This window comes from Ziziphus jujuba, chromosome 1, assembly GCF_031755915.1.
Source record: "Ziziphus jujuba cultivar Dongzao chromosome 1, ASM3175591v1".
Lineage (NCBI taxonomy): Eukaryota > Viridiplantae > Streptophyta > Magnoliopsida > Rosales > Rhamnaceae > Ziziphus > Ziziphus jujuba.
This window is the reverse complement of record NC_083379.1, coordinates 14,152,924-14,295,919: the sequence shown is the minus strand read 5'-3', so window position 1 is coordinate 14,295,919 and position 142,996 is coordinate 14,152,924. Positions and strand designations below refer to the sequence as shown.

At 31.4% G+C, this 142,996-nt stretch overlaps 14 protein-coding genes and 1 pseudogene across 30 annotated transcripts; 8 read left to right on the top strand and 7 right to left on the bottom strand.

Annotated features, from left to right (window-relative positions):
• Positions 1-4,534: 4,534 nt before the first annotated feature.
• On the top strand, positions 4,535-7,859 carry LOC132799972 (chaperone protein dnaJ 15-like). Of its 3 annotated transcripts, XR_009634889.1 has the most exons (5): positions 4,535-5,921; positions 6,040-6,134; positions 6,210-6,314; positions 6,462-6,512; positions 7,249-7,859. XR_009634889.1 is itself a non-coding variant. In XM_060812731.1 (3 exons), the coding sequence occupies exons 1-3, from the start codon at positions 6,081-6,083 to the stop codon at positions 7,258-7,260; spliced, it is 297 nt and encodes a 98-aa protein (XP_060668714.1). In that variant the 5' UTR covers positions 5,928-6,080; the 3' UTR covers positions 7,261-7,859. The 3 variants fall into 3 exon arrangements, 1 of the variants encoding a protein (XP_060668714.1); XR_009634888.1 differs by having other exon boundaries at positions 6,040-6,314; XM_060812731.1 differs by lacking the exon at positions 4,535-5,921 and having other exon boundaries at positions 5,928-6,314.
• An 8,431-nt stretch (positions 7,860-16,290) lies between these two features.
• LOC132803826 (uncharacterized) lies at positions 16,291-22,822 on the bottom strand. The gene is made up of 11 exons (XM_060817429.1): positions 21,793-22,822; positions 19,497-19,704; positions 18,713-19,182; positions 18,494-18,637; positions 18,174-18,389; positions 17,989-18,084; positions 17,308-17,900; positions 17,101-17,196; positions 16,892-17,020; positions 16,549-16,811; positions 16,291-16,430 (listed from the first exon to the last, which is right to left on the bottom strand). The coding sequence occupies exons 7-11, from the start codon at positions 17,848-17,850 to the stop codon at positions 16,292-16,294; spliced, it is 1,170 nt and encodes a 389-aa protein (XP_060673412.1). The 5' UTR covers positions 17,851-17,900; positions 17,989-18,084; positions 18,174-18,389; positions 18,494-18,637; positions 18,713-19,182; positions 19,497-19,704; positions 21,793-22,822; the 3' UTR covers position 16,291.
• A 165-nt stretch (positions 22,823-22,987) lies between these two features.
• Positions 22,988-24,298, top strand: LOC107418804 (uncharacterized). Its single transcript, XM_016027501.4, has one exon. The coding sequence runs from the start codon at positions 23,140-23,142 to the stop codon at positions 24,190-24,192; it is 1,053 nt and encodes a 350-aa protein (XP_015882987.3). The 5' UTR covers positions 22,988-23,139; the 3' UTR covers positions 24,193-24,298.
• A 1,093-nt stretch (positions 24,299-25,391) lies between these two features.
• Positions 25,392-32,066, bottom strand: LOC107418814 (vesicle-associated membrane protein 721). Its single transcript, XM_016027508.4, has 5 exons — positions 31,500-32,066; positions 30,217-30,358; positions 30,007-30,127; positions 27,606-27,668; positions 25,392-25,797 (listed from the first exon to the last, which is right to left on the bottom strand). Exons 1-5 carry the CDS (start codon positions 31,687-31,689, stop codon positions 25,648-25,650), a joined length of 666 nt encoding a protein of 221 aa, XP_015882994.1. The 5' UTR covers positions 31,690-32,066; the 3' UTR covers positions 25,392-25,647.
• Positions 32,067-35,536: 3,470 nt separating this feature from the next.
• Positions 35,537-41,805, top strand: LOC107418766 (BTB/POZ domain and ankyrin repeat-containing protein NPR1). Its single transcript, XM_016027469.4, has 4 exons — positions 35,537-37,407; positions 38,389-39,142; positions 39,484-39,681; positions 41,294-41,805. Exons 1-4 carry the CDS (start codon positions 36,868-36,870, stop codon positions 41,554-41,556), a joined length of 1,755 nt encoding a protein of 584 aa, XP_015882955.3. The 5' UTR covers positions 35,537-36,867; the 3' UTR covers positions 41,557-41,805.
• Positions 41,806-43,524: 1,719 nt separating this feature from the next.
• LOC107418773 (uncharacterized) lies at positions 43,525-48,873 on the top strand. 3 transcript variants are annotated; one of them, XM_025069034.3, is made up of 10 exons: positions 43,525-44,150; positions 44,406-44,511; positions 45,150-45,389; positions 45,625-45,713; positions 45,810-45,948; positions 46,725-46,799; positions 47,244-47,365; positions 47,434-47,509; positions 47,838-47,897; positions 48,535-48,873. In XM_025069034.3, the coding sequence occupies exons 3-10, from the start codon at positions 45,168-45,170 to the stop codon at positions 48,661-48,663; spliced, it is 912 nt and encodes a 303-aa protein (XP_024924802.3). In that variant the 5' UTR covers positions 43,525-44,150; positions 44,406-44,511; positions 45,150-45,167; the 3' UTR covers positions 48,664-48,873. The 3 variants fall into 3 exon arrangements, with proteins under 3 accessions (XP_024924802.3, XP_024924809.3, XP_015882960.3); XM_025069041.3 differs by lacking the exon at positions 44,406-44,511 and having other exon boundaries at positions 43,525-44,102; XM_016027474.4 differs by lacking the exon at positions 44,406-44,511.
• A 5,690-nt stretch (positions 48,874-54,563) lies between these two features.
• On the top strand, positions 54,564-55,814 carry LOC107418403 (probable aspartyl protease At4g16563). The gene has a single exon (XM_016027100.3). The coding sequence runs from the start codon at positions 54,564-54,566 to the stop codon at positions 55,812-55,814; it is 1,251 nt and encodes a 416-aa protein (XP_015882586.3).
• A 2,584-nt stretch (positions 55,815-58,398) lies between these two features.
• LOC132803242 (protein ROOT HAIR DEFECTIVE 3 homolog 2-like) lies at positions 58,399-70,776 on the top strand. The gene is made up of 22 exons (XM_060815730.1): positions 58,399-58,843; positions 59,121-59,187; positions 59,289-59,391; positions 60,105-60,175; positions 60,835-60,898; positions 60,977-61,042; positions 61,153-61,200; positions 61,277-61,339; positions 61,459-61,515; positions 61,794-61,952; positions 62,036-62,104; positions 62,192-62,283; positions 62,937-63,015; positions 64,066-64,231; positions 65,700-65,824; positions 66,173-66,435; positions 66,537-66,633; positions 66,724-66,894; positions 66,982-67,086; positions 69,269-69,363; positions 69,465-69,561; positions 70,211-70,776. Exons 1-22 carry the CDS (start codon positions 58,696-58,698, stop codon positions 70,505-70,507), a joined length of 2,502 nt encoding a protein of 833 aa, XP_060671713.1. The 5' UTR covers positions 58,399-58,695; the 3' UTR covers positions 70,508-70,776.
• A 561-nt stretch (positions 70,777-71,337) lies between these two features.
• On the bottom strand, positions 71,338-78,087 carry LOC132805362 (uncharacterized; annotated as a pseudogene).
• A 7,940-nt stretch (positions 78,088-86,027) lies between these two features.
• On the top strand, positions 86,028-97,269 carry LOC107418835 (protein ROOT HAIR DEFECTIVE 3 homolog 2). Of its 7 annotated transcripts, none has more exons than XM_060815740.1 (22): positions 86,030-86,330; positions 86,627-86,693; positions 86,794-86,896; positions 87,608-87,678; positions 88,338-88,401; positions 88,481-88,546; positions 88,657-88,704; positions 88,781-88,843; positions 88,961-89,056; positions 89,328-89,486; positions 89,567-89,635; positions 89,727-89,818; positions 90,492-90,570; positions 91,563-91,728; positions 93,382-93,506; positions 93,858-94,120; positions 94,226-94,325; positions 94,421-94,549; positions 94,637-94,741; positions 95,642-95,733; positions 95,839-95,869; positions 96,530-97,269. In XM_060815740.1, the coding sequence occupies exons 1-22, from the start codon at positions 86,183-86,185 to the stop codon at positions 96,755-96,757; spliced, it is 2,364 nt and encodes a 787-aa protein (XP_060671723.1). In that variant the 5' UTR covers positions 86,030-86,182; the 3' UTR covers positions 96,758-97,269. The 7 variants fall into 7 exon arrangements, with proteins under 7 accessions (XP_060671728.1, XP_060671723.1, XP_060671724.1 ...); XM_060815741.1 differs by having other exon boundaries at positions 86,032-86,330; positions 88,781-88,808; positions 88,962-89,056; positions 95,639-95,733; XM_060815734.1 differs by having other exon boundaries at positions 86,032-86,330; positions 95,639-95,733.
• A 2,200-nt stretch (positions 97,270-99,469) lies between these two features.
• Positions 99,470-106,317, bottom strand: LOC107418846 (CBBY-like protein). Its single transcript, XM_048465793.2, has 11 exons — positions 105,975-106,317; positions 104,516-104,565; positions 104,349-104,412; positions 103,703-103,751; positions 103,550-103,618; positions 103,182-103,243; positions 101,848-101,928; positions 101,130-101,284; positions 100,935-101,019; positions 100,209-100,352; positions 99,470-99,692 (listed from the first exon to the last, which is right to left on the bottom strand). The coding sequence occupies exons 1-11, from the start codon at positions 106,232-106,234 to the stop codon at positions 99,590-99,592; spliced, it is 1,122 nt and encodes a 373-aa protein (XP_048321750.2). The 5' UTR covers positions 106,235-106,317; the 3' UTR covers positions 99,470-99,589.
• Positions 106,318-107,549: 1,232 nt separating this feature from the next.
• LOC107418418 (polcalcin Bra n 2-like) lies at positions 107,550-108,072 on the bottom strand. Its single transcript, XM_016027120.4, has one exon. The coding sequence runs from the start codon at positions 108,005-108,007 to the stop codon at positions 107,762-107,764; it is 246 nt and encodes an 81-aa protein (XP_015882606.1). The 5' UTR covers positions 108,008-108,072; the 3' UTR covers positions 107,550-107,761.
• Positions 108,073-109,824: 1,752 nt separating this feature from the next.
• LOC107418735 (uncharacterized) lies at positions 109,825-112,438 on the bottom strand. Of its 5 annotated transcripts, none has more exons than XM_016027439.4 (2): positions 111,073-112,433; positions 109,825-110,723 (listed from the first exon to the last, which is right to left on the bottom strand). In XM_016027439.4, exons 1-2 carry the CDS (start codon positions 111,907-111,909, stop codon positions 110,328-110,330), a joined length of 1,233 nt encoding a protein of 410 aa, XP_015882925.3. In that variant the 5' UTR covers positions 111,910-112,433; the 3' UTR covers positions 109,825-110,327. The 5 variants fall into 5 exon arrangements, with proteins under 5 accessions (XP_015882925.3, XP_024930226.3, XP_015882931.3 ...); XM_025074458.3 differs by having other exon boundaries at positions 109,825-110,681; XM_016027445.4 differs by having other exon boundaries at positions 109,826-110,707; positions 111,069-112,430.
• A 16,597-nt stretch (positions 112,439-129,035) lies between these two features.
• LOC107418938 (ras-related protein RABF2a) lies at positions 129,036-135,073 on the top strand. 3 transcript variants are annotated; one of them, XM_060820293.1, is made up of 9 exons: positions 129,036-129,195; positions 129,417-129,533; positions 129,627-129,699; positions 130,655-130,732; positions 130,824-130,991; positions 132,083-132,131; positions 132,351-132,428; positions 134,083-134,172; positions 134,697-135,073. In XM_060820293.1, exons 3-9 carry the CDS (start codon positions 129,661-129,663, stop codon positions 134,798-134,800), a joined length of 606 nt encoding a protein of 201 aa, XP_060676276.1. In that variant the 5' UTR covers positions 129,036-129,195; positions 129,417-129,533; positions 129,627-129,660; the 3' UTR covers positions 134,801-135,073. The 3 variants fall into 3 exon arrangements, with proteins under 3 accessions (XP_060676276.1, XP_015883132.1, XP_024935257.1); XM_016027646.4 differs by having other exon boundaries at positions 129,037-129,195; positions 132,351-132,424; positions 134,079-134,172; XM_025079489.3 differs by having other exon boundaries at positions 129,049-129,195; positions 129,422-129,533; positions 132,351-132,424; positions 134,079-134,172.
• A 3,301-nt stretch (positions 135,074-138,374) lies between these two features.
• On the bottom strand, positions 138,375-138,947 carry LOC107418717 (uncharacterized). Its single transcript, XM_016027426.4, has one exon. It carries the CDS (start codon positions 138,824-138,826, stop codon positions 138,605-138,607), a length of 222 nt encoding a protein of 73 aa, XP_015882912.1. The 5' UTR covers positions 138,827-138,947; the 3' UTR covers positions 138,375-138,604.
• Between the last annotated feature and the right edge of the window lie 4,049 nt (positions 138,948-142,996).

The window sequence follows — 142,996 nt, the reverse complement described above, 5'->3', positions numbered from 1 at the left end:
TTTGTTAGCTTATATTTTAAAACAACTAGATTATAACTTCCAAAAAAAAATTATAAAGTAACAAAGGAATTATCTCCATCAACATTAATAATGGTCCTATGTAGTTTTGTTCATATACATATAAAATTTGATTTTCTTTTTTGTTCTCATAATTTTGACAATATAAAGCTTCCTCGAGAATGATATATATAACAATGAAAAAAGCTGTAGGAGATTTCCAAAGTTTCAACATTTTTTTCAACTATTAAAATGTTAGCACCATATACAAATCTAGTTTTTTTTTTTCTTTGCTTTTTTATTTATTTTTTGTTTTCAAACATTGATCTTCAATTTGAATCCTTCACCTTGATCAATATGTTACATACGCCTAATTATACGGTAATTGTAATCCAAGTTGAAAAGTCATTTTTAGATATCCGAGTCTTCAAGGTTGAAAAATGACCTAATTTTGACAATATATATAATTAGTAGTATAATATATTGATTTCTCTATTCACAAGGGAACACTGAAATAAATCAAAATGAAAACGAAAGAGGAAAAGAAAAGCAGAAGAAAACAAAACAAGATGACAATGAAAGAAAGAAGCTTTTTTCTTTTTTTTTTGGGTAATAATGGAAGAAAGAAGCTATTCTCTCCCTTAGATTGCTGAAATAATGACTTGTCTTGAATCATAGAAAAGTAGAAACATATAGAAAAATGGTCATCAATCTCTTTTAAATCTGTTTCCCGAATGTAGACGCATCCTAGCTAATTAGTTTCTGTCAAAGAAATAGTTAAAATGCTTTAACTTGAAACATCATCATCAGTAAATCAAGGTACAGACAATGAACAATGAATATAATTGGAAAATTTTTCAAACAAATAGTCAATCAAAATGGTCGGTCATTAATGGATATCTATCAAATTATGTAAATAATAAATATGGACGAAGCAGAATGCTAACTACCACTAAATTCTAGTATTCCTTCAATTATTTTTATTTATTTATTTTATATTATTATTATTATTATTATTTTTTGTGTATATTCATGGATGATGGAACGTACAAAATGGTTTTCAAGTAAACTCTAAAAGCCTTTGAGAAAAATTAAACATATTAATAAAATGCCAAATGGGAAACTAAAATGATTGAGACTTTTGGCTAATTAGTTTTCTCTCTCTCTCTCTCTGTAGCTTGGAATTAATTTCTCCTTTGGAGGCTGCTGAGCAAACACGGTAGCCAAAAAAAGTTGGTGTTTATTATGTGCTTCCCAGTCTTGTCACCATAATTGGTCTCACGTACTTTTATCGAAAATTATGTTACCCCAGACCGTGTGGGACCAATAATTTGCTTGCAGTCTTTGATATATAATGATTTGGATCGATGTTTAATATGGTGATGTATATATCTGTCTTTTCCAAGTGGAAACACAAGAAGAAAATGTATAAGGCTGCCCACTAGATCTACTTTTCTTCTTTTTTTTAAGTGTTACTTTGTCCAAGCTTACCGCCTGCAATTTCTTTTGTCAAAACTTAATGATCATACGTGGAACTCTCTTCTGTTATATATAATGCCAATGTGAATGCCAATCCATATATGTATATACACACACACATCAAGGGTTTTAATCCATGAAATAATTCAATAACTGAAATAGAAAGTCCTGATGGTTGGGTAAGTGATATAAATCTTGTATGTATACATATATATATATATATATATATACTAGAAGAACTTTTTGATAAGGATTCCTTAACTTTAATAATAAAAAAATTTTTATATAATCAATGTTAAAGGATTACAATATATCATATAGGATTTTGAATTTGAATTCAAACATTAATTATCATTCAATCCAATAATTTAGCCTTTTATCTAATATTTAATATTCGTGATTTAAATGAATAATGAATTCTTTATAATAGAGTTACTTTATATAATGTGAGCATGCATGCTTTCTATAGCAAATATATATAGATATATATAGATATATATATTTTACATTACAGGTATTCCTTATGAATGCATGCAAAAGAATATAGTTTTTGAAGAAAAACCATCATTTATAACTAAAATATAGATGGCGGTTTCTTAAAAAATTATTATTTTTAATTATGTGCATCCACACATTAGAAACTGATAGATATCTGCATTGTAAAATAATTCTATATATACGTACATGTATATTATCCTTAAGTGTTTATATGTGTGCTATTTAAGTTCTTAAAGAGTTGAACAAACTTCAAAATAGATATTTCATTGTATATATATATGTACAATTTTGATATGTAAGGATTTTGTAAGCAATTTTAGGATATTATCAAAAAAAAATTGAAAAGAAAACACAATTTCAAAAAGGGAAAAATTCATCTACATCAATGAGATTTTATGAAAATTCATTGATGCACCTGATGTTCAAAAAATCATCACTTACACCTTTAATATATTGAAAAACCATTATTTATCATCTTAGGGTTGATTCTTTGAGTGAGTTTGTTTATGAAAACTGTATTTCACCCTTTAATTTCCAAATAAATATCAAAGCTTTATTTCATGGTCTTTTATATAATAATATATATCAAAAATTGTAATTTATTTATGATCATTTTTTAATTACATTGTTTATCATTATCAAACGAAATTTATAGTAAATGATATTTTATAATGTAAGATGTGTAAAGTAAATGATGGAATAATAATAATGTAATATTTATGTTAACATATAAGGGTAAAATAGACTTCCAATAAATTAAATTTTTTTTAAATCAACTTCTAAGACAGTAAATGATAATTATCCAGACATCATCGGAAGTAAATGATAATTTTTCAAACTGTAAATGTGTCAATTAATTTTAATTATTTACTTTCAAAAAGTATGGATGGAATTTTCCCTTTAAAACAAAAACAAAAACAAAAAAACCTATCACATCAACTATCACATAACAGAAAAAAATTTCTATCAATTAATTTTAGAAAATGTCAATGAGCTACTAATAATAATTCATACAAATTTTATAGGTTATTCTTTTCCTATTTATTTAAGTTTTTATCAAAAATTTAAACAATGTATAATTATTTAACTAATGTACAAAAGCTTTTAAATTATTAATATGACAGATAACATAAGCAATTGGTTTCTATACATATATAAATATATATATATATATATATATATTTTTTTTTTTAATGAATGGTTTCCACACATAAGTTGCTCGTGGAGTTCTTAGCGTATGTATCAAAATCATGTAATATATGTCTATTTGTCTAAATAGGCTACCTACTTTCATTGTTTAAATTCCAGAAGAATAGTCGTCCCCATAATATATTGCATGAAATTACCCCAAAAAAAAAAAAATGATATATTGCATGAACTTTGGAAAAATTTCCTTCTCTTTTTTTCCAACATGAAACACACGTTTGTTTTTAATTAATAGTTAAGTAATCTTGGTAAATAGATATAATGACATTTTAGCAAGAGGAAGCATAATGAAGTGAATATTTCTCACAGGTAATGCGTGATTTATTATATGCAGGACTTTAGGGTAGCTGACTTCCATTTTTATTATAGGATTAGGAAATAAGAATTCACAGGTCGACGTACGTACGCAAGGAGTGATGCACATACATTATGAAATTACGAGAAAAGCAAACCAATCCAAATGTAATTTTGGCATTTTATTAACAATTTAACTTTTTGAAATATCGACATATATAGAGAGAGTTCAATTATATGGAAATATTAGTTAATAGAAATATCCATATCGATATAAAAAGAAATAACTAAAAATGAAAATAAATAATAAAAAAAAAATGGAAAGTTCAAAATAGAAAAAATAATTTAACGAGCATAAGAAAGATAAATTATCTTTTTTTTTCTTTTTTCTTTTTGTAATATATGCTTTACCGATTCGAACAATTTAAATTATGCATTCAAATTGAACATATAGAAAGTAAATATATACTTTTTTTTTTTTTTAATCATAATACATGCTTATAGTAGAGAGAATTTGCACGATTACTTGGTGTGGATGGACTTTTATTGTATGCCTACATCAACTACCTAGGATTTTCTAACCAAATCCATTAGAATACATGCAATTCTATCGATTAAGGTTTTTGTGCCTCCTTTCTCACTTTCAAAATTTCATTCCACGAAAATTCATATTTCCTCTTTTCCCATTTCAACAAATTACAAATGCCAAATAAAAGCCCAAGGCCTACAAGGTCTGAATGGAACGGAAACGAAGAAAAAAAACTCATTTTGTACGTCTTTTTTTATTTTTTAGCAAAAATCACTCATTCAAATCTCACTTTTAGTATAATTATAAGCTAGACTTTATGAATGTTTGGGACGTTTGGTGAAATAGTTTAAGGGGCTACTTCCTAATTGGTTAGGACCTTCTGTAACCTAAAAGCCTCTTCTAGATGAGTCCTTTTGTTGTCGTTTGTCAATCCCTTGCCTTTTCAATGCTTCATTTGTTCCTTTTTTTTTTATTTTTTTTATTTTTTATTTATTATTTATTATTATTTTTTTTTTTTTGTGTGTGCTGGCATAAAAACAAAGTTTATAAACATTGCAACCTAGAACGATGATGATGAATCCATCTGCATCGATTGGGTATATAATTTGCATACATCTTTTTTTTTTATAATTTCATAAGTATGACAAAGCCTTATACCTAAACGATGATGGTAGGTTGGAGTCCAAATTTCTTGCCTTATTTTGGTCTTTGATTTTCATTTGAAGTTCATATTGAAGCTTGAAAATTTGCCTTTCTTATTCTTTAAACTTATAAATACGCAATGGGTTTTAGAAAATTGCAAATGTACAATCTATATTTTTCAATCCCTTCGACTCTTCCTTTGGCATACTACAAAAGTAATTAAAGACATATGGCTCACTACAATGCTTTCTCTCTTGAAAACTTTTTTTGAAGCGCTTTTTCTCTTGAAAACTTATCAATCTACAATAGACGTGCCTAAACTATACCCAACCTATACTACCACTCCCAAAGTCTTAGCTTTTCAACTCTTCCTTGATCCACACTTGTCCTTTTTTATTTTTCATTTATTTATTTATTATTTTTTTTCTTTTCTTTTTTCTTTTGTTGGCTAGTGAATAAAGTTTCATACTAAGCTCTATGAGCTTGCTTCAAGCCACAGAGTTTTTCTCGATTTGTATACATGAGTAAGTTTATTACAGCTCTCAAATCCTTTTAGTTGCTCTGCATGTGTTTCTCTTCTTTTTCTTCTTGCAAATAACTATTGAGGAACACACTCGAGACATCCATTTAAAAAGAACTTTAATCTAAATATCTATGGATATTGGCTAGAGCGTCCTTATAGAAATGTCAAATCTAGCAAAGGTTTTAAAGTCAAATTCCCATTGTTTAAGAGTAGCTTTGTGCCACCCACCTAGGCATGTTTCTTAAGATGGCACCAATTTTCATCTAGCTTATTCTTTTAAGATCCAGTTAGTTTCAACCCAAATTTTTTTTATTTTGGGCCACATAAACATGTCAGAAATTACATATACATGGGGGGCCATATGATGATGGGTCTACGTTATCAAGCCTTTCCACAAAAGTGCCCAACAGCATTTAATAAAAGGGGAATTTGGCCCAATACCCCCATAGGACCGAGCTTCATGAATTTTGCCCCCTCAATTCATTTCTTTTTTAATCTACCCCTCCAATCTTTTAAAATCCCAAAATACCCTTATGTTTTTTCTTTTTATATGTTTTTTTCTTTTCTTTCTTCGACTTTTCCCCTCCATCTCTTTATCCATAACCAGACCTTAGGAGCCCTCTGTTTCCTTTCATGAATCGGTCGGATTGTAAGCGTGGAGACTGCACGTTTTGAAGGAGATGGTGAAGAGGCGACTCAGAGAGAAAACTGCAGGATTTTAGAGAGCCCTAGAAGCAGAAGCAGAAGCAACAGGTAGGCAACAGCTCTAATTTTGATTTTCTTTTAGTGGTTTTGGGAATTTTTTTTTTTTGGGAGAAATTGTGAAAGTTGTGTTCTGTTTTTTTTTTTTTTTTAATAACGGTGGTGGTAGGCATTTCTTGCTGAGAGATATGTATGATGATATGATGCTGGATGGAGTACAGCCAACTAGGGATACATTCCATTCTGTCATCAGTTAGTGGAAAGGTGCTTTCATGTTTGTTATCATGGACTTTCATTCTTTCTGGAATTTTCCGTTTGGTTGATTTTGTTTTGTTGCAGGTGGATAAGCAAAATGCTCATTTCTTTGGTGTTACGATCAATGAGCAACAAGCCGAGTGTGGTATTGTAGTAAGAGTTACTTCAAATGCACAAAGCAAATTTAAGGTATGTATATTTCATATTTTTGCATTTAAATTGTTTATATACCATGTTTGATGACTATGAACTCTCTCTCTCTCTCTCTGCATCTGCATTTTCTTTTGTGTTGCTGATGTGACATTAAATTTATAATCTAATTGCTTTATTTTCCAGTTACTTTATTTCGAGCAAGATGTGAATGGCGGTTATGGTTTGGCCCTACAGGTACCATATCTTCTTTCCTATTGTGTCTCCAATCCATTTTCCATTTTATAGTGCATATGATTTTTGCATTCTGAAAGCTGTCATGGTTGTTTAAAAAATTTGAAGCATAGATGGAGTCAACAGTGCCAATGATCATATACAGAAATGTTTTGTAATACTCTTGTCATGTTAAACTTTCTGCTGTTATATCCTTCAATTTCTAAGTACTATGCGTCTCTAATTTATTTTCAAAGCATAAAATTGTGGCTGTGAAATTGTGATTTTGAATATCACACATGGGTAGAACTTAAAATTAGTAACCTCCCTGTGAATGTGACAATGATGCTCAACTTCTCTTTTCAAGTGAATGTCATTGCATTGTTTCAAGTGGTCAAGTGGTATTGGTGTGGCATTTCAATGTATTTCTGTTCAGTCCTCTGACCTCATTCCCAAGGGCTTTCTTACTTGCAATTTGACTACAATCCTTTAAACAATTGACTTATATAATTGTACTATGATTTTATGTAGCATGCTTCTTTTTATTTTACTTTGGTTCAGCAAATCTTTACCTTTAGTCAATAATTTTGTCATATGGAAATGCCTTTTTTCCCCCCACCCCTCATCAAGCCATCTAAATTTCAATATATATCATTGACACACAAAAATCATGACAGTCAATTGCCTATTTAATTAAAATTCATTTAGCAGAATCTCTTCCTATGCACATGCATTTGACATTAGTGTGGTCTCTTTACAGATGGATAATTGATCCTCCTCTGGAGGTCACTGTACCATCAAAACGCACACCATGGCCTGATGCCCCTCCTGAACTCCCTACCAATGAAAATGTAGTGTTGGGCATCCAAGAGCATGCTGTAAAGCATCCTACAAAGACCCGCACATCTAGATCAAAGAGACGAAGCAAGAGAAAGCATGACACAAGAACGGTGGACACACAGGTTGCTTTAAAGCATTCTGAACAAATTTGAAAATCTTAGCACGAAGACGGCTAGAGATGCATGCTGCTGTGTGAATTTTAGGCATCATTCTTCAGCATCATAAAAAAATTTGAATTGCAAAGGCTTATTAGCACAGAGGCAGATGGCCTAACCTGGTATATGTGAAAAGAATCCTTCATGCTGGGCCAGTTGATAACATGCATTGGAGTTTGAATTTTCACTTAATTTTTCACAAATTTTTTCTTTCTTTTATATATTTTTGTTTGGGATATCAGGATTCTGGTTCAGCATGAGGTATGCCAGCAAAGTCTTGCCGTGTCTGCTACCTTGTAGGACTTTGTATCCAATATGTTTCGAATCTTATACATAATCTTGGAACATAGGAATTATAGAGTTGTGTTCAGCTGGATTTTTGTAGAAAAAAAGATACCAAAATGTAATAAACAAAAAAGAAAAAAAAAAAAAAGGAAACTTCCATATTTGTGAAAGGATCCAATTTCTTCCATATTCAGATTTTGTTTTTAGTTTTTGTACTTGATTCTCGTGTCAATATGATGTGTAAGGATCCAATTTCATTATTAAATTATCCATATCATTTGATATGTGGAGAAGCAATAAATAAGAAGGATGATAATTTAAATGGATGGTATCAATCACTTTTACATGAATGGCTCCATGGTAGTATGTCCAAATGAGACTTGTTAGGAGGGAATTAATTGTCTGGCTTTTGTAAACTATTTAAATACATGGATACCTATGAAAGTGTAAAGTAAAAATAACAGCTTTCTCATTGACTGTCTCGAATACAGGTGATAATATTAAAACAACTTTTTTGACCATCCCTCATTTCTATCTACCCCATTAACTTCTATCCTGCTACCACATTAAATGTATACTGTGTCTTCCTCTCTCTTTCTCTTTTGTTGGTTGGGTACCTTTCAGCCTTCTTTCTTTGCATTGACGAACATTGCAGAAAATCCCAAAATCTCTTCAGTTCAGTTCACTCTCCCTGCATCATCTGAAAATATTCATTGTGGAGCCCATACACTTCAAAAGGATGTAATTAAATTGTACGTTTCTGCAGATCGGAGTTAACGATTACCTGGTATATGGATATATATACATATATATATATATACATAATTTGGCTTTATGCTACTTCTTTACATAATTTTTTTTATCATTTATAATAAATTTTTTCCATCTTAATGTTTTGAAATCATGAACTCCCAATAGTAAACATAAATGGCTTAATAAGTAAGGCAAAAAATAAATACAATATACTTCATATTAGTTTTGTTAATTGATTTTACGAAAAAAATTTCCTAAAATATATTTTACGTATAGGTGATAGATAAAGTCAAAATCAAATAATGACTTAGCCTTATCACAATACTAGTAGTGAGGAAAAAGTATGAATTGGTACGAACAAAGGAGGCGTTATAAACTATGAACAAAAAATTAAATATAATATTATAAAAATGAATCAAAAATGTTTTGTTTGAATTCATAGAAAGATGATATCGAGGTCAAATTTAGAGCATTAGACCTTTCAATGGATCGATTTAATTAATAAATATATATATATATATATATTTATATATTAGCCTAAGAATAAGAATTTAATTAGTCAATATTGTATTAAAAAAATAACATTTACATGGTCAGAAAGGGAAAACATTGACCAACTACAAAACTCGTTTGTCTTCTCTATCCAGCAGCTAGTACCTTCTATCAGATTTCACAGGGTGTGTTATAAATATAAATATGTGTACATATATGGCAACATTTTTCCCTTAATCAGTATTTGTACTCATTTACATAAAATGCATTCCTATTTTATCTTTACTCATTTACTGAAAATGCATTTGTATTTGTATTTAAAATGCTATTCCAGTAGGCGTTAATAACATAATTGTTTGGCTTATTTTATGTACTCATTTACTAAAAATGTATTTGTATTTTTTCATTACTTTTGCTTCAGGATTATAGTTAAACCTTCCAGCAAAGATTCTACGATTGCAGAAGTAGATACTTAGTATGTTTTGAATTGGTAAACTCTTTGTGCTCAATGTCACAAATTTCAGTTTTACTGTTCTACGATGGAACATGGAGTGTATGTTCTGAAGGTACCTGGAGATACCAACGTCAAAGAACGAAGATTATACGTATCAAAAGGAATTGTACGTTGGCCGAACTTGAAGATGTTGTCTACAACGCTCTCAACTTAGATTCTACACAACATCAATTAATCTTCAAGTTCATATACCATGTGTGTTTGTCATGTGAGCCGTACATTGTGGAAAATGATGAAGACCTACAAAGTTTTATAGAAGAGTATAGTTCACACAGACCTCAAGACAGATCTCCACTTATTGTTGATGTGTTATCCAGGGTTCCAAAGAGTATTGATACTGCTGGATGTGTGGTGAATAGGATACCTACAAGTTCAGGATTTATGACTATTGCCCCACTATCTGCAATTCCCGAGATAGCTACTTGTACCTCTGATGCCGACATGCAGTCCCCAGCGATCGAAATTCATGTGCCGGAAACTCAACCTGGATTCTCTGAAAATCAAATGTGTGAAAACAATGTGCAATCTGCGGAACATGATCATGATAACGAGCACTTCGACATTAATGATTTGAATGATTATCGTGGACATGATTATGATCAAGATGAACAATTTGAGGTTGAGGTCAACACTGATCGTAGTGAAGATGGGTTATGAGACATTTGTTGGACCCAACATTCAGGACTTTCAGCTGGTGATAGTCGACATGGTGAGTCTCCTTATGGTAGTACTCCAATTGATAATGTGAATGATGATGTGCTTGCCTCTCCTTGTACCGAAAACCATTTGGACATTCGACAGGATTCGACAGCAACCATGGCTGAACGTAGGGTCAACCATCGCTTCTCATCCGTCAATGCCCATGAAATCATTCGAATCAACCAAATCTTTGCGAGTAAGAATGTGCTACAGAAGAAGATTAGTCTTTATACACTAAGGAGAAATTTTGAATTCAAGGTCAAGAAGTCGGATAGAGTCTGATATGAGGTTGTATGTGCAAACGACAATTGCGTGTGGCGAATGCGTGCTACCAAACTACATGGTGATAATACAGAGGCCTTCATGATTAGGGCCTTCAAAGATGAGCATATTTGCTCTTTAAATATCATGAAAAGGGATCATCGTCAAGCAACAAGTTCAGTTATCGGAGACATCATCCAGCCAATGTTTGATGGGATTTCAAGGCAATACAAACCTCGAGATATCGTGCATGACATTCGCTCTAATTACGGAGTAAACATAAGCTACAACAAAGCATGGGCTGCTAAGGAAGTTGCACTATCGGGTTTGTGGGGCACATCATATGCAAAACTTCCTTTATAGAGTCACGTTTTGAAGAGCAAAAATCCGGGCACGTTTACTCGAATTGAAACTGATGATCAAAACAGATTTTTATATTTTTTCATGGCACTTGGAGCTAGCATTAGAGGGTTCCAGCATATGCGGAGAGTCGTAGCTGTCGATGGAACTACACTGAAGAATAGATATAGAGGTTTGTTATATATTGCATCATGTTTGTATGGGAACAATCAAATTTATCCACTTGCTTATGGAATAGGCCCTGGGGAGACGGATGCGGCTTACACATGGTTTTTTGAGAGCTTTAAAGAAGCATTTGGGGATGATCCGAATATAGCTTTTATATCGGATAGACACAAGAGCATTGCAAAAGCAATACGTACAGTTTTCCCTAATAATCACCATGGCCACTGCACATATCATCTTGGTACAAATTTACGTGCTAAGAAGTTTAAAGGTAATGTCAACGTGATTATATTAACTTTTAATGATGCAGCTAGAGCATATATTGTTGAGGATTTTGATACGGCCATGCAGCTTTTAGAAGGGGTTAGTATTGAAGCTGTACAATATCTCAAGGATGCAAGTCCTTCAAAATGGGCCAGATCACATTTTCCGGGCAATAGATACAACATAATGACAACTAACATTGCAGAAAGCATGAACTCTGTGCTTATTGATGCTAGGGATAAACCTGTTTTGCCATTACTAGATCACATTCGTGATGTCTTGCAAAGGTGGTGGTATGAACGTCGAACTAACGCTGCTGCAATGCAAACTCCTGTTACTAATTGGTTGGAAAAAATCATGCAGGACCGCTCAAATAATGGCAGAGGCTTACGTGTTATGCCAATGAACTTATATGAGTTTCAAGTTGTTGGCCATGGCATGTTCGTTGGAGTTGTTAACTTAGAAAATAAGACGTGCTCATGCAAGGAATTTGACATTGATGGATTTCCTTGTGTCCATGCAATTGCAGCATGTAAGCATCGACATATTTCTCCATATTTCCTTTGCTCGGCGCATTACTCAGTTGACTCACTCCGTTATGCATATTCAGAAACCATATATCCACTTGGAGATAAATGTCAGTGGCATGCTCCAGATGAAGTCATAAACCAGGTTGTACTTCCACCTAAAATTGGCAAACAGTCAGGAAAACCGAGAAAGAAGAGGATTCAATCTCAAGGAGAGGAGCGTCATCAATATAGATGCGGGAGGTGCAAACAGGTTGGTCACACCAGCCGATCATGCTCCGCCGCCGTACCTCTTGATCGCACTAACAACCAATAGCACCACTGAAACGAACTCCCATCAATCGCATGATGCTATATTCAAACAATGAGGCCATGTTATGTGGTATGCGTGTGTATGAAATGTAGTCAGGAATGCAATTAGTTGGTTAACCGCGTAACATGTGTTTTGGCGTAATAGACGTTGGCTTTATGTGTTCTTTTATTGTCAAATTCATCTGTCGTATTGTTTTGATAACATATCATTCCGTCTTCAATTTTTGGTTCAGTTGTTTGTATGTTTCTTACTATTGCATGGATGATATTACTGCCCAATGGTAATGACCAATGCATCATCGGTAATTGACATTTGTACACCGTCGTAAAAGACTCACAACAATTCCATCCTGCAACTTCAATCATGTGTGTTCCAACCAATAACATGCTAAATGTAGCATTATTAAAGTGTATCAAATTTTGCAACAAAACTGATAACTGTTCACGCTCGGTAAGTCCCGAGTAAATTGTCGGTAACCACCCAAATTCCCTCTGGAAATTTTACCGACAGTTTCGTCGGTAATTCCCTAGGTTGTACAGTTCATTATATTTTAGCAATGTTTTGGACCCCACAAGGCCCCTAAGGTGTGTTGAATGCAAAAACATGCAAAACAGGGATTCTATTATTGTACTACGGAGAGAAAATCCCAAAATTTAATAAAAAAAAGTGTATCAAATTTTGCAAAAACATTGATGACTGTTCACCCTCGGTAATTCCCGAGGAAATCGTCGGTAACCCCTAAATTCCCTCTGGAATAATTACCGACAGTTTCGTCGGTAATTCCCGAGGGTGTACAGTACATATTATTTTACCAATGTTTTTGGACCCCACAAGGCCCCTAAGGTGTGTTGAATGCAAAAACATGCAAAACAGGGATTCTATAATTGTACTACAGAGAGAAAATCCCAAAATTTAATAAAAGTGTATCAAATTTTGCAAAAACATTGATGACTGTTCACCCTCGGTAATTCCCGAGGAAATCGTCGGTAACCCCTAAATTCCTTCTGGAAAAGTTACCGACAGTTTCGTCGGTAATTCCCGAGGGTGTACAGTACATATTATTTTACCAATTTTTTGGACCCCACAAGGCCCCTAAGGTGTGTTGAATGCAAAAACATGTAAAACAGGGATTCTATAATTGTACTAGAGAGAGAAAATCCCAAAATTTAATAAAAGTGTATCAAATTTTGCAAAAACATTGATGACTGTTCACCCTCGGTAATTCCCGAGGAAATCGTCGGTAACCCCTAAATTCCCTCTGGAAAATTTACCGACAGTTTTGTCGGTAATTCCCGAGGGTGTACAGTACATATTATTTTACCAATTTTTTGGACCCCACAAGGCCCCTAAGGTGTGTTGAATGCAAAAACATGCAAAACAGGAATTCTATAATTGTACTACGGAGAGAAAATCCCAAAATTTAATAAAAGTGTATCCAATTTTGCAAAAAAATTGATGACTGTTCACCCTCGGGAATTCCCGAGGCAATCGTCAGTAAACTACAAATACCTTCTGGAAAAATTACGGACAGTTTCGTCGGTAATTCCCGAGGGTGTACAGTTCATTATATTTTACCAATTTTTTGGACCCCACAAGGCCCCTAAGGTGTGTTGAATGCAAAAACATGCAAAACAGGGATTCTATAATTGTACTACAGAGAGAAAATCCCAAAATTTAATAAAAGTGTATCCAATTTTTCAAAAACATTGATGACTGTTCACCATCGGTAATTCGCGAGGAAATCGTCGGGAAACTACAAATACCCTCTGGAAAAATTACCGACAGTTTCGTCGGTAATTCCCGATGGTGTACAGTACGTAATATTTTGCCAATTATTTTTACCCCACAAGGTCCCTAAGGCGTGTTGAATGCAAAAACATGCAAAATAGGGATTCTATAATTGTACTAAGGAAAGAAAATCCCAAAATTTAATAAAAGTGTATCCAAAGTTTGCAAAAAATAAGCAAACTGTTCACCCTCGGTAATTCCCAAGGAAATCATCGGGAAACCACAAATGCCCTCTGGAAAAATTACCGACAGTTTCGTCGGTAATTCCCGATGGTGTACAGTACGTATTATTTTGCCAATTTTTTTTACCCCACAAGGTCCCTAAGGTGTGTTGAATGCAAAAACATGCAAAATAGGGATTCTATAATTGTACTAAGGAAAGAAAATCCCAAAATTTAATAAAAGTGTATCCAAAGTTTGCAAAAAATAAGCAAACTGTTCACCCTCAGTAATTCCCGAGGAAATCGTCGGGAAACTACAAATGCCCTCTGGAAAAATTACCGACAGTTTTGTCGGTAAGTCCCGATGGTGTACAGTACGTCGTATTTTGCCAATTTTTTGGACCCCACAAGGCCCCTAAGGTGTGTTGAATGCAAAAAAATGCAAAACATGGATTCTATAATTGTACTAAGGAGAGAAAATCCCAAAAGTTAATAAAAGTGTATCAAAGTTTGCAAAAAATAAGCTTACTGTTCACCCTCGGTAATTCCCGACGAAATCGTCGGGAAACTACAAGTGCCCTCTGGAAAAATTACCGACAGTTTCGTCGGTAATTCCCGAGGGTGTACAGTGCGTATTATTTTGCCAATTTTTTTTACCCCACAAGGCCCCTAAGGTGTGTTGAATGAAAAAACATGCAAAAAAGGGATTCTATAATTGTACTAAGGAGAGAAAATCCCAAAATTTAATAAAAGTGTATCAAAGTTTGCAAAAAATAAGCTTACTGTTCACCATTGGTAATTCCCGACAAAAGCGTCGGGAAACTACAAATGCCCGCTGGAAAAATTACCGACGATTTCGTCGGGAATTCCCGAGGGTGCACAGTGCATGATATTTCGTCCGTAATAACCTCTGGAATATTTGATGTACTGTACAACCTCGATAATTACCGACGAAACAATCGGTAATTTTCCAGAGGGTTTTTTTGAGATTACCGACGATTTCCTCGGGAATTACCGAGGGTGAACAGTTGTCATTTTTTTGCAAAATTTGATATGCTTTTATGAAATTTTGGGATTTCCTCTCCTTAGTACAATTATAGAATCCAAATTTTGCATGTTTTTGCATTCAACACACCTTAGGTGCCTTGTGGGGCCCAAAAAAATAGCAAAATATGACGAACTGTAGACCCTCGGGAATTACCGACGAAACTGTCGGTAATTTTTCCAGAGGATATTTGTAGTTTCCCGACGATTTCGTCGGGAATTACCGAGGGTGAATAGTTTGCTTATTTTTTGCAAACTTCGATACACTTTTATTAAATTTTGGGATTTTCTCTCCTTAGTACAATTATAGAATCCATGTTTTGCATTTTTTTGCATTCAACACACCTTAGGGGCCATATGGGGTCCAAAAAATTGGCAAAATATGATGTACTGTACACCCTCGGGAATTACCGACGAAAATGTCGGTAATTATTCCTGAAGGAATTTAGTGGTTACCGACGATTTCCTCGGGAATTACCGAGGGTGAACAATCATAAATTTTTTTGCAAAATTTGATATACTTTTATGAAATTTTGGGATTTTCTCTCCTTAGTACAATTTTAGAATCCCCGTTTTGCATGTTTTTGCTTTAACACTCGTTATGGGACTTGTGGGGCCCAAAAAATATGTAAAATGTGATGGACTGTACACCCTCGGGAATTACCGACGAAAAAATCGGTAATTTTCCGAGGGAATTTGGCGGTTACCGACGTTTTCCTCGTGAATTACGGAGGGTGAACAGACATCCCATTTTTTGGCAAAATGTGATACACATTTATTAAATTTTGGGATTTTCTCCACTTATTATAATTTTTGAATCCCTATTTGCCATGTTTTTGCATTCAACACACATTATGGAACTTGTGGGGCCTAATAAATTGGTAAAACTTGATGGACTGTACACATTCGGAAATTACCGACGAAACCGTCGGTAATTTTTCCAGGGTTTATTTGTTGGTTACAAAAAAGCGTTTCTGTAATTACCGATGGTGAATCGGGAATTATCGATGCACCATCGATCACCATCTTTCCTTTAATTTTTACCACAACCGAGGGTTTTTTTTATCTTTTATCTTTTATCTTTTTTTTTTCAACGGTTGTCATTAGTAAAGATAGGTTCAGCATATTAAGATAACATTAGTATAACATTAGTATAGACCGTCATAACATTAAATATACGATCTACATTGAAAGTTTATTAAAGTACAAATCAACAGCATATTTTTTTCTAAAAAACATAATGTCTTGCGGACCAAATGAAGGGTTCTCCTCACTACTCATATATTCAATAAATTTCAGAGCGTAGACGCCACAATCACCCCTGCAGAATAGCATTAATGATTAGCATTAATGAAAACCAACTACGTGTATTTTCACACGTAACCACAATAAAAAAACAGCAGCAATACAAGTTGTTTGAAATGACAACACATTCATACCCATTATCTTGGCGGGGTGCATCTTTGATCATGGTCATCGTGAATGGATCTAAAGTGGGAGACACGTCCGGATTCTTCCCGTAATATCCCCCATCCCTCAATAGGTAAGGCAGCATATACGTAAGGCATTCCGCATTCTTCAACTCTCTATTCTGGACATATTTATTTCCCATATTTGGATCGTATAAATCAATATGCCGGGCCTTCAAGTCCACACATGCTGCCAACCAATGCGCGCCTCCATTGTTGACAGGGATGTACACCTGCAAATTAGAACATAACCTCATTATCCACAAAATGGGAAACTTAGTGAGAATTTTTTTCAATATATGTATGGACTTACATAATCACATATCTGCCACGACATGCTAGGTTTGGGTGACCTCCCACGCACATAGTTACAAAGGGTCGCATCACATGAATATGTGCTACGAGATGCCCTCCATATGGGATAACGTCCTTTGATGGATGACTGCCAAATAATGAAATATATACAATATAAAATATCATCAATATAACATTAAGCAACGCAGTAACATCCCATCATCTTACCCAAAATAACACGTCTAATATGGCACAGGTGTTGGTGAACATCTTCTCATTATCAAACCGCCTTTTTCGTATGAAATACAAAATAGGGTCAATATGCTGCAAAACCACATTAAAGGAAATAAGTAACAAGTGCGAGGTGATAAATAAAACATCATTCCAAACATAGGACCACAATGATTTTACATGAACATAAAACATATAACTTACATCGGAATTCAACCATCCTTCATCGGTCAGTAGCTCAGCAAAAAATTCATTTCCCACCGTCATATAAGATGTACACATGGTTGCTTCCTTCGGTGCCACCCTATACCACTCATCGAACGCCCTCTCCTTTGATGCATCAATAGGTCGAGTAAGATTAAATTTGACCTTCTTTTTACACGGGTCGGTGTAAGGAGAGATGACGTGATGTGACTGGTGGTAAACTCGACCGAATCGGCTTGTATCACCAACGTTATGCTTCCAATCTTCCACCTCAATCTCAGCTGATTGGTCATGATGTGGACTGTCAGCTGAAGCACCGATATCCCACCCGAAATGTAAAGGCCGATATGGCACCAAAGCCCAGGAATCCTCCACATAGGGTCCTCCAGGTACGATAGGCTCAAACGGTGCAGTACAATCATCATCCTCCTTCCTACCATTGGAACCGTCTATGGGTGCATCAAATTCTTCAGCTTGCTCTCCAACAGACGGTGCCACAGGGGATGATGGTCTAACCGAAGATGACGGTGAATGGCTATGCATATGATGCTCGGCTTGCAAAACACAATGATTATTTTTGCAGTTCCCAAACTCTAACAACAAATAATTGCTGAATTACAATATGTAATTTAATAATGCTGAAGCACTAAAGTAAAGTATACTAAGTTGTCTAAATGATACCTGATGCTTTTGTTGGTCAATAACAGAACTAAGCATCTTCCTTAACGCTGCCATCTCTTTATTTAATTCATCAACTTTTGCCTCCAAGCAAGCAAGCTAATCAATATCAATATCCAAAACATAAGTCAACATATATTAGTACAACATATGAAATACAAATTTGCGTGCAAGTAACAATTGCATACCCTGAAATTAGCATCTGGAGGGCCACTAGAATGCTCCTCAGCTTTGGACGCATCTTTAGCGCTAACATCTTTAGTGCCAACATCTTTAGCGCCAACTATTGGTGCTACAATTGGAGGTGACGTGTAGCGAACTTCATGTATGTCAACTGCTATTGTTCACCAGTAATCCATAGTCTTCTCCTCATCGGTAGCATCTAACGTCCAGTGCACAACATACTACATGCAATGAAGAAAGGAAAAAAAAGTAAATTTGGAAACTGACTATGGTAATGTAACTTGAATGTAGTCGTACCATGTAGTCTAAACAAAATTTGCCTTACATTGCTATTGGAGGAGAACCAATTATGGACAGCAAAATGGTTTGGTTGCCTTGGAGTATGCCATCCAAGGATCCTCGGACAACAGGTTTCCAACCGGTCGGCAAATTGGTTACCAAAATCAGGGATTGCTTCAAACCCCCACACCTACAAAATACAAATTATAGGTTATTAAATATAAATTTTAAGTAAACGCTACATGTATTAAATATATTACCGTACCTGAAACACCAATGGAAAACCTTTTAGGTCATAATACTGTGATATATTCTTTACTGCACGTCCTCGTCCTCGTTGCTGGAATGCATTGTGGAATGAGTTGATCGTCTCCTTGTAGCTCAGAATGCCCCAAGGGTAGGAATTAAATACGTCGAGATCAGCAACCAAATCAATGAATTTTTTTTTTTTATTTGAACCTTCAGATCCATTCCGAGTACACCATGAACTAAGAAATATAGTAACGCAATTCCAACAGCATCCCAATCATCCACAAAAAGTGTATCCTTGAATAGTCGTTCCAGTTCGGGCGGTTTTAAGTGTCCAAAACATGTTTGTCTATACTTTTCGAGCTGCTCACTTGTGAGGACACTTGTAATTACTTTGTTCGCCCCTATTGGATTCCCGAATGAATGTGCCCTACCTTTATTTATATCGGCATCCTGCAACATCCGTTCCTTTGGAGCATCGATGGGCTGCAATATGAATTACATAAATGGAACTGGCATCAACGATTTAATCATACCCTATTTTTCCACCCTAACTTGATAATAATAATTTCCAACTAAATCTTAAGACATATGGGTTCACATTTTTGCACAAGTGGTAATTACCGATGAAACCATCGGTAATCAACCTACAATGAACTAAAAAAAAAGCCCGATGGCCTATCGGCAATTACCGATGGCCATCGGGTGAAACTTTTCTTCAGTTTTCACATTCATGAATAAATACTGTCACATGTCTTATCATTTACCGCACAAAACAACCTAATGAATATAAAACTTACCATATCAGATGGGGGAGAGGAAAGTGGAACGTGCCCTCGAAGTTTGGTGCTTTCCGTCTCAGATTTGGATTTCTGCCTAGTAGTACGTTGACGCTTAGAGTCGGGTGCTGCTGCTGTGCTACCACCGCGTCTCTTACTTTCCACCTTCTTAACTCCCTTCTTCGGTTGACGTCGCAAGTTCCTCTTTGGTGCCATTATAAAGTACAACCTACAAATGTACATTGACAACATTAATAAACTTTTATCTACCTTTAACAACATTGTCAACTATGTATACATACATGTATAAATATCCGCAATCCTCAATTTCATACGCTCTCTTCCTAAGGATATTGTGCATGCCATAACATTTACTGAACATTTAATGTATAGCAGTGTGCATGCCATCTAAATCTTTCTATCTTCTTCTTCTTTAATTTTTTATTTTTTTCTTTTTTGGGGATAAAGTGTTTGCGTGTTTGCTTCTAGCTAACCATGTACCTAAAATTTTATGCATCGATCTTCTCTCTCTCTTTCTCTCTCTCTCTCTCTCTATATATATATATATATCTATACCTTTAGAAAGTACTATATATATATATATATATATCTATACCTTTAGAAAGTACTAACTTTGGAATTCTCAACTTCAATTCTAATTAATCATAAAGTATTTTTCTCTTTTCTCCTGGTCAAGGGCCACCACCAGGAAATCCAAATCCGGGTTGGGGCGCACCAACAGGGAACCAAGGGAAATGGGGAAGCAAACGGAATCATAATGCAGATAGATACTCAAATCAGAGGGATAGAGGATCTCACGGTGGGGATTCTGGTTATGGTGGGGGTAATAAACCTTGGAACAGGCAGTCATCGTTTGGTAATGGAGGGGGAGGGGGAGGGGGAGGGGGAGGTTCTTCAATGCCTCCGTTTAAGGGACAGAGAGTTTGCAAATATCATGAGAGTGGTCATTGCAAGAAGGGTGCTTCTTGTGATTATATGCACACTTAGAGAGGTTTTATTTTTAACATATCCATAGCAATAGCATCAGCCAGCAGAGGAAGAGCACTTTGATACTGTACAGTTTATTCCCCATTGGAGAGTTTTGACATGTATAAGCATTTTTTCTTTTCTATTTATTTGTAGAACAAAGTGCAGTCTTCTAGTAGTCGGCGACCTCACTTCTTTTTGCTTTCTCTCTCTCTCTCTCCCCCCTCCCTCTCTCTCTCTCTCTCTCTCTGATATATATATATTATGGTAATTTAAGGGTTTCAGCATGTGTTGGAATTTGTGGAAAGGATGGGTATGTTGATGTTGCTGCTTGTAAGGGTCCTTTTGGTCTTAGTCAACAACCGTTAAAACATATTACCTTTATCTAGACATGATGCTTTTATGCTTTTTGGATCAAATAAACGGCATCCTAGTTTTCATACATATTTGTGACACAAAATTCATAATATATTTCATTATTTTGTATATGAATACAAGGAAAAAAATCTGATAGGGAATTCTTGACGGTATTACATTCCTTTATGAATTACTATTAATTTCTCTCTTTCTCTCTCTCTCTCTCTCTCTCTCTCTCTCTTTCTCTCATTCTTTCCCAAAAAATACCCAAAAAAAATAATCATAAAGTATTTCTCTCATTTTTCCTCTAATTAATTCTCTCTCTCTCTCTCTCTCTCTCTCTCTCTCTCTCTCTCTCTCTCTCTCTCTCTCTCTCTCTTTCTCTCTTTCTCTTATCTTCAATTCTATATATATATCTATACCCAAAAAAAAACATTTTTTATAAAAATTTAAAAAAAAAAAAAACACCGTGTCGTCTGGGTGTCGTTCATCCCAGACGACATGTCGTTCAATCCATTTTCAACCCTTGTCCGGGTCGACCCGAACCCGCCTAAACCAGCACCGACCCGATTCTTGACCCGGTTATTTCTTCCACCTCCGGCCACCGATCAAGGCCAAACCGGTCCCATTTTTTTCCTCTCTTCATTTCCTACTAATGCCCAATATCAATCTATCCTAAATCTTCAAAAAATAAATCCGCCTAAACCAGTACCGACTCGATTCTTCACCGGGTTATTTCTTCCACCTCCGGCCACTGATCAAGGTCAAACCGGTCCCATTTTTTTCCTCTCTTCATTTCCTACTAATGCCCAATATCAATCTATCCTAAATCTTCAAAAAATATAAACACAAAAATTATAAATAAAAACCCACTCCACGGCAACGAAAGAAATAAACATAAAGCCAAATCCACACAAAAACAACCCACACCGGTCCCACGGCAACAAATAAAGAAAAAGATTCAACCAATTACCTTATTCCCTGTGCTGAGATGAGATCCTAATGTTTGGCTTTTCCACGACAGCTTCGGTTTGGTTGTTTGTATTTGTGTGTTCGTGTATAAAGCCGTTTGTTTGCTTTTTTTGTATTTTTGTATTTGTATGAAAGTGTAAAGACGTTTAGAAAAGGAATAGTTGATTTTTGTTTGGTTTTAAAAATAAGAGGATATATAAGTAATTGTTTTTTGTTTGAAGGTTATAAGAGATATTAAGGGGTAGATCAAAAAAGAAATGAATTGAGGGGGCAAAATTCATGAAGCTCGGTCCTACAGGATATTGGGCCAAATTCCCCTTAATAAAAATTTTATCTTTAAAAAAAGAAGGGGAAAAAAAAAATGCTAAAATTCGATGGAAAATTTTGAAAACTTTTTATGAAAATTTCCATCCAAATTTTATGGTCATCGATGAAGGTTATGGTAATTTTGCACAAAGCTTTTTAAGAATTACCACAATAATTTAGAATACAAAACAACAAGTGGAGGATTTATGGATCACAAAGTTCTCAAATTAGGGTAAGAATTTATACTTGTATATGCTCCTTTTTTTAATTTTTTTTATTTTTACAATTAGAAATATATATATATATATATATATATCAATACATCTTTAATATACATATAATTACCATTTTAATATTTTTGTTGATAAAATAATTTCATATTATCTGTTGAAGTGACAATACAAAGTTGCAAACAGTTGTAATCAAAAATCAATTACCAAAAAAAAAAAAAAAGGCTAAAATTTCTGAATATTTCCAAAATTAAAACAATTCTCTGAATTATGGTTTGGTAATGTGTATCCTTTGGTAACATCGTGATTTCTTTTTCTTTTTTTCATCTAACTATATATAATTTTCTTAGCTCTTGAATGTTTGTTAATGATAATTATAATTCATTAAGCATTTTAATTCACTATAAATTGAAAAATAAATAAAATTTAAAATTATATCCAACTTGATTTTATGTTTTTCTTTTTTTCTCTTCCAACTTGATATTTATGTTTTTCTTTTTTTCTCTTAGTTTTTATATTATTTAAGAGTACAATAAATTCTAATTACTGTAAATTAACATCAATAAACATGTAAAACCCAGCAATTTATATATAATTAGATAGAAAAAAAACCTCAAAAACAAAAATTAGCCTCCTTTAGTACGTGATGAAATAACAAATTATTACTTTGTCGTAGCAAAAAAAAATAATAATAATAAATTTTGGTATCTTTAATAATTTCTACGATTTACGTACCTAAAACCAATTTATTTTATAACAAAACATAACAATATACAAAAATAAAAAAAATTTGTATTTTCGTTTATTCTTTAATGCCTTGCAGCAAGACGCTGTATTTAGGGGTTAGGGCTTTTGATGAAGTTAAAACCGAAAGCAAAAAGAAAAAATCCCAATCAAAAACCTCAAAATCATCGACCATGAAAATAAAATCAAAATCATCCAAGCTTGAACAGAGAAACAAAAAGATCCCACCTTTACCATCATCGTCGTCTTCTTCTTCAAACCCATCGGAGTTCGCATTCGCCATAACCAGAATCGCAGTGTCGCAGATCTGCCAATCAGTCGGCTACAGAAAAACCCACCTCTCCGCCCTCGAAACCCTAACCGACATCGCCACCAAGTACCTCCGCGGAATCGCCGCCTCCGCCTCCTCCTCCGCTGCATCCTCCAACCGCACCCAATCCAACCTCTTTGACATCGTCCAAGCACTCCACGACCTCCACTCCGTCCAGGGCTTCCCCGGCGCATCCGATCTCCACCGAACCGACTACTGCTTGCTACGCTCCAGTGTCCTTCTCGAGATAACCAACTTCGTCAGGAACACCGTCGAAACCCCATTCGACAGGCCGATTCCACGTCGAGAGGAGGATCCGACCGAGCAGAAGAGGATATGTGATGGCTGCTGGAGAAACCATACCGGAGCTCCGCATGTTCCAAGATGGCTGCCGGAGTTTCCAGACCGGAGTAAATGCGGGGTTGTTGGGTCGGTGGTGGAGAAGCGGAGGAAGGAAGAGGAGTTGTGGGAGAATTCATTGGGAGAGAGCAAGAATGGTGGTGGGAGTGTGATTGAAAATGGGGATGTTGTTGGGGTGGTGGTGATGAAGAAGAAGAGGGAATTGGGGGCGAAGAGAGGGAAAGTGAGGTTTAGGATTGGAGGGATTGAGGAGGTGAAAGAGAGGGAAGCAGGAGGTGGTGTTGGTTTGGGTGTGAATTTTTCGAGGAGTGGGGTTTGTAGAGGAGGGAAAAGAGTGTGTTTGGATAGTGAGAAACGTAGAAATGGTTGCGAGATAGAAAAATTTTCTGTAGGAACTGAAAATGATGATCATGATGATCATGATGGTAATGTTGTTGTTGGTGAAAGATAGCCCATTTTGATAGAAATTGTAAAGGAGGGAAGAGATATAGATTTTGTTACACGTAACATTGCATAATTCATATCCATTAAAAAAATATTCGAGGGGATTTCACATATTTTATTCCAGAATTTTCTTCGAACCTTTTTTTTTTTAATTTCTTTTGGGAAGTTTTTCAATTTTTTTCTGCCTAGGTATAAATGTTTGAGGCCTTTGCAACCTAAAAGTCTTCTTTTTTTGTTTTTCCAACGAAAAATGGTTTGTTTATTTGAGTGTTGTAAAGAAACGATGTGGTTTGTGTAGTAATTATCTTATAAAATAACCAAAATCATTAATTTCTAAAGAATATATGCTTATATATGTATATATAAATTCAAACTTTGTCAGCATACGAGCATTTGATAATAAAATGAAGTCCTGAATTTCAACGACTTTGTGCGAAGAAAGTTCCCCACTTCTCTGATTTATAATGTTCAAAAATGAGAAAATTTATTTTTTTTCCAATTAAAAAAAAAAAAAAAGAAGAAGCATTTCTTGTATATATTGTCCATAAAAAAGAAGCATTTCTTGTATATATTGTCCATCAAAAACTATCCTTTTTATGAAAATTAACTAATGATGCAATCTACTTTTATGAAAGTTAACTATGAACCAATGATATGTACACGTACAAAGTCCACGCTAATCAACAGTATGAAATTAAAATCAAAATGAGAGAATTTTAGAAGAGAGACATAATAAAATTTCGAAATAACTAAAAAAAAAAATAAAAAGAAAGCTAAGATAATTTGTATGCATTTAAATATTTGTTGCTGGTAAATCTGTATGCATTTAAATAGCTGTACACACGTACATAACATATGTATGTATATTGAGTATAGTCTGTAATCTAATTTGTTAACACAAACAAGCTTAGCCTAAGGCATTATCAAAGATTCTACGACGATCAAGAATCAAGGGTCATAGCTCTCACCAAAACAATTTCCAAACTGCATTTGAATTCAGAAAATTTTGATAAAGAAAATAATGATTTACAGAACTTTGACCCACAGAGACGCACACTTTCAGAATCACAATTGGCAATCACCAATTAAGCATCAGAGTACACCATATTGTAATAACCTTTATGTAAAACAAATTTTATCATTGCAAAAGCATTCTTATAACGTATTCTCAGCCCAAAAAAAAAAAAAAAGCATTCTTAGAACATCTTTATATAGGGTATTGCAAAAGCATTCTTATAACGTATTCTCAGCCCAAAAAAAAAAGCATTCTTAGAACATCTTTATATAGGGTCCATTCACACACAAAGATGAAATTTTTGTGCCCAATACCTGGATATTAACTGCTTTTTCACTACATACAGAGTCACAACATAGATTTAATGTTTCATATAATAACAATAGTTGCAAAAGTAAAGTATTCGACTGGGATGATGATCAAAAGCCTTCCTTCAGAGAGAGATTCTCATTTTCCACAGTTGAAACCATGACATACAGACAGGACTATGATAAGAATCAACGCGATCAGAATTCCCAAAACAATCAGTTTTATCTTCATATTTTGCAGCCACATTTTCCTCCTAATTTTTGTCCCTGTTGTCCGAAAGTCTTGTGCCTGTACGTTCAGATCAATATTCACAATGTAGACATACACATTAAATCTACTTCTTTAAAGGAAATTAAAAACCGAAAGATTAAACACATTTCAATCACCATCGATTTATATATTAGTAACATGATAAATTTATGTTAAATGACCCCATCGCTTAACAAACAACCACCACAAATATGCATAGCCAATTTCTTATACTAATTATAAAAATTTCCTCAAAGCAAATTAGTTATCACTCTCGATGAACCAATAAGAGCTTTCTAGACCTTACCTAGTGCCATACAAGACAAAAATATTGTCACCAGTGAACAATTAGAACATACTGGCGTTGACATCTATCTTCAGAAAAATTAACAAGAGCAATAGAAACATGAAATCTGGTGAATAGTTATGTCAAGCTAGCTTTCATTGATATATATATATATATAAATAATATAAAAGGAAACAAAAAAAAAAAAAAGGCATTTGCTCACATTTTTGCAATGGATTTCCATGAATATTGATATTCCTATCAGCACTTTGACTAACATCAATTTTCCACTATTATATCAACTGACTTATTCCTATGTGTTTCCCCACCAACAAGTTGATTTGTGGTGGTTATATCAACTTTCTTCATCTTTATATTCAACCCAAACCGTGCTAGTCTTACTAGTGTTTTAAACATCCCAAAAGCAAATAAATCAAATTACAACCATAGGCCACAGCTTCATATTGGAGGGTTAAAATCAAATAAGGATAAAAAGAAAGTAAAACAAGAACCTCATATGGGAACTTGGATTTTCTCTTCATAGTCCAATAACTATATACCTTGACAATAAGGCTGCTATCCATATTAGTTAACATCCCAATGTTTCATCAAGAACACCATACAAGTTCATTCACATTCAATTCAGGAGGGAAAGCAGTGATGAATAAAAAGATTTAACTCCTTGGGCCAAGTCAAAATTTAATACCAGACAGATTTTTACTAAGGCTTTAAGCAAAGGAGGTTTATTTTATTATTATTAAATTTTTTTTTTCCCACTTAAAAGCTAGAGTTTCTAGATATTACCAACTTCAGAAGTTCAGAATAGTTCATATTGTTTTGCTGGTAACATGGTAATATGTAACTTGCATATTCTCTCTCTATAAAACAATGAGACCTCTCATATATATGGTGGTTTCACCTTCTAAAATAAAAAGGTTAGGAAGTGGGGCCTGAGTCTTGTGAACCAGAAACCATTGTTCAGTTATATCTCCAGCATGCCTCAAACATGTTCTTAACTTTAGTATTTATCCGAGTTTATTATGCATGAGCAACATGGACAAATCAGCTAAAAGCCCAAAAGCATATTTTTTGTTTACTTTTGTTGCTTTGTTAAGTTAACCACTGAAACTGGTAGTTGTATTTTTCAACTATCATACTGCATAAAATTAAAACAAAGATAAATATTCCAAATGCGTTAAAAATGTGATGAACCATATTTTTGAAAGTTTAGGATTTAGAGGTTAAATGAATGTATTATTCAAGTTAATCTTGTATAAAATCTAAAAAAGAATACTTCCCTTCTAAAATTTGAAGGGGCATATATTATTTAAACACATGCATTAAACAGATATAAACATTATAAAACTAGTCATATCTTACTATGCATGACATGGTTATGATAAACGATTACGATTCATTTTCTACAAAACAACAAACTATGGTTTACATCTTGACAACCTTACAAACGCACATATACATACACACTTCATACATGCATTACATGCGCACAAATAGCATGTAAAGAATGTGAGCGTACAGGCTGAAACAGAGTGCTACTTACCTGTTGATGAAGGTTCTCAGTCTTATCAACTAGAAGTTCTATCTTTTCACCTCTATCTAAAACCTGCATAAAAAATAAAAGGATGTGAGACAAATCCTAGAAAATCCATAGACAAGGAATGAGAAGATCCCCTTGAGAAAACAGGTTAATACAATCTGTGAGAGAGAGAGAGAATTCCTTACACCAGTAAAAATGGCTCACCAATATTTTAGTAACATACTTTACTACCAATGTCCAAACAAACTTGGTTTTTACATAACATATATATTGACAAATAAATAAACAATTGATCCATATAATATATAATATATTGATATCAAAGTTGACACTGCCAACCATATATATTAGAAACATTAAAAAGCACAAGTTAACTCACTAATATATACTGCAAGAATAGAGTGAGCCCAGGATAGTAAGTAGCCAAGAGTCATAGTTTCTATGAAATACACTTTGCAGTCAACTTTTTTCCTATTTCAGTTCTTTCTCCCTCGGAGAAAGATTCAATTTGACATGAAGCAAGACCAAGTATGGTGAAACTACCTAATAGTATAGGAAAAGAGAATAAATCATAATATTTTTTAATTTTAGGAGGTAACTACTTTAAAATAACTGGCAACTACATGAAATGCAGTAATGCTTCCAGTGCCCCTAAATCTTCTTTGACACACAATATCATAATGAAATATTTCTATTACCAAGGATCGGAAAATGACAACTTCCTTTGCATTCTTAAAGAGTTCCTCCTCTAATAAAAAAACACAACTATTCAATTATAATCTTATAGCATTTAGAAACCTGAGTTAAAAACTCCAGAAGTCAAAAAAGCATCTAGAGTTTTATCCCATCAAGAATACCCTACTTCTCCAATTCAATACAGGACTGACAAAGAACCCGTCATACCAAAATGCAACTGCTTTCATTGAAAAATTAAGCATGATATTAAGTTTAATAACTAGACCCCTGGTAGAATAACTTAATTGAATGACTAGGGCATCCTCAAATGTCCCATGGTTCACATGCCCTCAACTGAGCCCACTCTCATAACTAGGTTCTCAATCCACCCTAGTGGGTGAGACACGGTGGATGCCATATGGAGGTAAAGTTGCCATCCTTGAAAAACAGACCTGAAACAAAAGCCAGGTATGGCTACAAACTTTTATTTAAACTAATTGTTTTATTTCTTTCATTTCCCTTTCTATACATTGGTTATATAAGCACTCACTGGGCACATAAAAATCTAACAGAGAGCTTAAAGAAAGTTTTATTATAAGTAAACAATTTTAATCAACAAAAATGATCGCATGTTCACATTGCTCTAATCTAATATAGATTCATTTCTTTCTACTAACAGTTCTCTTTTGCTTTAACTTTCCATATATCTTATTTTTCTTTTTTGAAGTTTTTACAAATTCCCTTTAGCTTTGCTAAAGATCCACAAAAATAGCAAATTTACCTAACAACAATTCATCGTGTGCAATTTAATCTATGAATCTACCATTAGGGAGCACTCATTCTTGAAGTAGTAAATTTTCATTACGTTACAGCAGTTTTTGCGTTCAAGAAAATTTCATTGCCATTCTTATTTGCTGGTTCTGAAACCCAATTCAATAATTAATAAGAACATATTATACAAAGATCATGGAGTTTTGGTATCTTATATATATATATATATATTTTTTTTTTTTTTTAACAGCACTCTATAAAATTTTTGGAATAAGAAATCCCAATTCCAAGTATCAAGAAATAGTCTTCAGTATAACATGTTAACTTCCCAATTCAGTAATGCTATAGACACCAAAATGTTCACCAATTTAGTTACCAAATGACACGTGTTAAAATATTATTGATTGACCTATTGATATAACCTAAATATGAAAACGTAAGCCTTAAATGGATAAATGAATTTATAAATAAAATAAATAAATAATGTTGGCACATCATCTACCACATCATTTGGTAAATAAATTTGGTGGACATTTTGGCAACTCTAGTATTATTGTTCCTACTTTCCAACTCTACAGACCACAAGGATCAATTTTCAAAAGTTACTTAGGTTTTTAGCTTAAAGTGTCTGTCTAAACAAAATTCTCTCTGTTTTTTTATTTTTTTTTTATTTTTTATTTTTTTTTTGTTTCACATGCTAAGTCTCGAAAGTCAAAAACGAAAAAACATTTCTATGTAGGTTTCACATTTTGCAATAATTTCCAGATCAATCAAACAACCCATTAACTCTTATCAAATTCCCAAATCCAGGAAACTGTATTTTGACAATTTAGAATCAAATATACTTCTCAGAAGCTGAGCATTCTATGCAATTGGATTCAATAAAATTATAAGACATTCAACCAAAAAAAATCTAATAGAGGTTTAGTAATTGATGAAGCAAAATGATAGCATCTACCTTTTCGATATTCTCCATCATCACGCCTTTAACTTCTGAAACCTGGGCCTTCACCTTTGCAAGCTTACTTATCTCTTCAGGATGATCAACACAGTACTGCATGTGTTCCTTCAGTTTCGGCCTGCATTAAATACAAAGTACATCAGTTAATTGTAACAAGAAATCAGCTAATCACGATGCTTATAGATGACCTGAATGGGAGTACATTACCCAAATTCCTTGTTAAGGCTGTTGGCAGGAGCTGTGGCAGCCTTGCCACCACCATATTTTGACACAAAGTCATCCTTGATACGCTCTAGAAAAGCTATAGGTACTTGTCTTCCAACTGATTCGTCAGCAACCACACAATATGCTGCAACATCAACAATCTTCAGTCAGTATACCAAAATAGTGAGATAAGTAATTTAAGGAAGGTAGGAAACCACTATGCTGGATTGATTACTTATATTGTGAAGAAATAGCATTAAGTAGGTCTTTCAACATTCTAGATGTTTGACTGAATTTTTATCCAATCTTGAATAGCAATAACCTATAATGAAATTGTCACTCCTACAGCTATTGACATCCCAATTTCTCATTTATGGTTTGTACTTTTGACAAACTACTGCTTTTAGTCGGAAGAAATAAAGTATACACATGTCACCCCATGTTGACTTTCTGACTTCCGAAAGCAACGATCTATTTAATGTGCAAATGACCAAACTTCAACATCCTAATTGAGAACTTTCTGAAATTTTAGAAGATAAAGAAGCCCTGATTGGACACTAATAGGACAGAATTTTGCAGAACTAATACAATTTAATTGTTTCCATGCTTGCAGAGTTGTAGGACATTTTATATCTCTGATATACAAATGTAATCAGTCACATTATAAGGTAAAATGCATTCATATACGTCAGTATATAGGCAAAGAACTATCTGATTTCAAAATATACTTGCTACAGAAACAAGAACGTCCAGCGCCTCGTAAATTCATAATATATTATCTCACCTCTAGCTCTAAATAAAATAGAATAAAAAGGAAAAACAAATTCCACATTAATTCTTTAAAAAAAAAAATTATTCTATAATTGCAAACCCTTACTCTACTTGTTTTATTCATTTGCTTATGTCGGTTGCTGAGAAACCGTTCCAAAAAAGACAATAATTGAAAGGATAAGATTTCCTATTTTCATCCCATTTCCCATGGTTTCCCAAGAAGCAAACAGATCCTTATATCCTTCCACATCTTTTCGAATCCGTACAAGAAAATCAGTAAGACAAGAAAAGAAAAGGGCAAAAAAAAAAAAAAAAAAAAAAAAACCAGCAACAACAGATCCTTCCATACGAAACCGAACGAAACAGCAAAGCTCAGTTAAAATACCAAACGAAAACAACAGAATAGCGAAGTGAACCGAACAAATCCGAAACTGCCTTGTAGAGAAATGGCATAATTTTCCAATTTGGAACAATTTTCTAGGAAATCAAACAAGAAGAGAAAAGAAGGAACATACTGAAGCCATTATCGACGAGGTAATTGAAGGTGTGGCCATCACAGTTGTAAGTAAACTTGTTGTTAGCAGCAGGAAGCTTCTGGAGGCACTGAAACGCTATAGAATTGAAATTGCCACTGAATTCCGTGTACTCCGACAGAATCACTGTCCCTCTCGAAACGAAGGCGTAGATCAGGGACTTCTGGCCCATCTTCTTCTTCTTCTTCTCCAAAAACAAACCGAAAAGCTCAGAGATTTCTCTCTGCTCTGCTCTGCTCTCTCTTTAGGTTTTTCAAAGAGGACAAAAAAAAAAAAAAAGAGAGAGAGAGAGAGAGAGAGAGAGAGAGAGAGGGTTTTTCTTTTTCTTATTTCGATTTTATTTTTCTTTTTTTGCTTTTGATTTTGGGGTCGGACTGGAATCCGCGTTAAGCTTATTTTTCTTTTTTTACTTTTTTTTATTTTAGGTGGTTCTAGAGAGAGAGAGAGAGAGGAAAATGAGAAAGGTAAAGTTGTGTGCTGTGGAAGGCTTTAATTAGGTTTGAAAGTAAGAGAGAGAGAGAGAGAGAGGAATAGAAGAATTAGAGGGAGAGTGGAATCGAAGAAAAGTGGAGGGGGACTTTAAAGTTTAATTATGGGGGTTTTAGATTAGAGATTGAGATTTAGATTTAGGACGACAGTTTTCATATGGTTTTATACTCATCGGTTCTCCATGAGCTCTTTCTTTTTTCTTTTTTTTTCTTTTTCAAGATTTATATTAATCGTTTTCTGTTTTGTTTTTTTTCTTTTTCTTCAAAAAAAATTATATTTTAGTTTAACTCATATTTTGTTTCTTTCAATAAAATTATACATGTACAGACAACCAATTTACTGTTATATCCTCATTTTCTTTATACTTGTTTTTAAACAACAATTATATTATTTTCCTTTATCTACTTGTTTTCTTTTTCCCCTCTTATGCAAATTCTTTTTTCTTTTTTTTCTTTGGAACAGGTATTTGAATTTATAAATAAATGAGAAACTACGATAATAAAATAATAAAATAAGTTCGTTTTTGCACATTAATATGGGAAAAAAGTTCAAATGGTTATTTGGGAAAAATATAAAGGTTGACTTGTATATAGATATATATTGACTAATACATATATATATATATATATATATGTGTGTGTGTGTATTGGCATACGTTAAATTGAGGTTTTCTAACGTTTGTCTACCAGATGAGATTAAACTTAAAACAAAAGAAATTGCAAAGAGACTTTATACGTAATTTCTTAAAAATGAAGTACTTTTCCAGAAAACAAAAAAAAAAAAGAAAAAAAAAGAAAGAAATGCTAAATCGAAACAAAATAAAATGTGGTGGAGCTACATAGCCCCTACACTATAATTTTTCAAAATATATACGAACTTTTAAAAGTTAATAGAGATGACTATTTTATAAATCTACCCTAAAAAATGTAGTCAATCTTCTGAAAAAGAACAAATTACAGAAACTTCCATTTTAGTTTTTTCAACTATTATAAATAAATACTTTTACAATTTATTTCAATGCAAATGCTACACTTTTTTACTTTACCATCACTAATAAAATATATATATATATATATATAAACTCTCCCAATAAAAACAAACCCCTGTACTGTACATTTAACAATCATCAAAGCTCATTACTAAAAACAAACATTCATCAAGGCTAATTACCAAAAAAGGAAAACAATCATCAAATTTGAGTCAAAGACCAAAATTTACCAAAAGGATCGATTTGGAAATGATCTCATGGTCTCGATTCTCATAGGTTTTGCCACCTAATGGAGTGTAGGATTCCTCTACTTAATTAGGGAACAGGGCAAGGGTAAGATAAAAGGCTCCTATCTTGGAGAGGAATTACAAATTGAGTTTTTATTTGCCTCTATATGTTTTAATCATCAGTCTCAACTAATATATATTTTATTTTATTAAATTAAAATATATTTTCAACTATCATCGGATCATATTAAGTATTATAAAAATTAATATTCAAAATGATATATTAAATTTTTATTTAAAAAAATGATTTTTATTGAAATGCGATGGATAATGAATGGTATTATAAATTTTAATGTTTTATGTAAATTGAAAAATAAAAATTTTATATTAACAAGTATTTTATTTAAATCTGATTATATATTTTAATATTTTAATATAATTAATCTTTTATCCCAACATTATTGATAAAATTTGGTTTGGTAAATTTCAATATCTTCATTAAAAGGGTAAATGACAACTTTAAACATTTCCACATAAACAGATTTTAAAAAATAAAGTGGCATATAAAAGTCTTTCCTATATACTATATTTTGTTTAAACATAATTAAACTAACATATATTCTCATTGTAATGTGTCAAAAAAAATACATATATTATTATATCTTTTATAGAATAAACTATATTAGTATAAAAGATGTATATTTCATGTGTTAAAAATTTAAAAAACATTAGTTTTTTTTTTTTTTTGGAAAAAATTTCACCTACACCTTTAAAGTTTGATGAAAATTTATTAACTCCTAAAATATTTTAAAAATCAATTTACACCTATGAGATTTAGGAAAAATCTCCATTTACCACTTTTGGAGTTGATTTTTTAGTTTACTGATTTATGAAAATTCTATCTTACCAATTTTAAAATAAATATCAAAGTTTTATTTTTATTATACTTTTATATAAAAATAAAACTTTGATATAATTTATAGTAGATATACACTATTATAAAACTAAATTATTGAATAACAATAATGTCATATTTATTTTAACAAATAATGTTAAAATAAGCTTTTTGATAAATCAATTTTATCAAAATCAATTGCAAAATGGTAAATCATAATTATCCAAACTTAAAAGTGATAATTTTTCAACTGTCGAAGATGTCAATGAAGTTTCTACCAAATTTTGGGTAAATAATATTTTTTTTTTTGCATTGTTATTATTATTATTTTTTATGGTGGAGAAAGGAGTTCTCTATCTTTACCCTTATTCTCCATTGGAAAATCCTCTCCCTTTGTGTTTTGTCCCACTGTCATTTCTACAGGAACGACCTTCTTGCCTTGCCAAATTTGGTTGTGCCCAATACACCGACCATATCTTTCTCATCCCAACACATCAATCTCACCTCTATCACCGTCCAACTAACCATGGACTACAGTTTTGCTTGTTTTATAATACTTTTGTTTGATATTATTTATGTATTTTATCTATATGTACACTAAATTCATAAACAAATTCCAAATAAGCAAACAAGCTTACCGTATTCTAAGTGTTTATCCAAACAAGTCTTAAATGTTGTATAAGTTTATGCATATAATTAATATTACAAATATTAAGAAGCATTATTTATAACTAATATTTGACAAAAACAATAAATAAGTGAGTATGAATTGTAATAAAATAAAATAAAATAAAATATGATGATGAAATACCTATTTTGTTTAATAACCCATCAATCTACCTCTATCACCGTCCAACTAACCATTACCTACGGTTTTGCTTGTTTTATAATACATTTGTTTAATATATTTATTTATCTATAAATACACAAAGTTCATAAAACAAGTTCCAAATATGCAAACAAGCTTACGGTATAGTAATTTCAACCAAAAAAAAAGCTTACCATATACTAAGTGTCTGTACAAACAAATCATAAATGCTGTAAAAGTTTATGCATATAATTAATATTACAAATATTAAGAAACATTATTGTTAACTAATATTTGACAAAAACAATAAATAAATGGATGTAAATTACAATAAAAATGAAAATATGACAAAAGGCAGAAGAATGTTTATGTGGATTTTGATCTAATATTGTTGGGCTCTTTCACATTCCAATCCCAAAAATGGGTCGGGTCGGATTGTTGAATTTTACCATTGACCCAATAGACCCGTACCTTAAACCCGAATGGGCAATTGGGAAATATATTAGTAATGTTTACTGTTACCGACACGAAACCACCACGCAATTCACAAACAAAGCCACACTGAAACAACGTGAATGATGAGGGAAACAAAGACTTTTTTTTTTTTTTTTCGTGGTTTCGGGCTCTTTCCCATCAATTTCCTACGAACCAAACACTATTTTTTTATTATTATTGTTATTTATTATTTTGTATTTTTCATTAAATTACGTCTACCTTTCACTTTCTCTCAAGAAAAGCTGACGCCATCAACGACGTAAGCCGAGCCCAGCAGCGATGGCTGATGCCATTCGCATCGTCACCTAAACGACTTCATCTCCCAAACGAAAACACAGACGCACCCTCCAAATCTACTTCTCTCTCTCTCTCTCTCTCTCTCTCTCTCTCTCTTTCTATTCCTCAAACTTTCTCTCTCTTTCACCAAAATTGGGCTTTGAAAGTGAAAAATGAAATTTCGTGGTCTCCGCGGGACGTACCCTTTCATCATCATCACCAATCTTTTGGCCTCTCTCTTCCTTTTTCTCTCTCCCCTTTTGTCAATTTGAGAATTTCTTGGATTTTGATGCTGTCTGCTCTTGCTTCTATAGGATAGAATTGCAGCTTTTTTATTCTTTTATTTTTATTTTTTATTCCCTTTCTTCTGGGTAATTTCATCTAGTTAGTTTTTAGTGGATAACAAATCAAGGTTCGGTTTTTAGTCGTTGAGGCTGAAGTGGTTTTTTTTTTTTTTTTTTTTTTTTTTGGGTGTTTCTTCCGGGTTGATTCGTTTCTTGGCTTTTGAGTCTTCGTTTGGTTGTTGAAGTTAATGTAAGATTTGGAACCAATTTTTTGTCTAAGCATATTGAGTACTTAACAATTTTCCTTTTATAGATTTTTTTTTTTTTTTTTCCCTTTTCCTCTTTTTGTTGGGGGGGCTTAGATTTGTTAGTGATCTGTTCTGCTGTGGAAGCTGCAGAAAGTGCAAGAAATCCGATTTGGTTCTAATCATAATGAATTCCATTCAAGTTTTGTCGGTTTGTAGGAATTGTGGGATTTGATACTCAGGTTTCATCTATTTATGCAAGTCTTGTGATTATTACCCATTTCAAACTTAGCAGTTCTATTCCTCACTTTGGTCAAATTTCTGTTTCTGACTGTTAAATTTTTAATTTGCCTTTAGTTTGGATCCTCTCCTTTTATGTATTTTGTCGATATTCTTCATCCCCTGTTAATGATTTTCCCGTTAAGGTCCCGTTTCGAGGACTTGAGCATAGCTATTTTCTTATAGCAATCAGAAACATCGTTGTATATTTTCATATTTTTGTAGTTAACAATCAAAGAGTTTCAAAACTGGGGCTTTTTATTCTATCAGGCAAGCAGTTGTGATAGGGATTTCGGGTTTATGGTTCATGTAGAGGTGTAATAGGCTTCAACATTCCCACCCAAGTTGGAAATCAAGTTGATTAATGGCTATATCAGCTGAACCATCATCCTCGTTGAGCTTCACTTCATCTTCCAATATATCAAATGGCTCGATTAGCCATAAGCTATCATCTGCCTCGGAAGTGCCTAGTCTTGAAGTAATAAGTTTAAACAAGCTTAGTTCTAATTTGGAGTTGCTCTTGGTTGATTCCAGTTATGATTATAGTGATGCTGAAGTTATAGTTGAAGGAATTCCAGTCGGAATTCACCGGTGTATATTTGCCGTTAGGAGTAGGTTTTTTCATGATTTATTCAAGCAAGATAAAGGGGATTCAGAGAAGGAAGGCAAACCAAAGTATTGCATGAGCAAGTTGTTGCCTTATGGCAAGGTTGGACATGAGGCCTTCTTGGTTTTCATGAATTATTTGTATACTGGGAAGTTGAAGCCCTTTCCCATGGAGGTGTCAACTTGTGTAGATAATAGATGTCCCCATGATGCTTGTGGACCTGCTATTAATTTTGCTGTGGAAATGATGTATGCCTCATCCATTTTTCAAATGTCGGAGCTGGTTTCACTATTCCAGGTGAGTGTTATGCGTACCATGGTAAATTCTTTTTGTAAATTTCAAGCATTTAAGAGTTCGACGTTCTTGTGAATTCAGGATATTTGTGGAGGAAAAAAATATCTTTTTATTTATAGATCATATTGTAGCTTATGAGGTGCTTCTTTTTTGGCTTTTTAAAACACAGTTACTTCTGTTTAAAAGTTCTTTAGCGGTGCTTCTGCATTTTCCATGCTGCTTGGGAGTGGATTTTAAAACGTTGCTGTTACTTTTATGTATATATATATTTATCCCTGCGTAACTACTTTTTCACATCAAAAGCAGCGTCCACAAATTTATAATTTTTTGTTGAACTGCATAGTTTTTTTTTTTTTTTTTAAAATAATTTGGTAATCGTCAAAATGCATAGTTGAAGATATAGAAAGATGCTAAAATCAAATAGTTTATTGCAAAATGTGACGCTTTTAATGAAGCTTTTAAAGCATGTTCGTCCTGACCAGGTTCATGTATAGAGAACGTGGTTAGAAATAAAATCTTTTACAAACTATAGGAGTTAGGCCCAACAGACAGTTAGAGTGGGGCAGAATGGCTAGCTTATGTATAATTTATTTATCCAGGGAAAACTTAATATGGCCAAAGGCCAAGAGGGCAAATTTGATTTATGAATTTGTTTTCCTTAATTCATACAAGCATATGTGGAACCTGATTATATCTTTTGGGGTACAAACATGGACATTTTACTTTTATTTTATTTCATCCATAACAAACAAACAAACAAACAAACCCAAAAAAAAAAAAAAAAAAAAAAAATTATTTTATTTCAGTTTGACAGTATTCAAACCCATAATATGCATTTCCTGTTTATGTGGAACATCTTCATTATATTATATGTGATAGGAGAATATTGAATATTATTCAACTTTTTTCCATCTTGCAAACTAAAATTTAGGCTTTATAACAAATGGAAATTTATTTCTGACTTCATGTTCTACGTGATTGCAGCGCCGTCTTCTTAACTTCGTTGGGAAAGCCCTTGTAGAAGATGTCATCCCAATTCTTGTGGTTGCGTTCCATTGCCAATTGAATCAGCTAGTTTCTCAATGTGTTGATAGGGTGGCACGATCAGATCTTGACATCATTTCTCTTGAGAAGGAGCTTCCCCATGAAGTTGTAGCAAACATTAAATTGCTCCGCCCCAAGTCTCAGAACAATGATGAACAAAATTTAGAGGTTGTGGATCCCTTGCGTGAAAAGAGAATCAGGAGAATACATAAAGCCTTAGACTCGGATGATGTTGAACTTGTGAAACTTCTCTTATCTGAGTCTAATATAACCTTAGATGAAGCAAATGCTCTCCATTATGCTGCAGCTTATTGTGATCCTAAGGTTGTCTCTGAGGTGCTTGGTCTTGGTCTGGCTGATGTCAACCTTCAAAATTCTCGGGGTTATACTGTGCTTCACATTGCTGCAATGCGCAAGGAACCATCAGTTATAGTATCACTTTTGACCAAAGGAGCTCATGCTTCAGAACTTACTTTGGATGGTCGAAGTGCTGTTAGCATTTGCCGTAGATTGACAAGGCCAAAGGATTATCATGCGAAAACAAAGCAGGGGCAAGAAGCTAACAAAGACCGGATATGCATTGATGTTCTTGAAAGAGAAATGCGGAGAAGCCCAATGGTTGGTGATGCATCCATATCTTCTCCATTGGTGGCTGATGATCTGCACATGAAGTTGCTCTACCTGGAAAACAGAGGTATTAATTTTCTTTGATCCTACATCTGCTAATTAGTGAATGCAATGCAATGGCAGATCTAAGACTGTAGATATATGCTAGAAATCTTATGGAAGTAGCTTATCATTTCTTCCGTGAAGAGACTAAATTTTACTTTTGAATTTAAATGGAATTTTGATTTGTTGTTAGTTTATTATTGGAATTTTTCTATTCTCATGTCGTTTATTACTTCCTGTTAAGCATAGTAAATAGTGGGCAGTCTCATGGATGTTTGTAAACTTAGAATGTGGTCTCTGCTTCTTAGTCTGGGAAATTTCCTAATGCTTACATGGATAAATGCTCAGTAGTACTTTGTATTGCAGTGGCATTTGCTCGATTGTTCTTCCCTACTGAAGCTAAGCTAGCCATGGACATTGCTCATGCTGAAACTACATCAGAGTTTGCTGGGCTTTCTGCATCAAAAGGATCAAGTGGAACTTTGAGGGAGGTTGATTTAAATGAGACGCCAATCATGCGGAACAAAAGACTTCGTTCTAGGATGGAAGCCCTCATAAAAACAGGTAATGTAATGCCTCTGATTTAAAAAATTATATACCTCAATATTTTATGGAAAAAGTGCCTAGGGAATGCAACTCAAGTACAGAAAGAATTATACTAATGCTAAAAGCATGAAGAAACAATAGAATCTGAAAATGCAAAAAATAGTGTAGGAGCAAGTGTGTTAGCCGTAAAAATAAAGTGTCAAAAGACATTTAAGTAGATTAAAAAAAAATAAAAAATGGTTTAACACTTCCAAAGTTCTTTCATGCTTTCTTATGAACAACACACCTCCCACAATTTAATAGTTCAAACTTCCTTATTTCTCTTGTTCATGGAGGGTTCTTACCACGAAAAATATATGATGGGATGCGATTGTTTTTCTTTTCTTTGGATTTAGACTCTTGGGTATTCTGTTTCCATTTGTAAAATTATTTTGTGGTCGTCAATTCCCTATATGATGGCTCTAAGCTGTGGTAGATTTCTGAGTTATTTTCCATACTCATTAGACATCTTTTGTTTTAGTTAGTCTTGCCTTTTCAAAAACAACCAATTGATAATACAGAGAGAAAATGAGTTGACCTTTTAAGGGCTACACTGTTCTATCTTTTTCTCTTTCTCTGATGGTTGTGTCGTATCTGTGGTTATTATTCTTTTATGTTATTTTCATTTTACTTTAATCAAATGAATACCTTATTGTGATTGCTTTCTGGACTTGTATTTTAAAATTGGAGTAGCAATCTCAGAGCTTGTTTGGGCATGTACTAAAAAACTGTGTTTTTTTAGTTTTAAAAACAGAAAAGTTATTCAATAATTGAAGCTTTTTTTCCCTTTTTTTTTTTTTTTTTTTTTCTTGGTTTCCCTAATTAAAAAATAAAATAAAATGGTATTGGCCAGTTTAAGTTATTCCATACTTGTTTCATTTATGATTTTGGTAATCTATTTTTTTTTTTTTTTTCCTTATCTTCTTTCTAATGTCTAGTGTTTTTTATTTTTATTTTTTTTATGTTTTGTTTTGTTGACGGTTCATTATAATTTGTTAAATAATTTTTATTAGTAGTAATTGCTTATATAATCTTTTCTTGTTTACAGACTAATGATGTATTGTGGTTGAGTAAAATTGATATAGTTAAGCAAACACTTAACCCATAACATATTTTGTATGCACATCTCATTCTGACACCTAAAGTGACAACTAGATTCATCTCCTGCATAAAACAACTGATAAAGTAAGATATTGGGGCTATTACACGTTTAATCTTTGTTCAATGACTCGTCAAGGGCATGTAAAATCTTGGATTTAGCATGTTGGCACTTGTTGGTTTTCTAGTTCATAAGCAATTCTGACTTGGCTTATCTCTTCATTAAGCACAACATAAGGAAAACTAGAATTATAGACATTTTTAAAGGTTTCTGGTAGGGAGAGGAAAAGAGAAGGAATCCCACATTTGTTTTCATTGAAAACTAAAATTTCTAAATTACATGCATTTTTACTCTTGTTTTAATTTCTCATATGAGAATTTACTTACAGCACTAAACAAGTTGCTATAATGTAGATCCCAAGTCAAATAATTGACAATCTGCTAGTTAAATTCTGTTGTCTGATTCTATCTTTGGGTGTTATGACGGTGACAGTGGAGATGGGCAGGCGCTACTTTCCTCATTGCTCGGAAGTTCTGGATAAGTTCATGGACGATGACATGAATGAAATGTTTTATCTTGATAAAGGCACACTTGATGAGCAGAGAATCAAGAGGACGCGCTTCATGGAACTTAAGGAGGATGTTCACAAGGCATTTACAAAGGACAAGGCGGGGTTCAACCATGTTGGTTTGTCTTCCTCGTCATCTTCCTCTTCTTTAAGGGATGGTTTAAAAAACAAGGTTCCAAAGTTTTGATGCTTGTAAATTCTGTCTCTAATAAGGCTGACAAATATCATCATTTTTTTTCCCCTTGTATGTTGATGAGAGCCTATTTCAACTCTTGGCTCCTTCTATGTAATTTATGCAGAAAAGGACCTATTTGACCCTGTTTAACTACTGTGTTAGGAACTAGCAAAACTTACTTAGTTTTGAATATTATTTGATAACTCTTGCAAGTTGGGACTTGGGATGCTTTGGTAATTGAAAACCATATGATTCTGAGGATCTCTGCTCGCTTATCATGGAACAAAACAGTTTTTTTTTTTTTTTTTTTTTGTTGTTGTTTGCCAACTTTGGCTTTTTGCCTTGAAGTTATATATGTGTATGCATAGGTTTTACAATAACATAGTATTTTCCTTTGGAAGTGGGAAGTCTAATTGAGATTCCAAGAAATGGATCTTCAAGGATAATGCTAGCCAAAGCTGGCTGACAGGCATATTGGACCTAACGATAGCACATGGATTAGACTGCCTTACCTAGAAAAGTGAAAGCATCATATCCTTTCTTCTTTTTCACTCTCCTGTAAAATGTAGCTAATGTCATTGAAAACTCTCCAATATGAATAAGTTGCTTAGACTATGGACATTACTAAATATAAGAATGGTACAAACTCAATATGTTTTCGATATGAGCAATATTACATCCATCAAATATTTTGCTCAAAATTTGGATAATCAATTACGTGAAAAATTTTTAATAGTATTAAATTGATATTGGCATATATATATAGAAAAGTAAATCATTTAAAAAAAATCAAATTTATGATTATTCTAAATTTATTCTATTTTGATATGGATATTGTTTTGAAAAAAAAAACTTTATCTTACTTAGGTTTGTATTTAATTTGTTAGATAAAAAAAAGTACAAATAAAAATTTGTACTTGGTTGGTATTGTAGACATTGAAAATAATATTTGTCAATATGAACTTGCATAAGACGGTTGGTGAGATGGTTCGGGCGGTATTCCTGCTATGCTAGCTGTAAGCACATGATAATCTAAGACTATAGTGAAAGAATAAATAAAGAACTTTACTAGGGTTGATAGGATAATCTAAGACTATAGTGAAAGAATAAATAAAGAACTTAACTAGGGTTGATAGGAGCAATTTTCAGTCTACTTACCAAAAAAATTAAAAATAAAAGACGCAATGTTTGGTCTACCAAATTTAAGAAGGGTGGTTTTAAACTTTGGAGGACAACCCAATCGAAAAAATCCATATATATAGTTTTTTGATAATTATTTAAGTTTGAATCTTTTTCATTTTTAATATTAAAAAAGGGTCGTTTTGACCACCTCATAGAAGAACTAAATAAAATATGAGAAGAAAACACATTAAAGTTTTTTTTTTTTTTTTCTTTTTAACATTTTAATTTTAATTTGTTCATCTTTTCCACATTGTTAGTGGGCTTAAAAAAATGTTTTTTTTTTTTTAAGTATTATTCCAAAAGTGATATTGTGTATGGTATATTTATTGTTTATTTTGTTCAAAGTTGCTAATGACCTTTTTGATGACAAATGAGTAAGTTTAGACTGAAAAAATAAATATATATATATATATATATTATTTAAATAGCAGTATCATTACCAAATATTGTAGTGTGGCTACAAATCGCTTATCTCAAAATTATCACGTTTTGAAAAGTAATTTGATTTTTTTCAACTTATATTGAATATATGAGTTTGAAACATCCATTTTCATATTAAAAAAAAAGAAAAATTACTCCAGAATGATGATGTTGGATTGAAATTTATGATTTTGGTCGGTGCTTTAAAAATTCCCACTTCTTCAAAGTTGTAATGGAAAAAAATAAAAATAAAATAAAATAAAATAATAAAATTATTGACAAAATTTAAAATAAAGCAAAATAAAATAAGAAGGCACAGCAGGAGGCAGAGGGTGATCACAGATCACAATATTCCTGTTTCTCAGATGGCCATTTGATTGGATGACAAGAAAATGTAATCCACACGGGTCTCTCAACCAACCAGAAAGAGGGACCTTCCTGGCCCCCAGAAAAACCAAAAAAAACCAACTCACCCGTACACACTGCCACACGTATCTCTCTCTCTATCCCCCCATCCCATACTCCCACCACCACCATCTTGTCACCATTATTCTATTCGTTTGTTTATTTGGTGATTCTGTTGGTTGTTCGTTTGGAATCATTGCCATTGAATTGCATTGCATTGCTTTTTTGCATTTTCATTTTCAATTGGGCTTCGTTTTCCTCCAATTTTTATTTTTATTTATTATTTTTTTTTTCCCTCTTCAGCTTCCCACATTGTTATCTTGATTTTTTCCATCTCAAACAGAAACCCCGCCATTCTCACATTTTCTATGTCATTTGCCCATTTGTGGGTTTTTATTGTTTCTGGCTTTGTTCTGTGATCGCATCGTCTGCTTGTTTTTGCTGATGTGTGCATGGGTTCTTTTGGGTTGTTCTTCAATTTCATGGAGCTTTGTGGCTTTTGGTGAGCGCTGCAAACCCATATGTCAGCTTCTTGGATGATCTTCTCTTTGGTAGCCTTCTGGGGTTTCTTTTGAAATTTCTATCTGTTTTTGCTTCTTGTAAGTTTCTGATCTCATGCTTATGGTTAAATTTTTGTTGGGTTATTTTTGGGTTTTCCTTTTTTCAATATGGGTGAAAATTTTGGTTGTGATTAGTCCCAGAGTTTGATTTGTCTTCATTTGTTGTTTTTCCGTTCCTGGAATTTGCATTGCTGCTTGATTCATTATATTATTTGATTGTGTGCATCTTTGTCTAAATTTCTGTTCTCTTCGTTAAAGCTTCTTCTGTTTTCTGTTAATGGATTTGATCTTCAGGTGCTAGTGCATTTTACATTGACTTGAGAATTGAGTGAATCGCTCTTGAGAATTTAATGTCTTTTGATCTTTCTGGTTGTGTTACTTGTATTCTTGTTCAATGTATGTAAGTATCTGATTTTTGTGGCAAGTCCTTCAATCAAATTTAGAAAGTTTTGTTGCTTATTCAATGTGTAAATAGTGTTTCATTTGTTGGATTTCTTTGTTATTTTATGCATGTGTCTGAATTTTGCTCGTCATTCAATCAGGGTTTGGTTTTTGATAATTTAAATCGTTTCATCTTCTGGCTGTTGCTGGATTTCATTTTTTTAAAATCATTTGTATGGATTTTTATGTCTCTAGCTCTCTACTTGTTTGAGAAATTCGAACTGCTGTTTTTGTTGTATAAATTGTGTATCACATGTTAATGTAGGATTTATTTAATTTTAATCAAATGCCATTAACAAACACGTGTTTTCTTCAAGACTATCAATTTTTTACTGATTCAGTTAACTGGTCATTACTGGATATTGAATCAATGAAAAACTTGGTTATCTCATATTAAATTCGCATAAAAGTTTACCTAATTTGGATCTACATATTTTTATCAACAAGCATTTTAACGTTTAACTTTTTGGTAACATCTATATTCTAAATGACTAAAGAGGAGCTCTTCCAGACTATAATTATTTTAAGCCATTTTTAAGTTTGATATGACCCTTTTATATCTGCTGACTTTATTGCTAACATTTTGTTCTGCTAAAGAGGAGATGAAACAGGAAAATGAAGAGTGGAAAAAGTAGCAGATATTACAGAAGAGAATTAAGATCTGCTAGTCAAACTTATAGTTCAATGAATGTGTTGACAATGGCAATGTCAAAAAAGACAGTCATGGCTATAAAGTCTTACCAAAGTCAGGCTGAGGTGTTGGTTAAAAACTACTTACTTTCAGACCCCTTTATACCGTATACTTCCATTCTTGGTGGCATATTTTTGTGCAAATTGGTATGCTCTTATCTCATTTCACTTTCTATTTTTATTTTTATTTTTTTGTTTTCTGTTCTTCTTGTAGGGGTCAAATTTTGGGATTGCTATACCAAATGAGTGCTGGTTTTCTGTGTTTTGATGCAGATGAAGTTGTTCATGTTTAAAACACTAAAACTAGTTTTTGAAGCCGGTGTTTTGACAACTCCTTGGTTTTCACTTTCTGTTTTTAACTTTTTTTTTCTTTTAAACATAGGTCTATGATCTAACCCAGTTAATCAGTACCTTTTACTTCAAGAGTTATGCTAGTCTAACAAAAATGCAACGCATCGAGTGGAACAATCGGTGAGTTTGTTTTTCCTCTACCTTTTTAACTCATATTTTTTCTTCTTGAAATTGTTGATTTAAAGATGTACTAAGTTAGTACTAATATTTTCACAGAGGTATCTCGACTGTTCATGCCATTTTTATAACTGCTACGTCCTTGTACTTTGTCTTCTGGTCAGATCTGTTTTCTGACCAACAGCTTGCTGGAATTGTTACATTTCGAAGCTCACCAATGTCTACTTTCGCATTAGGGGTAATTGTATCTTATTCTTTTATTTTTCAAAATATTTGACTCTTTAACTTATTTGAAAATGTTATGTATAGTCTTTTTGCCGATTTTATCTTGATGATAATTTGATGCACAATAATTGGTAAAAATAGTTTTTAGGTTGCTGTGCACACAAAATTCTTTTGGGATATTGTTAAGATTTGCTATGACATCTTTGGTGATTTCGGACAATGAGAGATTGTTTCTGTTTTTTCTTTTCTTTTCCGATGAGATGTATGCATGCTACAAATTTACTTTTGTCTTTTTAACCGTTATAAGCACTGTATTAACAAAATTAACTTGTGTCTTCACTACCCCAAGGAATGTCACCATCATAGTGATTTTAATATTTTAAGATAGAATTATATCTATATTTTATTTCTTGACTACATACGCTTCCTTGTCTTTAATATGATATATTGAGGCATAACCCTAGTTACAGTGCTATATGGATGTACTCTTCATCATGAATAGAATTGGGGAAAATCATTTTCTCAAGTAGAAGAAGAAGCACAGGAGATTCCCATAGCTCTGTTTTTATTAGCACTTTAGTGGTCCTACTACTTCAGTTAGTTATTGATAAACTGTGGACCTTTTCTGCTAGCCCTGTCTTGCCCCCTGTTCTTTTTCTCCTTCCAAGCTTTTCTCATCTCGACAAATTTTTTATTTACCTCTGTATACTTCAGATTTGTTATCTCAAGTCTCACCAAAAGTAAGAGTTATTACTTTCCATATATTTCAATCGGAGTGATCTTTGACAGGTTTCTGTTGGATACTTCAGTGCTGATCTCTTAATGATTCTATGGCTATACCCCTCTCTAGGTGGAATGGAGTATGTAAGTATATGCTCTCCATTGATAATTTTTTCTTAGGTAATGAAACTTTTGGTTTTATTCACTCGTATTCTAATTATCAAGTATCTTCATATGAAATTTAAAAACAAAAAAAAAATCTTCTGCCATACATTTTTTCAGTTTAACCTCGAGGGGAGTTCCAATCCTCCTCACATATGATGCAAAAACATCATTTATGAACATTTGAACTTTTAATTAGAGTAATGGAGTATTGGCACAAAAGGTAATAATGGAATGAGAAGGAAAGGAAACAAAGAAAGAAAAGAAAATATAAGTGTTACAGATTGCAAGGCAGAAAATACAAATCTTTCTTGTTTAAGGGTGTAAGATTCTCTATCGATAAAAAAAAATAAAAAAATAAAAAAAAGAAAGAAAAAAACAGAAGGAAAGATTATACAATTCTAATATGATGATAACAAATTTTAGGTTGTCCACCACTCTCTTTCCGGAATTGCAGTGGCCTATTCCATGTTATCTGGAGAAGGTCAACTTTATACATTCATGGTCCTCATCTCCGAGATTACTACTCCTGAGGTCAATATGAGATGGTAGGTTTAATATTTTTTATGAGTTATGGAGTTCTATCACTTTTATATGACATATGAATTTTGTGAAGGTATCTCGATACAGCTGGTATGAAGAGGTCCAGTGCGTATCTCATTAATGGCATTGCCATTTTTTTTGCATGGCTGGTGAGTTTAAACCCTCTGAAATTTTTATTTTATTTTATTTTTTCGTAGAATAATTTTTGAGTAGTTTCACTTGTTCACTGTTGAGCCACATTAACTGTGGTAGCTTGCAGCATACTCACGGTATTTATTAGATAGACTTGAGATACAACTAGTTGAGTTGCAACTTTGACTATTAATCACTCGAGATAATCCGTCTCAAGTTTTTCTTTGTGGCATGATGATAGCAGCATGAGTATCTATCTCTGTTGCTTTGTAACAGAGTTTCTTTTTGGTCTAGTCTTCATGGTTTATGTTATAAATTCTTCCTCACGGAACTTTCTGATTGCAGGGCGCGAGAATTCTGCTGTTTGGTTACATGTTTTACCATGTCTACTTGCATTATGATCAGGTAAGTTGGTACTCCCTGAGAATTCCTAACTGCATCCAGGCTTATGATTTTTGCGAAATGAAAGTTTTTACTTCTGCAAAAGTTGAGCTACACTTTCCAACCTGTTTGTACTTTGTGGTATATAATTTTCAAGAAATTTTGTTCCCTATTATCTCTAGGGTGACTTATACAAACTTTTTTTGTTTTTTTTGTTAGAAAGAAAGAAACTAAAAACTGAGAAATGTTCCATTTCCATATTCCCAAGCCAATAAATACTTGTATACATATATGGGGAGAGTGTTCACAAGACAAAGGGAATAGAGATTTGAGAAACAGTTTTTAACAGATCACCCTTGCCCTTTAAACCACAAAGCTGCATAAGCGCATACATATATTTAAAAAGTCTTATGCCCATAAGCAAATAGATATAGAATGTTAAAACCCATTTTAAAGTTAAGCACTTGTGCATTATAGGATTAGACCCATTTCAAAGGATTTATTAAAAAATTGACCTGTATCTCGTCTCCGGAACAAGCCCTATGTACATAAAGAGTGAGTCTCAGGTCCTCAAAGTTGTAAATTAGCATATCTACAAACGAAATACACCATCTGATTAGACCATTTAAAATTTAAATATTTATGGATTGTGGCTTGGCAGGTTATCCAGATGCATATCTTTGGATACTTTTTGGTCTTTGTGGTGCCATCAGTTTTAGCTACAATGAATTTGATGTGGTTTGGCAAGATTCTTAAGGGATTAAAGAAGCAATTAGCTAAGAGGCAGTGATATTGATACATACACCGCATGTCAGTTTCAACTTTCATGTGCATTATCCATATTTTTGGTTGTATAAAATGATAGGAACGTATCACTGTAAATGTTTCAAGATGCATTACACGTTGCTTGAATCTGTCTCTGCGAGCTTGCTTTTCTTGTTGGCAAAGTTTATGCAGCAATTCAAAGTACTCCTATATTTATTTATGTTAAACAAAGAAATTCGTTCCCCCTCAACACCAAAAAAAAAAAAAAAAAAAAAAAAAAAAGGAAGACGAAACTGATTATAGGAGAATTAATTTTCATGATGATATATGCATGGAAAGAAAATTTATGCGTTGGTATGTATATTTTGAAATATTTATGGAACAACTTGCGGACATCCGCATCCAGTTAATTTTATTGACCTTTTTAAAATTTGATTTAAATACAATTTGATTTTTTTGTTTTTTTTTAAATATCATCAGTTTTTTATCGGATGGTTCTATTCGTACTGTAAATTTTGATACTCATATTGCATTCTATATATATTAATTTTTATTTTTATTTTTGCTATTTATACCTATTACTTATACCTAATTTATTCTTAAATATAATATTTATATATACCACATTTTATTAACCCAAATTCCGTTTTCAATTAAATCCTTACGTAACAATGCAACGCTAATTCCTAAATCTCCTTCATCTTCAGCAATCTGTACTGATATATCTTTTCTTGTGCAGTAGCCAAAAACATCTAAATCTGCAGTAACATTCACAAGCCGCTTGTTCCTTTGTTCATCACGAATCATTTTTTTTTTTTTTGGCATAAATAATAATAAATTAAAATGGGAAAAAGCTGATTGCTTGGGTTATGTGTTCTCCATCTTCACAATCCCTCTTCGAGTAGTTTATCTACAAAATATATTTCTTTTTTTTTTGTCTTTTAATTTTTAATTTTTTATTTTAATCCGGTATATATAATTCGGACAGGTGTATTTTCATCTGAATTATATAAATCGGGTTATAATTGTTCAGTATATATAACCTGATGATTTTATTCCGTCTGGTTATGCATATAGGATTACATTACAAATAGTTCAAACAATTAATTCGAATCTAGACGTGATCAAACCAATTTAAATATATATAACGAACAACTTTAGAGTATATACAATGAAAATAATTTGTTTGAAGAACATATAAAATGAAAATTAAATAAAAATAACAAACTAAATAAAAAATGTGGAAATAAAGAAAAAAATAAAATAAAATTCAATACTAACATTTTTAGGATTGAAATGAATGATTTGTCAATTTTTTTTGTTGATTTTTTTCTCATTATCACTCTATTTCATTGTTTCCATTTTTAAGATTTTATTTTTTTATTTTTTCCTGAAACTCGATTATAGTGTATATAGTAATTTATTTTTATCCTGTTTATGTACATGCATATAATACATATGGATGTCAAAATTATATCGTTTTTATTTGAAATTCATCAATATTTCCTACAAAGAACATAGCTACTGTTTTTTTAACATAATGACTATGAATTTTACTCACCATAAAAAAATGACTATGAATTTTAATTGTCCATTCGAGATTAAAAAAATAAAAAAGAGGAGGGAGCTTCAACAAATAAAATCAGACATAAAGTAGGTAAAACCTGAGGAGGGTTTAAAGTGTCTCAGTCAAATTAAAGTAAAGATTTCTTAATGGAACTCGTTGCTATCAAATGTATTGCGCTATTATAAGTATAGGGCGCACCCATTGGGAGCTATGATGCACAAAAAGATTTGACTGACTTTTCATATCTTTCAGGTAAAATTTCATTTAAACATTCTCGATTTTATTGCCAATATATTTATATTTTATGTTTTCAAAAGTTATCATTAACATCTTTTTTAATTCTCTATGTCCATATTAAAATAAATTTATTTATTAATTAATTTTAACAATTAAAAATTAATATTTTATAAAATGAACAAATAATATAAAAATAATATTATAATTTTTAACTATTCAAATTAATTAATAAATAAATCTAAATAATGAATTTTTCAAAATATAAAATTTAAATATAACTAGAACAAAACAGAGTCTACATGTAATTTTTCCTATACTTTACCCAGGTTACCTATAATCCAATCTCAAACTAGATCTCCCACATTTTACACCTTTTTGTGAGATTAACACAATCTTCTACCTAAATATTGTCAAATCCCATCATTCTTTGTAATAATAATAACTAACTACTATACAGGAGGCTTTTCCAACCAAACACAATAATCATCGTATCCTAGACTAAAACGTGCCAACATGTGAGCCACACAACATTTGTGCTACTTCAACAATGGTGTTTCCTTTCTTCCATCTTAGTCAAATTAGTATTTCTCTCTCTCACACTCTTTCACCTTTTTTTTTTTATTTTTTTAATTATTTTTTATATTATTATTATTATTTTTTTTAAGCTTACAGGGAAGCTTACAAAAATGAGGTGGCTTTGCAGTCACTCTCTTGGGAAACAAAGGAAGAGAAAACACTAGGTAGAGAACTAATAGACAAGGTGCCAGAAATACCGGTTCTAATGCACCAGTTAAAGACAAAATGAGCTAAAAAATTTAAATTTCTAGGGGACTAGCTAAAGATCACTTCTTGGAACCCACTCTCTTTCACTTCTAATTCACTAATATATATATATATATATATACTGTTTTTCATCAAGATTATTCGAAATTCCCTTAAAATCTTTATCTTTAATCATTGAATTGTTATAAAAGGTAAATTTTAAAAGTATTTTAATAGTCTAAATAAGTTAGATAATGTACTAGAACTTTAAAATGATAAAATAAAGCATATTTGGACTCATCTAGACTTCAAAAATAATTTTACATTTCAATTTTTAGATTAATACAATGATTAATGAAATTAAGAGGATCTCATGTTTTAGATGTTGGATTACTTTAAAAGTTAAAATATAAAATTATTTTGAAAATTTAAATGAATTTAGACAGGATTTCTTTTGACTTTCTAGAAGTTTAATATATTATCCAACTTAATTAAATTACTAAAATATTTTATATTTTAAATTTTAACATTGAAAAAATTCGAATGAAAAAATCATCATGACTTACTAATAAGAGATTGAGTGACTACATATATATTGCTTCTCTTTCTCTTTTTCTTTTTTCTTTTTTTTTTTTTTTTTTTTTTTTTTTTTTGGTGAATATGCTTCTCCTCCTACACGATAACAGCTATATCTCAGTACAATAACATTATAGGCGGCGAATTATGAGGTTTGAAATAAAGTATTTGATGTTAATTTAAATGCTATAAATGTCATAACATGAAATAATGATATAATGATGATTACTTGAAAGCAGTGGAAAGATAATGATGAATTTTGAAACAAGTATAGGGTCCTGTTTGAATAACTAGGGCAAACCTTAGTTGAAATGGATAACATTTTTCTTGGTCATTACTGCTAGTTGGACTACATTAAAATATATATATATATATATATATATATATAAATATCTTTTGCAAAAAATTATAATTTTGTTTATAATTCTCCTAATTATAAGAGCTTTCTCTCTGCCTAACTACATCCCATCCTGTTTGGAATAAGTTTTGTTTTTGCTTCTCTAGAAAGAGCTTCCCAAAACACTATAATTTTTTGTTTTGGTTAAAAGTCAAGGTTTTAAGCTTTTCTTGAAAATTGTCCAAAACATTCTCTGAAACTATTAATTTTGAACCTTTAAAGACAAAAACAGCATTTCAAAAGGGATCGGCCAAGTTGAAAAGAGATTTGGAAAGCTTTTCTTTTTCAGCATAAAAACATATATATGTGCTTATTATGTAGATCATGACCTAGCCGTTAAATTTATAGAATCTTAATGGAACTAGATGGTGGAAAGTGACAAAAGCTCTTCCTCAGGAGCTAATCATAATCTAGTTAGCTAGCTTTTAAGTAAGCATTCCAATTAGGTTAAAGTTATATAAGCATGCAATCAACGAAAAATTCTTGCAAGAGGCAGTTAAGATTCTTCTTCATTAATTTGATAACTGCTGTCTTTGCAATATGGCAAAACTAATTTTGTATACATATATATATATATATATATATTATATTGCAGAGGTTGTCATTTATCCAATGTGTTAAGGTCACTTGGAAACATAGCCTTCTTTTTAGTAGAATAATTCAGTAAAGTTCAAGGTTTCAAATTTTCTGGATGGATACTTGAAAAGTTAATATATTATTATATTCCACTAAAAATATAAATATATAATATAGTAGAGATATAAATAGCAAAACCCATGTGAGAATATGGGATATATATGGAACACAATAGCTGTTGGGTCCTTGTCAATATGCCATGGATGGTTTTGGAACCTGTGCTCACCTGGAGATGACTCAACATCCAAGTATTAAGCTTGGCTTATTTGCAGAGTATGGGTGCCACTATCTTGGTAAGATTATCACGAACATGTATGAATGCTATAATTACTTTTCCAATGGAAAATTCTAGTGCAACATATTAGTTTTTTCAATCATAATGATATTATAATATAATCAAGTACTGATATGATTTAATTGTTGGCTTTAAACGGAACAACTTATATGTTGAGTGCTTAATATCCCATTAGTGGTAGATGATGCCCATTGGCTTCTAAAGGCTTCTTAAAACCACGGCTTAAATTAAATGAAATATGAGGTACTATATATTTATTAATTATCAAGTAGTTTTTAAATTATTAAATATATATAATAGATTATTAGAGTCTTTCTTTTATCAAAGAGAGTTCGAAAGAACTTGTTGGATGGGGTGGGCAGTGCGTCCCACTCACAATTTTTTAAGTAAATTAAATAACACATGCCTATGATCAGGTGCCTTCCATTTGTATCAAGGCATAAAAGCATCTATAATTAATTTAACCACATTATTAATAAACCCAAAATCTGCTCATACATTATAGAATGCATGCGTACTGCATAAATTTCATTGGAGACTTGTTAATCATATATATATACGAAAATATTATGATAGGAAAATTATCCATAGCATGAATGAGGATAGTTATCCATATAATGAGTTTGTATATATATATATATATATATACACACACACAAACACACACACAAAGTGATTTTGTTGGGAACATGATTCTAATATAATACAAATAACTAATGACATATTAAATGCTAAGGGTGCCACCAAATTAATCAATTAATACTAAAACCCTCGTTAGACAAATAATAATCTTTAATACTTGCCATGCCACTAGTTGCCCAATATAATTAAGATGGAAACTATACTCTCAATAAATCAATTGTGAATATTTATAGTTATGATATTTACATTGTAAGCAAATCTTCCCATCTCATGTTATAACCGACTATCCAGTGCTAGTAGTGTTGTCACGTTAGTTAATGCTTTAAAAATAAAAATACAGTTAAACAATTAACAATCTTTTAACGCTTCACATTGTATATAGGGTAAGAACATGCATGTTTGCACAAAACTCTCATGTTCGACCATTGTCATATCCAAGTTCCAATAAGAAAAAAAAAATAATATGATATTTGTTTGATTAGTTCCTTGGGATGACTCAAATACCATCTATAAAATGCAAACCAATATCGATGAATTCTCTCACATTTAAATGCACTGTAAACAGAAAAAAAACTTACATAGATGGCAAGATTATCCTTCACCAGTATTTCCTTTCTCTTCTTCCTCCTATTCACTTCCCTTCAGTTCATGAATTTCAGAACAACTCTAGCCAGGAAGAGCCAGAAGCAAAGTAAAACTACTCCATTAGTCCTTAGTTTGAGATACTCTAGGACTTCACTTCTATTACCAAAATCCTCCTCATCAACCAAAACTCCAAATTCAACAAGAAGATTATCCTTGGAACCATTAGCCATGATGGAGCCCCTGAGAGAAGTTAGAGATGGGTATATAATACCTATTCTTTTAGGGACACCACCACAAGTCATTCAAGTATATATGGATACTGGGAGTGATCTTACATGGGTTCCATGTGGGAATCTCTCTTTTGAGTGCATGGACTGTGACGATTATAGGAACAGTAAGATCTTGTCAACTATTTTTTCTCCAACCCGTTCTCCTTCATCAGTTAGAGATCTCTGTGGAAGTTCCTTTTGCATTGACATCCATAACTCAGATAACTTTCTTGATCCTTGTACGATGGCTGGTTGCTCATTGACCACACTTCTCAAATCCACATGTCCAAGACCATGCCCTTCATTTGCTTACACATATGGTGCAGGTGGGGTTGTCACAGGCACACTCACTAGGGATACACTTAGGGTTCATGAAAGTTATAGCCCTAACATCACCAAGGAAATCCCTAATTTCTGTTTTGGGTGTGTTGGGTCTAGCCATAGAGAACCTATCGGGATTGCTGGGTTTGGTAGAGGATTACTTTCTCTCCCATCACAATTAGGGTTTCTACAAAATGGTTTTTCCCATTGTTTCTTGCCCTTCAAGTTTGCTAACAACCCTAATATGTCAAGCCTCCTAATTGTTGGAGATTTGGCTATTTCTTCTCAAGATGAAAAACATTTGCAATTTACCCCAATGTTGAAGAGCCTCATGTATCCAAACTTCTACTATGTTGGTCTTGAGGCCATAAAAGTAGGAGATTCTAGCGTCACTGAAATTCCTTTGAGCTTAAGAGAGTTTGATTCAAATGGTAATGGAGGTATGTTGATTGACTCAGGTACTACTTATACACATTTACCTGAGCCATTCTATTCACAGCTTCTCTCACTTCTAAAGTCAGTGATATCGTATCCTCGTGCCAAAGAAATGGAGTCTCGAACTGGGTTCGATCTTTGTCATAATGTTCCATATACAAATAGCAGTACTAATACAGCTGATTCCCAGCTACTTCCCACAATCTCTTTCCATTTCTTGAATAATGTGAGTATCGTGTTGTCTGAAGGAAGTCATTTCTATGCCATGGCACCTCCACATAACTCCACTGTGGTGAAATGCTTGTTGTTTCAAAGCATGGAAGATGGAGATTATGGTCCTGCTGGTGTTTTGGGGAGCTTCCAACAGCAAAATGTGAAGGTTGTGTATGATTTAGGGAAAGAGAGGATTGGATTTCAACAGATGGACTGTGCTTCTGCTGCTGCTAGCGCTTGAAGATTTCACTTTAGAAAACTTAACTGGTAGTTTTGTTTGTTTTGTTTCGTTTCGTTTCGTTTCGTTTCGTTTGTATTGGTTTTCCTTTTTTAATATCATAATGGACTTAATGGTAGTTGAATGGTTTTATTGAATGAATAATAGGCATATCTATTTTTCCAGTTAAGTTATACTTCATTGGCAACTATGAATAGAAATGCATAAATATGAGCTCTGAAAGAGATTGCCTTTTTTTTTTTTTTTTTTGGGTGAAATTTAAAGAAGACACATGAATATATACAGGACTTTGGCCATGTCTTATCGAAGTGATGTGTGGCAAAAAATATGATGAATTATTGGCAAGTGTCATCTTTTGATCTCTTATATATATATATATATATATATATTTTCCCTTTTGGCATTTTGCTTTTGGATTTTTTTATATGAGCTTTGAAAAGGAAACGTTTTTTTCTTTTTTGTTTTTTTTTTTGGGTGAAATTTGAAGAACATAAATGCATATAAGACTTTGGTCATGCCTTATGGAACTGATGTATGGCCAAATAGTAATACTATGAATATCAAAACATTTAATAAATTTATTTATTAATATAGACATATGTTAATATATTAATGATTAGCATATTTATAAAATTTACATAGAGATAAATGAAACTTTAAATAGATTAGTAAATTAAAAAAATTAATTAAACATTATTATATCATTAGCTACATCATTTGAAAAATAAATTTAGTGAATATTTTGATAATATTAATAAAGGGTAAATAGCCAAGTTGAGTTAAGAATTAAGATTTTGAAACTCGTATCTATGATTTTAGAAGTGCTAAAATTCAATTCAAGCTCACAAAATTTTGAAGTCTCTTACTTAAGATTGACTCAGCTCAATTAAAAAGCTCAAATTTAGCTTGGTTCTACTTGTTTAAGTACAAAAATCCAAACATTTGAACATTTAATACTATTTAATTTTTATTTTAACACTAAATTATTACCACAATGTCTTTATTCTATTTTATTTTTTATAAACTAAAAATGTTTATAAAATTAATTATAAGAAATAGTGTTTATGTATTATAGGCACTTAGTATGTCTAAACTAATAATAGTTTTATATAGACATGTATGAATAACAAATTTGAGATACTGTATCATGAACTTAATTTTTTACTCAAGATATTGGCTTCCAAGCCTTATTTATTGTTCAAGATTAGCTCATTTTAATGATGCGTCAAGTTTGAGCGAGATAAATTGTGCCAATCTAGAGCCAATGACGAGCTACTTTAGCCTATTTACAACCTATACTCCAGTATTAATATGATGAATTATTAGCAAGTTTGGTCTTTTAAACTACATGCATTTTGCAATTTGAGCTTTTGGATTTTTTTTTGGTCCAAAATTATAATATTCTAAACTAAAGAGAGCCTAAAGATATATTTTTAATAGTTTTACCACTGAATTAAGTCTATGAAAACTTGCTGTTGAATTGTTTGTTGCAATGATAATTCAAAACTTAATTTCCAATTAAAAATACGTTAAACTGGTCACAAGTTGTGTATGTTGAGCAAAATATAAGGATCCAAAGTGTAATTTTAATATGGCAACCAAATGCTAATAATAATAATAAAGATGTAACTATTCACACTATACAAATTACTAAGCACACTACATTTTTAATGATTCTTATATATTTTAAAAATACTTATTTATGTAAAGTTAAAAATATCTTTAAGCACTTGGATAAATATTGTCCAAATTATATGTATATTGAACGAATCAATATCATCCATGTTATATATACCACAATCTTAATATCAGATGAAAACATAAGTTCGGATTGTATAAATCAAATGTGTCTATGCTCTTCGATATACATATATTGAACATACTTATGTCGTTCAATATACATATAACACGTTCTTAAGAGTAAAATTGACATATTTTTTTAGTGTAGAAAGCAAAAATTAAATTCAATAGGGTATGTAAAATGTAATTTGCCTATTAATTTTTATAATGTGAATAAAATTATCTTAACAATAATATTAGAGATATTAAATTATTTATAAATTTATTTATCAAATGATATGATAAATAATATAGTAGTAATTTATTGATTTGTATTTATAATTACTTATTCATGTAAAAGTTTATTTTTTCATATTTAAGTTATATTATTTATTCAATTATTAATATATTAGCATATTATTTTAACATGTTAATTAAAATAAAAATTAATTAATTATTTATAAATCTTAAATATCTTAATACAAATCAAATATTTAAAAAATAATTTATAGCAAATTAATTTCTAGAATACTGATTGTTTCAAAATTTCAGTATTTTCCAAACAAGTGAGATTTGAATGGTGCAACAAATATTCAAATGTAAAGGCAAAGTACCAAAAAAACAAAATCATAATAATTTTAAAAATAATTAAAAAAATAGTTAAAAAAATAAAAATAAAAAATCCTACAATTCACTCTATATCGATGGCGAAAGCGGTGGATTTTAAAGTCCTTTTTCACATTCACAATTCTCTCGAAGTTGGCCTTAAAAGTACTTTGCACCCCCCAAACACCGCCCTCTTTAGAGCTTTTATTTTTTATTTTTTAATTTTTTAAGTTTTAATTTTTTAATTTTTATTCCTCTGCTACTGCTTGTTTCGAGACCTGCAAGCAAGGACAAAATCAGCTAACAACTCGCTTGAATGTCAAGGAACCTCTTTCTATACTCTCTCTCTCAAATTCGATTCTCTTTGTCCTGCTACTCTCTCTTACTATATATATATGTATACACACACACGTAGAGTGTTTATATAGATACTAAAAGGTGAAGTAGAGAGAAGGAAGCTAAGCTAAGAATAATCGAACTTGTGGGGTTTTCCGAAGCCATGGAAGAAGATTGCTTTGCCACGCAACTCATCTACGGCGATGGCGAATTCAACGGTGATGGGCTCGAATCTTTCATCAAAAAAGTGAACTTGACGGACTGCGGACTCTCCTATGCCGTCGTTGCTGTCATGGGTCCTCAAAGCAGCGGTAATTTTTTATACTCATAAGAAACCCAATTCATTTTCCAGCTTCTTTTTTTTTTTTTTTTTTTTTTTTTTTTCTTTCTTGCTCTTGAAGTGGCAAAGTCTTCAATAACGAGTTCGGTTTATAAAGATTTATCATCGAGAATGATTGCTAATGGGTTAGAAATTTTTAGACTTTTGGAAGTTTATGACAGTTTATTTAAAAAAAAAAAAAAAAAAAAGGTTCCTTGTTTATTTATTAAAATTAATTTCTTTTGTTGTTGTTGTTATTTTTTACACAGGTAAAAGCACTTTGTTGAATCATCTTTTCAAAACAAATTTCAGGGAGATGGATGCGTACAGTGGAAGGTAGGGATTTTGAGAGCTTAACAAGTTATGGCATTTGAAAACAAGATGTGTTCTTATGGTTTTCTTGTAAGTTTACTATGTGGTATTTGTATTTTTTGCAGGAGTCAAACAACTAAGGGTGTTTGGATTGCCAAGTGTATTGGCATTGAACCTTGCACCATTGCCATGGATTTGGAGGGCACTGATGGCCGGGAAAGAGGAGAGGTAAATTGGTTTTTCTTTAAAAAGTTATCAATTTTGTTATGAAAAATGTAATGTGGGAGATGGAGCTAGCAATGTGAAAATAGAGCTCTGCTGTATTTGTTGGTGTTTGAATTGTAATTTTTGTATTATATACCAGGTCATATTGATTAGAAAAAAAGTCTAAAGCTGTTCTCTATGGTCTACAAGGCCTTCATTCTGGTTTTGTTCAAAACAATTAGAAAAAGGAAGAAATTATACACAAGTGACACACTGATGAGTTCCATGGCAAGAATTTTGTGCTCTTGCCTTTTGTTACCTTTCTCTTCTTCTTTTTGTGCGTTCTTCCCTTCTTTCTCAAGTGTTTGTGATGATGAGCAACTTTCTTTGATTTTCTAGTTATATGCTTTGAGCTCTATATACCAGTATAATTTTTCTTATAGGATTTTATAATATTCAGAACATGTTTGATGTTATACTCTTTCCTTCCCACAAATGTAATACACTGTTTTGTATTTTCACTTCCACCATAGTAGAAGTAGTGTTTTTGATCATTTTGGGAGATGCTGTATGCGTTGTATATGAACATTGACAGGAACCTTTCATGTGAACACTTATTTTTATATATATATATATATATATATTTTGGTTGTTATTAAATGGAGCCTATACCTTACAGTAGCTGAAAAGAATTTGTCAATGCTAATGCTTACTTTTGTACTTTTATTCCATTCCAGGAGGACACCACGTTCGAGAAACAAAGTGCCCTGTTTGCCTTGGCAATCTCAGACATCGTTCTGATCAACATGTATGCTCTTGGTTAAGCATTATTTCTTGGGACATTTCATCTACTAACCAACATTAACAGACAAATTGGAAAATAAACCCCTTTTAAAAACTTAAAAACTTTTTGACGACTTTTTCACATTCTTCACTAAATGTCATTAGTTATCAACTTTAGTATTTCAAAAGACCTCACCACCCACGACCATATGTTCTTCCACTTTCAAGTTTAGGGTTGTCCTTGATAAATTTAATATGAAGTGCCTTATTTTGCCTTAGCAGTTCTAAATGTTGGACGGGTAAGTTGAATAACATATAAGTTTGTTTGTTAAGCATTAACTTGTCATATGCTTTTCGTTCTTCATAAATTTAATGTTATCCTCAAGTAGTTGGTGTTAGGGGTCTCTTTGATCTGGCTAATGCTGGGAAGCTGTCAAGCATGCCTCAATATGAGCCGAGACCTTAGATAACCACTTCTGAATGAAATTTTTCTTGAATGAACCAGATAGTATATTTCAGTGATGAACTTTTAGTTCAGAGGTCCTCACATCTGATGTGCTGATGCATAAATGAAGTTCAAAGTTTATAAGTTCTGATTAAAAATTAATGTCACACATGAATGTATATGGATCTTTAAACAGGGGTTAATATTAATATAAATCTTATATTGAACGTTATATACAGGTGGTGCCATGATATTGGCAGGGAGCATGCTGCAAATAAACCTCTACTGAAAACAGTTTTTCAGGTACTCTAAACCATGCTTTTATCTCAAATCATCATTGCTGAATAGGTTTATAATACTCTGGTTTCTGTTTGTTGGAAGGTCATGATGCGTTTGTTCAGCCCCCGCAAAACGACTCTGTTGTTTGTTATACGCGACAAAACAAAGGTTTGGATTTCTGAACTGATCTTATTTGCAGGTTGTATGCAAATATTATGCCTTTTGAATATGCAACTTCCTGTTCCATATTAATTGCTTGTTTGTGTCATTCCATGTAGACTCCATTTGAATTACTTGAGCCCATATTAAGGGAAGATATCCAAAAGGTAATTTATTCTCAATTCCGTTCTGTATTGTTTTATGTCTTTTTTCAGGTTTTCTCATTGACTACAATTTCTGCAGATATGGGATGCAGTTCCTAAGCCCCATGGCCATGAAAATACCCACCTAAGTGAATTTTTTAATGTAAAACCCTCTCTCTTTCTCTCTCTCTCTCTCTATATATATATATGTATATATCTTGACCTGTTCTTTTATTTCAATTGGTTATACTTGACTTTAATGGAGAAAATTTTTACTTGAAGGTTGATGTTGTAGCTTTGTCCAGTTATGAAGAGAAGGAGGAGAAGTTTAAGGAGGAGGTAGCCCATAATTTAAGATGCCATTTGCTATGTCTTACAGTTTATTTTGCTCATCATTATCTTTTATTTTGTTGGTTTCAACTTCTTGAATTGTTAGTTTCTGTCCTGCTGAAAGTCTGATTATGAATGTAAGCATTTTATTTGGAAAAAAAAGAAGGAAAAAGAAAATTAAAAATGAAACTTAATTCCAGGAAATTCCATTTAAGTGTGAACTTTCACTATGTGGAACTTTACGGTGATACTTAGATACTTTCTTTATAATTTGCTGTCTCATATAGGTTGCTCAGCTTAGACAACGATTTATGCATTCTATTTCTCCTGGAGGGCTTGCTGGTGATAGGCGGGGTGTTGTCCCTGCCTCAGGATTTTCTTTCAGTGCACAGCAGATATGGAAAGTTATTAAAGAAAATAAAGACCTGGATCTTCCTGCTCACAAGGTTCATTTAGTTTCTTCTGTTTTCATTTTTTTGAAAACAAATTATGGTTTACATTAGGCATAAAATGGTTTTCTTTTTGTAAGGTTATGGTTGCTACTGTTCGTTGTGAAGAGATTGCTGGGGAAAAATTCAACCAGTTGACCCTTGATAAGGTATATTGAGTTCATCGTCTGTTCCTTCTATCCTTCTAGAGTGATTGAAAGTTTTTTTATTGTTCATTTTTTATGGACATGATATAGGGTTGGTTGGCGTTGGAGAAAGCTGTAGAAAGGGGTCCTATACCAGGTTTTGGGAAGAAGCTGAGCTCAATCTTAGAAAGATACCTTTCTGAGTAAGTTCTATTGTATCTGTCAAATATTCAAGTTTTGAAGTTTTATTTATTAATTTATATCTTTTATTTTACACTCCAATATCTTTGTTTGACTGCTATGTTTGCTTACATAGTTGGCCACTTTTTAACATCTCAAGCTTTTGGGAAGAATAGTAACTTAATATGGTAACAAATCCTAGTTATCTATCTGAGCTTATTTCAAAATCCTACTAATCCTTATTTTTATTAATTTAGTATTTTGAATATATAAGGCTCGATTTCTATCTTGTAGAGGTAGTGTTAAACTGCTATGTTAGCTTGATACATTATTGGACTCATTTATTTAGAGCATAGATAATATAGGTGTTCCAGATGGATGGTCCTTACAGTCATTATGGTTCATAATCATACCTAAGGGATGTCTAGGGTCTAAAGTTGGGGGAGCAACTCTGTAAAGAGGAGAGGGAGGAGTGACTACGAGTGGTAGATGTGTGACATGTGCTTTTGGGTTAGAATTTTGTTGTTGTTGTTTGGAGATGGTGTAAGTTTATATGGTTTGTGTTTTTGGACCATCTTGATCAGGTGTCATAAACTGGCAGGTATTCGTATGCACTGTATTGAATAGTTTCTTCATAACATTTCTTGCTTATGGTGATTTTTGTTTCCTGAAATAGATATGACAGTGAAACAATCTACTTCGATGAAGGCGTGAGAAATGTGAAACGACAGCAATTAGAGTCAGCAGCATTAGATGTAAGGATGCATTTCTGCTCAATCTTATCTTGTTAAAACTTATATATATATATATATATATGTATAGTGTTTGTGTGTCTTTTCCAAATCTTATTTCATTAAACCATATTTTGTTATGTGTCTCTGTTTGTGTATCCTTATTTGTGATGCATAGACAACTATAGGACCTGGCTTTATGTCTGTTCATGTGTGGAACGTTGGCACACTAGCAGTCTCTCTCTCACATGCACCTGAGACTCTAATATGCTCTGTCTGTCTTTTTTGTTTAAAATTATCTTTTAGGAACTGACATGGCCTTGATGTGTCTGCCAACACTAGGATGGGCCTTTTTTGTAAAAAGTTTAATAATTGGGTACTTTCGTACTTTTGAGTTTTTTTTTTTTTTTTTTTTCCCAAATAAATTTGTTAATGAACTATGTAAGGTGCAAAGATGGATTCCACTTCCCAAGTCTTTATTTGAAACATGACCCATGATGGAGAGCCTTTTGGGCCTTGACTAGTCTTTATTAGTTAATGGCAGTCCATACATAAATTCAACAGGTACTATTTAATATTTAATAACATAATGTTAAGCTTTCTTCAGTTTAGAAGATCTGTTGTATTTAATTCTAGAAACCTAAAAATAGAGTTTTTGAATAACAGAATTCATTAAGAACTTGAAGGAAATATATGCATATCAAATCTTTTCAGAAGTGTTGCAAATGCATATACTATAAGCATCATGCATTATATGCATCTCATCTTTAATATGAGATACAATGTAGATGACTTCCATGTCATTGTTGAATATTGTTTCACATAAAATTGGCATGTAGTTTTAGGTCATTGTCAAAAGATCTTGGCATATTTGCTGCCAAAGCAAAGGAGAACTTATCTCGATTTGAAGAGCTTTGATCATTGAACTTCCTTTCAGACGAGTGTCTTTGTCTTACGTTTTTTCTATTAGGAAAGAGATATGCGTAGATAGATTCATAGATCAAGTAGTTCTATTAAATTTTTTATTATTATGTATGCTGTTTGCCCAAGTATTTATTTTCTTTGGACTTTCAGTTTCTGTACCCTGCATACGCTGCCATGTTGGGGCATCTACACTCTAAAGCACTTGAAAATTTTAAAACTGGACTGGAGAATTCGTTGAAAAAAGGAGAAGGATTTGCTGCATCGGTTCGAGCATGTAAGGAGTATTGCATCCTTGAGTTTGACCAAGGATGTGCAGGTAATAGTGTATGAGATAATACTACCACTCATCCTATTTTTGGCAATCAACTTGTTTTTGTTATGTTGCTTCACATAGACATCATTTTCCTTTCTCCAATTCCTTGTGCCTTATATCGGTTAAACCTCTTTTTTGGGACAATCGTTTGAAACATATCAGATAGACTATTTCTCTTCTTATTCTTTATGGACCAGTGTTTCTTGAAAATTTTAGTTAGTTTATGGTATAGGATGGTAATGGGTAATGGGTAATAACCTGCATAGAGAAATACATGCATAACATCATTCCTACCCCAATTAAAGATAATAACCACGACAGATTAGAGAACTGCTAGAAGAAAAGTAAACACCTTTCTAGTGTGGTTCAACAGGGAGTCTGAACAGTAATACTAAGAAAAAATAGTGTTATTAACTTTTGGAAAAAGAGGAAGGGCTTGAGCTTCTTTGTAAAGGATCATTTATTCAGCTATATTGCAATCTTCAGTATCTATGTTTTTTAAAAGGTTTTCGAATGCTTCTTTTTTTTTCCTGAACGAGAGGATTTTTTTAGGGGTTGTGAGTTGGTTTGTTTGTTTTATATATCAATCTAAATTATTTTTGAGCTTTGTTCTATTCTTACAACATATGTTAGGATGGGCTTCTGGTCCTTTGTTATTGTTATAAGGAAATCCTTTTGTTCATTATTGGAAATTATTGTTACTGATTTCTAATCTTGAAGTGAAAAAGGCATTGTCAGTGTTTTGTTTCTAGTTGCTGCCTAATAAAGAACGATTTCTACAGAATACAAGTTATTCAGTTTCTTCCTTTTTCCAAAGTTGTATTGTTTCAATTTTAATCTTGCATCATATATTTATATATATATGATTTTTGTCTAGTCAGGATGTGATTTTATTAAATGAGGAATTTTTATTGGCAAATGCTAAAAGTTGCCACATCCCATCTAGGTTTTTAGTTGTAAATTGTCAATGCATCCAACGGCTAAGCACGTGCCACATAAGCATCCTTTATTCAACTAAATCAGGAATCATGGATAAGATAGTTATTGCATACATATATATATATATATATATATATTAAAAAGAATTCATGATTTCCTGCTATTTACATAAAGTTTGCCTGCATCTGTAATGTAACTGTATGTCATTTAAACAAGTTTGAAAGGTTTTCATGCTATTATATTTTTATTGTATTCCTCATCTCAAAGTTACAGTTCCTTGTTACATATTATTGATATTTAGAATAAATTAATTTGTAAGTATTAGTACCACAGGAGTCTGAAATTTCTATTTGTGAATAATATTAGGTTTTGGTTTTCACAGAATCTTATATTATTTAATTTGTAAGAAAAGCATTCCTGATAATTAGTTATTATAATGTAGTCTACATCCCGCCCCCCCAAACCAGTATTACTGTTTTGTCATATGTCAAATGTTCATCTTCATTCAGTGAGCTATTCTCTTTCCTTCCAGATGCTTTCGTACAACTGGCTGGTTGGGATGCCTCAAAAATTAAGGAAAAACTTCAACGTGATATTGATGCACATGCATCATCAGTTTGTAGTGCCCAGTTGTCAGAACTGATTGTCAACTATGAGGTAATTTTGTTAATAAATAACAATGTTGTGACCATAAGTTTCTGTATGGAATGGCTTTCAAGGATCAAAGCTGTTCCTAGGAGTTTTTGGTTATCTATTTTAAGAGCTTTGAGCCTTTAAAAAGCTTTTTGGCCAAAGAAAGCATGTGAAGTTTTTAACTTTAATGAGATTGTCCTGACTTTTATTTTATAATTTTTCGGCTTAATAAATGTAACTATCGACCATATACCATTGAATATCCAAAATACTAATTGCAAAACTGTACCTTCTCCCATTCTGTGATGGCTTAAACATAAAAGTAATGGCTCTCTGAAGCAACTCAAACAAGGCAACAATTTTGATTTGCAGAAGCAACTCTCTACTGCATTGACTGAACCTATAGAGTCCCTCCTTGAATCTGGTGGAAGGAACACATGGGCTTCAATAAGAAAGCTTCTTAAACGTGAAACTGAAGCTGCATTGTTGGAGTTCTCATCTGCTGTGGCTGGTTTTGACTTGGATGAAGCAAAAATTACAGCAATGGAGCAAAAGATAAGGGACTATGCAAGAAATGTTGTGGAGAGAAAAGTAAGAGAAGAGGCTGGAAAAGTTTTAATCCGCATGAAGGATAGGTCGATAACTGATGGATCTCTTGATTATAGTTATTATAATTTTTTTTTTTTTTTTAGGTTTTGACATTTCAGTTGCTTATGGTTATTGATATTTTTATCAGGTTCTTAATGGTCTTCAATCATGACACTGATTCAATACCTAGGGTTTGGACTGGGAAAGAAGACATTAAAACTATCACAAAGGATGCTCGATCAGCGGTAGTTGGCTAGATATTTAAAGGATGAAAGTTTCATGTTACCTACCTTCTGTTTGAAAATAATTTGAGTGCCTTTTATTCAAAATTGCAGTCTCTGAAGCTTTTATCTGTCATGGCTGCCATTCGATTGGATGAGAAACCAGATAAAATTGAAAAAATACTTTTTTCTTCTCTGATGGATGAAACCGTTGCTCTTCCATCTTCCGAAAATAGGAGTGTAGCAACTTCTTCAGATCCTCTTGCTTCAAGCACCTGGGAGGAGGTATTTTGCTGGAACATTATTGGTTTCGCACAACATTTTATTGTTTTATCATCAAACTTATATCTCATAACTATCAACGGCAATTAGGTTCCTCCAAAGGATACACTAATCACTCCTGTACAGTGCAAGTCTTTGTGGAAGCAATTTAAAGCAGAGACTGAATATATTGTCGCTCAAGCTATTTCATTGCAGGTAAAACTCTCTGTCCTTTTCTTGTTACATAATCAATCTTGCAATTTTGCACAACTAGCTTAACTGCTTTTACAATTATTAACTTATGGTGTTGTGTAAGAATTTATGGATTCATTTGATTTGGAAGTGATTTTCTGAATATTTAACTATTTTGATATGAATGCATGTTACAAAAATTAAGCAACGAGGTTAAGTGTCATTTGGTGGTTCTCTGTTCTATTGTCGTCCTGTTTATTCAGTTATGTCTTCTTTTGTTTTTTTGGTTTGGTTTTGTTCACAGTTGAGTTTATGGTTAAGTTTCATTACTAATGAAAATTGTGCTCTTATGTTGCTTACCTATATTTGATTTGATAATCTTCCCAAATTTTCAACTTTTTCTGCATCTAGTTTGGGTGATCTGCCCATGGATTCATCATCTTCTTCTTTCCTACTTTCCTAGTTCTCAATCTTTTTTTTTTTTTTTTTTAATATATATTATTTACTTCTATCGACTTTGGAATTATTCAAGTATCATTTAATCAAGCCAGATTCCTAATGCTGTAACCTTGAAATCCTAATTATGTATACCTAGCAATCTGAAAATTCTAAATTAACAATTGTCACCTGTTAGATGAGCCCAAAACTGCATGCATTTTCAGTCCTACTAGCCATAACATGACATTCACATAATCTTGGGTACAATCTGATTTGCATCCAACGTTATTGGAAGAAGATACTTGGAAAAAAATGCATGAAACCTGAGTGAGGGTTTATGATGTGTGCAACTCTCTTTCTGCTTTAATTTATCTTCTGCACCAGGTTGTCATTGGATCTTCTTATGCCACGCTTGTCCATCTTTCTCTTTCAGACCATATTTGTTCTGAAGCTCTTCCTTGTTCACATGCTTTGAAAATTTTGTAGATCTCTATTTTCAGCATTTTAGTTTTAACCATTGTTGGTTTCTCATTCTCCAGTTATTGTAATAGAGTTACTCCAGATCCTTTTTATGTAGGACTTAAATTTGTGTTTTGGCAGGGTATAAATAGAACTTTTTCAATATTAGGGCCAACGTAAATTTTCTAGAAGTCACCTATTTCAAGTCTGTGGCAACCACAAGATAAAGCCCAGCCTCTGATCAAGTTCTAGGTCTAAGTGGATAGCCATATGTATAGAGCAGATTTATGATTAGAATGGTTTTAGCTTGTTTCACCCAAAGATCAAGATACCTGTAAAAAGAACATTTGCCACCAATTTCACTTCACTTAGAATATCTATCCTATTTGTTTGACGACATCCACATGTAAGGATGTTTAAGTAATTCAATCAAGCATACAATCTAGCACAAGATTGCATAATCATGATTGTCTAGCAAGGAAATTCGAGAATTAGAGTGCTTCATTTTAATTCCTACATCCATTACCCATGTTGGTTAATTTTCCTAATCAACCACTATTACAGCCTAATTTTTTATCTGAAACATCACAACTGATCAAAATAATGATGTCTAAAGACAAGGTTGTTAAACCCTCTTCATGCTAACCCCAAATATGGTTTGATTTATTCAAAAATAAAGCTTCACCACATAAGTACCAAAAGGGAAACCCAGGTACTCAAATTAATGAATAAAACACCAAGTATTTAATTTGGAAGCACATTACCTAGTTCAAGATTTCATTCATGAACATTTAAACTCTCAATCTCACTATAACTGATCATCAAGGGTTACTTAACAAGGGTTTATTTTGTTTTGTATCTCCTTATGTTATGTAAGAGACTTGTAAAGACCCCCCTCTTGGTGAAAAAAACAAGGCAGTGATTATTGTTTCCCTAATAGTATGGTCAATTGAGCAACATGCCAAGCTAATTGGTTAAGCCATCTGGTCAATCTGGTTAGTTTCCTAGTGGACCAGGTCAAGTTCTTGGTTGAATGCCTTGCCTACTGGCCCATTCTGCTACTTTCTATAACAGTTGTGACTCTTAGGGTATCATAGGACCTATCCCAAGACATAGGTCACCTACAAATTCCTGCCAACGCCATTGCTTCGTTGTTGACCTCTTTTATTAATGAATTCTCGCCTTCTTTGTTGGTCTTTAAGCTTTAATTAGTTCTATGTTAATGTTCTATACTATTTCCCATTAAAATTTCCAATATTTATAAATTGAAGCACGTACAAATCCTTTTTTTTTTTTTTCCCCCTCCCAGGAGGCTCATAGACAGAACAACAACTGGTTGCCACCTACGTGGGCTATTGTGGCGATGATCATTCTTGGTTTTAATGAGTTAATGCTTCTTTTGAGGTAAATATGGCATTCAGAGTCTTAACTATTTTATGTTTGATAAAATTTTCTCATCTCAAGTTAACCATTGTGTTTATTGACGTTATCTTTAAATGAAGCAGGAATCCTCTCTACCTTATTGTTTTATTCGTTGTGTATTTACTTTCGAGAGCTATATGGGTACAGTTAAATGTTGATGGAGACTTCCGTCATGGCACTGTAAGTAAAGATCTAGCTTTTCCTTTTGTCTCTCTCTCTCTCTAAGGAATGAATTTCCATGAGTTGTTACAGATCCTATATGATGCACACTGCTTATATGGAGGAGGCATGACCTTTTGTTTTCTTTCTTGTTGTTAGATTATAATTTATATGCATTAAATTTGCGAAATACAACTGTCATGGCATGTTACCTACTCGCTTTTTCTTCTATAATCAAGGGATCAACATTTCTTTGGAAAAGAAAGAATTTTTTCCTTACCATTTCCTAAAGAAGCCATTGATGCATATATATATATACACATTTTTTTTTATAATATTTTTTTTGTGTGTGTGTGTGTGTTTGGGGGGGGGGAGTGCTTTCTAAAATATCTTCTCTAGCCTAAGTATTTTGATTATCTAAAACTTATAATTTGTCTGTAAGTTGGGTGAGAATTGTCTGAAAGTCCTACAGTTTTCTTCTACACGTAGACTAAGTTGTTAAAGTACAGCCAATGGCATGGCTTTCAAGATATGAGAAACAATAGTAGAATGTGACAATTTTGCGATAGTGGCAAATATTTTTCACTTTCCTTGTATCATCTTTTTCTGAGATTGGAAAATATTTCAACTTCAAATAGATGATAAAATTAACTTTCTTAATTGTCATTAGTTGGCTGCATTACTATCGGTTTCATCGAGGTTTCTTCCAACTGTGATGAACATCCTAAGACGACTTGCTGAAGAAGCTGGAGTACCTCCAGCACCTCAGGCCCCACAACAATCGCAATCTGTTGTTTCCCAGAGTTTCAGAAATCAAACTCCTCAGCTAAATCCAATGCCAAACTGGATTTCGGAGTCATCTGTGTCATCTAATATTTCGTCGACTGATGAGGGGGTTGAATACTCGAGCCCTAACTTGATTCACAGGCGAACAACAAACATTCAGGAAGCAGGAAACTCTACATGAAAGCCTTCACCTGTCACTCCACTGTGAAATAGCTTCTTCTTTTTTTTTTAATGATTCGTATGTTTATTTTTGTATTTTTATGAATGAATAATAGAGAATAGGGGGCCTTTAATCAAAGCACTAGTTCTATCAAAATAATTTTGTAATAAAGGATCTTTTTCTATTTCTAGTTGAAAGTAGGATTGTTGTAGATTTTTCTCAGAAGAAATATGTACGCTGTTCAAATTATCAGATTCTATATAAATAATAAATTTTCATTGTCTTCTTCATTTGTCTATCCCTGTTTGTTACTTCACATATTTGTAATCGGTCATGATTGTGATCATAATCATGTAGATGATATTTTTAAATCTGTGTCTTGAATTTAAAGCATTTACTCTTGAAGACATTTTTAAGTTTATCGATTCATATGAATGTTTATATGCGATAAATTAAAGCATTTTTATTTATTTATTTATTTATTTCATAGAGTTCAATTTTGTTGCACTGAAAACTCCTTTTGGCTTGTACATTCAGAAGCAGTCGAGAGACAAAGTCCACTATTTTCCGGATAGAGTTTCATTTCGAGTACCTCCATTTTCAATAAATAATAATAATAATAATACTCAACTTGTTCATGTTCTACACAACTTGTTACGTTATTATGTGGGTAATAAATTTAATACTGTGCGAATGACATGGAACAGAACCATTAACTATTTGTTAGGAAAAAAAAAAAAATTCTAATTTGATCACGTTGAAACACTTTCAAAATCGAAAATCTCAAATTCAGTTTTAGGCCTAAAAGTATTAAAACCGTATTAAAGAGTATAAAAGAGCAATTATTTTTCATTTCATTAAGGTAATGCAACATTCACTAAAAGCTAAGGTCCTCATGAAGTTGAACATTGCCTAAAGGAAGGCAAGAAAAAGATCATGTACATATTTTTGCATTTCTTCTGGGTTGGGTTAAAATACAACATATTATATCATGTTATCTGTACAATCTTTCGTCTATTCATCTCCCTTTCTTCTAATTCTTCTCTCATTTCGATCTGTTTCTTCTCTTTCTTTATTATGTCCTTCATCAATCAATTCAAATCTGACACCGGCAGTCGAAAGCGTTATTCCCCAAATGCAGTTATCAATTGACTTCAAAAGGGAAAATAGTGAAAAAGCTATATTTATGGAATTGTATCCACCTAAAACATGCCTATAAGAGTAATCAAATACATCACGTGCAGAAGCTAATAGACTTACAGCAACAAGAACTCAAAAGAATCAAGTTAATCTCATGACCATATCTTCTGGCGCAGTTTAGAGATTGTTAAATCTGCACCTTCAAAGCCATCCATTACAGCATTTGCTGAAGGGAACTCCGCTCTAGACGTCAAACTAAGATACAAATTGACAGGAATAAGCTATAGCTCATCAAGAACAGAATAGTAAAAGAAGTTACAGCCACATGTAATGCATTTATCAGTTGCATTCCATGTATGTGCATGTATTATTTGCAATGAACAACTTCTAGGCAATAACGAGGCTGCAAGTTTAGTACTCACTTTTCCTTTGATCGAGAGGGGTTCTTGGATCATTAAATAAAAAATTCATAATCAATGTTGTTAATCTATATTATACCCCACTCAAATTGGCACCATTCTTGACGATAACCATATCTTTCTCATAGGAACACAAACTTTCATCATTTTAAGCCATTCCCGCTCCAATATTTATAGTTCTCAACTAACTTCGGTTACTGGGACTGAACTTTTAGATATCAATGACATAAAAATTATGACACCAAACATCACCCTATTGAAATTTGTGAGACAATAATATTGATAAATAAGCTGATAAACATAACACATAATACATAATTATGGTGCTAGAAAAGGGCCTCACCTACTTCTCAGCACAAGACATGGCATGCCTATTCTCTCAGCTCCAACCACTCCAGATTGGCTTCCTGCAATAAGAACACCACTGTAGACCGGTACCCCTGCATTTTCTGCCCCAGCACGCAGCGCAGCTACAATCTTCTGTAAGCTGAATACCCCTCAACAAGTTAGATCAATAAAGCAGCAAGTTCAATAAGGTAGCAAATAATATATTAAAAATAAGTAAGCATCAAAATGAAGATTGATATGACAGGAGACAAATCATGTAGTGTTGAACTGTACATAAACTATGTCTCTAATCCTGCTGCAGAGTTATACAATTCTGTTGGTTATCTCTTTGAATAAAATTGCTAGATTACCTCATTTAATATAATTGTGACAGAGTCCCAAATTTTATTTAAGGGATTATAATATTTACAGGTAGAACTTCTAACTTGTTAAGGGTAGAAAGAGTACCAAGCTTACTTTCTGAAAAACTTGTTACTTCAATGACTTGTTCAAACAATCATGTGATTGTGAAGGCTAAGTGGAACCCGTAGTTCAGCAGTTATTATTGAACATTCGAAAAAAAAAATTCTTACAGTTTAAAGTAAGCAATACAAGAGACATAAGCCATAAGTTAAAATTTTTTCAGTGTTTGTATTTCTTAGCATTATAAAGAAAGGAACAGAGAAACTGAGGAGATACTGCACAGACTGAAAGCAAACTAACCTTTCAGATGAGCTAGTATCAATTTCAACACTCAACTTTAACATAGAAGCAACTTTCTTTGCCATCCTTTGTTTCTCAGCAGAAATTGGCATAGAAAGCAAGAATGACATCTTTTAGCAACCCAACATTTGTAAATTCGAAACAGTCTATTACTTAGAAAACCAATTCAACCAACTTGGGATAATTAAAATGTACCTGCCTATTTTGCCTCCATGGCTAGTTGCTCATCTAAATCTTTAGAAAACACATTGCCAAGTGCAAGTAGGCCATATAAACTTTTTTCTACCTCTTCATTGCAACGAGCTTTACTTTTGGAACGCTTTCCCGACCAAGCTTTTCTGTAATAAGTATAACATTTTTTTGACCGATAAAAATAAGTATTAACTTCCATTCTGTTAAACTATAGATAGATTTAAATCCCCAAGTCCTTCAAAAGAAAGGAATAGACAAGGACTCCCTTCTGTTAGCCAACCGTTGAGCTAGTCAAAGAAATACTATTTGCAGAGCAATTAGATTTTCTAAATACTAAAAAATGCCTATTCTTTTGTAAGTTGGCTAATATGACACATAAAAACATTCTAAGTTTACTATTTTGCGTTGTCAAATTGGATAGTGGTCTACCCTTGTTTTATTGAAAAGATTGCGCATCATAAAAATGCATAGTTAAGATTAAAATGGAAATAATAGTAATTGTAGACTTTTCTAATCGCATCAGTTCAAAGCTTGTTGTAATCAGCTACAGTCAAAGGGAGGTCTATGTAATTTTACAAAAACCTAGGGGTCCACATGTAATTTTCCCGCAGATACTTGAGCAGTTTAACATATATAAATAGATCACAACCTATCAAATTATAGTACATCTATATCTGCATATCATGAATCCACAACTACAGCAAGTTAAACTACCTGGCAATTTTCTCCCCACTTTTACTGTAGGCAGTCAATAAATCTGCAAACCCAAAACACAAATAGAAGTTTAACAATTGGAAATTAAAGGGAAAAGTAGAAAGCAAAAAGGTGGGTGATTCTTCTTGTTATTGACCATTATAGTGAATGCTAAGTACCAAAGTCAAGTTCAGTACATGGCTGTTAACTACTAAGCAAAAAAGATGAAAGTAAGAAAATATAATATCGGCAAGAAGCAATGAATATTGTTAGTGTGCACCAAGAAAGCAAAAATTTTTTTACTCAATCACCAGCAATGATTTTTGTTCTTTATTACACACTAAGAAAGAATTTAAGGAAACAAACAATTTGATAGTCTTGAATTCCAACAGCAATCATCAATTTCATGTCGTTTCTATTGTAGTATTTCTACATGTTGAATTACCACTGATCCCAAAAATTTTGTTCTTTATTACACACTAAGAAAGAATTTAAGGAAAGAAACAATTTGATAGTCTTGAATTCTGACAGCAATCATCAATTTCATGTTGTTTCTATTGTACTATTTCCACACGTTAAATTACCATTGATCTCAAAAGCTTAAGCTTATGGAAGATGGGCCTTCATTTCATTTATATTTTTCTCTAATACTCCCTCTCACATGTAGGCCTGCCTCTTTTGGGTTTCTTTCTGGGTCTTACATGAGTTTTTTAATTCTTGTTTTATTTATTTATTTTTTTTATAATAGTTTTTTAGTGGAGTTGTAGAGTTTTGAGCTCAAGATGTCTTGAATTTCTAGCTTTCATAGCATGTTGAAATATCGCAGATCCCAAAAGCTTAAGATGATGGAAGGTAGGCTTTCAAAAGCTTAAGTGGATAGAAGGTGGGCTTTCATTTCACTTATATTTTTCCCTAATACTACATGAGTTTTAGAATTCCAGTGATTGAATACAGAAAGGACCATGCTGTTAAATAACTAATAAATCTGAGTAAATTGATCATGCAGCAAATAACATAAATTAACAGTATGAGACAACTCACTCTTCAACTCCAGGTCGTAAAGGTGAACTTGTTGAAACCAAAAATTCATCTAGAGCATTTTTCTGCCAACAATTAACCAATTATAAGAAGCTTATATTTTCATTTCTCGAAGGGTGAAAGAAAGAAAATTGTTTGATCAATACACTAACACTGATTTTGTTTAAACAATCCAAGAAATCAATTTTAAATAAGGAAAAGAAGTCATCTCTCAAACAAACATTAACAATTTTGTGATATAAGAATAGACTTTGGCATTGCATTGAGGAAAATGTCAACTGTATGTTGGGAACTTAAATTTTCATAAATTTATAATTCATTACCACAAAATAGGAATAACTAGATCTTATACCATTTATTTGTTTCATGTAGAACACTACCTTTTCTCGTAAAACTGATTTTACAAATGATTCTTTTTCAGTAGTGGGCAATGAAGTAGGCCAACCAATCTGCAAAACAGATGAAGGCATCAAATAAAATTAGACAATAAGGGATGTCCAGAAGCTATTAATATTTTATAACATCAGTAGAAGAAAAAATTACCCGATTGAAATACAAAATCAGCATCCTCTCCTCATCACCAGCACTTTTCCTGAAAATGAATAAAAAGTGCTTCATAGAAACCACTTCATAATTGTTAAATCTTAATCAAGATATTTACAAATTTTAGAATCATAAACGAAACTATTTGAACACAAATCTAGAGAAAATAATGTGCACATATCATTAACTTCATAGTTCAAAGGACTATTTCTCAGAGTAAAATTGACAGATAGAAATAGAAACTATACAACTAATATCCTATAAAATAGGTAACAGCCAAAAAATAAATAAGAAACATCAGTAGTGAAAATGACAGAGCAAAGCCTTAAGAGTTAGAAACAGGGGGACTTAAACATGTATAACATGTAACACGATTCACCCATAGGAGATTGGTCCATAGAGAATAAAATATACATATGTAAAGAAATGACGGAAAGATGATTATATGGAAAAGAAGAGCAAATTTTGTGACCCAGATGATAATCATCATGACATTATAATGGAAGCAACTTGAAGTATTAGAACTAGAAACAAGCCAAACATGTTTTGGAAAAAGCAACTGAAGAAAGACTAGACTCAGCAAGTAGTAATTTCATAGTTCAGGAAAGTCTCATTCCGAAGATTATATAGAAACCAAAACAATCCAGGTAAATTGGCAAACTTGGCTTTTAATTGATTCATACCTTGGAAGGTCTAAATAAACTGGTTGTGACCAGTTTGCACAGTCCAGCTCAAGCTTTTGGAAAGCTGATAGTAATGAAACAAGCTGGTCTATTAAACCATGTAAACGTATACTAAGAAATATTAAGTCCTTTTTTAAACAAACACATGATTAAGTGTCAACCCCCCCCTACATAAAAGGCCTGCCGATTGCCGAGACGATAAGCATCAATAAGGACCCTGAAAGAATAAAAGCCATTAAGGTTAGACCTTCAAGCAAAACCAATATATATTGAAGGTACTTCAAAATCAACAAAACAGAGGAACTTCGTAATTATCAAGGATGTAAAATCTACTCTTCTAAGTTCCATGACTAACATTCATCAACTTCTCAGGGACATGTCTCGCCAGCCTCTGGTAAGGTATTGGTGTAAGGATAAGAATCCTAGTATTATATCAACTTTTGGAAGATATTTTGACCCTTTTAAATGTATAGAAACCACATCTTTATTCACAGCATGTCATCTGAACAATGGTTGTAAGTGGAACAGTAAAAGGATCAGGTAAAACAAGGTTACTAATTAAAGTATCAGGATTCTTCTAGTCTAAGAATTACAATATTCATGTCAAATGTAAAATAATCAGACTCTACAATATTAAGCAGAAAAATGAAACCAGATTAAATAACATGTTTTACCTGTTGATTTCATTTCATTCGCAATCACTTAGAAGTGGAAAGTAACAAAATTAATTAAATCACATTGGAGAAAAACAAACCCAAAGATTGCACCTTTAGTACAAAATATGAGAAGAGACTCAATGTACATGGTTGAAGGCTTTCCACAGAAACATCATGCTTCTAAAGAAGCATGCAAACTGAATCATGGTCAATCAAAATACCAAGCTACCAACATATAACTAGGGTGGGTTGATAAGTTTGCAAAGCGATTTAAGTTCACTCAAAACGACTTGTAACCCAGAATGATGGTTTGACTAAATCAGTCTGCCTACAGGGATTAACTATGCTTAGGAACACAAATAGCCACTTTTCTACATATATGCTGAATGTCGTTTTCGACGCCCAAATGGCAATGACCAATGGTGATAACCCCAGCAATGGCTTCAAGGCCCTGGTGCTAAAATCCCTCCTCCCCAATTTATATTAAAAAAAAAGAAAAAAAAAAAAAGAAGGTTTTGTCCGAATGACTTCGTTAGGTTGACAGCCACTTTAAAACTGTGTCATATAGCCAACCCCCAAATGATTGGAATAGAAACTCAGTTGAATTAAGTAAGAACTTTAAAAAGCAAAACAAAACAAAGTGTACCAATATGATCAAAGTGCATCATTAGCAATAAAAAACAGTGCTCTAAATCTACAGTATCATGCAGTAAAGCAACTTCACGTAAGCTTTGGAAAGAAAATACCCATAAATCTTATGCAGTGACAAAAAAATAAATAAATAGATAAAGAACAGAAATCCAATGAATAGGTAAAATAATACACATTTAAAAAAAGGCAGAAAACTACATCCCATAAACAGAGTAGACAAAAAAGGAAAAAGAAAATACAATAATAAGTGAATAGAATGAGAATAAATTTGATTACCCTTCAACCTCAAGGAGAAGGGCGAGTTCCCGAGATGGTTTTTGGTCTTGGTGGGTCGGGATGGAAAGTGAGGGAAAAGCGGTGAAGCGATTGAAGTGGAGATGTTTTCCATGGAATTTGAAGTTTGTGAAGAAAGTGGAGCGAAATGGAGGAAAGAGAGCGAGTTTGTTTCTGGGCAATGCGTACAAGTGAGCGTTGCTATGGTGGATGGTGTTTGAGAAGCGCAGCGTTTCAACAATTGAACATGAAGCGCTTTCCATGGCTGCTGCTTTGCCTGGCTAACGGAACTGTTGTCCAATTTCAAACGCAACCTTATTTGCGCCACTTGGATGATGAGTACAACTTTTTTTCTTTTTTTCCTTTTTCATATAATTATTTATTTGATATATTAATTAATTTATTTATTTATTGACAACGGTGCAATAATTCTTTTTCTTTTTTTTCCTCCCCATTTTTTTAATTTTTACATTTCTAATTAAAGTTTTAATTCATAGTTTTTATTTTCACCGTGTTTGATTTTGGTTATTGAAGTGTTCATAAGCAAAATTGACTGTAAGTTTTAAAAGTAGGAAATTAATGACCAATTAAACTTTATATTTGGCTAAATGGCCTTGCTATATCAAAACTCCCTAAAAAATTTCCATATCATTTTGATAACATGTTTAGTTTTAGTTTCAGATTCTTTTTATTATTATTATTTTTTCCTAATTGTGTGTTATTTGTTTATATGAATTATTATAACTGTAAGCAAAATTGACAATAAGTTACATAAATTGAGTGAATCTATATCTTCCTGATTATACATACCATGTTTTTAATAACAAATAAAGATGTAAACTTAGGCTGCACGTAGAGAGATATGTATGCTCTTCCATATACGTATACTAAACATACATATGTCATCTAATATATATATATATATATATATCACGTTAGTAAGAGTAAAATTGACATGTTTTATTAGTGTAAATTAAAATTTAATACGGTAGGTTGAATGTAAGTTGTTTGAATAATTTTTATAATGTAAATAAAATCATTTTAACAATAATGTTAAAATATCAAATTACTTATTAAATTTATTTATCAAATAAAATGATAAATAATATGGTAATAATTTACTAGCTTGTATTTATGATTCACTTCTTCATGTAAAAATTCACTTTTTCATATCTAATTTATATTATTTACTCAACCAATAATATATTAATATATTATTTTACGATGCTATTTGGCAGATAATTTGCTATCTATAGCACTAGCAGACAAATAACTCTAAATAGCATAATTATTTTCTATTTGAATTTTCTTTCCAAAAATAATAAAATAATTTAAAACTATTATTTAAAAACTCATGTTTTTATTTAATAAACAATCATGGAACATACAAACTAAAGAAGTGCTACAAAATTTTTAAAGTTTTAAAGAGTAAAAGTTAATATATATATATATATATATATACGTGTTGTCTTAATAAAGTTTGTCGCATTGTACTTTTTTCTTCTAGGTCCATTTAATTCCTGAAACAATTTTTTTTAAGAAATAAATTATAATATATGTATAGATATATTTTAAAACAGATATATAGATTTTTTCTTTTCCAAACTTTGATCATTTGTTTATTTTTTTTAAGATTCTATATGAAAATTTTAGATTATATATATATATATATATATGCTTTCTTAAAAAAGTTTGTCGGCATTGTACATTTTTTCTTGTAGGTCCATTTAATTCCCGTAACAATTTTTTTAAGAAAAAAATTATAAAATACTTTTTAAATCTGTATATATATATATATATATATAGATTTTTCTAAAAATTTGTATTAACACCATTTTTTTTTTCGAAACGTTGATCATTTGTTCATTGTTTTTTAAAGATTCTATATGACAAATTTAAATTTCATATAATTTCTTTTACATGCAAGTGTTTTTACATTTTTTATAATATTTTCTTATATAACTATGTATATTTTTGCTCAAATTTAAATACTCATAACTCTAAACCATATCATAATTTCACTTTGGTATGTTTTTCGATGGACATACAAACAAATGAAATTTAAAACATCTTTTAACTTCTTTTGAAAAATGTCAAAATTAATAGAAATTTGAAATTTTTTGGGAAATTGAGACTTTCCTTTGTTTGAATGATTTTTTCTTTAAAAAAAAAAAAAAAGATACTATGAATAAAGAGGAAACTAAATCTTACAACTTAAAAAAATAAGGTAGAAAATAAATTCTTTAAAAAGATTTCATTTTAAATTTTTTTAAAAACTAATTGTATACATTTTTTGAAAAAATAATTTTATCCTTAATTGTTAAAAAATATAAATTAATTAATTATTTATAAATATTAGATATCTTAATACAAATCAAATACTTGAAAATAATTCATAACAAATTAATTTATAAAAAACTAATTCTTTTAAAAATTTGGAGACGATCTTTGCTTTAGAAATGGACGAGCAAAAAATTTGACATTTGGCAGAGGATATAAGGTGACATGTGTCTTCCAGCTTCCGTGGACGTCAGGACCTCCATAACAGAATCAACTACCTATGCCTTTTGATATAATAACGAAATTGCCATTTTCTAAACTTTTAGGTAGGGATGGGCTCGGTGCGGATTGATTCGGTTTTTGGAGTTTTTTTAAACCTAACCGACCAATTCGGTTTGGGTTGGTTACATAACCGAATCGAACCGAACCCAATATAAAAACCGAACCGAACCGAACCGACCATACTTGATCGGTTTGGGTTGGGTTTGCGGGTTGGGCCGGTCTGGGTTTCGTGTTGGGCCTCGGTCCAAATTGTATATATATATATATTTCGAATTTGGTATTTTTTGGACCAAAATTGTATAAAAAAATTTTTAGACCTTTTTAATCATCAATCTATATTTTAAATTAGATATTCTTTTCAAATTATTCTTTAAATTAAATAATTTTAACATACATCCATCCACCTAAACAAAAATACCAAATAAGTTAATTATTAAGCATCAAACATATTAAATAATACAACACATAATCATACAACTATAATACAAATCTACAACTACCACCACCCAATTATAAACCATACATCAACAAATCAAGTATATAACAAGTCTACAACCATTATTAGCTACAAAATAAAATACAACCCATATTTGAAATCTAAAATTTTAAAATAAACTTATAATTAAATAAACTAATAATCCATAAAAATAAAAATTAGTTTAAATATTGTTTTCTTCCACATTCTCCATTGCATGAAAAGCCACCAGCAGCAACCACAAGCTCACTACCTCAATAAACCAAATTCCATTCATCCTTCAACAAACATTAAAATTATAAATAAACATTAAACATTAAGCATTAAATGTAAAGAATTAGCAATCAATAAACATTAAGTGTATTACTAAAATATTATCTAACTTAAAAGATAATTGATGATTTGGAATTAACAACAAACTTACCAAGTAATCATATATCAATTAGGTGGAGGTAAACTTTGTTTTGTAACCCAAGATGCTCCTAAACAAATTAAAATATGATATTAGATTAATTAGTAAGCTAAAAGAAGTTGTAAATATTACTAAAAAATTCTAAAAACTCTAAAATAGATAATAAAAATAAAATTACAAATAATAATAATAAAAAAAATTCTTACCCAATTGTTTGTGATCTTGGAATTAAACGAAGAAAATGAATGCTATTCGATTTATGCAAGTCACGATAGGCTGTTTGATTTTATCTACAAAACAGGGAAAAAAAATACTGCAATGATGGACCTCATACAGCTGTTGCTGTTGCAAATTCTGGCAAATTCTGGCAATCAATAGAGAGAATTCAGAGTTGTTCAAATGTACACTGTCTACAAATGCGATAAATGTCCTTTTAACTGTTATAATTAATACCCCCAGCATCCTTTTGTCAGCTTTAAAAAGGCTTCATTACAGGTTAATGTATATTTTTTGCTTAATTTGAAAGATAGTATAAATACAACATTTAAAAAGTTGTATATGCTTTCCTGGTAAATGCCACCAATTGATAATTATTGATATATGTAAACATAAGAGGAACTAGCTAAAAGACTACAGGTGGAAGATGCTAATCCTTTTAATATTAATAAAAAAGAATCTTCGTTACTGCTTCCTAGTAAACACCATTCAAAATTCAAAAACCACCAGTCTAAATGGTTTTCAAAGTAAGCAAAAACATGGTCCTAAGTACTTTATTAAATAATGGAACATTCCTAAGCATTCCAGCACCAAATACTTAGGCAGTTAAAAACAGGGTTAAATACACTTAGCCCCTCTAAACTATTACCCATTTTCCATTCTAACCCTCAAACTACAAAAAGTATCATATTGCCCCCTGAACTATAGTTTTTTGTCACTTTAATCCTATTATGCATTTTCAACAGTTGAATTTAATAAAATTTGTCATACACAACTAACGGTCAGGTACCTTGAAAAAAAATCAATTTAGCTTCTAAGAACTTTCTTGTCCAACCAAGGAGAAATTGCAAGTTACAAGCCATGGAGATTTTAAATATTAACGGGGGAAGAGCCATGTGTACCTTGGCAGGCCAGTGATACGAGCCTCCTTCAAGTAAATTGCACTACGCCCCAAAGAAGGAGAATTCTTCTCCAACTCTGATTTTAAACCCTACATAACAATTATTTGGGGCATAAATCAATATAGACAAAGTTAAAGGTATTAGCAAGACCAACTCAATCTGCAAATAGAAATAACACAAAAAGTTATTCATATAGGTCATATTATCAGACAAAAGAAGAATTTCACAGATATGATTGCACTTACATGCTTTAGACCTTCATGCAAATGGTTCACTTCGTGTGATATGTGGCATTTAAGGGAATAAACTATTTCTGTTTCTAAGCTTTCTTCACCATTTTCTTGGCAATGCACCCTAGCATCCCAGCAGATCAATAACATATATTTAACATTTGCAAGAAATTTTAAGCTTTAGAATCATACTCGAAAAACACATATATAACCACAAAAATTTGTTATCTTCGGTCAATTACGAGCATCAATGTGAAAGAAACCAACCAGATTTACATGATTATAAACTTAAGCAAATATGATGTTCTTAATAACTGGACATAGAAGGACAAATTTTTTAAACACTCCGATAACCCTTTCAAAGAAGGATATAAATGTGAGTGTGTGTGCGTGTGCGTGTGAGATAGATTCATCTCTCCTAATGGTAACATAAATATAACTTCCATTTTTTTACACATGGTTCTTCCCCCGTTAATATTTAAAATCTCCATGGCTTGTAACTTGCAATTTCTCCTTGGTTGGACAAGAAAGTTCTTAGAAGCTAAATTGATTTTTTTTCAAGGTACCTGACCATTCAGTTTGTTCGTTTCTTCTGGAAGCTAAATTATTTGTCCTGCTGATGTAGGTGAACGTCCATGCATTTTAAACTTAAAGTGGGAAGTCAGACTTGAAATAGCTAATTCACAAAAAGCTAAAATCATGAAAGAAAAACAAGATCCTTAGCATGATTTTTAACTGGGACCATGTGTGAAATCGTGTAGACCAAGTTTTAAGTTTTAACTGGGACAAAAGATTTTATGAATTGCCTCCTTAGCATGAATTGTGAGATGCAAAGATCTATTTAATTTTCCAATCCGAAGGGAAGAAGAAAGGAACGAAAAAAAAATAAAATAGAAGTTGCTAACTCGAAATAAAATAAAATTATGAAAGATTTCCTTTCAATTTCAATCAATCAATAATCACTATAATAATAATAAGAAATATAATGATTTTTACCTGCAGAGCTTGGGACTTGGGAGGGCGACGAGTGGTGGCGAATGGCGATTGGCGAGAGGGCGACGAGTGGACTGGGTCCGGTGCCGGCGGTTGTTCAAGTGGTGGCGTTGCTTGGGAGTTCAATCGGGTGGTGGCTGGCCGGAGGATGCTGCCTGCGAGTGGCGACTGGCGACGCGAATGCTAGGGCTTCAATTTCGTTTTGTGAGAATCTAAGATTGTGTTGACTGTTGAGTGCTGTCACTGTTGTGTATTGTGTTTTCATCTTGAAATCCAACGGTGGTAATTAGATGGTGAGAGATCAATGGCTTACAAAATTTCATAGAAATAATTTAATGAAAATAATTTTTGCAAAATGGCTCTTTGGGTATGAAACGGTTCGGTTCAGGTTGGGTGGGTTAAAATTCCTTCCAACCCGTAACCCAAACCGAAAATCTAACATTTTTATATGTATAACCCGACCCAAACCGACTAAACAATAAAAACCAACCCAAACCGACCCAAATTCTTCGGTTTGGTCGGTTTTGTCGGGTCAGGTCGGTTTTTGCCCACTCCTACTTTTAGGAAAAAAGTAGTACTTTTGCAAGTGTAGTTTTAAGGTTTATTTATTTTTTCTTATTTTAAAACCACTCGTCCTGCCAACTCTCATTTTATATGGCTTCTGTTTTTTCTTTTCTTTAAAGTTAAACACATTCTATAAAAATAATAAAATAACACAAAAGTTTCGTATTTAAGATTAAGAAAAAAAATAATATTTCGCAATATTTGATACTCGATATTATGGGTAAATTTAATATTTTTTAAAAAGTATATATTTTTATACATATTTTAATTATGTCAGTCAAATTAAAATTGTGCCCTCATAAATTATTTTTTTCCTTTTTTTTTTTTATCTTTGTTTTACTTGAGTGTATTTTTTTTATTTTTCTAATTTTACAATCAACATAATATGTACTAAAAGTTTCATAAATGTTGTTATTTCTCAGAGTTATGTAAATGTTTTTACTATTTAAGTGTTGTTAGATCAATTATTAAATATCTTTTGAAGTTTAAGAAAAAGTTATCAATTCTGTTAATTCATTAACTATTTCCTATTTAAAGTTTTGTATAAAATATATATGTTTTGACATTTTGGTTATTAAATAATTTTTTATATACATTTTATCTGCTTTTAAATAATACTGTACACTTGATGCATATACTAAACGTGCTCTTGTGATGTTGTTTTATTTTGTAATTTCATTATTTTTTTATTATAAAAAATGCATTGCATATTTCAAAATTGTTAAATATCAAACTACAAATAGTTTGAAAACCAAGTATACATCAAAAACTAATTTTTAAAGATCAAGTAAAAAAATCATGAGCCAAAGTACAACTATGATAGAATAGTTTAAAGATTATAAGAGCTAATAAACCAAAATCCAAATATATATATATATATATATATATATCACCATCATCTTTGTTAATATTTTATAAAGATATAATGTTATTTTATTTTGGTTTAACATTATAGCTAACAAATCCTCATTTATGATCAAATATTAAATTTAAAAATTTTCTAGTTGAAACCATCTATATAATTTTTTGTTAATACGATAGTTTTTATCTAAACCTACCATATATATTGTTATAGAACTATTATCTAAATATTTCTTTTGTCAATTATTATCTTATTTTTAACAGTTTTGTTATTTTTCTAATCAATTTATGTAGGTTACTTTTAATTGAAGACTATGTGGATAATGAAATTGGAGAAATTAATCAAAAATAAAAGTAAAAGGAAAAAAATAATTTAAGAAGGAAAAATTCTAATTTAAATGACAATTAAAATATGTATAAGAAATATTAAAGAAAAATTATTGTAAAAAGAAATTTGATTCCATCCATTCTTTTTAAGTTGTTTAACCCTTGAGTTTGATTAAAAAAATTTGAAAAAAAAAGAAAAGAAAGGAAATTCATATTACACGTCCCGAAAAAGAATGGGTTTCAAGAAAAATTAAAATTAAAAATTGCTTTAAAGATCATGTTGTGGATTAAATACTGCTCAACAAATGGGTAACAAAAATGGCAATTTCGTTATCAAATTCAAAAGACATGGTAATTGTCGTTATCTTATATTCCCAAAAACTGTAATACACATGTCACTGAATAAAACGAAGAGTGCCTATGCGAGTGTTTGAAGAGCGTATCGCTAGCACCCCTCGTTAGCGAAAAGGCGGTGGATTTTAAACTGTCTTTTCACAGTCATAACTCTGTTTCCTTAAAAGTACTTTGCACCCTACCAAACACAGAGCTTTTATTTTTTATTTTTTATTTTTATTCTTCCGCTATTGGTTGTTTCGAGACACGTAAGCACGGACAAAATGGGCTAACAACTCGCTTGAATGTCAAGGAACCTCTTTCGTTGCTCTCTCGCAAATTCATTTCTCTTTGTCCCACTCCTCTCTCTCTCTCTATAGACTATATATATAGACATACAGTGCTTCTATAGATACAAAAAACTGAAGTAGAGAGAAGGAAGCTCAGCTAAGAGTATTCGAACTTGTGGGGTTTTCGGAAGCCATGGAAGAAGATTGCTTTGCTACGCAACTCATCTACGGCGACGGCCAATTCAACCGTGATGGGCTCGAATGTTTGATCAAAAAAGTGAACTTGGCTGACTACGGACTCTCCTATGCCGTCGTTGCCATCGTGGGTCCTCAAAGCAGCGGTAATTTTTTATACTAATCAGTAACCCTATTCATTTTCCAGATTTATTTTTTCTTTTTTATTTTTTTCCCCCTTTCTTGCTTTTGAACTGGCAAAGTCTTCAATAACGAGTTCGGTTTGTAAAGATTTATCATTGAGAATGATTGCTAATGGGTTAGAAGCTGTTAGAATCGGGAAGTTTATAACAGTTTATTTATAAATTAAAAAAATTTAAAAAAATTTAAAAAAAAAAAAAAGGTTCCTTGTTTATTTATTAAAATTAATTTCTTTTATTGTTGTTATTATTTTTTTACACAGGTAAAAGCACGTTGTTGAATCATCTGTTCGAAACAAATTTCAGGGAGATGGATGCGTACAGGGGAAGGCAGGGATTTTGAGACCTTAACCAGTTATGGCATTTGGAAACAAGATGTGTTTTATGAGTTTCTTGTAAGTTTACTATGTGGTATTGGTATTTATTGCAGGAGTCAAACAACTAAGGGCATTTGGATTGCCAAGTGTATTGGCATTGAACCTTGCACCATTGCCTTGGATTTGGAGGGTACTGATAGCGGGGAAAGAGGAGAGGTAAATTGTTTTTTCTGTAAAAAGTTATCAATTTTGTTATGAAAAATGTAATGTGGGAGGTGGAGCTAGCAATGTGAAAATAGAGCTTCGCTGTGTTTGTTGGTGTTTGAATTATAGTTTTTGTATTATATAGTAGGTCATATTGATTAGAAAAAAGTCTAAAGCTGTTCTATAAGGTCTACAAGGCCTTCATTCTGGTTTTCTTCAAAACAACTAGAACAAGGAAGAAATTATACACAAGTGACACATTGATGAGTTCTTGAGGTTCCACGGCAAGAATTTTGTGCTCTTGCCTTTTGTTACCTTTCTCTTCTTCTTTATATGCATTGTTCCCTTCTTTCTTCAAAACACTTTCTTTGATTTTCTAGTTATATGCTTTGAGCTCTATATGCTAATATAATTTTTCTTCTAGGATTTTATAATATTCATAACATGTTTGATGTTATACTCTTTCCTTCCCACAAAGGTAATACACTGCTTTGTATTTTCACTTCCATCATAGTAGAAGTAGTGCTTTTGATCATTTTGGGAGATGCTGTATGTGATGTATGTGCACATTGACAGGAACCTTTCACGTGAACACTTATTTTTTTTATATTTTTTTTGTTTTATATATATATATTGTTTATATTAAGTGGAGCTATACCTTACTGTAGCTGAAAAGAATTTGTCAATGCTAATGCTTACTTTTGTAATTTTATTCCTTTCCAGGATGATACCACGTTCGAGAAACAAAGTGCCCTGTTTGCCTTGGCGATCTCAGACATCGTTCTGATTAACATGTATGCTCTTGGTTAAGCATTATTTCTTGGGAAATTTCATCTACTAACCAACATTAACAGACAAATTGTAAAATAACCCCCTTTTAAAAAACTTGAAAACTTTTTTATGACTTTTTCACATTCTTCACTAAATGTCATTAGTTATCAACTTTAGTATTTCAAAAGACCTCACCACCCACGACCGTATGTTCTTCCACTTTCAAGTTTAGGTTTGTCCTTGATAAATTTAATATGAAGTGCCTTATTTTCCCTTAGCAGTTCTAAATGTTGGACGGGTAAGTTGAATAACATGTAAGCTTGTTTGTTAAGCATTGATTTCTCATATGCTTTTGTGCTTCGTAAATTTAATGTTATCTTCAAGTAGTTGGTGTTAGGGGTCTCTTTGATCTGGCTAATGCTGGGAAGCTGTCAAGCATGCCTCAATATGAGCCTAGACCTTACATAACAACTTCTGAATGAAATTTTTCTTGAATGAACTAGAGAGTATTTTTCAGTGATGAAATTTTAGTTCAGATGTCCTCACATCTGATGTGCTAATGTATAAATGAAGTTCAAAGTGTATAAGTTCTCATTAAAAATTCATGTCACACATACATATATATGGATCTTTATACTGGGGTTAATATAAATATAAATCTTAAATTGAACATTATATACAGGTGGTGCCATGATATTGGCAGGGAGCAGGCTGCAAATAAACCTCTACTGAAAACAGTTTTTCAGGTGCTCTAAACAATGCTTTTCATCTCAAATCATCATTACTGAATAGGTTTATAACACTCTGGTTTCTATTTGTTGGAAGGTCATGATGCGTTTGTTCAGCCCCCGCAAAACGACTCTGTTGTTTGTTATACGTGACAAAACAAAGGTTTGGATGTCTTAACTGATCTTATTAGCAGGTTGTATGCAAATATTATGCCTTTTGAATATGCAACTTCCTGTTCCACATTAATTGCTTGTTCGTGTCATTCCATGTAGACTCCATTTGAATTTCTTGAGCCCATATTGAGGGAAGATATCCAAAAGGTAATTTATTCTCAATTCAGTTCTATATTGTTTTATGTCTTTTTTCAGGTTTTCTCATTGACTACAATTTTTGCAGATATGGCATGCAGTTCCTAAGCCCCATGGCCATGAAAATACCCACCTAAGTGAATTTTTTAATGTGAAACTCTCTCTCTCTATATATATATGTATGTGTGTGTGTGTGTGTGTATCTTGAGCTGTTCTTGTATTTCAATTGGTTATACTTGACTCTAATGGAGAATATTTTTACTTGAAGGTTGAGGTCGTAGCTTTGTCCAGTTATGAAGAGAAGGAGGAGAAGTTTAAGGAGGAGGTGGCCCATAATTTGAGATGCCACTTGCTATGTCTTACAGTTTATATTGCTCATCATTATCTTTTATTTTGTTGGTTTCAACTTCTTGAATTGTTGGTTTCTGTCCTGCTGAAAGTCTGATTATGAATGAAGGCGTTTTATTTGGGGGAAAAAAAAAATTGAAAATGAAACTTTAATTCCAGGAAACTCCATTTAAGTGTGAACTTTCACTATGTGGAAGTTTACTGTGATACTTAGATACTTTCTTTATAATTTGCTGTCTCATATAGGTTGCTTAGATACTTTCTTTATAATTTGCTGTCTCATATAGGTTGCTCAGCTTAGACAACGATTTATGCATTCTATTTCTCCTGGAGGGCTTGCTGGTGATAGGCGGGGTGTTGTCTCTGCCTCAGGGTTTTCTTTCAGTGCACAGCAGATATGGAAAGATATTAAAGAAAATAAAGACCTGGATCTTCCTGCTCACAAGGTTCAGTTATTTTTTGTTTTCATTTTTTTGAAAAAAAATTATGGTTTACATTATGCATAAAATGATTTTCTTTTTGTTAGGTTATGGTTGCCACTTTTCGTTGTGAAGAAATTGCTGGGGAAAAACTTGCCCAGTTGACCCTTGATGAGGTATATTGAATTCATCAATTGTCTGTTCCTTCTATCCTTCTGGAGTGATTGAAAAATTTTTTATTGGTTATTTTTTATGGACATGATATAGGGTTGGTTGGCTTTGGAGAAAGCTGTAGAAAGCGGTCCTATACCAGGTTTTGGGAAGAAGCTGAGCTCAATCTTAGAAAGATACCTTTCTGAGTAAGTTCTATTGTATCTGTCAAACATTCAACTTTTGAAGTTTGTTTTTTTTTGTTCTTTTATTTTACACTCCAATATCTTTGTTTGACTGCCATGTTTGCTTGATATACATAGTTGGCCAATTTTTAACGTCTCAAGCTTTTAGGAACAATAATAACTTATCATGGTAACAAACCCTAGTTATCTATCTGAGGTTATTTTAAAATCCTACTAACCCTTATTTTTATTAATTTACCATTTGAATATGTAAGGCTCGATTTCTGTCTAATAATTGGACAGGCTTACATGTGGGAGGTAGTGTTAAACTACTATGTTAGCTTGATGTACATTATTGGACTCATTTCTTTGGAGCATATGTAATATAGGTGTTCCAGATGGATGGTCCTTACCGTTATTATGGTTCATAATCATGCCTAAGGGTTATCTAGGGTTTAAAGTTGGGGGAGCAACTCTATGAAGAAGAGGGGGGGAGACTACGAGTGGTGGATGTGTCACATGTGCGTTTGGGTCAGAATTTTGTTGTTGTTGTTTGGAGCTGGTGTGAATTTATATGGTTTATACTTTTGGACCATCTTGAGCAGGTGTCATAAAATGGCGTATGTTTGTATGCACTCTATTGAATAGTCTCCTCATAACATTTCTTGCTTATGGCGTTTTTTGTTTCCTGAAATAGGTATGACAGCGAAACAATCTACTTTGATGAAGGTGTGAGAAATGTGAAACGAAAGCAATTAGAGTCAAAAGCATTAGATGTAAGGATGTGTTTCTGCTCAATTTTATCTTGTTAAAACATATATATAGTGTTTGTGTGTCTTTTCCATATCTTATTTCATTAAACCATATTTTGTTATGTGTCTATTTTGTTATGTGTCTCTGTTTGTGTCTATGTCTGTTCATGTGTGGAATGTGGGCTCATGAGCAGCCTCTTTCTCACTTGCACCTCTGACTCTAATATGCTCTCTCAGTCTTTTCTCTTTAAAATTATCTTTTAGGAACGAACATGGCCCTGATGTGTCTGCCAACACTAGGATCGCCCCTTTATTTCTTTCTTTCTCTCTCTCTCTCTCTCTCTCTCAAATTTGTTAATGAACTATGTAAGGTGCAAAGATGGATTCCACTTCCCAAGTCTTTATTTGAAACATGACAATGATGGAGAGTCTTTTGGGCCTTGATTAGTCCTTATTAGTTAATGCAGTACATACATAAATTCAACAGCTACAATTTAATATTTAATAACATAATGTTAAGCTTTAACAGGTACAATTTAATATTTAATAACATAGTGTTAAGCTTTCTTCAGTTTAGAAGATCTATTGTATTTAATTCTAGAACCTAAAAATAGAGTTTTTGAGGAACAGAATTCATTAAGAACTTGAACGAAATATATGCATATCAAATCTTTTGAGAAGTGTTGCAAATGCATATAATATAAGCATCATGCATTTTCAATACAATGTAGATGATATCCATGTCAATGTTGAATATTGTTTCACATAAAATTGGCATGTAGTATTAGGTCATTGTCAAAAGATCTTTGCATTTTGCTGCCCAACCAAAGGAGACCTTATTTCGATTTGAAGAGCTCTGTCATTGAACTTCCTTTCAAACCAGGGTCTTCATCTTACGTTTTTTCTGTTAGGAAATAGATATGCTTAGATGGATTCATAGACTAAGTAGTTCTATTAAATTTTATATTATTATGTATGCTGTTTGCTCAAGTCTTTGTTTTCTTTGGACTTTCCAGTTTCTTCACCCTGCGTATATTACCATGGTGGGGCATCTACACTCTAAAGCACTTGAAAATTTTAAAACTGGAGTGGAGAACTGGTTGGAAGAAGGAGAAGGATTTGCTGCATTGGTTCGAGCATGTAAGGAGTATTGCATCCTTGAGTTTGACCAAGGATGTGCAGGTAATACTGTTTGAGATGATACTACCATTCATCCTATCTTTGGCAATCAACTTGTATTTGTTATGCTGCTTCACATGGACATCATTTTCCTTTCAACAATTCCTTGTGCCTTAAATTGGTTAAACCTCTTTTTGGACAATCGTTTGAACCATATCATATAGGCTATTTCTCTTCTTATTCTCTATGGATCACTGTTTCTAGGAACTTTTGGTTAGTTCCGGGTATAGGATGGTAATGGGTAGTGGGTAATAACCTGCATGCAGAAATACATGCATAATATCATTCCCACCACAACTATAAGTAATCTAACCACAAAGGAGTAGAGAACAGCTATAAGAAAAGTAAACACCTTCCTAACATGGTTCAACAGGGAGTCTGAAGAGTAATACTGAGAAAAAATAGTGTTATTAAATTTTGGAAGAAGAGGAAGGGCTTGAGCTTCTTTGTAAGGGATCATTTATTTAGTTATGTTGCAATCTTCAATATCTATATCTTTTTGGGGTTGTGGGTTGGTTGGTTTGATTTATATGTAAATCTTAATTGTTTTTGAGCTTTGTTCTATTCTTACAAGATATGTTAGGATGGGCTTCTTGTCCTTTGTTATTGTTATAATGAAATCCTTTTGTTCATTATTGGAAATTATTGTTATTGATTTCTAATCTTGAAGTGAAAAAGGCATTGTCAGTGTTTTGGTTCTAGTTGCTGCCTAATAAAGAACAATTTCTACAGAATACAAGTTATTCAGTTTCATCCTTTTTCCAAAGTTGTATTTTTTCAATTTTAATCTTGCATCATATATGTATATATACATGATTTTTGTCTATTCAGGTAATCTGTGATTTTATTAATGAGGAATGTTTATGTGGCAAATGCTAAAGGTTGCCACATCTAGGTTTTTAGATGTAAATTGTCAATGCATCCAACGGCTAAGCACATGCTTTATTTAACTAAATCAGGGATCTTGGATAAGATAATTATTGTGTATATATATATATATATAGGGTAATGCTATGATGCGGTCCGCTTGCATGCGGACCCGCATCAAAGCCGACACTTTTAAGAAAAAGCATCGGCTTTTGCTGTATCTGTGTAACACCAAAGCTGATGCATCAGTTTTGGTGTTACACAGACACAGCAAAAGCCGACGCTTTTTAGTGCGGGTCCACATGCCGACGGACTGCACCATAGACACGCCCTACATATATATATATATATATATTAAAAAGAAGTCATCATTTCCTGCTATTTACATAAAGTTTGTCTGCATCTGTAATGTAACTGCATGTCATTTAAACAAGTTTGAAAGGTTTTTGTGCTATTATATGTTTATTATATTCTTCATCTCAAAGTTGCGGTTCTTTCTTACATATTATTTATTGTTAGAATAAATTAATTTGTAAATATTAGTACCACAGGATTCTGAAATTTCCGTTTGTGAATAATATTAAGTTTTGGTTTTCACAGAATCTGGTATTATTTGTTTTGTAAGAAAAGCATTCCTGATAATTAGTTACCATAACGTAGTATACCTTTTTTTTTTTTTTTTTTTTTTGTGGCTCTTTACTTGAAGTCACACTATATTTCCCTATATTACTGTTTTGTCGTATATCAAATGTTCATCTTCACTCGTTGAGCTATTCTCTTTCCTTCCAGATGCTTTCGTACAACTGGCTGGTTGGGATGCCTCAAAAATTAAGGAAAAACTTCAACGTGATATTGATGCACATGCATCATCATTTTGTAGTGCGAAGTTGTCGGACCTGATTGTCAACTATGAGGTAATATTGTGTTAATAAATAACAATGTTGTGACCATAAGTTTCTGGGTGGAATGGCTTTCAAGAATCAAAGCTGTTCCTAGGAGTTTTTGGTGATTTATTTTAAGAGTTTTGTGCCTTTAAAAGAGCTTTTGGGCCAAAGAAAGCATGTGAGGTTTTTAACTTTAATGAGATTGTCCTGACTTTTATTTTAAAATTTTTCTGCTGAATAAATGTAACTATCAATCTTATACCATTAAATATCCAAAATACTAATTGCAAAACTGTATCTTCTCCTTTTCTCTGATGGCTTAAACATAAAAGTAATAGCTATCTGAAACAACTCAAATAAGGCAACAATTTTGACTTGCAGAGGCAACTCTCTACTGCACTGACTGAACCTCTAGAGTCCCTCCTTGAATCTGGTGAAAGGGACACATGGACTTCAATAAGAAAGCTTCTTAAACGTGAAACTGAAGCTGCATTGTTGGAGTTCTTATCTGCTGTGGCTGGTTTTGAGTTGGATAAAGCAGACATTACAGCAATGGAGCAAAAGATAAGGGACTATGCAAGAAACGTTGTGGAGAGAAAAGCAAGAGAAGAAGCTGGAAAAGTTTTAATCCGCATGAAGAATAGGTCAATAACTGATGGATCTCTTGATTATAATTATTATATATATATATATATATATATTTTATGTTTTGACATTTCAACTGCTTATGATTATTGATATTTTATCAGGTTCTCAATGGTCTTCAATTATGGCTGTGATTCAATACCTAGGGTTTGGACTGCTGGGAAAGAAGACATTAAAACTATCACAAAGGAGGCTCGTTCAGCGGTAGTTGGCTAGATATTTAAAGGATGAAATGAAAGTTTCATGTTATCTACCTTTTGCTTGAAAATAATTTGAGTGCCTTTTATTCAAAATTGCAGTCTCTGAAGCTTTTATCCGTTATTGCTGCCATTCGATTGGATGAGAAACCAGATAAGATTGAAAAAATACTTTTTTCTTCTCTGATGGATGGAACTACTGCTCCTCTTGCTTCAACCACCTGGGAAGAGGTACTTCGCCGGGGCATTGTTGGTTTCTCATAATGTTTTATTGTTTTATTATCAAACTCATATCTCATAACTATCAACTGCAATTAGGTTCCTTCAAAGGATACACTACTCACTCCTGTACGGTGCAAGTCTTTGTGGAAGCAGTTTAAAGCAGAGACTGAAAATAATGTCACTCGAGCACTTTCATATCAGGTAAAACTCTATTCCTTTCTTGTATTATAATCAATCTTGCAATTTGCACAACTAGCTTAACTGCTTTTACAATTATTAACTTACAGTGTTGTGTAAAAATTTATGGTTCATTTGATTTGGAAGTGATTTTGAGAAAACTATTTTGAAATGAATACATGTTACAAAAACTAAGCACCTAGGTTAAAGTGTCATATGGTGGTTCTTTGTTCTATTGTTGTCCTGTTTTATTCAGTTATGTCTTCTTTTGTTTTTTTGGTTTGGTTTTGTTTACAGTTGAGTTTATGGTTGAAGTATCATTACTAATGAAATTGTGCTCTTATGTTGCTTACCTATATTTGATTTGATAATCTTCCCAAATTTTCAACTTATTTCTGCATCTAGTTTGGGTGCTCTGCCCATAGATTCATCATCTTCTTCTTCTTTCCTAATTTCCCAGTTGCTTTGTTTATTTTATTTCTTTATTTATTTTTTCACTTCTATCGACTTTAGAATTATTCAAGTATCATTTAACCAAGCCAGAATCTCAAAGCTGTAACTTTGAAATCCTAATTACGTATGCCTAGCAATCTGAAAATTCTAATTTAACAATTGCCACCTCTTAGAGGAGCCCAAAACTGCCTGCATTTTCAGTCCTACTAGCCATAACATGACATTCACTTAATCTTGGGTACAATCCAATTTGCATCCAACGTTATTTGAAGAAGATATTTGGTAAAAAAATGCATGAAAACCTGAGTGCGGTTTTATGATGTGTGCAACTCTCTTTTTTTTGCTTTAATTTATCTTCTGTACCAGGTTGTCATTGGATCTTCTTGTGCCATGCTTGTCCATCTTTTTCTATTAGACCATTTTTTTTATTTTTTATTTTATATATATATATATATATATATATCTCAGAAGGCTTGTAGACGGAAAAACAACTGGGTGCCACCTATGTGGGCTATTGTGGCGATGATCGTTCTTGGTTTTAGTGAGTTAATGCTTCAATTGAGGTAAATATGGCCTTCAGAGTCTTTTTTAACTATTTTACGTTTGGTAAAGTTTTCTCATCTCAAGTTAACCATTTTGTTTATTGACGTTATCTTTAAATGAAATAGGAATCTTGATGGAGAGTTCCGTAATGGCACTGTGAGTAAAGATTCTCTCTCTCTCTCTCTCTCTCTCTCTTCCTAAGGAATGAATTTGCATGAGGTGTTACAAATCCTATATGATGCACACCGCTTATAATGAGTGGGCATGACCTTTTTGTTTTCTTTCTTCTTGTTAGATTGTAGTTCATATGCATTAAATTTGCAAAATACAACTGTCATGGCATGCTGTTTACTCGCTTTTTCTTCTACAATCAAGGGAATAACCACTTTCTAATTCTTTCCTTACTATTTCCTAAAGAATTGATTGATGCATATAATTATTATTATTATTATATTTTTTTTTTGTTGGGGTGTGTGTGTGTGTGTGTGTGTGTGTGGTTAAGTAGTTTCTAAAATATCTTCTGTGGCGTAAATATTTTGATTGTCTAAAGCTTGTCGTTTGTTTGTAAATTGGGTGAGAATTGTCTAAAGTCCCTAACAGTTTTACTCTGCGCGTAGACTTAAGTTATTAGAGTAAAGCCAATGGCATGGCTTTCAAGATATGAGAAACAATAGTAGTAGTAGTAGAATGTGACAATTCTGCGACAGAATGTGGCAAATATTTTTCAGTTTCCTTGTATCATGTTTTTCTCAGATTGGAAATATTTCATCTTCAAATAGAGACGATAAGATTAAAATTTTCATAATTGTTATTTAGGTGGCTGCAATTTTATCGGTTTCATCGAGGTTTCTTCCAACTGTCTTGAAGATCCCAAGGCCGCCTCCTGGGCTACCTCCAGCACCTCAAGCCCCACAACAATTGCACTCTGTTGTATCCCAGAGTTTCGGAAATCAAACTCCTCAGCCAAATCCAATGCCAAACTTTATTTCAGAGTCATCTGTATCATCATCTAATATTTCGTCCGACTGCAATGAATATTCGTGACGCAGGAAACTCTACATAAAAAAGCCTTCTCCTTTCAGACTCGAGTGGTTGCTCGGATGGCACCACAGCCCAGACTGTGAGAGTGGGTTCTCCTTTCAGACTCAGCCCAGACTGTGAGAGTGGGTTGTGAGAGTGGGTTCTTCTTTCAGACCCAGCCCCGACTGTGAGAGTGGGTTCTTCTTTCAGACTCAGCCCCGACTGTGAGAGTGGGTTGTCCTTTCAGACTCGAGTGGTGGCTCACAGAGCACCACAGCCCAGACTGTCAGAGTGGGTTCGAGTCTTGGGGGTAGGGGGCTCCTGGGGGAATGCCCCAAAAAAAAAAAAAAACCTTCTCCTTTCGTTCTGCTGTGAAATACCTTATTTTATTTTATTTTTGTATTTTTATTAATGAACTAGCATTAAGTTAGTTAATAAAATGAACCTTGGGATCTCGACCTTGAGCATTCACTGTAAGATTGTTCGGTCATATTTGAAAATTTATATAAAAATTTTATTGTTATTAAGTATATTTAGATCTGACTTTTTTTTTTAATTTATATAGTAAAAATTTGTTAAAAATTAAAAATTTGACACTTATATGTAAATACTATTTGATTATAAAATTCAAATTAAAAAATATTTATCGATCTAATTTTTTTCATACAAATCCTTTTTATGCCTATTTAATTTTATTTATTTATAGAATTTAAATTTAAATATATTTATATAATATTTTTTTATGAAATTTAAAATTTTTAAATGTATTTATATAATATTTTTTATCTATGAAATTTATATTTAAATATATTATTTAATTCCTTACAAATAATTAATATGTTTATATTAAAATCGTATAAGATAATATAATTATATTTATTATTGTTATTATTATTATTATTATTATTATTATTATAACTTAATTAACAATATAATGTAAAAATATTTAAAATACGTTTAATTAAGAAAACCATATATATGTAAATATAATTTATAATATATAATCTTATAATAACAAAAATATATATTTTGTACTTTCAATTTGCATTCTAGATATATAATATTCAACTGATCAACTTGCTGTTCAATTCACGTCTTTGATAATTATACTTATAATATTATAATAATAAATATATAGTTACTTATTATTAATAAATAATAATATATATTTATTATTATTTTATAATAATAGATTTTATATATTTTTGGATACATTCATAAAAGATAAAAAATTTCATACTCTTTCAATCAATTATATAATATTATAATAATAAAAATATATATTTTTAAATGTAAACAATAAAAGATAAAAAAATCTATTTCTTAACTAGCTGTTTTATTTGATATTAATTAACATTTTAATAGGATTATAAATAATAATAAAAAAATATATGATTCTTTTTTATTAATAGTTTTAGAAAGAAATTCGAAGATTATAAAAATAATATGTAGCAGTGACTAATAGACAATAGGGAGCCTTTGTTCAAAGTGCTAGTTCTGTCAAAATAATTTTGTAATAAAGGATCTTTTTCTATTTCTAGTTGAAAGTAGGATTGTTGTAGATTTTCTCAGAAGAAATATGTATGCTGTTCAAATTATCAGATTCTATATAAATAATAAATTTTCATTGTTTTCTTTATTTGTTTATCACTGTTTGTTACTTCATATATTTGTAATCGGTCATGACTGTGATCATAATCATTTAGATGATATTTTTAAATCTGTCTTGAATTTAAAGCATTTACTCTTGAAGACATTTAAGTTTATTGATTCGTATGAATATTTATATGCATAAATTTAAGCATTTTTGTTTATTTATTTATTTTTTTTAGAGTTCAATTTTGTTGCTCTAAAAACTCCTTTGGCTTGTACATTCAGAAACAGTCGAGAGATAAAGTCCATTATTTCCCAAATAGAGTTTCATTTCGAATCCCTCCATTTTCAATAAATAATAATAATAATAATAATAATAATACTCAACTTGAACACATTCTACACCACTTGTTACTTGAAGGTCAGATGTACTTTAGTACCTCTAAGTTAATAATTTATTATTTGGGTAATACATTTAGTACAGTGCAAACGACATGGAACAGAACAATTAACTATTTGTTAGAGAAAAAAAAAAAAAAAATCTAATTGGATCACATTGCAACACTAACAAAATCGACAATCTCAAATTCAATTTTAGGCCTAAAAGTATTAAAACCCTACTAAAGGGTATAAAAGTGCAATTATTTTTCATCTCACAAAGGTTCTGCATGTTGCATTGTTCACTAAAAGCTAAGGTCGTCAAGAAGTTGAACATCACCCAAAGGAAGGCAAGAAAAATAGCAAGTACATATTTTTGCATTTCTTTCGGGGTTTGAAACTCTGATTCTACCTGAAGGTTTTTGATAAGATAATTTGCTTTGCTCTTCTTCTTCCAAAAGGCAATAAATTGATTCACAGAATATATCTTTTTTTTTTTTTTTTTTTTGGGTAATAATTTATAGGAGAACTCAAGTCTCACTTCACAGAAAATTTTAAAATACAACATATTAGATCATGTTATTTGTACAATATTTCGTCTATTCATCTCCCTTTCTTCTAATTCTTCTCTCATTTCGATCTATTTCTTCTCTTTCTTTATTACGTCCTTCATCAATCAATTCAAATGTGACACCGGCAGTCGAAATCGTTATTCCCCAAATGCAGTTATCAATTACCTTAAAAAAGGACATGGTACAAAAATAGTGAAAAAGCAGTATTTATGGAATTGTATCGACCTAAAACATGCCTATAAGAGTAATCAAATACATCACATGCAGAAGCTAATAGACTTAAGCAACAAGATCTCAAAGAATCAAGTTAATCTCATGACCATATCTTCTGGCGCAGTTTAGAGATTGTTAAATCTGCACCTCCAAAGCCATCCATTACAGCATTTGCTGAAGGGAACTCCGCTCTAGATGTCAAACTAAGATACAAATTGAGAGGAATAAGCTATAGCTCATCAAGAACAGAATAGTAAAAGAAGTTGCAGCCACATGTAATGCATTTGTCAGTTGCATTGCATGTATGTGCATGTAATATTTGCAATGACCAACTTCTAGGCAATAACGAGGCTGCAAGTTTAGTACTCACTTTTCCTTTGATCGAGAGGGAGTTCTTGGATCATTAAACAAAAAATTCATAATCAATGTTGTTAATCTATATTATACCCCACTCAAATTGGCACCATTCTTGACGATAACCATATCGGTCTCTTTCTCATAGGAACATAAACTTTCATCATTTTATGCCATTCCTGCTCCAATATTTATAGTTCTCAACCAACTTCAGTTACTGGGACTCAACTTTTAGATATCAATGACATAAAAATTATGACACCAAACATCACCCTATTGAAATTTGTGAGACAATAATATTTTGATAAATAAGCTGATAAACATAACACATAATAGATAATTACGGTGCTAGAAAAGGGCCTCACCTACTTCTCAGCACAACACATGGCATGCCTATTCTCTCAGCTCCAACCACTCCAGATTGGCTTCCTGCAATAAGGACACAACTGTAGACGGGTACCCCTGCATTTTCTGCCCCAGCACGCAGTGCAGCTACAATCTTCTGTAAGCTGAATACCTCTCAACAAGTTAGATCAAAGTTGGAATCACCACTGGTAAACCAGCAAGTTCGATAAGGTAGCAAATAATATATTAAAAATAAGTAAGCATCAAAATGAAGATTGATATGAGCAGGACACAAATCATGTAGTGTTGAACTGTACATAAACTATGTTTCTAATTCTGCTGCAGAGTTATACAATTCTGACAGTTATCTCTTTGAATAAAATTGCTAGATTACCTCATTTAATATAAGAGTGACAGAGTCCCAAATTTTATTTAAGGGATTATAATATTTACAGGTAGAACTTATAACTTGTTAGGGGTAGAAAGATTACCAAGCTTACTTTCTAAAAAACTTATTACTTCAATGACTTGTTCAAACAATCATGTGATTGTGAAGGTTAAGTGGAACTCGTAGTTCAGCAATTTTGTTGAACATTCGAAAAAAAAAATTCTTACTGTTTAAAGTTAGCAATATAAAAGACATAAGCCATAAGTTAAAAATTTTTTCAGTGTTTGTATGTCTTAGCATTATAAAGAAAGGAACAGAGAAACTGTGGAGATACTGCACAAACTGAAAGCAAACTAACCTTTCAGATGAGCTAGTATCAATATCAACACTCAACTTTAACATAGAAGCAACTTTCTTTGCTATCCTTTGTTTCTCAGCAGAAACTGGCATAGAAAGCAAGAATGACATCCTTTAGCAACCCAACATTTGTAAATTCAAAAAAGTCTATTACTTATAAAACCAATTCAACCAACTTGGGATAATTAAAATGTACCTGCCTTTTTTGCCTCCATGGCTAGTTGCTCATCTAAATCCTTCGAAAACACGTTACCAAGTGCAAGTTGGCCATATAAACTTTTTTCTACCTCTTCATTGCCAATGATCTTTACCTTTGAAACTCTTTCGCGACCAAGCTTTTCTGTAATAAGTCTTTAACATTTTTTTGAAAGATAAAAATAAGTATTAACTTCCATTCTGTTAAACAATAGATAGATTTAAATCCCCAAGTCCTTCAAAAGAAAGGAATAGACAAGGACTACATTTCGTTAGCCAACTATTGAGCTAGTCAAAGAAACCTTATTTGTAGAGCAATTAGCTTTTCTAAATACTAAAAATTGCCCATTCTTTTGTAAGTGGACTAATATGACCCATAAAAATATTATAAGTTTACTATTTTGCATTGTCAAATTGGATAGTAGTCTACATTTGTTTTATTCAAAAGCTTGCGCATTATAAAAATGCATAGTTAATATTAAAATGGAAAAAATAGTAATTTTAGACTTTTCAAATCTCATCAGTTCAAAGGGAGCTTGTTGTAATCGGCTACAATCAAAGGGAGGTCTACGTAATTTTAGCAAAACCTAGGGGTCCCCATGTAATTTTTCCTCAGATATCTGAGCAGTTTAACATATATAAATAGATCCAAACTCTTCAAATTATAGTACATTTATATCTGCATATCATGAATCCACAACTACAGCATGTTAAACTACCTGGCAATTTTCTCCCCACTTTTACTGTAGGCAGTCAATATGATCACAGGTATTCCTTCACTGTATGCATCATCAATAAATCTGCAAACCGAAAACACAAATAGAAGTTTAACAACTGGAAATTAAAGGGAAAAGTAGAAAGCAAAAAGGTGGGTAATTCTTCTTGTTATTGACCATTATAGTGAATTCTAACTACCAAAGTCAAGTTCAATACATGGCTGGTAAATACTAAGCAACAAAGATGAAAGCAAGAGAATATAATATCAGCAAGAAACAATGAAAATTGTCAGTGTGCACCAAGAAAGCAAAAAATTTTTTGCTCAATCACCAGCAATGATTTTTGTTCTTTATTACACACTAAGCAAAAAAATTTAAGGAAAGAAATAATTTGATAGTCTTGAATTCCGACAGCAATCATCCATTTCATGTTCTTTCTATAGTAGAAAGTCTTAGAATGCCAGTGATTGAATACAGAAAGGACCATGTGATCTTACTTCATTTTCCTAAGAGCTGCTTTTAATAAAAGCTCTCTGAAAATTTTAGAGAATCAAAACCAAAATTTGGAACCAAGAATAATTAGCGTTCTAAGCATGGCATTTATTTAAGCTATCATGTGCAGCAAGGAAAATGAAAATATATGTAAATAGACACATAATGGTAGGTGACTCAGAAAATATAATATACATATATATAATCTTATTCTACTGAGCGTTGTCACTCGGATAATGCTGGACGTCAACGTCCTATTGCAGATAATAGGATGCAGACTTCAAACTCTGATTTTAAATCTTTAAACTCTGCTCATGTAAAGTTCAGCTGACCTCAGTCTATCCTTTATCAGGTCAGTCAAACCTGGGCCTGGCAACTTGATTTCAGTATATGGTATTGAATATAGATCACAAAAACATATTCTAAGTTCATAATAGCGCAGACCAAAGTGATCTTGTACTATTGATCAGCTTCTCCTTTGTTACTTATCTGCTTGTTTAAAGAAAATTAACTTTCCCCTAAGATTAGATAATGTAACATTTCAAGCAACTATGCAACATCTAGCCCTGTAAAAAGATTTATATAATTTATAAGGACATCTAAACATAGTTGAACATCATATACTACTAATACTTGGAGAATGATTTCCAAAACAATAAAGTGCGGAAACACACACACACACACACACACACACAAAAACAATCAAATTAAAATCAGAACTTGCAATTAAAAACTTCAAACCAGACTTTTAAACATGATTTATTTCATGCTGTTAAATAACTAATAAATCTGAGTAAATTGATCATACAACAAATAACATAAACTAACAGTATGAGACAACTCACTCTTCAACTCCAGGTCGTAAAGGTGAACTTGTTGAAACCAAAAATTCATCTAGAGCATTTTTCTGCCAAACCAATTATAAGAAGCTTATATTTTCATTTGTTGAAGGGCGAAAGAAAAAAAATTGTTTGATCAATACAGTAACATTGATTTTGTTTAAACAATCCAAGAAATCAATTTTGATAAGAGAAGAAGTCATCTCTCAATCAAACATTAACAATTTTGTGATATAATAATAGACTTTGGCATTGCATTGAGGAAAATGTCAAATGTATGTTGGGAAATTAAATTTTCATAAATTATAATGCATTACCACAAAATAGGAATAACTAGATATTATACCATTTATTTGTTTCATATAGAACACTACCTTTTCTCGTAAAACTGATTTTACAAATGATTCTTTTTCAGTGGTGGGCAATGAAGTAGGCCAACCAATCTACAAAGCATCAAATAGATTTAGACAATAAGGGACGTCCAGAAGCTATTAATATTTTATAACATCAATGGAAGAAAAAATTACCCGATTGAAATACAAAATCAGCATCCTCTCCTCATCACCAGCACTTTTCCTGAAAATGAATAATAAAGTGCTTCATAGAAACCATTTCATAATTGTTAAATCTCAATCAAGATAATCACAAACTTTAAAATCATAAACGAAACTATTTGAACACAAATCCAGAGAAAATAATGTGCACATATCATTAATATCATAGGTCAAAGGACTATTTCTCAGAGTAAAATTGACATATAGAAATAGAAACTATACAACTAAGAAACATCAGTAGTGAAAATGAAGGAGCAAAGCCTTAAGAGTTAGAAACAGGGGACTTAAACATGTATAAGATGTAACATGATTCACCCATAGGAGATTGGTCCATAGAGAATAAAATACAAATATGTAAAGAAATGACAGAAAGATGATTCTATGGAAAAGAAGAGTAAATTTCGTGACCCAGATGATAATCATCATGAAATTATAATGGAAGCAACTTGAAGTATTAGAAGTAGAAACAAGCCAGACATGTTTTGGAAAAAAGCAACTGAAGAAAGACTAGACTCAGCAAGTACTAATTTCATAGTTCAGGAAGTCTAATTCCGAAGATTATATACCAACCAAAACAATCCAGGTAAATTGGCAAACTTGGCTCTTAATTGATTCATACCTTGAAAGGTCTAAATAAACTGGTTGTGACCAGTTTGCACAGTCCAGCCCAAGCTTTTGGAAAGCTGAAAGTAATAAAAACAAGCTGGTCTATTAAACCATGTAAACATATCCTAAGAAATATTAAGTCCTTTTTTAAACAAAAACATGATTAAGTGTCTATCCCACCTACATTAAAGGCTTGCCGATTGCCAAGACGATAAGCATCAATAAGGACCCTGAAAGAATAAAATCCATTACGGTTAGACCTTCAAACAAAACCAATATATGTCGAAGGTACTTCAAAATCAACAAAAGAGAGAAACTTCGTAATTATCAAGGATGTAAAATCTAGTCTTCTAAGTTCCATGACTAACATTCATCAACTTCTCAGGGACATGTCTCGCCAGCCTCTGGAAAGGTAGTGGTTTGAGGATAAGAATCCAAGTATTATATCTACTTTTGGAAGATATTTTGACCCTCTTAAATGTGTAGAAACCACACCTTTATTCATAGCATGTCATCTGAACAATGGTTGTAAGTGGAGCAGTAAAAGGATCAGGTAAAACAAGGTTACTTATCAAAGTATCAGGATTCTTCTAGTCTAAGAATTACAATATTCATGTCACATGTAAAATATCAGACTAAAAATATTAAGTAGAAAAATGAAACCAGATTAAATAACATGTTTTGCTTGTTTATTTTATTTCATTTGCAATCACTTAGAAGTGTAAAGTAACAAAATTAATTAAATCATATTGGAGAAAAACAAACCCAAAGATTGCACTTTTAGTACAGAATATGAGAAGACTCAATGAACATGGTTGAAGGCTTTCCATAGAAACATCATGCTTCTAAAGAAGCATGCAAACAGAATCATGTTCAATCAAAATACCAAGCTACTAACATATAACTAGGTGGGTTGATAAGTTTGCAAAGTGATTTATGTTCACTCAACAAGACTTGTAACCTAGAATGATGGTTTGACTAAATCAGTCTGCCTACAGGACTTCACTATGCTTAGGAATAGCCCCTTTTCTACATATATGCTGAATGTCTATATATATATATATATATATATATGCTGAACCAGTCTGCCTACATGACTGGTGACAACCCGAGCCATAGGTTCAAGACCCCTGGTGATAAAATTCCCCCTACCCAATTTATAAAATAAAAAAATAAAAAATAAAAAAAGTTTTATCCGAACGACTTCGTTGGATTGACAGCCACTTTAAAACTGCGTCACATATTGATAGGGTCGTATAGCCGACCGCCAAATGATTGAGAATTAAAAAAACTCAGTTGAATTAAGTAAGAACTTTAAAAAACAAAACAAAACAAAGTGTGCCAATATGATCAAAGTGCATCATTAGGATTAAAAAACAGTGCTCTAAATATACAGTATCGTGCAGTAAAGCAACCTCATGTAAGCTTTGGAAAGAAAATACCCATAAATCTTATGCAGTGACAATAAATAAATAAATAAATAACAGAAATCCAATAAATAAGTAAAATAATACACATTTAAAAAAAGGCAAAAAAAAAAAACAACATCCCATAAACAGAGTAGACAAAAAAGGAGAAAAACAAAAACAAAAATAAAAATACAATAATAAGGGAACAGAATGAGAATAAATTTGATTACCCTTCAACCTCAAGGAGAAGGGCGGGTTCCCGAGCTGGTTTTTGGTCGTGGTGGGTCGGGATGGAAAGTGAGGGAAAAGCGGTGGAGCGATTGAAGTGGAGATGTTTTCTATGGAATTTGAAGTTTGTGAAGAAAGTGGAGCGAAATGGAGGAAAGAGAGCGAGTTTGTTTCTGGGCAATGCGTACAAGTGAGCGTTGTTACGGTGGATGGTGGTTGAGAAGCGCAGAGTTCCAAGAATTGAACAGGAAGCGCTTTTCATGGCTGCTGCTTTGCTTGGCCAACGGAATTGTTGTGCTATCTCAGACGCAACCTTATTTGCCCCTCTTGGATGATGAATCCAACTTTTTTTTTTTAATATATATATATATTAATTATTTATTTCATATATAAACTTATTTATTTATTTACAACTGTTCAAGAATTCTTTTTTTCTTTTTTCTCTATTTTTAAAATTTTTATATTTCTAATTAAAGTTCTAATTCAGAATTTTTATTTTCACCTTTTTTGAATTTTGTTATTGAAGCATTCATCAGCAAAATTGACCATAAGTTTTAAAAAGTAGGACATTAATGACCAACTAAAGTCTCAACTTGTCTAAATGCCCTTACTGATGCTCTATCAAAACACTTTAAAAAATTTGATATCATTTGGTATTGGTAACATGTTTAGTTTTAATTTTAATGTTTTTATTATTTTTATCCAACTATATGTTACTTACACTTTTTTTTTTTTTTTGAAACCCATATATGTAACTTACTTATATAAAATGTTTGTTAATAATAGGAATAATTTATTAAATAGTTAGTTAATGATAACTATAATTAGACATCTTAAACAACTAAAAACTTTAAAAAAAAAAATTGAGATTGAGTTCAATTTTATGTTTTAATTTTATATCTAACTAATTTAAGAAAGTACTAATACGTATTTAATATAAACAAATTATATATAATTTCGAGAAAAATTAAAAATCAACTATATTATCAAGCTATATCTTAAAAACAAAATTTCTTAAAGGTGTACAAAAAAAATAAGAAAAAGAGTACACTCTCATATTTTTCAAAAGAGTTAAAAGTCTTGGAAAAAGTATTTTTGTCAAAATATAGTAAGAATTATAAAAATTTTAAAAATGAAGACTGTTTTTCAATTTTGTCATTGGAAGAGAGTTACCACGTTCAATTACTCAAAAAACCTTACTTATTATTTGATATAAACCAAAACTTAATATGAATTAAATGTAATTGAATTTTTATAAGGTTTCCAACCGATTCAAAGATCAATCTCATAAAGGTTCAAGATCAATATAAAAAAGGTTAGGAAATAATCTTCCAACACATCATCCAATCAGATAATGTTAAAAGTTTTTAAAATTAAGAACAAAAAGAAAAATTAAGAATAAATCTTAGTCATTTTATTTATTTATTAGTTGATATTGGATTGTAAAGGTTAAATTAGGTGATAAGCCAAATCCTATGACTTTATATGCAAATTGAAAAATACGCATGATATTTCACATAATCTATCTCCACATATTAATAATTATCAAATATTGATATCATCACTAAAAGAAGAAAGAAAAAAAGAAGCAAACAATTCGTCTTTAACCACAAATCTTTGTTACATTGTATTACAGGCAAAAGACAACGTACGCCACACATACACGATTGTAAAATCAAATAAATTTATATCCAAAAAAAAAAAAAAAAAAAACTCTCTCGGCTTGATGAAAACAAATATTTAATACTTGTTAGGAACATTTTAATATATATATATATATATATATATATTAAATTTTCTTAAAAACTTTTTCCATCAATCCAGGGTTGGCAGATTGGAAAGCAAATAACTCATCCAATGAAATAAAACCATCACCATCTTTATCAATCTCAGCCATCCTTTTCTTAACTTCGTCTTCAGAAGCAGAACCAAGTTCCTTCAAAGCAGCACCAAGTTCCGAGCATGAAATTTTACCATCACCATTTTCATCGAACTTCTTGAACACTCGCTCACATTCTGCCCTCTGATCACCCATTTTAGATTTCTTGATTTTTTTATTTATTTTTTTTTCTATATGTGACTTTGGTTTTTGTTAAACTAAACTTTGTTTATCATGGAAAAAAGAATTGCTTGGGGATTTAACATTTATATGATAAGGAGCTTTAATATGTCTTGACCCGGTATTATTGCTTTTAAAACGGATCACCTTAAAAATGATATTAACAATAATAATACTAGTATTTACCTATTTATAAAAAAAATAAAAAAATTAAAAAAAAATTAAAAAAAAATTGTAGTAGTTGTAAATATTATTTTTTTTAATAAAAAAAAGGCTGAAATACCTTTTTTTTTCTTTTTTTTTTTTATAGTTGAAATGTTATTTGAATACACCACCTTCAATCTGTCTAATATATTGGATAAATATTTTATTATTATTATTATTATTATCATCCATGGCCAGACAATTCTTGTGCTAATCATTCTTTTTATTCAAATCATAAATATATTTATATGTTAATTAAGGTTTTTTTGGCACCATTACTCTTAAATTTTTAACACTTGCAATCTATCCCTTCTAGTATTCAATTAGTAATAATACCCTCTGAAATATCTAAGCATTACTTTATCAATCTAAAACCTTCATATCGCTCGTCGATAGAAGGTACATGTGCATCATACGGGAGAAGATTTCCAATTCTTATAATAGGATTAAAGAGTATGTTACAATTAATATAATTTAAAAATTTAAAAGTCACAATATAAAAGTTTTAAAGTAATCTTACACCGTTTACTAACTTCAAATAGTGTTTTAGTAAAATAATATGTAATAAAGTGGAAAAAAAAAAAAGTTGAAACTACAAGATGCATGCTGATTCCAAAAGCCCTATTAATTATTGATCTATATTAGTTCTTTTTAATTTTTTATATATTTTAAAATAATGATATAAATAACAATTTTTATTAATTTATTTATTAAATAATATGACAAATAATATGTAATAAAAATTAAATTATAGGTAGCAAAATATTTAAGTGAATAAAAAATATATATAAGAATAAAGCTAGCTCAAACCTAACCAATAAAATAAGATTGCATTATTTGTCACTTTACTTTGGAAAAAGGACTACACAAGCTCTGTCAATATGTAGTTTTATAAATCGTAGTCACACATGGAAGTGAACTGAACTTTGGCAGATGTTTGAGTTTGGCAATTGGTAATATTCAAGAACAAGCATGGACTTCACCAAATTAAATTAAGTTCTATTGACGAGTAGGATACATGATGTTTTAATTAATTGAACTAGGTGCTGACATATAGATTAATAAGGTATTTGAGTCTCCAATCAAAAAGGCAAAGACAGAATTTGAAAACTTTGATCATATTTACAGAATTATAAATATAGATGTATTCAACCTCTAAGCCTAAGAAGAAATAAAGAAAACAAAAACAGATGAATACAAGAAGGAATAGTGGAATACTCAATTTCTTGGTTTTTTGGAAAGAAAAAGGAAAGCAGGAAAAGAGCAATTTCAGTATTTAAAAAAAGGCTGGAAAAATTATAAAAAGCTATGAAATGGGCCATTATATCAAGGCTCTCTGCGAACACTCTCAAAAGAGAAAAGGCAAAAACCATATCAGACCCTTTTTGTCAGAAAAAAATAAAATTAAATTAAATATTGCAAATTAGAGGCTACAAAAATTAGCCAATAATGACCTCTCACTCTCACAGTGTTACATAAAAAAAGGATAGAGGGAGGAGGACCAACTTTTACAGCAGCCTTTCACCAGAGAGTGCCACCAAAAAACAAGATGGTATTTTCGTAATTCCAACCCCCTTCCACCACCCCCCTGCGCCCCCCCCTCTCTTCCAGTCTCTCAGAGATATCATTGACCGGTCGCCTTTGACCAGTCTTCTGGTTTTGCAATTTGCCTTCTGTGTTTTCTGCTGCACAACCTGCCTTCTCTTCTGCTTTTGTGCTCAGAACTTGGTGACAACATTTTCTACCTCATAAATGACAAGTTAAACCCACACTCGCTCCCTTGGAGTTTGTATTCCACGCTCCCCAATCATCATTCCCATATTCTTTCCATTGAAATGTCTTTTCAAGAACCCAAAATAAAAAAAGGTTTGGGAAAATACTTGTTTGGCATCAAAGGAAATGGAATATCATGCTAAAATTAGAGAAATTGAATCCAATAACTTGGGAATATAGAAGACGAGCATAAAAGTTTAATATTTATGAATTATGTACACAAATAAAGCATTAACCAAATAGGGAGGATTATAAAAATTAGAAGAGAATTATTTTTAATTTGCTGATAATGATTAAAATTTAAATATTGATATGAGTTTTATTTTGGAGCTGATTGGTTGTTGTTCTTTTGCGAAGCCAAAGCTTGGATAGAATTTGCAAGGTTGTTAATAGCATCAACAAGACCATTAATGCCAAGCCTGTTGATCTCAGCCTTAGATTCCTCAATCTTGATCTTTCTGTCATGCAGACTCAGAACATCTCTGTGCCTTCTATCTTCTCTCTCCTCACAGGCTTCAAGTGCTTCAGCAATGATGGAAGCACTTCTGGAGATAGCACTCCCCACTTGTTGATCATCACTTGCTGTTGTGGTTGTTGCTGCACTAGCAGTGCCAGTGCTTGTTCCCTCTCCACCTCCACCTCCACCCCCTCTTCTCCTCCTTTTTGCTGGTGACTTTGAAGGCTCACTTGTATCAGAATCTGAACTATCACACATCTCCAAAAAAAATAACCCAAAAAAAAAAAAAATGGAAACCAAAATCAACCAGAGACATTTTCCATTATTAATTCTTTCAAATTTTGGAAAATATACGTATCAAAAATTGTTTTCATGTACATCTAACAAAGTACTACCACTAGAAGAGAAAAATAAGGGCTTTTAACAAATGGTTAACCATACAATAATAAATTGGATTATGTAATTCATATATATGATGAAACTAAAAATTGGGTTTTGTCAGAATTTGCTGATTAATCACTAATACTTAAAGCAAATATGATTTTAATACAGAGAGAGACACATAGAGAGAGAGAGAGAGAGAGAGAGAGAGAGAGAGAGTACCTACTGTGGGCAATGGGTGTGAATAAGGGAGAGAAAGAGGCTGCTGTGTTTGGGAGGCAGGTAATATTGGAGCAGCTGCAATATGTGGAGATGGGAGAGGCAAAGCAGCAGCAGCAGCAGCCATTGATGGAGGAGCTGAGATGTGATGATGTTGAAGCATTAGAGGAGGAGGCATCAATGGAGAAGGAATAGGAGTAGGAAGAGATAGCTGATGATGATGAACATAACTAAGAACATTGGGACTCGGTGATGAACTGGGCACTACGATCACTGATGAAGTAGTACCACCACCACCAGTAGTAGTAGTAGTAGCAGTCAAAGCCATTACATTAACCCTCTGTTGAGCTTTCTTCTCCACAACTTCAACAAGTGCTTCATATATCTGGGGCAACATATTTGTAGGCAAATTCCTCTCTTTCCTTTCATTCTTTTCAATATTCCAATAGGAAGATCCTTCATCTACTAATTTCCTCTCATAGTCTCTAACTTTCTTGTAATCCCTCATGAGATTATCCCATTTGTCATTGCATTGGTTTTGGCTCCTCATACAGCCTTTTCTCCAACAGTAATCCTCCACCCATTTCCATCTCAGCTCTGCTGGTTTTCCTGATCTGCTACTACTTTGATCATGTGTATTTTGGTCACCATTATTACTGCTACTACTACTAATTCTTTTCATTAATCTTCTCTCATCATCCATCTTCTTTGCCTCTATCAGAATCATTGTCTCACTTACTGTCCAGTTTCCTTTTCTATAGTCTCTCATTACACTATATATTACTGTTACCACTCTATCAAAGACATCAAACATATATATGTGCATGCAAAAATACAATCGCATATATATGAAAGAGAGAGACAAGAGAAAGATGAATGAGTCCCTAAAGAACTTAATGGTGGCAGAAAAGCATGAAGAGGAAGAGAAGAAGGGAAAATTGTTTTCTAGGTATAGTAGAGGAGAGGTCCTTATCTCTGCCCTTCTGATCACCTTTTTGAGGCTCTGATTTGATGTTCAAAACCAGTCAAATATACAAGAAAATTGCTAATAAAGGGCAAAAATATATAGATGTATAACGAGGTTTAGTAACTCTAAAACTCACTGGCTTAAGCTAGCTAACTGGGTTTTTGCAGTTTCTTAGTTTTGGTTATATGTATATATTATATATAATTAAGCTCACTGTACCTCTACCATACATATATATATATATATATATATCATTTTCTTTCTCTTTCTATTCCACACTTTTTTTTCCCTTCTTTTTCAAGATTTAATTAGCTTTTCAATTAAAGATTGGTTTTGCACACATACAATATCCTTAAAAAATCTTGAAAGCTTGAAGATGAAATCTAAATCTACTTATTTAAAGCACTGCCCTACTAATCCAGGAAGTGAGGGAAAAAATTAACCATGAGAGAGAGAGAGAGAGAGAGAGAGAGAGAGAGAGTAGCATTATAAGAAAAGTCCAAGCAAATCCCTTCAAACTGACATATCAACAAACCCCAAAAAATTTTACAGGCAGTGAGAGATGGAAAAAAAAAATATATATATATATATATATATATGTATATGAGTTTCTTTACTGTTACTAAAAAGAGTGAAAGCATTAAGTACCATTGCCCCTACACGTGGTCTAGCACACCAATCATCATACCCGCTTTAGAATTGTAGCTATTCATTGTAAGTAAAAGTTCCTGGGAATCTCTATGTATAATATATAAATCATCTCCTAGCCTAACATAGAATATTTACATATAATTCAAAGCTTATATTATCAAATTTACATATAATTGGAAATTAGGCGATGGGGGCCAGATAGATAAGTTTTTTTACATGTACTTATAAACGAAGAAAATTTTAATCTAATGCGCATCCAAAAAAACATTATTTCTTTTTTGTTTATATTTGTTTTAGTATGTAATATTCTTTTCATTTCCTCATTCAACATGAAAAACAACATATTTACTAAAAACAAAAAAAAAAAAAAAAAACTAGTATCAACCCATGAATCCCTAACTAATGGATTCAAATTTATCAACAGATCAATCCAAGAAATCAAAAAATTTGCATGTATTTCACCAGTAGGGAGCTTTCTGCGGTCAAATTTTTTTTTTGTCGATTTCAAGGTCAACAACATATATATTAGCTAAATTACCCCAAAAAAAAAAAAAAAAAAAACATACATATTAGCTAGATAGAAACCCATCAGTTAATAGACCTTTATTTTAATATAATATGCTGAGCGTGTTATGGCTAACGGATTTGATGATCATGCTTTGGATACTGCTTCTTGGCTTTCTTCAAGAGTCTTTTTTTTTTTTTTTTTTTTTGGGAGGGGGGGAGGGGGTGTGTGGTGGATAACATGATGTATGGTGATCGATGACCTTTCTTTTTTATTTTTATTTCAAATGTATTATTTACAATAATATATGTGAATTGGATTCTTTAGTAATAAATGTACATGTTTGGATCCCAGTACATTATGTTTCATCTAGAATAATATTAGTTTTCAATCTAAAATTAATTAGCTAGTAGTGATCGAACTTAGTAAACTCCATCAATGTTGTTTTTGTTTTCATGATATTATTTTCTAAATACTTGAGTATATGGTAAATTTCAAAGGCTAATTAATTAATTACATGTTGAGGGTTAGGACTAGTTCCTTTTTGCTGCATGGATAAGTTATATATATTGTGTGCCAAGTATATATATGCAAGAAGCTAGCAATATTGACGAATATCTTATTATTTATTCCTATATATATATATATATATATAGTTTTGCATAATCAATTAAGTCCTGCTTTGTCATCTTCAAATGTGTAGATGATGAGAGTTAGAAAGTTCACTTCTTTTTTTTTTTTTTCTTTTTTTAATTAATTACAATAATTTCCTTTATTCTTATGTTTTGAATTTATAATTTTTCAAATATAGATATAGGTGATTTACCGATTAAACTAACCTCTTTTGAGATCAGAAAGTTCATTTGATAATTTTGTTTTATTTTGAACTTTAGTAGCCAGCTGAAAAAACAAATAGGAAAATTGATATTGTTGTATTCTAAACTTTAATTGGCATTTTGTACCTTAAATTTTTTTTTTCTAACATTTTACACCTTGAACTCGCAAATTACTTACATTGTTGGTCATTGTGTTAGCATACTAAATAGAAAGTGCAAACTGCAAATTCTATAGTTCAAAGTGCAAAATGCAAGCATTTCTAAACAAACTATTTAATAAAATTTTTAAAAAATTGTTTAATTTGATTATTATTTTTCTAATAAGTTCGAAAAAAATTTTAAAATTTGCAAATGTAATTCTTCAAAAACAAAAAATCTTTACATATATTAGATATTCTTAAAAAATAATAAATGAAGAACAATAAAAGATAAAAAAAAAAAACATGTAATATTTCTAATAATAGATATTCTAAAGTAATAAATAAATAAAGACTAATAACAAATTTGAAAATGAATTAAAAAATCTTTTGTTTGAATTCGATGAATGATATTTCCAAGCATATGCATTAATTTGGAAATACATTACTATATAAGCAATTAACTTTGCTATATTATTTTTTTAAAAATAATATTAAGTGTACAGTTTTATATTGATGTGGGACAATTCCCTAGCAAATCACATGTTTTCATAAACAATAATTCCCAATTCAAATATTCAGCATCAAATATATCTATACATGAATCTATAATTTTATTCCACTTGATAGTTGAAAACCACTTTTGTGCATATTAAATTGCAGCAAAAAATTTTGAAATAAAAAAAAAGGTGATTGTAGCCTAATAATGAAAACATGCATGCAAGATCCAGCTTGGATATGCACAAAAAGGTGATTTTTTTATTTTTATAAATTATCACTTAGAGAAGATCATGTACAAGAAATCTACATTAGAATGCTAAACATATGAGCAAGAATCCTAATCATTTGTTTTTAGTCTCTCAAGAATACCATGCTACCATGCAACAATAATAAGATAATTTCCATATACCTTAACAAAATTAAATAACAATAAAATAATTTCCTCATGTCAAAACAAACCTTACGCTTTCTATAAATTTACCATACCATCCCAGCCAACCAAAAAAATAAAAAAATGAATGTTTGATGTTTCCTCTGAAAAGGACAGTCTTGTCCTTTTGGGAAAATACAAATGTCAATTTCGTCTTTTAAAAAGTCCAGGACATTTAAAGCTGACTGCCACATCAGCAACATTTCTTTTTTTAAAAAATAAAAAAATAAAAAATTTCTCAATCGTCCTAGCTAGGACATGAAAAGGGCACAATGTGTTACAGAGGTCACTTTGACTAGGGTTTGACTGAAAAAAGGACATGGCCATGGGGTCACAAAGCCCACTGACTAGTCCCTTTCGTTCTTAGTTTCTGGACTCTAGCCTGCACACTTTTTTTTTTTTATATGGTGTACAAATTATCAAGGATAATATCGTCATTTTGGGTTAAGTTCCATCTTTAAATTGGCTTAATAAATTTCGTGTGGACCCCACCCAAATCTGTCAAAGATTAAATTTTTGGACTGTGCTGAAAGATGGGTTTTTTTTTTTAAAAAAAAAAAAATCTTAAAAGTGGTGTGTGTGAGATGTCCACACCGGATGTATCAGATCCAGATTTACCCAAAACAGTTTCCATTCACTAAAAACCGTATATAATTTATTGAACATTAATGATATGGGTCATATGGTGACTTTAATGAGATTTTCAGTCCTTTAGATTCGGATCTTCTTATAATCTAAACTTTTTCATCTATGCTAGCTTAGGCATCATAGGTCAATTTATTATGTCACACTATTTAATCCGTTAAGCAGCATCCCATGAAAATTGTCTCCAATGGTTCCCATCAAATGATTTTAGTCATCACATAATTAAATATTTTATCCCATACAAATTGAAAATAATGCAACAAATTAGAAATTTAAAATAATGGAACCAATTTAATTTACAAAGAAATTAGACCCAAAAAAAAAGAAAAAAACATCTTTAAAAACCTATTTTTTTTCTTTTGGCTTTTTGCTGAATAAGATTACATTATGAGATAAAATAATAGAAATCATATACAATCATTTTTCCTTATATTGTGTTTGTGTTTGAGCTCCCTATTTTTTCCATTATTATTATTATTATTATTATTATTATTATTATTAATTATAATTTTGGATGATAATTTGAGTAATTAAAGGCCTGAATGTATTTTTGATTATGGGGTAAATTAAGATCTTGAATAAGACTAATAATTTATTTTTAAAAGTAATAATTATTCCTTTGAATAAAGGTTTGAATAAGGCCATATTCGTAATTTCCTTTTGGCTTGGAATATTAATTGTATTAATGATAATTTGTAGCCATTTTTCAAATTTGATTCAAAAAATTAAAAGAAAGTTTCATTTGAAAAGTTTCATTTGAGAATAATTGCTTGATTTGAAGATAGAAGATAATTTGCCTTTATCATACATTCATCGTTCAAAATAGAATTTGTTTTCTTATCAATCTTGGAGGGTTTTCACCTGGCATTGAAGGAAGAAAAAAAACACAACTCTAGGCGCATTAAAATTTCAAAAATGATATTTATGACTAGTGGTGACAATAGTTAAGATCTTCTTTATTGACCAATCTCTCTCTCCCATCTCTTCTGTGAAACTTCATAGATTTTTCTTGTTTTCTTATTTGAGCTCTCTCTACCATTTTGTTTTTCTCCTTCTCATATTTGTTCGTCACCATTATTATTTGTTTTATCTCTTACCCAATCTAACTTGTAAAAAACAATTTAGGGGTTGATTAGTGTGTTTACATTGTATAAGGGAAGCGTTGATGGGTTACTTACCAAAGGGTTTTTAGCACATTTGAGAATTGTAGAAAAGGTAATGGCTTTTTATTTTATTTTATTTTATTTATTCATTTTTTTGTGTCAGTAGATTTGTAGATCAATTTGATATAGGTTTGTGCTAATTATATTAGTATTGATGAAATCAAATAATGAAAAAGTAAGAATATTTTTTTTTAATTAAATGAAAAGCTCTATTCTTATAATCACTTACACAGTTTACCCAATATCATAATAAAAATTTTGATTTCTTTTTTTTAGAGAAAAGGGGATTTGTTCAGGATTTTTCTTTTGATATGTGATGTTATGTGCTGTTATCTTATTATGCAAATCCTATATGATAGAGATTCTGAGCTACAACTCATCCACTAATGATAGATCTTTCTGTAAAGGTAGACAAATTGTTCTCTCCCTTTTTTAAATTGATCTAACGGTATTCTAATCTTTTACACTTAACCGTATCCATACGCATAAGCTTTTAAAATTGTTTTAAATGATAAATATTGATTTCATTTATTTAAAGGGGAAGTGTGACACTTGGTATAAAAATTAGTAATTGCCAAAATGGAGAAGTCATATGGTTAAGTTATATTGATATCTAAGTTTGCTATTACTTTTTGACAAAACCAAAGAGAGGTAAACCTCTCAATAAGAGGTTGAGAAGGCAGAAAAGAATTGTCCTCAAAATCTAATACTACAGATAAGTATAATTTGTACATTGAATATTTGTCCAAACTGATCTACCTTCAACTTTAAACAAGTTCCAATGTTTTCACCCATCTCATACATATCATCATATGAAAATGTGGATCCAATTGTGGCTGGACGATTAGTTTAAGGTCTTGCATGATTATGAGCACCCTTATAGATTTTTATTTTTATTTTTTATTTTTTTGACCATCATAGAATCATTCCACATGACAAGTTGGATTGGTGCATCTATAGTTGCTCCGTGGGTATTTACGATCTTTAACATGGTTATCGCAATACTTTTGCTAATTATGTTTATCTTTCAAATTATTTATCATCTTTTGAAGTCTTTACCATTCTTACTTAGTGTTAATAACTGCTACAAAAGGACACTAACTTTAGCTAGAAAACTTGTATGTTTAATTTGTTGTCTCAATGATGTATGTATATATATATATATATAGAAAGAGAGAGAGAGATTATTTTGGAATATGGTATCATTTTATCTATAGTATTGTAATTGTAATTGAAAACTAGAAGTTATTTTATATGAACCTTCAACAAATTAGAGCTAGAAATTTCACCTATGATTTTAGTTTTATTCTTTATTCTTTTTAATCAAACTATGGTTGCAGGATTGTAAAATGTTTTAGCCAAACAAATAGCATTTATGGGAGTGATGCACTTCATTACTATTATGGAGAACAAACAACATGAACAAGCTTGAAGATTTGGAATTTTTGATATTTAGAAGAGATTAGAGAAGATGACCATAAAGATGTTCTAAAGTATGCAGCTATACAAATGACATGGAGAAAAATATATGACAACAAATGATTGGACTTGTGTTTTGATATTTGTAACACTGCATGTAAAGGCACTTATATAAGGACCCCATTGAATGTTTTATTTTGAACTTGTGAATGTAAAGAATTTTATATGTATTAATAAAAATGAACAGTTTTACGTGAAATTGCTAGCAAAATTTTTGTACTTTTATAAATTACAGAGAGCATACTCAGAATATAAACTTATGCATAAACAACAAAATATTATCAAATTTATAAATCTTCATTAGAAGTGAAAATCTTGCTAGAAATATTGACTTGAAAAAACTATGGATAATGATTCAAAATGACAAACTGTGCCAATCCAGTATATAACATTATGATACAAATTAAAAGTTCACACATTTACATCCAACTGTTTCAAATAAATAAAAACTTATAAACTAATTCTTTTGCTTCTCATCAACACTTCATTAACATGTCCTGCCAAACAAAAAATGCAATTTTATCAATGTAAGCTGAGTACAAAATGAAGCTTATTTTATAAAAATATAAACATAAAATTGGAGTTGAGTTACCTAGATTCTTATAAGATGATTCAAATCATAAGTTAGGATTTTTTTCATAATTCACGGACATTTTTTTGGCCAAAAACAAGATTTTTTTTATCATCATATTTTTTCATTTGGCAAACAAATTTCTCAACTTTAGAGACATTTCTATTTTTGGGAGGATGCCCATGTCTTCAAAAGGACTATGTACTTCTTTGATTTCACAATCATTATGAGAAGAAACATTAGCTACAGCCCCCTGTGGTATTAGTTGAAGGATTACTCTCTAAAAATGCTTCACTTTTGCTTACTTTTGATTAAAATTCATCTATCATATTTAATAATATTGCACAATTTTCATAAAAAATAACTGCCAAATTAGCAACATTATCTAACTTCTTTTATGACTTATGATAACGTTGAGCTTCATGGTCCCCTTTCCAAATATCATAAGCAACTTTAACCTTTGCATGCGACCTTTTGAGATTTTTCCTCTACTATGCTAAAATATACTTTTGTGGAACTTATTTGATTTGTAATTTGATAAGAACTGATAAAGAATGCTTGCATAAAATCCCTTTAAATTCAAACAATCAACAAGCATATTAATCTCATATTTCTCTTTATCCAAACAAGTAGTGAAATGAGCTACTTTACTTCTATCTTCAATAAAAATAATCTCAACCACATTAAATAAACCATGTACTGCATCAACACAAAAAACTTCACAATATAGCTTCACAGTCAACTCTTTTTTAAATTCTTTAAATTTTGAATTAGTATATGCACTTTGAAATTGCTTTTCTATTTCAAAAAGTGCTACACATGGAACCCAAGTACTAAAAGATTGAAAGTTAGCACAAAATTCCTTTTCAACCTTGCTTCCCAAAGCATTATCATATTGCTCAATGAATTGCTTCAATGTTGCCTTTGAGTTTACATAGTTAATAAAGAATGCATTCATACTTCCACTGCATTGTGTAGTTGACATGCTAGCCAATAAATGTGTCCTTTACAAAAGCAGGAACTCATCGATGTCTCTTTTTATGCAAATTACCCAACCAAATATTATCATGAATATTGAACTGATTAATGATCTGCCCCCATTTCTTTTCAAATTCTTCTTCTTCCAACGAATCATAGACAACATTATGCAAGACATTTTTAATCTGCTCATATATTTTATAACTCCTTAGCTTTTCTGGCATCTTTTTTATTATATGTAGTAGACACCAATGATGCTTATTGTTAGGAAAGACAACCTCAATTGCATTTTTCATTGAATTATCTTGGTCTGTTATTATGGCTTTTGGTGCACATCTAGACATACATGCTACCCATGTACTAAACAACCAAATAAATGTAGCAATATCCTCATTTGATAATAATCCACATCTAAATAAAATTGATTGTCCATGGTGGTTCACACCTACAAAATGTGAAAAGGGCACGTCATATTTATTGGTCAAGTATGTTGTGTCAAATGTAACCACAACGTCAAATTCTTCATACGCTATCCTACTCCTTGCATTTGCCCAAAATAAATTTCTAATTCGAGCTTTGTTATTCACATCTATTATATAAAAAAAGCTTGAGTTTTTCACTTGCATTCGAACAAAATAATTTTGAATTGCTTCAGCATCTCTAACACCAAGTCATGATCTTCGTATCTTATCAATGTAATTTTTACAATCTTTCTTCAAGAATGGAACATTATCATGACCATCGGCTTCTACAACGAATGATTGAGAGTTCTTTGCCACACAAATTCCAGCTTCATCATTCAATTCAAGTCCTCTTTGTGCACCTTTACTTATTTCCATTTTACATGAATAAAATCTTGACTTTTGAGAACTCAAATCATGATTATGCTCAAGTACAATGGAATTGATCTTACATTTCCTATCTCCAGATATAGTAGCATTAAGCTTTGCTTTTCACTCTATCTTGTCAATAGATTCAGAATAAGGTAATTTTATTTTTTAGTTCTTGATTTTCTTGCTGGAGAATAAGAAAAACAAACAAACTTTAAATTATCATTTGAGCGTGTTGTTTTCCTTGTAACTCCGAAACCTTTTTGTTTCCCATATTTTTTATAATACAAAAAGAGGTTCTCCAATGAGTCAAAATGCATCCAAACTTTAGGTGCTTCTATAGTCCCATTACAATCTAAATTCTTTTGAATCTCTTGTCCATCCTCATATTCTTCATCACTCTCATAAGACATATCTTCTTTTGTTGTTGACATATGATTCTCTACAACATTTTGATACACATGAAACAACATAAAAACAAAATAAAACAAAAAACTAATTTATTAAAAAAATATGCTTTAAAGTATTAAAAAAAGGTAAAAAGAAAACAAAAATGAAAACTTATAAGACAATATACAGCAATGCAAATCAATAAATTGAAGGAAAAGATAGAGATTGATAAAAGAATTAAGATTTAAGACTTTACCTTAATCGACCTAAGAATTGGGGACACTGTTTCACTGTTTGATGTTTTGGTAGGTTTTAAGTAATAGAGGAAATTACTTTTGCATTTCGTAGATTTAAAGCTCTGTTTCAATCACAATCATAATAATAACACCATTTGAATCTCTCTTTTTTTTTTTTTTTTAATTATATTAAACCTTTTGAATTTGTTTCATTAAAAAAAAAAAAAAACTTCGAATCTGTAATGGTATTTTGCAAGAAAAGAGAGAGAAAAGCAAGGGAGGAATCAAATTTTTTTTTTTTTAGACCAAAACTAATTAAGCAGGAGGGAAAATCATTTTTACTCATTAATTATCATTAATTAATATGATTTTCCACTTATAAAATATACAACCACATAGACAACCATGTAAATATTGGATTCACTGCTATGTAGGATGGTGACGATCACTACTGATGAAATATAATTGTACTTTTAAAATTCCGACATGGAAATCTTATTTTAAAATCTCTTTACAAATATCTAGAATTTTCAGCAAGTTTTACTTTTATCCTTATCTTGTCATTTATCTAAATTTCTACTCTTTTATTTAATTGAGTTTCATTTTATTAAGTCCTAATTTTTTAGGCATTAAAAAATCTTTGAATTGTTTTATTCTCTGCAATTTTAATACAATCATTTGAATTAGTAAGATTTTTGCACAATAATTCTATTTATTTATCATTGCAATTCTTAACATGTACATTTATTATTTTGTACATTTTTATATTGTAATAGTTTTACCTTTAATAAAAACTTTTGAATATTTTAATTAATTATTATGTTGAACTTTGCAGTGCTTAAATTTTTATTTCTTTTTAATTTTTACAAATTAAGAAATTGCTTCATTTTAAGTTAGGCTATGTTTGGGACGGTGGAAAAATGAAATAATAGAAAGGAAGAAATTGTTGCATTCTTCTCGTATTTTTTCTTTATTTTCCTATTGTCAGTGGTGTGTCTTTTATTTTTCTTACATTTTATTTTATAGTTTTATATATACTCATAATTTTTTTTTTCCTTTTCATTTTCCATATTTTAAAACCAATTTTCCCCCCTTCATATCAATTAAGGGTGGGCTCGGTGAGGGTCGGTTCGGTTTTATGGGCTTTTTTTAACCAAACTGACCAACTTGGTTTGGATTGGATACGAAACCGAACTAAACCGATCATCACGTTCAATCCGAAACCGAACCAAACCGATGGTCATTGGTCGGTTTGGGATAGGTTAATGGTTTGGGCTGATGCGGGGTTGCTTGGTGGCTTCTCAAGTGGTGGATCGGCCGATGGGATTAGGCGTCGTAGGTGGTGGTGTTGCTATTGGTTGGCGATGAAACTCTTGCTTGTTGGTGGAGAGGAGAAGAGACGAGTGGTGGTGCCATGCTTGACTGCTAGCTGCTGGAGAGGAGAAAAGATGAGACAAGTGCTGGTTGCTGGAAATGAGAAAAGACCGAACTGCTATGCAAAAACCAAACTGGTCAGGATGGCTACTACTTGCTGGAGAGGAGAAAAGATGAGTGCACTGCTGCTGGAGAGGAGAAGAGACGAGATGAGTGCTGGTTGCTGGAAAGGAGAAGAGATTGAACTACTGTGCAAAATCCCAACTGCTGTGCAAAAACCAAACTGGTTAGGATGGCTACTGCTTGCTTGAGAGGAGAAGAGACGAGTGCACTGCTGCTGCTGCTCCTAGGGCTTCAATGAAAGGGGATTGGGCTTACAAAGTTTTGGGCTTACAAAATCTTGAGGAAACTTTTGGGCTTATAAAATGTTAATAAAAATAACTTTTAATAGTTTTATTTTATAATTATATACTATATTTATATATAAAAGTAAAATAAAATGTTAGTTTAATTGATGATTGGTGTGGTGCGGATTGGGTTGGGTAAAATTTCATTCAACCCGCAACCTGAACTGACCGTTTCAGTTTTTTTATATATTTAATCGAACCAAACTGATTAATAAATTAAACCAATCCAACCCAAACCAAATATGTCCATTTGGTCGGTCCAGTTTGGTTTTTGGCCACCCCTAATATCAATCATATTTTCTTCATTTTTCTTTTAATTCATTTTTCTTTTTTTTCTTATTAATTCATTTTTTTTTTAAATCTGGTTAATGTTAATTCCAATATTAATCTTTCAATATCTGGATGTTTTTTAAAAAAATTTCCAAAATTTGAACGTGTAAAAAATATATTATGTATTTTTAAAAGAACCCTCATGAGCTTGGAAGAGTGATCGGCCCGTTTGTTAATAATTGATCTTACATTTCCTATCTCCAAACACAGTAGCATTAAGGTCATTTTATCAATGGAGTAAAATCTATTATTGTCAATGGATACAAAATAAGGTAATTTCGTTTTTTAGCCATTGATTTTCTTGCTCGAGAACAAGAAGAAAAACAAACAAACTTGAAATTATCATTTGAGTGTGTTGTTTTCCTTGTAACTTTGAAACCTTCTTGTTTCCCATATTTCTTATAATACAAAAAGAGGTTCTCCAATGAGTCAAAACACATCCCAACTTCAGGTGCTTCTATAATCTAAGTTCTTTTGAATCTCTTGTCCATCCTCATATTCTTCATCATTCATATCAGAAATATCTTCTTTTGTTGTTGACATCTAATTCTCTACAATATTTTGATACACATGAAATATAAAAACAAAATAAAACAAAAAACTAAAAAATACACTTTAAAGTATTAAAAAAAAGTAAAAAGATAACAAAAATTAAAACTTATAATACAATATACGGCAATGCAAATCAATAAATTGAAAGAAAAGATAGAGATTGATAAAAGAAAATAAAAGAATCAAGACTTTATCTTAATCAACCTGAGAATTGGGGACACCGTTTCCCTATTTGATGTTTTAGTAGGTTTCAAGCAATAGAAAAAATTACTTTTGCATTTTGTAGATTTAAAGCTCCGTTTCAATCACAATCATAATAATCAAATCCTTTGAATCTTTTTTTTTTTTTAATTATATCAAAACCTTCGAATATGTTTCATTAAATAAAAAAAAAACCTTTGAATCTATAATGCTATTTTGCAAGAAAAGAGAGGGAGAAAGCGAGGGAGGCATCTTTGTTTTTTTTTTTTTTTTTTTTTTTGAGACCAGAACCAATTAAGCGAGATGCACAATCATTTTTACTCATTAATTATCGTGTTTTTCACTTGTAAAATGTAAAAGCTTCATATTTTTTTTTTTTTTTTGAGACCAGAACCAATTAAGCCAGATGCACAATCATTTTTACTTATTAATTATCGTGTTTTTCACTTGTAAAATGTAAAAGCTTCATAGACAGCCATGTAAACATCGAGCTCACTGTCATATAGGATGGTGATATATAGTGGTACTCTTAAAATTTCAAAATGAAAATCTTATTTTAAAATCTCTCTATAAATATATCTAGAATCTCATTACTTTTTTTTATAATTTTATTTTTTGGCAAGTTTTACTTTTATCCTTGTCTTATCACTACTCTTTTATTTAAATGAGTTTCATTTTATTAATTCCTATTTCTTTACGCATTAAAAATCTTTAAATTGTTTTAGTCTCGGCAATTTTAATATAAACGTTTGATATTTGTAAGATTGTTGCACAAAAATTTATTTATTTATTTTAATTTTCAAAAAAATATTCTAATTTTTAAGGTGGCACACCGATATCATTTAGAGACATAGTGTTGGAAAAAATACCCAACAGTTTGGATTAAAGGCATACGGGAGGATAGAAAGAAAATGATTTAAATTCATAGTTTAGATTGTTAAAATGAAGTTAAAAAGGAAAGGAAAAGACAAGAAAATGATAGAATTGATTTTTATTTTTCATTTTTTATTTTTTATTTTTATTTCGACTAGCTTTGTTTTCCTTGTATCACTGTGTTTGGATTAAAGGGGAAAAAGAAAAAGAAAGAAAATGTTTACTGAGAAAAAGAAAGGAAAATATTTGTTTATAATTGTTATTTAGATGATTAATGAATGAAAAGACATGAAAGATAGTAAATATTTTCGTAAAGTAATAATAAGGATAATTTTGGATATTAAAAAATTATTACAAGTTATTTAATTTATATTCATTTTTTATCAATTCTGAAAAGAAAACAAACTTTAATAAGAGAACTAAGTTTTTTCTTTTCCTTCCCTTTCATTTTCTTTCCATCTCATTTTGACCATTCAAACAAAGGATTTAAATCATTTCCTTTCTATTCTCTTTTATTACATCAATTCAAACATAGTATAAAATTGACAGTAAAAGAATAAAAAGGAAAATCTGTTAATAAATTTTTGTTGATATCCCAAAATTAACTTTTATTATTGTATAAAAAAAATTATTGTTGTTCATATCATTTCTTTTCGGTTTTATTTATTAATCATCCAAACAACAATTATTAATAAAAACTTTCTTTTCCTTTTCCTTACCTACCAAACTTATCAATTTTTTTTTTTTTAATTTTAATCCAAACATAAGGTAAGAGCATATTTGACCTCTTGGCTAACACCCTCTATTCCGGTTAACTCATCCTAAAACAAAGTAGTTACACAAAAGATGAGAAGCTCCATTAGCTTCATTACACCCCAGAACTCAATAATTAGTGGACAAATAAACATTAAAAAAAATAGAATTTAAGATTAAAAAAAAAATGGATGAATTTAACAAATTCCGTTAATATTTAAGAGTTTCTCATTAAAATAGAATTTTTAATTTTAAGTCAATAAAATAATAACAAATAATTTAGTGGACAAATTATTTTTAAGTCAATAAAATAGTAACAAATATTTAGTGAACAAACAAACATAAAAACAAAAAGAAAAAAATTTAAGATTAAAAATGGTGTTCTGCTTATCTTAGATTTTCATTTTTATTTTTAACTCATAAAATAATAAAAAATAATTTTAATGGACAAATTATTTTTAAGTCAATAAATTAATAACAAATATTTAATATTTAGTGGACAAATAAACATAAAAAAAAAAGATTTTAAGATAAAAAATGAATGAATTTAACAAATTCCGTTAATATTTAACAATTTGTCATTAAAATGCTAACTTTTTGAAATTCAAAATGATATCAAATGTAAAAAGAAAAAAAATACAAAAACTTCAAAATTAACTTTTTTTTTTATATTAAAGGGTTGTGAAGTGCACTTAAATAGAAAATTATGAATTAAGAAAATTGTGAAACTACAATTTTATATTATATTAATTTGAACAAGAACATTATAGTTTGTTAGTGGGACACGACAAATGCATTGTGACAAAAGCAACAGGGATAAATGATTCTAAATTGAAATTTAACAGTTACTGGGGGTGCCCGTTGAGTTGACGGTAGTACAAAGAAAAAAATAGAACTTCGAGAAAAAGAATGAGATCACTCCAATGGCCTGATTGGATAAGATAAATTTAGTAAGAATTTAAGTTTTTTGGTCAAGTGATAATTTTTTTTTCTTTTTTTGATGTAGATATTTATAAGGTGGAAAAGTATTGGTCAGAAAATTAGATTTTCAAAATATAAAAATATATTTGAAAAAGTTGTTTTCATATATGAATGTGTAATTTTGAAAATGTTAAAAAAAATAGTTTTAGAATTTTTTAAAATATATATTTGTTTTTAATTTATATACAATATTAAATTTAATTAGTTATAAGTTTTAACTATCTTATTACTCACCAAATATAGTAAGAGAATAAAAAATTCTCAACAACTAATTCTTAGTAAACTAAATTTTAAAAATCAATTTTTCTTTCAATTTTGATAATTTTTAAAGAAAGCCTAAACTTTTTTGAAAAAAATTTAATTTAATTGGCGTTGGTGGTATCCCACCATCTTATACTAATGGTAACACCAAAAAATAAAAAAAATAAAAAAAATAAAAAGAATGAGATAACTCTAATTTTTGTTTGAAGAATTTTAATTTTCTTCACTAGAAACTATACAAAAGATGTATATATATATATATATTCCTTAATAGTTTTTCTTTGTAATTTTCTATTCTCACCCTTTCTTTTTATAAACTATATAATATTCTTTTTTGGTTAATATTATTTACATTCTCTCATATGTATAATAAAAATAAAGTTCGAGACAGTGAGTATTTTACAATAAGGTATATTCAATTTATAATTTAATGTATTTAAAATAAGTTATAGATTTTAAAGAATTTGATGGATTGTTATGAAATTCCATATATTTCATGAGAAATTTATAAGAATCTAACGAAATATTTGAGATTAATACTATATTTCATATTTACAAGTTTCTTCACAATTTCACTATTAAAATCTTTTTAAATCCATCATATTTTAAAATCAATAACTTTTTCAATACCACTATATTTTAAAAAAATTATATAAAATTCTATTTGAATACATCTAAAATTTAATAGACTTTTAGAAAATCCATTAAGGTCTCGTTTGGGAAGTGTCTAAGTTGAGAGGGAAAATGATTATCAGGATTTAGTTTTCTGAGAATTAATTTTTCTCTTGGTTTGTTTAGTGAGTGATAAGAAATTTGGGATTTATAAATAATTAAATTTAAAATTGTATAATAAATTAAGATAAATATGTATTTTAAAAAAAATTTCAAAACTATTTTATCTGGGATTCTCAAAATGATACCTATATAGGTGGGAACAATTTTTCTCTATATTTTTCTATATTGGTGGAAATTTAATTCCCTGAACCATACTTTTCCAGCTTATAATAAATATATAAACAAAAAAAATTATCACTTTCCAAAAGATAATTTTATCTTTATCCAAACATGCCGTAAAATCTGAATTGAATATCATTGTACTTATATAGATTTTTTAAAAATCTAAATAGAATACTTCTAAACTTCTATTTATTTTTAAAATCTTTCAAAATCTAAATTGAATACACATCTATTATATTTTCATTTTTATTTTTAAGTCAATAAAATAATAACAAATAATTAATACTACATTATTTTGTAATTAAGTTGCTGGAAAAAAAAAAATTGCAAAATACTTGTTGCATCAGCACTGTACTCCATTCATAGGCCTAAATTCATGCTTTCTAAAACTAACAAAGATAAGGATAAATTAGGATATACCAACTTTTTTTCCGATGAATTCCAAGAGATTTACATTAATAATATACATATATTTTTCTGAAAGATTATACTTGTTTTTTGTTATTTATTTATTCATTTAAATTGTTTATCACTGAATTTGTTAATTTTTTAAAAAATATTGCAAGAGTTTGCCAAGCGAATATATTTATAAGTTGTTCATTTGTAATTTATATTTGTTTAATAGTGAATAATTTATTTGGTTTCAATTATAACTCGTCATCTATTTATTTTTCTGTTATTTTTGTTCAATTATTTTAATACACCAGTTTCTTATATTCGATTAGCTTAGAAAATTTACCATATGCATTTATTATTTTGTTGAAAAATATTTACTATAATCAATTTTCTTTTTAAACTCATTACTTAACAATTCTATTGCTTTCTGGCCAAAAAAAAAAAAAAATGATAATAAAGTTTAGTTTAGTTTATTTATTTATTTTTTCTTTTTATTAAAAAATATAAATTAAAAAAAATTGACAAGAAACGGAGAGTATTTAATTTGTCAAGTCAATTTTCGTTTCATTTACTTCCCCAAAAAAAAAAAAAAAAAAAAAAAAGAAGAAAAAGAAAAAAGGAATTTCGTTTCCTTTGGATTTGCTTTGCTGTATTTGAGCTACGCCGAAGCTACACTTGGTCATCATCTTCTTCTTCCTTTCTCTCATATGCTCTCTGTGTTCTCAGGTAACAACGCCATCGATTTCCCTCAATCTCACTTTATTTATTTTTTATTTATTTTTTTTTGGTGGTAAAATGATTTTAAATATTTTTATTAAATAAATAAAAATCAAATCCGTGGTGGGTAAGTCAAATTTTGGTGTTGATTATTTGTTTGGTTTCTTCTGGATGCCTTAATTGCGAAGCGATGTTGTAATTCGAATTTGATCGATTGCTTGCATTTGCAGTGTAGACTACACGACGCCGGATCAACTACTCGCGATTTTTGTTGCGATCTGCTTCTTCTTCTTCTTGTTTTTGTATTTTTTTTATAATTAGTTTTTGAGAGAATTTTACATATTAAGGTGGGTTTTGATCCTGTTCTTGGGTTTGCTTCAGAACATATAGAATTGGTGATAAATTAACAAAATTGACGATTATATATATAAAATTTGCAGGTGTTTTCTGAATTGGAAAGTAATCTATACCCTGATGGCCACCAGTGGAAACAAGAACATCAATGCCAAATTGGTGAGGATCCTATTCCTTAAAACCCCTTTTAAGCTTGCTTTTGTGTGACTATATATGAATTTGATAGCTCAGGATCTTTGTATTTTTTTTTCCCTGTAAATTCTGATGTGAATGTATTGATTTTTCGATTTTTTTCGTTCCTATAGTATTTTTATAGTACGGATTTCTAATTCGAAGTTTGATGTAGATTTGTTCGTTTCTAAGAATTTATGTTTAGATTGTGTATATATTGATGCCAATCCAAAGCAGTAACTTCTGGGTTGTGAACATTATTTTTATGCGTGTCCTTGTGTTTGTTTGCTTTTGTTCGTGTGAGTATCAAATTTTTCACATTGGTTTTCTTGCTCTTATGAGAGCAGGATTTTGATTTTGTGTGTGTGTGTGTGTGTGTGTAAAACTCAAATGTGGGTTTACATATTTAGAATAATCTGATGGTGCTGATTTATTTTTGGACCGAATTAGGCTTTGGTTTCCCTTTTCTGTTGATGCTTTGGTTTGCATTGATTAGCATACACCTAGACAGTGGGTCATCTATTTATGTAATATTTGAAATGTATTTTTACTTTAAACCTTAGAGGCAGGCTACTCACTTTTTCTTGCATTTTAATTCTGGTTTTTTTGTTTTGTTTTGTTTTGTTTTTGTTGGGATGTATGTTGACTGAACCATTTCTATGATTTAGTTTGTATTCCTTTTAGAATTTATAATTTTCTTGAATTTTCCTAAATTGCTATAAGAGTATCTGGTTCTACTCTTTTGTTTTTATCTTTTACTCTAAGATTGGGTGGAATGAAGGACTTATCCTTTTCATTTTGTCCTTTTTTAAACTTTGTTGGGTTTAGGCATATGTAATATGGGTTTTCACAACTGAATATTCTAGTTTATTTTTTTATGTAATTTTCTTTTTACAATTCCTTCATGTTGATAATCAGAAATACATTTGATTTTGTCCATCAGGTCCTTCTGGGGGATGTTGGAGCTGGGAAGTCTAGTCTGGTGTTACGCTTTGTAAAAGGACAGTTCATTGAATTTCAGGTTGGTATTATTATATGTTTTGGAGATTCAAATTTTAAATAAGATGTTTTCTTTTGGATGATAGAGCTTGATTTTCTTTGCAACATTGAAGGAATCAACAATAGGGGCTGCCTTTTTCTCACAAACGTTGGCTGTAAATGATGCCACTGTAAAATTTGAGATTTGGGATACAGCAGGTCAAGAGAGATACCATAGTTTGGCTCCTATGTACTATAGAGGAGCTGCAGCTGCAATAATTGTGTATGATATTACAAATCAAGTAAGTAAACTCTGACAAGGTCAATTTGCCTGTTTTCTGTTTGTTTCTTGAACTTCTAAGCAGCCTTAAAAAATGTTGCCAGTACTGTTGGTGCTGATGTTGCTTTTGTATTATTGATGAGAAAGAAGCTTTATGATGAGATATTAGACTTTAGAATAAAGTGGAATAAGCCATCAGGTCTGAGTCTGAGCTTTTTGCTTTTGGCCTTCCCATATGTTTATTTCCAATGAATTGAAAATTACAGAAAGAAATATTAACTCTGGACATTGTTAACTCTGAACTTTGACTAATGTCAATTTGGTCCTTGTTTTCTTGTTATTTTCTGTTTTCTTTTTGTTTTTGTGTATTTAGTTTCCTGAATATTTCTCTTTAGTTTAATTTTCTGTTTTCTTTGTATTTTCACGTTTTTTATTTAGCCAAATTTTAATGAAAATTTAAAAAAATGGTTAAATTGCTATATTTGTCATGGTTGAAGATTGACATTGTTCCTCTCAAAAGAAAAACAAAAGGTTCACATTGTTAAAGTAAGGAGAAAAAAAGAAGGTACAGGGATAAAGAATTTGAGGTCAAAACTGTTAGTGGCAAAGTTGAATTGGACATTTGTTATTTCACATAAAGTTCTAGTATTCTTATTCTTTTTATTACTTTAATCTCTATATTGTGCAGAGACCTTTATCCCTTGTATCATTTTATCACAGGGGGAAAAAGTAGCATTCTTTTAATATTGGATATATGATCTTTTACTTTTGTCTGTGAGAAGTGTTATATTCTGAAAGTATTTTAAGTATGATTCAGGAAGTTGACAACGGTCAGATAAGTTTTCATTCATTGCTTTATTTTCTGTTAAATAACCGTAGTGGTTTGATCTTTCCTAGTTTTATGTCTGATACCTTTTTTGTTTGTCTGCACTTGAATGTGTCTGTGACAGTTTCTTATCTATTTTATAACTAGTTTCTTTGTTAGGATCTACATTGCATGTATGTATACAATTGAGATAAGTGATCTACCTAGGTGGTGCATGATAGTTGAGATGTTTATTTGCTAGTTGTGATGTATGTCTATATTTCTAACCATGTTTGCTCGTTTAATAGGCCTCATTTGACCGGGCAAAAAAATGGGTCCTAGAGCTTCACTCTCAAGGTATTTTTGCTTTGCATCTTGTCAGTTGACACATTTAGGTGTCTTTTCTGCCTTTTATCACTTTTGGGCATTCTTATTAAGGTCTTTTTTGGGGTCATGAGTTTGTTATTTTTCGTACTGACTTAATATATATTTTTTTAAATGGCATTATTACTTTTTGTTTTCATTCTTCCCAGAGTCTCACTATTATTGTTGTATCTTTTTCCCATTTGTACTAAGGCAATCCAAATATGGTTGTGGCACTGGCGGGGAATAAAGCAGATCTATTAGAGGCAAGGAAGGTGGCAGCAGAGGCAAGTATACCAGTTATATTTATTGATGCTTGATACTTATTTTTCTTGATGATATTGTAATGACGTCCTTTGAAATAGATGTGTATAGTATATTCTCAATATTATTAGTATTTGGCAAAATGACAAAAAAGAATTACAGTGTTGCCTAGTTAATGAAAATGTTAGTACTCAGATGTGAGATTGAGGACAAGAGCAAATGAATTTGGTACTTGACATGCTTTCTCTAATGTGTAAAAGAACTATGTGGTTTTGTTCTCATAGTATTTATGCTTTCTTTAATATTGTGAAGAACTTTTTGGTTGCAGTCTTCTAGTATTCATGTGAGACACTTTAATTTCACATCTTACGTCCTTCTCTTGGAGACTAGACTGAAACAACAGGAACTGGGATGAGAATGAATTTAAAATAGCAATTAAGGAATATGGCAGGTAGGAGATTCCTCAAATGATGTCAAAGTTTGGTGTGAGCAGAGAATCCTCAAACTATGTGTAAATTGGTTCTTCGCACATCCACTACAGAATTACACTAGGGTCCTTGTTTTCCACTTGAGTGGCTAGCAAGTAAGATGAACTAAGATTACAATAAGAAATATTACAAGTAAGATGAACTAAGGTTACAATAAGAAATATTACTCAGGGACAAAACTTGAAAATTTATGGTTATGTAAGAAGTTTAAATTTTAGTTGCAAATTTCCTTCTACAATATTAGAGGCTTAGACTTTGTAGTGCTTAACTGATCTTTATGCGGATGGTAAATTCAGGGGACAGCAAATAGAAATTATATCACATCGTCCAACAAATCTACTCTTCTACTTAAAAAAAAAAAACCAAAAGAACAATATCAAAAACATAAATAACGCTATATTGAGGTAGCATGCTAAGAAATGTAGGAATATAGGAGGTAAATCTGGTGAGAGATGGTTATTTTTATCAATCTGAAGGAAAGTAGGAATAGGGAGCTGCAAGCATTGCAATTGCATATTCTAGTGTGCAAGTCTAAAATTGCCAACTCGGAAGAGCATTGGGAGCCATCTCTAGTTTGGTATGAGAAATCAGTATGGGCAAGGTTACTAAAATTATGCAGTTACTTTGATCACTACTTGTATATTGATAATGAAGGGAGCTGCTAAGCTTTCCCTGGACAACCTTGCTCATGAAATTATAGGTAACATGACCTTTTAATTATCTTTTATTTCATAAAAGGGAAAGGACGGTTCTATTAGTATGGTTTCTAAGAAATGTCAAATTAGAAATGACATGGCATGTAGCATATATTTTTTTAAGTTTTTGTTTCACAGTGTTAAGAGAGTTTACCTAAAGCATTAGCTTACTATATCTTTGGTCTTTTCCAAAATGTTGAGCATTGAACCAAACTTATTTCATAGAGTATTCTGAGACAGAATAGGAGCTTATACTTTATAACTTTGTTTGCCATGTTTAAAAGACGAATCAAAACAGTGTAAGTTATTGCTAGAATAAGATTGCACCTAAACAGTAAATATATAAGTAGTTGTAATCAATTTGGCCTGACAAAGTTAAGAAAAGGGAAAGTTAGTATTTTTGTGGTATCATTTTATCGTGTTAAGGGGTCGTTCTTGTCTAGTTCACATTTGAATCCATTTGCATTTTTCTCATTGTTTATGCTGTTTTGCAGGAAGCTCAAGCATATGCCCAGGAAAATAACCTTTTCTTCATGGAAACCTCTGCAAAAACTGCATCCAATGTCAATGAAATTTTCTATGAGATAGGTAATTTTCTTGTGATCTTAAATTCATGACCTCCCTGTTTTAAGGAGGGGGCTCCTTCCTGTTTTAAGGGGGGACTGTAGTAGATATATATATTAAAAAAGAGGCATTTAGTATGAAATCCAAGGTTTGTTTTCAAGCCATATTGAAAATTCAGTTGGATATTCCGGGATCTGCACATTACACATTTTATAACCAAATTTTTTGTGTTATATCCTTTTTCATATCTGTAATTCTATTGGGTGATCAGAGGTGTGGTGAAAAATAAAGTACTTTCTAAATACATCTGTTGTTTCCTAACATTGGCCTTTCTTTGAAGCAGTAACCACTTTTTGCATGAGCAGAAAACATCATTTGAGCAAGAACATTTTAGTTTGTTTTCAATAATTACCTTTCTTCCTGAATAATATGAATAATATTAGGAGATCCTCATCGAATCCATCTTTATCTTCTAAAGTTTTCCTGAAAGCAGTCTGAAAGTTTTCACGCCCTGACCATCTTGTGTTTTTGTCATATTTCTTGAACAGCAAAGAGATTACCTCGAGTGCAACCTGCGCAAAATCCATCAGGAATGGTTCTTATGGATAATAGACCTGCAGAAAGGGTTGCAAGTGCATCCTGTTGTTCGTAAGGATTATTTGGTGGTCTCCATCAACTGCCTGCGGGTGTCATTGTAATGGCTCTAGTAATGCACATAGTGAAATTGATGCTTTAGATATTGTCTTAAATTTGTAAATTTATTCAGACTGTATATGCATGATTGTTTTCGTTTGTGTCATTTTCGTGGAGTGAAAAGCCAGTGGAAAAAAGTATTTTCATCCAGTTAGATGATGGTTTGCAGTGCTCTCAATTGCAAATACCGAGGTTTGAATAAAATAATTATGTTATATTCGAATTTAAATAATTATGAGGGAAATCCATGTATCAACTATCAAGTTCCTACATAATATATGCCATAACAATCTTAAAACTTCTTGACCATGTTCCCAGCATGGAACTTAGGTTATGTTTGGATGCAAGCAAAAAGAAGTGGGAAATGGGTACTACATCCATGGGATTGATTCCTAGTGATCGGAAGAAACAATATGAATCAAACAAGCAATTTGGTGATTTAGATAACAAAACTCTTAGCAATTTACTATATGACTGGTCAAGGAATGTTGTCGACTTTCTTTGAAGCAAGGTCATGTTTGTTTTGTATGAAAGGTCATGCATGTTTTGTGCGCAGTGTGAATGGGTAAATATTATATGGAGATGATTGAGATTGCCAGCGATTGAGTTTTCCTCCGTTTATCTTTTCTTCCAACTGAATTTTTCATCCATTTATCACCCAAAAAAAAAAAAAAAAATACTACAAAATTTTCATCCTCATTTGAAAGAGAGCGAAGTAAGAATGATGTAACCATTTTTTTTTTTTTTTCCCCAAAAAGAAAGACTGTTGGGAAGCGTAATCTGATCTTTTAAATTATTATCAGAAGCAAAGTATTCAGAAACAGATCAAAGAATATACTTTAAACTCTTGCTACTTTAATAAGGACTACCTTTAAGGGGAAAATCCTGATTTAGTCGATAAACAACCTTATAAACTTTTATTAGGCCTTCTTTGAAAAAGGTCAATTAAGGGTCCTATATAGGCCCATCCTTGTGTTTGACACTGTTGCAGCATATAGAAAACAAATAGTTAACCCACCTCTGGGTTTATTTCACATCTGTATCAAGAATTAGACAAAGTCCACTCTAAATATCAAGTTGTATTTGCTTAAATATAAATTCTCTTAAATATAATCACTAAGAAATGGAAAGTATTATATAATATTATGATTAATGCATTACCCCTAACTCTTGCCAAGGAGGGTTCAAATTTGCAGAGCTGCATTAACTTACGAAAAGCCAATATTCATAACCTAAAATTTGAAATATTTTAACCAAAGCTTTAATTATACTAAATTGCACATAAAACAAAACAAAAAGAAATTGATATCTGTACTTCAAAAAAGGCTATAAATAATGCTAAAGGCACTATTTAGTCTACTAAATTATTTATTTATCACGTGTACACATATTATTATTTGCTTTTTTATAGAGGAAATATATTCATGATATCTGAAATATCCTTTCAACATTTCAAATAAATTTCACATATTTCATTACCTTCTAGTTTTGCCTAATTTCACTCGCGACCCTCTGTTATTATTGTTTTTTCCTTAGAGCAGTATTATCTATTTATAAATTCTTTGAAGAATCAAAAAATCCAAAAGGCATTATTTTATATCAATTAACGCAATTTCTTTCTTAAGTGATGGTAGATATCAGTCTACTCAAAAATTTAAATTCAAAATGAGGTGTGTAAAGCTTTTTCGTATGGTGAGAATATGACACTAAAAAAAAAAAAAAAAAACAAATGTAAAAGTACCTTTAAATAAAATAGCTCCATAAAATATGAGTAGCCATTATGATTTACCAAAAGTCACTCTCTTGATTTGTTTATCATAAGTAAAAAGTTATCTACATTTATTTTTATTTTTTATGGTCCACTAACTAGAGATTGAATTGAACTCTATATAATGTGGTTAATTTTGTAACTTTCAAATCACAAAACGACAAGATTAATGAATTAAACTCTCACTATATGTATAGTTCTAGTTTTGTGTACTTTAAAGTTCTACAATCTTCAAAAAAAGAAAAAGAAAAAAAAGAAAAAACTAAAAAAGAGCTATGGAAGTCATTAATGTGAATATGGCTAGCCAAGCTGATGATATTAAAGAGTAAGGCAATTATTATCATAATGTTTACAATATTGATGTAGTACAAGCAAACTATCCTTCCTCATTACCTTATCCTTCTCCCCATACTCCTCTAAGATTTGATCTCTTTCACAATATTCCTGATTATTTTCTGCTTCATCATCTTTCTTCCTCTTCAATTGAGCATGATAGTAAAAAACGAATTCATTATTTTGCACACATTAGAGAATATTTCATCTCCATTTACAGTGCTAAAAGAAAGTGCATGAAACCTAAAGATGGTGATCCCAAAACCCTGATTATGGATATTCAATGCCTGCAGTTGGAATCAGAGATATGCAGGGACACTCTTTCAAAGGCCATAACTCGTTGAATATTTTAGAATTTTTATAAAGCGTATACGCAGGTGAGGTATAAAATTGCTATTTATACGGATATCTTAATTTATGCAACTTTCACACCCTTACCATAATATTTTGTTCTTTTTACCTTCCTTCTTGAATAATATTAGGACTTAGGAATCCAAATTTTGGTCTTCCCATCTTGAGCACCTTTTTATCCACATTTTTTACCTTATATTTATATCTTTTGTCTGTATATAAAATAGTTCTTCTAAATTATCTTTATTATTGTAACAGAGTTGGATCAAGTGAATATAAGCGCTATATGGGACGGATGTTTCTACTGCTGCACAAGAATGAAATATATTGGTCTTTTCACATGCTGCTGATAAAACGATACTCTTTGTATAATTAATTTATAACATAACATCCTTAAGTATTTTGAACTACATGAATTGCTTCCTGTTATATATGTTTGTCTCTCTCTAGTTATTGATAATGTAATTTCCATCGTAACATGAAAAATTATGTGTATATATATATATATGAAAAGAAAATATCAAAATGTGCAAGAGGGCTTCTTTCATGTTGTGTTTTTTGGCTTTTCTCATTGCTCCGATATAAGGGACGAGATTCTATTTGTTAATTTCATCTCTCATCTAGATCAAGGCGTATAGTGTATAACCACTGAAATATCTCATATGTGCATATTGATCATGTAAACACTCCTCATGATTTGACATTGAAGGTTTATGGGGAAAAAAACACCTCTTTATGGTCCAAAATGTGATGTGAATACATATTGACATGTGGGTTTTGGATAGAGAAGCAAAGTGTGGACGAAATTGTTTAGAATCCCACATTGTAAAGACTTGCGGAGACAGAGATATTTGGCCCCCTATAGAGCTTTACAAAGAATGGTGAGGTAGTGATAAACAATTAAGTCGAAGTTTGGTTGCTTTTAGTTGTAATTAAGTTGACAGAGATTTGAGTAACCATCTATACAAAAATATAAACATTATTGCTTCAAATTGATATACAGGTTCATTCATTTATTAACAACGACTCATTTCCTACTGTAATAATACCAACAATTAATCTTCAATCAATCAAAAAAAAAAAAAAAAATTGACTTTCTCTTCTAAAGCCTTATTATTAACTCAATGACAACCAATATACACCAAAATCCACAAAAATTAATTCCCCAAGATGGGCTTTCAGCAATCTACACTCAGATTCACACACATGAATAATTAAAAAAAAAAAAAAAAAAGAGAAAGAGAGAGAGAAATTAAATTTCCATACAAAGTCTCAACAGAATGAAGCAGAATCTTGGAATTGTTGTTGGTTTCAAACAATATTAGCAGGATTTTGTGGAGGTTTGGAAAAGTGGGAAGGAGAGGGAGTAGAAGGAAAAGAGGTAGCCCCTGGAGGTGGAGTGGGAACTCCATAGACCTGAGCGTTGCTCCTGACATCTTGTCTGCCTTTGGCTCTTCCCCAGTAGTAGCATCCAAATCCAAGCACTAAGCAGAACAGAATCAATGGCAGAGATATCACCACCACCATACCCATTTTCCCTTTTTCTCTTACAAATTCACCCACAAAGATCTAGATAGAGAGAGAGAGGGTTGAGAGAGAGAGAGAGAGAGAGAGAGGGTAGCGTTGTGTATATGTGTGTATGTATATGTTTATATAAGAAGGTTGTGTGTATAAATATATGAGTTGAGTGTGTCCGGAAGATTCTTTCAAGAACAGAATGCGAGTGGCTGAAATGGTGGCCAACGGTAAGCTTAACGTTCAAGCTCCCAACGGTCACTTTTTTTGTTTTGAACCAATAGGCATCAGACAGGTTTTAACTTTTATTTATTCTCTCCGGTTTTTGAAATGCCTTTAAATTTAAAAGCCAACCTCAATGATCTGGCCCACTTATGATGGAATATGCCCGGGCTGAATTAAATAGTCTACGGTGAACCATATCATCAAGTAGATTCATACATGTTATTATAACTATGAAACCATTAAAAATATTATATACATATATATATATATATATATATGACCCCTATTTGATGTAGAATAATAACTATAATGGGTTAAAATAATGAAATAAGATTTCCATATACACGTTATTTCATTTTCTTTAAAAATATATTTTAGTTCTATTTATTATTGTTCTTTTTCTATATAATACTGTTTAACTAAAAGCATTTCCAATTAGACTGCCAATTTCAATTTATGTGGCACAATAATGAGTATGGCTTCATGGCTGTGTGGAATAGATATATTTATTTATATGTCATTTTGATAATATGATTATTTTAGGGTTTATTTTCTTTTCTATATAATTGTACGTAATATGCTTATGTTAAATGTTAATTACCAGTAATTATAATTTGTTGGACATCAAAACAATTTTAAAAACCAATAAAATTTGAAATTGTGTTCAATTTTGTATTTATGCTTTTTTTTTTCTTGACTTTATATTTAACTTATATATTTAACAAACTCTACCTACCACTAACTTACAAAAACATATTATACAAACAATTAGATAGCGAAAAAAATAAAAGATTAAAAACCAACCATATTATCAAATAACATTTTAATAAACAAGTTCTAAATGTTCTTGATAAATATTATTTTAAATTTTTATAAGCATTGTTTTTAGTTTTTGGCTGATTCACATAGTCTAGAAGATCTTTTAAAAGTAGATGACCACTGTTCTATTATTTATTTTATTTTTTTACCGCATTAACAGAATTCTTGGATAGTTTTCTTAGGATATATTTTTTTAAATGACTATAGTTTCATTAGAATGTATTTTTTAAAATGACTATTTATATTTCTAAGTGACAAAAAATTTAACAACCCATATAGCAGCCATTTGAGATGCTTTAATGTAACTCTATATGTTTTTGAATTTTTGGAGCAACACAAATTTTGTATATCCTAAAAATTTAAAGGAAATAATAATAATGAGACTACTTTTTTTTTTTAGTTTTTTTTTTCAAATTCTAATAACATAAATGATTTTAATAATTAAATACCTTTTAGTTCTTATGCCAAAAAAAAAAAAGTACTTGGATCAATTTGAAAAAAAAAAAAAAAAAAAGAACTTTTAAACGGGACCTAAAAGTTCACATTTTCTATTTCGACCAATTTCAAGTAACCGAATATTAAAGGCACAATCTGATAAGTTTAAAAAATCGAGGATGCGAAATGAAAATTTTCAAACTACAATTAACCTTTACCTTTTATTATGTTTTAATAATTTTATAAGTTAAACAATTAAAAGTATGGAACACAAATTTCAAAAAAATATACTTGGCGCAATGAAAAAGAAGTGAATGAATTTTATTTTTTTACTCCATTATTTGGTATAAGGTCAACGTCAAACTCAGACTAAACCTTACTTATTGTCCACGAAAGAATAAAACCATTGGCTTTTTTCTTTTTGTAGGTTAATTACACTTTAATAATGTATAGTTCATAAAAGTTGAAGTTTTGGCCCTCAAATTATAGGATACAAGAGGATTTTGAGAGTTTTCACAATTTAAATTTTTAACATTAAAAAAAATAACAAGTTAAATTTTTAATTTTTCAATTTGTTATAGATTGATTTGATTTTCAATTTGACAAACTGATAGATAATGGTTCTATTCATGTGGACGGAGTTGAAAATTAATGTTTATCGTCTTTGAGTTGAGGGATAAAGTTTTTTGATTCACATGAATTGAACCATTATTCATTCATTTGTCAAATAAATGATTAAATCTGTAATAAATTGATAAATTAAAAGTTAATATTATTGTTTTTCAAAATTAAAATATAAACTGTAATATTCTGAAATTTTAAAATAAAATTAACTTTATTAAGAAGATTCAAACAGTATTTTTATTTTTTTAATTTCGGGATCGAAAACCTTATTTAAGAATGAAAGAACTTCTATCCAATATATTCAAAGTTTCTAAATTAATAAAAGAGACCATACCAAATCTCTCTCTCTCTCTCTCTCTCTCTATATATATATATATATATATTATATTATTTGTTCTTGTCAACGATGCCCCACAACAAAAGAACTATCAAATCTCCTTTTGTTTCAATAGAATACAAATATTGAAAACAAACTCCTTTACATAATTCAACAACTGCTACTTGAAAATGGTCTGAGTCACTAAATTTGAAACTCATCTCTACAGATCCCTAACACAATTAACGTGCTTACTGCCAAAGATTACAGGTCAAACAAAGATACAATTGAAAATCCCAATAAATAAATAAAAATCAATGCCCGAAAGACACGGAACTAATATGTAGGGAAAAGTATTCATATAAAACAATTATATATTTTTATTTTATTTTTTTTAAATATTACAATTATATACTTTGTTAACTGCTTATATGTAGAGGCAGAATCCTCAAATATATATGGCTCAAAACCATTCATTAAAAAAAAAAAAAAAAAAAAAGACAATATTTTGTTTAAATTAAGATACATCGTAGTTACTTGGACAATATAATAACCAAACAATATTTTTTTTTTTTTTTTTTTTGGGGAGCAATGATGCGGATTTGAATCCCTATAAATAAAAAAAGCGCCAATAAGTAGTAATGAATAATAGTTTTGTACCAAAAGTCATTCAAAAACGTTTAAATTGCCGCACTTCTTCAAAAAAAAATCTCATATTCTTATAAGTTTGACACAAGTTTATATAATTAGAATTTTTTTTTAACATTATAATTAGAATGGTTGAATGTTGATATGTTTTTTTTAAAAACATATGTAAGGACATATGCCTTTTTTTCTATAAAAGATAAGATACCTTAATAGGGATAAACATATCGTTTATTGAAATTTGGTAACCATGATTAATCATCAAATGGAACGAAGTACATGAATTATATGAAGAAAAATTTGAATACATGGGCCAGTGTTATAGACTAACAGGCACAATCTTAAATATGATTCAAACTATTTGAAATAACAATGTTCTGTTTTAATTAAGTAATTACAAAACCACAAATTGTGGAAATATTGCAGCCTTTGTAGATATACAAATATAAGCTAAAAATGGAGACTATCTTAACATTCCTTCCCTCCTCTAGATAGAAAATGTGGTTATAAGTTTATGCATGTTCATACATTCATCTATTGATGCCTATGTTACTACATATATATTTATATAGGATCTGCATATACGTATAATATACTTTGAGAAGAAAACTATATCCAAAAAAAAAAAAAAATGAAATGAGAAAAATAAGATTCTAATAATATGAAAAAAATAATTAAACTTCCTGATAAAATGATATCTTTCTCCTAAAAGATAGCATATATAGATGATGATCAAGTTCTGGAGTCAATCTGTGCCTAGTTTAATATTCCAAACAAATAGAAAAAAGAAAAAACCAACCTAGATGATGTAATGGAAAATCTTACATATGAAAGGAGATAAATTAATAAGTGAAGAATAATGCAAAGAGGAGAGAATTAATCATGCTTGGCTCCTAGCACGCCATGGGCAAGAAACCAATCAACATTTGGGTTGGTTCCTACCTATGGCATACAAGGAGCCAGGCATAACTTATCATTTCACCTTTCACTTCCATAATCCAACACTTTCTTCATTGTCATATGATCTTTGAAACCCATATACATTTTTATGATGACGACGATGATGAACGAACTCCAAAAACATTGTCTTCAAAGGGAAGAATCTGGTGAACGGCGAACGAGCT

Bases quoted from the DNA above. Each gene is read 5' to 3' on its own strand.
- LOC132799972 (XM_060812731.1), top strand. From the start codon at position 6,081: ATGGAGTACAGCCAACTAGGGATACATTCCATTCTGTCATCAGTTAGT. The intron at 6,315-6,461 runs GTATGTATATTT...TTTATTTTCCAG, and splicing joins ATGCACAAAGCAAATTTAAG to TTACTTTATTTCGAGCAAGA.
- LOC132803826 (XM_060817429.1), bottom strand. From the start codon at position 17,850: ATGCATAGCCATTCACCGTCATCTTCGGTTAGACCATCATCCCCTGTG. The intron at 17,197-17,307 runs GTAAGTTATATG...GTGGTTTTGCAG, and splicing joins AAGGATGGTTGAATTCCGAT to CATATTGACCCTATTTTGTA. The intron at 16,431-16,548 runs GTATGAATGTGT...GCTATTCTGCAG, and splicing joins GCACCCCGCCAAGATAATGG to GGGTGATTGTGGCGTCTACG.
- LOC107418804 (XM_016027501.4), top strand. From the start codon at position 23,140: ATGCCTTGCAGCAAGACGCTGTATTTAGGGGTTAGGGCTTTTGATGAA.
- LOC107418814 (XM_016027508.4), bottom strand. From the start codon at position 31,689: ATGGGCCAGAAGTCCCTGATCTACGCCTTCGTTTCGAGAGGGACAGTG. The intron at 30,359-31,499 runs GTATGTTCCTTC...TTGATGTTGCAG, and splicing joins CCTCGTCGATAATGGCTTCA to CATATTGTGTGGTTGCTGAC. The intron at 25,798-27,605 runs GTAAGTAGCACT...CTGAACGTACAG, and splicing joins CTGAGAACCTTCATCAACAG to GCACAAGACTTTCGGACAAC.
- LOC107418766 (XM_016027469.4), top strand. From the start codon at position 36,868: ATGGCTATATCAGCTGAACCATCATCCTCGTTGAGCTTCACTTCATCT. The intron at 37,408-38,388 runs GTGAGTGTTATG...ACGTGATTGCAG, and splicing joins AGCTGGTTTCACTATTCCAG to CGCCGTCTTCTTAACTTCGT. The intron at 39,682-41,293 runs GTAATGTAATGC...TGACGGTGACAG, and splicing joins GGAAGCCCTCATAAAAACAG to TGGAGATGGGCAGGCGCTAC.
- LOC107418773 (XM_025069041.3), top strand. From the start codon at position 45,168: ATGAAGAGTGGAAAAAGTAGCAGATATTACAGAAGAGAATTAAGATCT. The intron at 45,390-45,624 runs GTATGCTCTTAT...TTTTAAACATAG, and splicing joins GCATATTTTTGTGCAAATTG to GTCTATGATCTAACCCAGTT. The intron at 47,366-47,433 runs GTAGGTTTAATA...AATTTTGTGAAG, and splicing joins CCTGAGGTCAATATGAGATG to GTATCTCGATACAGCTGGTA.
- LOC107418403 (XM_016027100.3), top strand. From the start codon at position 54,564: ATGATGGAGCCCCTGAGAGAAGTTAGAGATGGGTATATAATACCTATT.
- LOC132803242 (XM_060815730.1), top strand. From the start codon at position 58,696: ATGGAAGAAGATTGCTTTGCCACGCAACTCATCTACGGCGATGGCGAA. The intron at 61,043-61,152 runs GTTTGGATTTCT...CATTCCATGTAG, and splicing joins TTATACGCGACAAAACAAAG to ACTCCATTTGAATTACTTGA. The intron at 65,825-66,172 runs GTAATTTTGTTA...TTTGATTTGCAG, and splicing joins AACTGATTGTCAACTATGAG to AAGCAACTCTCTACTGCATT.
- LOC107418835 (XM_060815734.1), top strand. From the start codon at position 86,183: ATGGAAGAAGATTGCTTTGCTACGCAACTCATCTACGGCGACGGCCAA. The intron at 86,897-87,607 runs GTAAATTGTTTT...ATTCCTTTCCAG, and splicing joins ATAGCGGGGAAAGAGGAGAG to GATGATACCACGTTCGAGAA. The intron at 95,870-96,529 runs GTGAGTAAAGAT...ATTGTTATTTAG, and splicing joins GAGAGTTCCGTAATGGCACT to GTGGCTGCAATTTTATCGGT.
- LOC107418846 (XM_048465793.2), bottom strand. From the start codon at position 106,234: ATGAAAAGCGCTTCCTGTTCAATTCTTGGAACTCTGCGCTTCTCAACC. The intron at 104,413-104,515 runs GTGGGATAGACA...TATTACTTTCAG, and splicing joins TCGGCAAGCCTTTAATGTAG to CTTTCCAAAAGCTTGGGCTG. The intron at 100,353-100,934 runs GTTAGTTTGCTT...AGAGGTATTCAG, and splicing joins GATACTAGCTCATCTGAAAG to CTTACAGAAGATTGTAGCTG.
- LOC107418418 (XM_016027120.4), bottom strand. From the start codon at position 108,007: ATGGGTGATCAGAGGGCAGAATGTGAGCGAGTGTTCAAGAAGTTCGAT.
- LOC107418735 (XM_016027439.4), bottom strand. From the start codon at position 111,909: ATGCGATTGTATTTTTGCATGCACATATATATGTTTGATGTCTTTGAT. The intron at 110,724-111,072 runs GTAGGTACTCTC...TTTTTTTTGGAG, and splicing joins ATTCACACCCATTGCCCACA to ATGTGTGATAGTTCAGATTC.
- LOC107418938 (XM_060820293.1), top strand. From the start codon at position 129,661: ATGGCCACCAGTGGAAACAAGAACATCAATGCCAAATTG. The intron at 130,992-132,082 runs GTAAGTAAACTC...CTCGTTTAATAG, and splicing joins TGTATGATATTACAAATCAA to GCCTCATTTGACCGGGCAAA. The intron at 132,429-134,082 runs GTATACCAGTTA...TTTTGCAGGAAG, and splicing joins GAAGGTGGCAGCAGAGGCAA to CTCAAGCATATGCCCAGGAA.
- LOC107418717 (XM_016027426.4), bottom strand. From the start codon at position 138,826: ATGGGTATGGTGGTGGTGATATCTCTGCCATTGATTCTGTTCTGCTTA.